General features: G+C 48.7%; 2 protein-coding genes and 1 non-coding gene across 3 annotated transcripts; 2 read left to right on the top strand and 1 right to left on the bottom strand.

Moving 5' to 3' along the window:
* Positions 1-14431: 14431 nt before the first annotated feature.
* On the top strand, positions 14432-14504 carry TRNAK-CUU (transfer RNA lysine (anticodon CUU)). The gene has a single exon. It is a non-coding gene; the product is annotated as a tRNA-Lys (tRNA).
* An 8293-nt stretch (positions 14505-22797) lies between these two features.
* Positions 22798-94765, bottom strand: KIAA1755 (KIAA1755 ortholog). The gene is made up of 15 exons (XM_060123863.1): positions 94633-94765; positions 63581-63759; positions 54465-54662; positions 49463-50801; positions 48778-48975; positions 40984-41107; positions 38369-38462; positions 37381-37464; positions 35691-35807; positions 33876-33974; positions 32898-33046; positions 30056-30194; positions 28907-29029; positions 28042-28260; positions 22798-24556 (listed from the first exon to the last, which is right to left on the bottom strand). Exons 1-15 carry the CDS (start codon positions 94763-94765, stop codon positions 23855-23857), a joined length of 3897 nt encoding a protein of 1298 aa, XP_059979846.1. The 3' UTR covers positions 22798-23854.
* A 6366-nt stretch (positions 94766-101131) lies between these two features.
* On the top strand, positions 101132-130416 carry BPI (bactericidal permeability increasing protein). Its single transcript, XM_060123342.1, has 15 exons — positions 101132-101261; positions 103757-103871; positions 105132-105260; positions 106741-106902; positions 108412-108475; positions 113998-114061; positions 115430-115521; positions 118740-118916; positions 119934-119993; positions 121419-121586; positions 122675-122742; positions 124873-124915; positions 127721-127784; positions 128826-128902; positions 130378-130416. The coding sequence occupies exons 1-15, from the start codon at positions 101132-101134 to the stop codon at positions 130414-130416; spliced, it is 1452 nt and encodes a 483-aa protein (XP_059979325.1).
* Positions 130417-131252: the final 836 nt, after the last annotated feature.

The raw sequence follows: 131252 nt of genomic DNA, 5'->3' as shown, positions 1-131252 counted from the left end.
AAGTTTGATTTGGGACGTGGGAAGTTTGAGTGGCTTCGAGTGGGAATATCAAGTTGATCACCATTATATAAGTAAGCCCTGATGCTTCTCCCAGAGAGGCACTTGACTCTGACAGTGTGCCCTTGATTTTGTGATGGTAGCTTGGTCAACAATTGGTGTCTGTATGTGGAGCGTTCACCCCTCCACCCCTGCTTGTTTGCTCTCTTTGCTTGGCGTCTGGATACACTTGCCTTAATTCCCACCAGTCTCTTCCTGTGCCTCAGGTCCAGCCCCGCTAGATGGTAGCTGCTTTCTCCCTGAGATGCCCCAAGTAGACCTGGAAACCCCAACGTGAGTTCTGAATACTCTAGTGTGGCCTATATTTAACATCAGATTGTCCCAAACATACCCTCCCTGGTGTGTGAAAATCCACTCAGTTGTTTTCGTGTGATATGGCAACAGACAATTTATTTAAGTGGGCTGTAGTGCATGCAGAAGGGCTCTGGAACCCATTCCTGCTGGTGAAAGGTGAGGAATTATTAGTGAGCTGCTGAGTCTCTGAGCCTGTTTCCTCATCTGTAAAATGGTCATAGTGTCCTTTCCTGGGTGGAAGGGAAGAAATAATCACAGTGAGTTTCAGAACCGTGTCTTCCTGTCACTGGCTCAGAGTTAGACAGCCTCCTGAGCTAGGATCTGGGATTCAGCCCCAACCGTCAATTGCACTGGAAGCAACCCTTCAAGACCATGTGGTTCTAGCTCCCAGCCTCTAAGAAATCTAGGACGTACAAATGGGCAGTGGCTTTCTTATGTCACTCAGCAGCACAGGCCTGAACTGGAGCTGGGACCCCGGCTCTCCTGACCCCAGTCCAGGGCATTGCCCTTACCCCAGCCTACCCCGCACCCCCACCACTCCATATGCACACACGCTCAGGGTCTCTTAACCTAAAGTAAAGCAGTCCATCCTCCCAGTCAAAGAAAGATGGGCTCCACCTGCCACACGTTCTACCTTGCCCTGGAGCCTCCCTCTCTTCTCCCTCCCTCCCTTGACACTCTCCCTGTCTGTCCTGCTGCCCATCTGTTTGGCATTGCTCAGGTCTCCAGGAACTAGACTTTCAGGGAAGGGTCTGAACTTCGGGTCTCCCACAGGTCCCTGAATCTAAGTACAAACTTATTATGGTGTGTGCCAAGCGAATATAATATCGCTTATCCAATCTTCTTAGCAACACCAAGAGATGGAAACTATTCTTAGTCCCATTTTACAGATGAGTAAACTGAGGCCTAGCAAAGTCAGAAGGCAGAGCTGGGATTTTATTTTATTTTATTTTTATTTTTTATTTTTCTGCGGTACACGGACCTCTCACTGTTGTGGCCTCTCCCGTTGCGGAGCACAGACTCCAGACGCGCAGGCTCAGTGGCCATGGCTCACGGGTCCAGCCGCTCCACGGCATGTAGGATCTTCCCAGACCGGGACACGAACCCGCGTCCCCTGCATCGGCAGGCGGACTCTCAACCACTGTGCCACCAGGGAAGCCCAGAGCTGGGATTTTAAAAAGCAACCATCAGGCCCTTAACCACTATGCTATGCTTGTCCAGAAATCTCACCATGGTCGAGCCCTATGGTCACTGCTACAGGCAGCCCCCTTGGCCCTCACTGTTGCTGGCCTCTGGTGTGGGAGAGCCAGGCCCCTGAAGGTGGCTTCCAGGGGAGATATGCCCAGGCTGAAAAGCAGGAAATGCTGACGTGGGGCCAGGCCAGCGTTGCCCCCTAGTACCTCCCACCCAGCTGAGGCCTGGCTGTGCCAGGGGCTAGGCTGAGCCCTGAGGCTAAGGACAGGCCGCCCCCAGGGAAGGCCAGGCCCTGAAAAACAAGCCTCCTCCCTCTGCCGGCTCAGCCTGCCGAGCCCCGCTGGGGGCCTGGTGGCAAAGCTGCCATCCCCTGGGCGGAGGCTGCGCTTGGCGGGACTTTCAGCCCCAAGAGTTTGAGGCTCCCTGCCCTGCCCTGAGCTCCGGCTTCCTCTTCTGAAAACAGACTCCTGTTCTCTCCCTGAGCACATGTTTTGGCCCTTCATTTTCCCCAGGGCCAAGAGACAGGGAGAGGAGCCCCACAACGCCCACAAGGACTTCTACAACTGGAGAGATTGAGGCAGTGAGTGTGGAAGTGACTTCCCCAAGGTCAGTTAGCTAGCAAAGGAGCCAGACATCTGTCTGTCTGACCCTCCAGTCCAGCTCTCCACACACCGCAGGGCCTCCCAGAGGAGGTGGGAAGAGGCTGGGCGGGTACAGTGTGTGTGGGCACCCCAAAGGGGAAGGTGTTAGTAGCTGCTTGCCAGATGCTCCCGTGATGCCAGGGCCCACGATTTCCTGGAAATGAGAGAGTTAAGACAGGGCCGCTCGGGACTGAAACCGTTTCCTTAGAAAAGGAAAAACCAAAAGTTAAATGAAATGAAATCCAAAACAAGACAAACCCACAATGAGCTGTTAGACCCACCCCCAGCCCTGACATTTGAGCTACAAACTTAGATGATAAATCTGGGGGTGGCTTGATGTCTTCATTCATTCATTCATTCACCAAACATTTGTTTGACTACCTACTGTATTCCAGGCCCTGTGCTGGGCGTTTGGGATTCAGTAATGAGCAAACCAGTCCCAGTTCTCCTGGAGGCAGACAAGTCAAGAGGCATTTACAAAAAGGCACATATGTGGCCAGCTCTGTATTGGGTCAGGACAGGAGATGTGGGTGCCCAGAGAAGACGTTAAACCCCACCTGGGGAACCGCATGGTCAGGGAAGGCTTCCTGCAGGAGGTGACATCAGAGCTGGGCTTTAAAGGATGTGTAGGAGTTCACTGGACAGGCAAATGATAACAGTAGGTGCAAAGACCTGGAGAAGCAGGAGAGTGCAGCTTTTTAAAGAACAGGTAGGAGGCCAGGCATCCTGAAGTGAGGCTTGGGGAACCCATGCAGATCCCTGATGCTTAGGTCTCTGAGTACTTTAAGACCTGCTCTGACCTAGACAAGGGGCAGGAGGATGTTGTGGGTGTGCTGGAGACTGAGCCAATGACACTCAGCAGAGACAGGAAGCTGCAGGCCAGGCAGTTTTTTTGGAAATTTATAGAACACACCTCTGAGCTCCTGACACATGCACAGCTCAGGGCCAGGGTGGCTGCTTTTCTGAACTTGTATATCCCATTTGAGGCTTCAACAGGTGGTGGGATCCAGGATGTTCAGAGTTAGAACTTGCTGGTGACAGAGATGAACACTTACTGTCACTGAGACCCAGGACGGACTTGGCCTGGATCAGGCACCCCACAAACACCATTTCTAATTCTTGCTGCTGCGTATTACAGAGGAGGCTGGGGAGGCGGATGAAGGTGCCCAGGGCTGCACAGTTGGTCAGAAGCAGAGTCGGGGCTGGACCCAGGAGTGTCTGACTCGAGCTTCTGCCAGGTGTGAACAGGGTCCTGAGGGAGATGAAGCAGAGCCCGGGACAGGATTGCGTGCAGGTGGTTTATTAGGGAGTGTCTCCAGGAAACACCAGAGGCTGAGTGGGGAAGTGGGACAGGGCAAGGCAGGAGGTCAAGTAAATGGGCGTCAGCCAGGTAAGTGCCCTGCCGAGCGGATGGGGCGAAGAGCCGGAGTCTTTATTACCCTGCACACAGGAGGCACACCCCAGGAGTGCGCAGGGGGCCTCAGTTCCCAGGCACTTCCAGCTCCCCCCGCCCCAACCCCGGCATAGGCGATGGGACTTCTGGCAGCCCGAGGCAGCCCAGGACACAGACCCAGGAGCAGGCTGTGGAAATGAGCGCGCACCAGAAGCAACAGGAAAGAGATCCAAGGATGTGGGCAGAGCACAGCCCGAGAGCTTCTGAGGGAGCAGAGCCACGGTCCCAGTCCCTGGGCCAGCCCCTGTGGCCGCCTTGTCATCTATAATATGCTCCTGCACTAAGCGTCTGCACGTGTTGTGTGTGTTCAGTCAACCAATGGGCATCGAGTCCCTGTAACATACCCACCGTGTGCTAGGCTCTGAAAACGGAGGTGACTGGAATAGCGCCTCATGGTCCCTGCCTGGTGGAGGTTAGAGCCTGGCTGGGGACACAGACACCAGACTGTCACTGCAAATAGATGTGGGCTCTGAAGGGAGAGTGTGTGACTCTCTGAGAACAGAGGAACTTGACCTAAACTGAGGGTATCAGTGAGGGCTTTCTGGAGGAAGTGACACTGAGGAGGATCTGGAGGAGAAAGGGGCACAACACAGGCGGTGGGAACCGTGCCTGGCACTTCCCAGATCAGGGCCTTTCCACGCAGGAGCTCCTGCGGGAGATGGGCCCTGCTCAGGACACTTGGACAAGCCAATTCCCTAGGCTGAGCCTCAGTTTCCTCATCTGTACAATGGTGCAGAGGAGGCTTGGATATCCAGCTCTGATCCTTGACTCAAAACATCCACTGCGAAGTGGGAACAGCAGTCTTCTCAGGACTCTCAGTGACCTCTCTCCCTGTGACCCTCAGCCTTCCTCCCTGTGCCCGCTATGGTTAGACCGTGAGCTCTGGACTTATCAGTCTGACTGCTGAGTTCTGCCACATATGATGCCTGGAGTTGTGAAACAACTGCCCAGTTCTCTGGAAGGCTGCCAGTTCAGACTCACTCTGCCCAGACCCCAGACAGTTGTTCTTACTTCCCAGGAAATGTCAGCCCCCAGGGGAGGCTGACCTGGGGTCATTGCTTTAAGGGACCTTCCAGAAACAGCTCCATTTCTGGAGCAAGCCTGGCCTCAGTGTTAGCAAACCTGGGTCCTGGACTCAGAGCCGACAACGGCCTGGAAGCCTGTGACTGTACAGTCATCACATCTTATCCTTTTAGGGCTTTTAAACCTTCAGTGTATGTTTCTTAATTTGACAAATATTTACTGCGTACCTACTATGTGCCAGGCACTGTCCTAGGCACTTGGAGAGACAGCAGTAAACAAAAACCAAGCAGAAAAACAAAAACAAAACCCTTGCCCTGGGACTTCCCTGGCGGTCCAGTGGTTAAGATTCCATGCTTCCACAGCAGGGGGCATGGGTTCGATCTCTGGTCGGGGAACTAGGATCCCACATGCCTTGCTGCAGGGCCAAAACAAACAAATAAAACCCTTGCCCTTGTGAAGCTCACATTCTGTTAAAGGAGTTGACAAAAAATGGACCACAATGTTGAGTGGCGACAAGTGCTTTGCAGAAAAATGCAAAAAGGATAGAAGCTACTAAATAAGACAAGGAGGTCAAGGAAGTATTACCTGAAGCGGCAAGATGTGAATAAAGTGAGAGAGAGAGCTGTGCGGCTATCTGGAGAAAGGATATCTCCTCCAAGCAGAGGAGAAGGCAAGTGCAAAGGTCCTGAGGCTGGAATGTACTTAGTGTATGAGGAAGGGCAAGAGGCAGTGTGGCTGGAGTCCAGTGATGGAGATAGAGAATGTTAAAACATCAGGGTTGCATCTGGGAGTTCACTTTGTCTGTCTGTGTGTGTGTGTGAGAGAGAGAGACAGAGACAGAGACAGAGATGCAGTCAGAGAAAGAGAAACATAGAGACTCACAGTCTCCTGTCTTTCTTTCACCTCCCTCTTCATCTTGGCATCTCAAGATTAAGAGGGGGGAAAAGACAGATGATTACATGATTTAAATGTGCAAGTAAAATAACACCTCAGTGAGCACATTATGCAAATCTATGCAATTAACATCACAAATGAGGTGAAACCACGGGGGCCAAGGAACTAATTTCTCTGGGAGCTCCAACTCCATTCTTGCCCCTCCCTGCAAGCCAGAAACTTCTCAGGGTGGAAGGGAAGAGGATGGGCAGCCGCTCACAGGACTGAGGGCCTGCCGTGCGCCATGTGCTGGGCTTGCAGGCAAAGGGTCTTTACCCTCTTTTTTCCTCCATCCTCCCTGCACCTGTCAGGAGCAGGGACAGTTATTGCTCTATGTTGTAAAAGAAAAAAGTGAGGTCTGCAGAGAAGGAGGAGATTAGAACCCAGGTCTGCTGGGGTTAAACTTAGAGCTTTTGGCTGAAAATTTTCCATTTCATCCCTTGGGGAGGTTTGAGCTTCTGGGAGGGACTGCAGTTTCCTCAGGCCTTTAAGGATGGCAAACGTTCAGTGAAGGACCAGTTAGTAAATATTTCAGATTCTTTGGTATTTTTTTTGAATTTTTGAATCTTATTTTATTTATTTTTTGTACAGCAGGTTCTTATTTGTCATCCATTTTATACACATCAGTATATACATGTCAATCCCAATCTCCCAATTCATCACACCACCACCACGACCCCCCGCCACTTTCCCCCCTTGGTGACTATACATTTGTTCTCTACATCTGTGTCTCAATTTCTGCCCTGCAAACCAGTTCATCTGTACCATTTTTCTAGGTTCCACATATATGTGTTAATATGCGATATTTGTTTTTCACTTTCTGACTTACTTCACTCTGTATGAGAGTCACTAGATTCATCCATGTCTCTACAAATGACCCAATTTCGTTCCTTTTTACGGCTGAGTAATATTCCATTGTAATATATGTACCATATCTTCTTTATCCATTCGCCTGTCAATGGGCATTTAGGTTGCTTCCATGACCTGGCTATTGTAAATAGTGCTGCAATGAACATTGGGGTGCATGTGTCTTTTTGAATTATGGTTTCCTCTGGGTATATGCCCAGTAGTGGGATTGCTGGGTTATATGGTAATTCTCTTTCTAGTTTTTTAAGGAACCTCCATACTGTTCTCCATAGTGGCTGTATCAATTTACATTCCCACCAACAGTGCAAGAAGGTTCCCTTTTCTCCACACCCTCTCCAGCATTTGTTGTTTGTAGACTTTCTGATGATGGCCATTCTAACTGGTGTGAGGTGATACCTCATTGTAGTTTTGATTTGCATTTCTCTAATAATTAGTGATGTTGAGCAGCTTTTCATGTGTTTCTTGGCCATCTGTATGTCTTCTTTGGAGAAATGTCTATTTAGGTCTTCTGCCCATTTTTGGATTGGGGTCTTTGTTTTTTTACTATTGAGCTGCATGAGCTGTTTATATATTTTGGAGATTAATCCTTTGTCCGTTGATTCGTTTGCAAATATTTTTTCCCATTTTGAGGGCTATCTTTTCGTCTTGTTTGTAGTTACCTTTGCTTTGCAAAAGCTTTTAAGTTTCATTAGGTCCTATTTGTTCATTTTTGTTTTTACTTCCATTACTCTAGGAGGTGGATCAAAAAAGATCTTGCTGTGATTTATGTCAAAGGGTGTTCTTCCTATGTTTTCCTCTAAGAGTTTTATAGTTCTGGTCTTACATTTACGTCTCTAATCCATTTTGAATTTATTTTTGTGTATGGTGTTAGGGAGTGCTCTAATTTCATTCTTTTACATGTAGCTGTCCAGTTTCCCCAGCATCACTTATTGAAGAGACTGTCTTTTCTCCATTGTATATCCTTGCCTCCTTTGTCATAGATTAGTTGACCTAAGGTGCGTGGGTTTATCTCTGGGCTTTCTATCCTGCTCCATTGATCTATATTTCTGTTTTTGTGCCAGTACCATACTGTCTTGATTACTGTAGCTTTGTAGTATAGTCTGAAGTCAGGGAGTCTGATTCCTCCAGCTCCGTTTTTTCCCTCAAGACTGCTTTGCTGTTCAGGGTCTTTTGTGTCTCCATACAAATGTTAAGATTTTTTGTTCTAGTTCTGTGAAAAATGCCATTGGTAGTTTGATAGGGATTGCATTGAATGTGTAGATTGCTTTGGGTAGTATAGTTGTTTTCACAATATTGATTCTTCCAATCCAAGAACATGGTATATCTCTCCATCTATTGGTATCATCTTTAATTTCTTTCATCAGTGTCTTATAGTTTTCTGCATACAGGTCTTTTGTCTCCCTAGGCAGGTTTATTCCTAGGTATTTTATTCTTTTTGTTGCAGTGGTAAATGGGAGTGTTTCCTTAATTGCTCTTTCAGATTTTTCATCATTAGTGTATAGGAATGCAAGAGATTTCTATGCATTAATTTTGTATCCTGCAACTTTACCAAATTCATTGATTAGCTCTAGTAGTTTTCTGGTGGCATCTTTAGGATTCTGTATGTATAGTATAATGTCATCTGCAAACAGTGACAGTTTTACTTCTTTTCCAATTTGTATTCCTTTTATTTCTTTTTCTTCTCTGATTGCCATGGCTAGGACTTCCAAAACTATGTTGAATAAGAGTGGCAAGAGTGGACATCTTGTCTTGTTCCTGATCTTAGAGGAAATGCTTTCAGTTTTTCACCACTGAGAATGATGTTTGCTGTGGGTTTGTCATTTGTGGCCTTTATTATGTTGAGGTAGGTTCCCTCTATGCCCACTTTCTGGAGAGTTTTTATCATAAATAGGTGTTGAATTATGTCAAAAGCATTTTCTGCATCTATTGAGGTGATCATATGGTTTTTATTCTTCAGTTTGTTAATATGGTGTATCACATTGATTGATTTGTATATATTGAAGAATGCTGGCATCCTTGCGATAAATCCCACTTGATCATAGTGTATGATCCTTTTAATGTGTTGTTGGATTCTGTTTGTTAGTATTTTGTTGAGGATTTTTGCATCTCTATTCATCAGTGATATTGGTCTGTAATTTTGTTTTTTTGTAGTATCTTTGTCTGGTTTTGGTATCAGGGTGATGGTGGCCTCATGGAATGAGTTTGGCAGTGTTCCTTCCTCTGCAATTTTTTGGAAGAGTTTGAGAAGTATGAGTGTTAGCTCTTCTCTAAATGTTTGATAGAATTTACCTGTCAAGCCATCTGGTCCTAGACTTTTGTTTGTTGGAAGATTTTTAATCAGAGTTTCAATTTCATTACTTGTGATTGGTCTGTTCATATTTTCTATTTCTTCCTGGTTCAGTCTTGGAAGAATGTGTCCATTTCTTCCAGGTTGTCCATTTTATTGGCATGGAGTTGCTTGTAGTAGTCTCTTAGGATGCTTTGTATTTCTGCAGTGTCTGTTGTAACTTCTCCTTTTTTGTTTCTAATTTTCTTGATTTGAGTCCTCTCCCTCTTTTTCTTGATGAGTCTGCCTAATGGTTTATCAATTTTGTTTATCTTCTCAAAGAACCAGATTTTAGTTTTATTGATCTTTGTTATTGTTTTCTTTGTTTCTATTTCATTTATTTCTGCTCTGATATTTATGATCTCTTTCCTTCTGCTAACTTTGGGTTTTGTTTATTCTTCTTTCTCTAGTTCCTTTAGGTGTAAAGTTAGATTGTTTGAGATTTTTCTTGTTTCTTGAGGTAGGCTTGTATTGCTAAATACTTCCCTATTACAGCTGCTTTTGCTGCATCCCATAGGTTTTGGATCATCGTGTTTTCATTGTAATTTATCTCTAGGTATGTTTTGATTTCCTCTTTGATTTCTTTAGTCATCTCTTTGTTATTCAGTAACGTATTGTTTAGCCTCCATGTGTTTGTGGTTTTTACGTTTTTTTCCCTGTAATTGATTTCTAATCTCATACTGTTGTGGTCAGAATAGATGCTTGATATGATTTCAATTTTCTTAAATTTACTGAGGCTTGATTTGTGACCCAAGATGTGATCTATCCTGGAGAATGTTCCGTGCGCACTTGAGAAGAAAGTGTAATCTGCTGTTTTCGGGTGGAATGTCCTATAAATATCAATTAAATCTATCTGGCCTATTGTGTCATTTAAAGCTTGTGTTTCCTTATTACTTTTCTGTTTGGATGATCTGTCCCTTGGTATAAGTGAGGTGTTAAAGTCCCCCACTATTATTGTGCTGCTATTTCCTCTTTTATCGCTGTTAGCTGTTGCCTTATGTATTGAGGTGCTCCTATGTTGGGTGCATATATATTTATAATTGTTATATATTCTTCTTGGATTGATCCCTTGATCATTGTGTAGTGTCCTTCCTTGCGTCTTGTAACATTCTTTATTTTTAAGTCTATGTTATCTGAGAGTATTTTATTGCTACTCCAGCTTTCTTTTGATTTCCATTTGCATGGAATATCTTTTTCCATCTCTTCATTTTCAGTCTGAATGTGTCCCTAGGTCTGAAGTGGGTGTCTTGTAGCCAGCATATATATGGGTCTTGTTTTTGTATCCATTCAGTGAGCCTGTGTCTTTTGGTTGGAGCATTTAATCCATTCACGTTTAAGGTAATTATCGATATATATGTTCCTATTACCATTTTCTTAATTGTTTTGGGTTTGTTTTTGTAGGTCCTTTTCTTCTCTTGTGTTTCCCACTTAGAGAAGTTCCTTTAGCATTTGTTGTAGAGCTGGTTTGGTGGTGCTGAATTCTCTTAGCTTTTGCTTCTCTGTAAAGCTTTTGATTTCTCTGTCGAATCTGAATGAGATCCTTGCTGGGTAGAGTACTCTTGGCTGTAGGTTCTTCCCTTTCATCACTTTAAGTATATCATGCCACTCCCTTCTGGCTTGTAGAGTTTCTTCTGAGAAATCAGCTGTTAATGTTATAGGAGTTCCCTTGAATGTTATTTGTTGTTTTTCCCTTGCTGCTTTCAATAATTTTTCTTTGTCTTTAATTTTTGCTAATTTGATTGCTATGTGTCTCAGTGTGTTTCTCCTTCGGTTTATCCTGTATGGACTCTCTGCACTTCCTGGACTTGGGTGGCTATCTTCTTTCCCCTGTTAGGGAAGTTTTTGACTATAATCTCTTCAATTATTTTCTCGGGTCCTTTCTCTCTCTCTCCTCCTTCTGGGACCCCTATAATGCGAATGTTGTTGCATTTAATGCTGTCCCAGAGGACTCTTAGGCTGTCTTCTTTTTTTTCATTATTTTTTCTTTATTCTGTTCCACGGCAGTGAATTCCACCATTCTGTCTTCCAGGTCACTTATCTGTTTTTCTGCCTCAGTTATTCTGCTATTGATTCCTTCTAGTGTATTTTTCATTTCAGTTATTGTATTGTTCATCTCTGTTTGTTCTTTAATTCTTCTAGGTCTTTGTTAAACATTTCTTGCATCTTCTTGATCTTTGTCTCCATTGCTTTTCCCAGGTCCTGGATAATCTTCACTATCATTATTCTGAATTCTTTTTCTGGAAGATTGCCTATCTCCACTTCATTTAGTTGTTTTTCTGAGGTTTTATCTTGTTCCTTCATCTGGTACATAGCCCTCTGCCTTTTCATCTTGTCTGTCTTTCTATGAATGTGGTTTTTGTTCCACAGGCTGCAGGATGGTAGTTCTTCTTGCTTCTGCTGTCTGCCCTCTGGTGAATGAGGCTATCTATGTGCCTTGTGCAAGTTTCCTGATGGGAGGGACTGGTGGTGGGTTCAGCTGGCTTTTGCTTTGGTGGGCAGAGCTCAGTCAATATTTCAGGTTTTGTGGCCCATACTTGATTGTGCCCTTGCAGTGTTAAAGCAGCCACAGGAGATATGGAAATAAATGGACGTGGCTGTGGTACAATAAAACTTTATTTATAAAAACAGGGAGTGGACCAACCCCATGGCTGTCATTTGCAATTGCTCTAAGAGACCTTGTTTAATCAGAGCTTCCCCGCAGCAGGGCAGCTAGCCACTGAAGTCTGTGGTACCCTGGGCAAGTCCCTGGTCCCCCTGCACCTGTTTCTTCACCTGAATAAGAGGGGATGTTCTGGGTGAGGTTCAGTAAGGAGAGGGAGATGAGACCCACACGGTGGGGGAGGTCTCAGGACTTTGGGTGGGCACCCTCTAGCAAGGCCACTGCTCTCGTACACTCTCAGCATTACAAACCACCCAAAACTTCATGGTCTAATTCAAGCATTTTACGATGCTCCCTCGTTCTGTGGGCCAGGAATTTGGACTTGGCACAATTAGGGACAGTTTGTCCCCATCCATGTTATCAGCTGGGAATACTCGAAGGCTGATTCAGTGGCTGGAGGCTGGAATCACATGGAAGCATCCTCACTTGCACGTCTGGAGGTTGATGCTGGCTGTCAGCTAGAGGCTCAGCGGGGCTGTCGCCAAAGCACCTACATAGGGCCCCTCCCGGTGGTCCCTTCTATGTGGACAGTCGTGGACTGCGTTACAGTATGGTGCCTGAGTTCCAAGACGTTAGCAAGACAGTTATAAGGAAAGGATGGGGTTAAACCAGACTACATGGTATTTTGCAGAAGTAGAATACGATACGAGGCAATAAGAGAAAGTGTAACATGCGCTGAAACAGCTTAAATTAAGAATCAGAGTGTGAATTTCAGAACCCCTCTGTGTTCTCTTTACTGATGATTGGGAGAAAGGTGAACTGTAGCCTCCCATAAGTCTTCACGTGGAAACAAAGAATAGGTCTCAGTAATTAATGATTTTAAAAAGAACAAAGAATGCAGGAACAAATGACAGTGATCGGGCAAAAGAAGTAACTATAGCAAAGGTAATAAGTCAATCGTGAAGACTCCCAGTTCTGTTTCAAAGGTAGAGATCAGCCTGAAGCACATTTTTGAGTTGTTTTGCAGGATCCAACCCCCTGGACCCTCGTGATTTCACTCAACTAAGTGCCTTGATTTTGTCAACCTAGAGTGAACCTTGCATCACTGGTGGTGCAGTGGTTAAGAATCCGCCTGCCAATGCAGGGGATGTGGGTTCAAGCCCTGGTCCGGGAAGATCCCACATGCCGTGGAGCAACTAAGTCCGCAAGCCACAACTACTGAGTCTGCACTCTAGAGCCCGCGAGCCACAACTACTGAAGCCCACGTGCCACAACTACTGAAGCCTGCCTGCCTGGAGCCCGTGCTCCACAACAAGAGAAGCCACCGCAATGAGAAGCCCGTGCACCACAACGAAGAGTAGCTCCCGCTCGCTGCAACTAGAGAAAGCCCGCGCGAAGCAACGAAGACCCAACGCAGCCAAAAGTAAATAATTTTTTTTTTAATTTCCATATTTTTTTTAAAAAAAAAGAAAGAAAAGAAAAGCATATGAGATGGTAGAGGCTCTCGCAGCCGCCTTTGGGAAATGCAACCCGCCCCATACACGTGGTGTGAGGGCCCTCTAGTGGGGTCTGGGCCCAAGATCTCCTGGTTCAAGGCAGCATCGGCACGGTCACTGGGAACCCATATGGCTCAGACCCCTCCCTCAGACATCATGCCTATTCTGGTCAAACCCAGCTCATGCTCAGTCATATCTTCTTCCAGAGCTAATCCTGGGTCTCTTCCTCAGCGGGAACATATTAACAGCCAGAGCTGCTAAGCCTTTTTCTTACAAACAACGAAGGAAACAAGAGCAACCACCTCCACGCACACAACAGCCCTGGTGACCCCAGTTTTGCAGGATGGTTGGCCAAGCAGGTAGGGAAATGTTGAGACAAAACCGGCTGGGAAATGCTTCCTTGAGCCACAGGATGTGGTTATGTGTTGAGGGCTGGAGGGTGGAGCTGGGATCCTGGGCTGGACCCACAGAGCAGAGACCCTTGGAGAGCAGATGGTAGAAATAGGGCCCCTTTAAGAGGCCAAGGGCACCCCTGGGTTACATGGTCATGAAGAGATTTCAGAGGAAGAATCATTGAGATCAGGGTTGCTGAGATTCAGGGGCAAGATGTGAGAACCAGGCCAGCCTCCAGGTAGATTAGCAGCAGCTCCCTGATCCAGATGATTCCAGACTTCCACCTCCTCCACCATCTGATACTCTCCCCAGTAACCAGAGGAGAATCTGGGGCCCAGAGAATGGGAGGGACTTGCCTGGGGTCTCACGGTAAACCAGTGGCCAAGCTGGGACTTGAACCTGGGGCCCCATCTCCTTCCACTGAGGTGGTCCAGCAGAGGTCTCTCAGGGTTCAGAGTCCCTTGCAAATGGATCATCAATAACGATGCCACCTCCCATTTATAGCCCTCCGATGCTGAGCAACACATGCATCTCTGGAATACTACTCAGCCATAAATAAAATGAAATTTTGCCATTTGCAACAACGTGGATGGACTTGGAGGGTATTATGCAAGTGAAATAAGTCAGACAGAGGACAAATACTGTATGATATTATTGAAGTGGAATCTAAAAGATGTACGAACTAGTGATATAACAAAAAAGAAACAGGCTCACAGATGTAGAGAACAAGCAGTTACCAGTGGGAAGAGGGAAGGGATGAGGGGCAAGATAGGCATAGAGGATTAAGAGGTACAAACTACTATGTATAAATAAATAAGCTACAAGGATATATTGTACAGCACAGGGTATATAACCAATATTTTATACTAACTATAAATGGAGTACAATCTTTAAAAATTGTGAACAGCTATGTTATACACCTGAAACATATAATATTGTAAATCAATGATACCTCAATAAAAATTTTTTAAAAAGAAAGAAAAAGTCATAGCTCCTGTTTCTAAAGAAATTAATGATGCCCCCTTTTCTCGGTATAAACACCAAAAAAGAAAGTCATTTAAGTTCTGCTCTCTATCTTCACAACAACTTCTATGCTCTTTTTTTGAGACGTCAAGTATCAAATTCTTTTCCCTCAAAAGTTCCTTTTGGGGGACTTCCCTGGTAGTCCAGTGGGTAAGACTCTGTGCTCTTAATGCAGAGGGCCCAGGTTCGATCCCTGGTCAGGAAACTAGATCCCACATGCGGCAACTAAGAGTCCGCGTGCCACAACTAAGACCTGGCGCAGGCTAAATTAATAAATAAATAAATAAAATTTATTTATTAAATAAACAAATAAATAAATTTATTTTTAAAAAACTTCCTTTTGGGATCCTTGAGCTCACATTTCATCTTCTATTGTTTCATCCCAGTTTCAAGGAACACAAGGCCCTAGGGCTTGCTGAAGCATGAAAAGAGACAGGGAGCAGAGGTGGTGAGTGCTCGAAGCAGTACTGAGCAGGGCAGGCAGGCCTCAGGGTTGGGGCTTAGGGATGGGGGCTAGACCGGGAGCCAGGGCCTTTGCTACCTCTCGGTCTCTTGAGGCTGGCTCTGGGTGCATCAGCTTTGGTCCTCCACCCCCAGGACGACTTTTCTGCTTTCTATGTACACAGCTGGACACAGTGGCCCTCTGAACTCAAGTTTACACATGCTCAGTTCAGAAACTGCCTAGCATCTCTGATTCCCAAATCCAAATCCTGGAAAAGGAAGCTTATTGGTGAGCTTGGGTCACATGTCTATCTTTTCATCCAACCGGTTTACGACTGAGGGGCTGTGACACGGTATAAGCAGAGAACGAAAGGGGCGGATGTTGGACATTCACCCTGTAGGAAAGGGAGAAGGCTTTTCCAGGAGGAGGGCACAGCAAGGTCAAAGGCTTAGAGGTGGGGAATTGGAGGCTTCATGGGGACAGTCCTGAGTGGCTAAGTTTGTGGCAGCCCTCCTGTGACTGCTTAAACGGCAGCTCCCATAGGACCATCCCTGTCCCTGTGCCTAGTGGCACAGACATGGCCCACAGAGGGAACTCACAAGTGAATCAGCAGCAGAACCAAAGCTCAAACCATTTCCTTCTCCAGCCCAGGCTTGAGTGTCTGAGGCTTAGGAGGGAGTCAGGTTAGAGGAGCAGGGAGAATGAAATCAAGAAATAACAGGCTTCACAGGAGTAATAATGACATTTTAACTTGAAAATTGCAAGGAGACAGAGCTGTGGAGGCGTATGCAAATTTCCATGCAGATGAAATGCAAATGAGCTTGCTTGCTCCTGCCTGGTGCACCTGGATGTGGCTCAGTGACAAATCCTAATGGCACCGCATGGCTGTGTGATTGATTATCAAGGCCAGCTGGGATGACAACTGCACTCTCCTCCTGGGAGCTGGCGGAGATGAGACTGTTTCTAGAGTGCCCTCTGATGGGGGACCCTGAGGGATGGCCCTCTGTAATTCAGGGATGGCAAATTTGGGACAAAGCTAGTATCTCTATAGTGACCCTACTCCATGGCAGACATCATTAATCAGTCATAGAATTCCTTCTTACTGAGTCAACCAGATGCTCTAGGCAGACCCTACTAATCAATCAAAGTTGGCCTTCATTCATTCATTCATTCATCAATTCGTCTAACAAATTTTGTTGATTTTCTTCCCTGTGCCAAGGATACATTGAACAGGCAGGTTCAGTTCCTGCTCTTGTGAAACTCACAGTTTAGTGGGGGATATGAGCATTAACAAAATATTGCAAAATGGCAATTGAGATAAGTGCTATGAAAGAGAACTACATGGTCTTTATAAAAGGGAATTTTGACTCCTTCAGAGTGACCAGGAAAGCCTGACCCTGTGGCTGATATCTGAAGGATAAAGAGGGCTTAACTAATTGAAAAAAAAGGGGAAGGACATTCCAGGTATTGAGACAAGAAAGAGCTTGTAAGCAGAAATTGTCAGGGCTACACTAGATTCCCTATGATCATTTTTTGTTTCTGTGCGTCCCTCCTCTGGCTTCTATCTGTTTTGGTTTGTTTGTTTGTTTAAAGAAAAGAAAAAGCTTTATTGAGATATAGTTCACATACCATACAATTCACCCATTTAAAGTATACAAATCAATAGTTTTACTATATTCACAGATACGTGCAACCTCTACCATAGTCAATTTGGGAACATTTCCATGACCTCAAAAAGAAACCCTTTGCTCTTTAGGGATTCACCTCCTCCCACCCCACACTCCCAGCCCTAAGTAACCACTAATCTAATTTCTGTTTCTATAGATTTGCCTGTTCTGGACCCATTAAATACTCATTCTTTATTCCTTCCTCCTCCCAGCCCCTGATATACTCTAACCTACTTTATGTCTCTATGAATTTGCCTATTCTAGATATTTCATCATACAACATTGGTCCTTTTTGTCTGATTTATTTCATTTAGCAGAATGTTTTCAAGGATCATCCATACTGTAGCATGTACCAGAACATCATTCTTTTTACAGCTGGAAAATATTCCATTGTATGTATATACCACGTTTTGATAGGCATTTGGATTATTTCCACCTTTTGGCTATTATGAATACTGCTTCTGTGAACATTGGTGTACAAGTATCTGTTTGAGGCCCTGTTTTCAATTCTTTTGGGTGTATACCTAGGAGTGGAATTGCTGGGTCATTCTATGTTTACCTTTGTGAGGAACCACCAAAATCGTTTCCACAGGGGCTGCACCATTTTACATTCCCACCAGCAAGGTACAAGAGTTCCAAATCTCTACATCCTCACCAATATTTGTTAGTTTCTGCTTTTTTGATTATACATATCCTAGTAGGTGTGAGTAGGTGTGAGGTGGTGTCTCATTGTGGTTTTGACGTGCATTTCCCTAATGACTAATTATGTTGAGCATCTTTTTATGTGCTTGTTAGCCATTTGTATATCTTCTTTGGGGCAATGTCTATTCAAGTTCTTTACCCATTTTAAAATTGGGTTGCTTGTCTTTTTTTGCTGAGTTGTAGCCGTGCTTTATATATTCTGGATATTAAACCCTCATCAAATATAAGATCTGTAAATATTTTCTCCCATTCTGTAGGTTGCCTTTTCATTTTCTTGATAATGTCCTTTGATGTACAGTTTTTAATTTTGATGAAGTCCTATTTGTCAACTTTTACTGTTGTTGCTCATGCTTTTGGTATCATATCTAAGAACCCACTGCCAAATCTAAGCTCATGAAGATCTACCCTTATGTTTTCTTCTAAGAGTTTTATAATTTTATCTCTTAAATCTAGGTTGTTGATCTGTTTTGAGTTAATTTCTGTATATGGCATGAAGCAGAGGTCCAACTTCATTCTTATACCTGAAGAAATCCAGTTGTTCCAGCACCATTTGTTTAAGAACTTACTCTTTCCCCATTGAACGGACTTGGCAGCCTTGTTGAAAATCAATTGACTGTAGACCTATGGGTTTATTTTGATTCCATGTGTCTAGATGTCCATTCTCATGGCAGTACCACACTCTTTTGATTACTGTAGGTTTGTAGTAAGTTTTGAAATTGGAAACTGAGAGTCCTCCAAGTTTGTTTTTCTTTCTCAAGTTGTTTTGGCTACTTGGGGGGCCTCTTGAAATTCTATAAGAATTTGAGGATCGGCTTTTCTATTTCTGCCCCAAAAAAAGGCTGTTGGATTTTGATAGGGATTATGTTGAATCTGAGGATCCCTTTGGATAGTATTGACATTTTAACAATATTAAGTCTTCCTACCTATGAATACAATGTCTTTCACCTCCTTGGTTAAATTTATTACTAAGTATTTTATTCTTTCAGATGCTTTTGGAAATGAAATTGCTTTCTTAATTTCCTTTTCAGATTGTTCATTGCTGGTGTGTAAAAACACAGATTTTTGTGTGTTGATCTTGTAACCCACAACTTTGCTGAATTTGTTTATTAGCTCTAGTATCTTTCTTGGGGATTATATTTCTTATTTTCTATACACAGAATCGTGCCATCTGTGAATAGAAACAACTTTATTCCTTCCTTTCCAGTTTGGATGCCTTTTCTTTCTTTTGCAGGGTAACTGCTCTTTTTCTTGTCTAATTGGATTCCTTTTATTTGTTTTTCTTATCTAATTTTCTTGTCTAGAACTTCCAGTACAATGCTGAATAGCAGTGGTGAAAATAGTCATCCTGTTTTGCTCCTGACCTTAGGGAGAAAGCTTTCAGTATTTCACCATTGAGTTTGATCTTAGTTGTGAGTTTTTCATGAATGCCATTTATCATGTTGAATAAGTTCCCTTTTATTCCTTGTTTTCAGAGTAGTATTTTTTCTTGTTGTTCTTGTTTTTTTTCTGTTTGTTTGTTTGTTTGTTTTGTTTTTAATCATGAAAGCTGTTGGATTTTTGTCAAATGTCTTTTCTGAGACAACTGAGATGATCGTGTTTTTCTCCCTTCAGGCTATTAATGTGGTATATTACATTGATTGATTTTCTTATCTTTACCCTTGCATACCTGGGATAAATCCCACTTGGTCACACTGCATAATTCTTTTAATGTGCTATTGTCTTTGGTTTGCTAGGATCTTGTTGAGGATTTTTACATCTATACTCACAAGGTATATTGTCCTGTAGTTTTCTTTTCTTGTGATATATTTATCTGGCTTTGGTATCAAGATAATGCTTGCTCCAGAGAATAAGTTAGGAAGTGACTTCATTCCTTTTTATGGCTGAAGCACATCCTTTTGTATGGATATACTACATTTTGTTTATTCATTCATTGGTTGACCAATATTTGGGTTGCTTCTTTCTTTTAACTATGATGAATAATTCTGCTATAAGCATTTATGTAGAAATTCTTGTGTGGACATATGGTTTTGTTTCTTTGGGGTGTATATCTAGGAGTGGAATTGCTGGGTCATATCGTAACTGGATGTTTAACCATTTGAAGGCCTGCCCAACTGTTTCCCAAAGCAGCTGCGTTATTTTACATTCCCCCAGCAATGCATGAGGGTTCCAATTTCTCCACATCCTGCCAACGTTTATTATTGGACTTTTAAATTTTAGCCATTCTAGTAAATGTGTAGTGAGATCTCATTGTGGTTGTAATTTGTATTTCCTTGATGGCTAATGAGGTTGAGCATTTTTTCATGTCCTTATTAGAATTTTGTGCATCTTATTTGGAGAAATGCTCATTCAGATCCTTTACCTATTTCTAAGTTGGAGTTTTAAAAATTTATAATTTAGTGGTGAGAGCATTCTATATATTTGTAATATAGAATATTATCTTCTGTGGGCCCACCCCAGCAACCCTCCTCCAAGCAAGCACTGCCCTAGGGTTCCTGGACCCTGCTTTTTGTGGCAGGCTTTTGCAGAGGCCTGCAGTGCCTCAGGAGGTGTAAAAATACCCTCCAGCATTCCCCACGTGATCAGGCAGAGGCTGAGCCTTGATCTGAAATTGTACATCGGTTTCCTTCCCTTCTCTGTCCTGTTTCCCCTTCCTGTGGTTTCTCTCATGATCTCTTCTTCAGCAAATCACCTGTACCTGAATCCTTGTGGCCAGGCGTGCTTCTAGGGGAACTTGAAAGTGCTTGGAATGGCCGAGGAACTAAAAGGAAGTCAGTGTTGTTGGAACTCAGAGAACATGGAGACTGGGGAGTAAGGTGAGGCTAGAGTGGTGGGCAGAGGCCTGACCCCACAGAGCTTTGTAGATTACAGTGATGGGCAGGATGGCGGTTACTTGGAGAGTCATGGGATGCCACTGGGCTCTGTTAAGCAGGGACTGGCATTATTTTACATTTTGCAAAGGTCCCTCTAGCCTCTCTGTGGAGGATGGATAAAAGGGCCCAAGTGGCTGCAGGAGGACCACTGAGGATACTGTTACAACTGTCCAGGGGGAGAGAGGATGGAGACTGGGATGAGGATGGGAAGGTGGAGGGAGAAAGAAGAAGAAGATTAGAGAGAGATGAGGGGGGTGGATCTGGGGGCTCTGGGGAAGTTCAAGAACATCTTGCAGGTTTTCAGCCTGGGTGCCTGGAGGCATGGTCAGTACACAGAGAGGGAGGCAGGCTTCGGAGGGCAGATCAGGAGTTCCACTGGCCAGGCGACACCTGTTTGCCATCCCTGGTCTTGCCCAATCCCCCCACTTCACAGATGGAGAAAATGAGGCCTGAGGAAGTGCGGTGATTCACCCAGGTCCCTGTCATGCCCCAGACTGAAGGAGATGGGATCCAAGGATCCTGCTGCCCAACCAGAGGGCTTGTTTATTCTCCTGGAGGCCCACTGGCTCTGGCCTCAGACAGCTATTTTGCAGCTGGGAGTGGGTGGGGTTTAGGGCCTGATGGGTTTGTCCTGGGCTGGAAGCCAGTTCACAGCTCGCAGAGAACAGAACATTTCTGTTTCAGGAGGGCAGCCTGTGCTGCCTGCTACCCTGTCAGGGTCTGATGTGGGTAACTTGAAGGCATGAGGGTGTGGGGTGCTCACCTCAGAGTGGCTGACATTTGCTCTCCTGGATTAGGCATGGACAAGAACTAGGTCCAGATTCTGAGGTTTCCCCTTCTCTAGTCCTTCCTTTCCTTGCTGTGTGACCTTGGGCCAGTCACCTCCCCTCTCCTCAGTCTTCTCATCTGTAAAATGGAGACATCCTACAGCGTAACTTTTGTGCCCTCAGGGTTGTAGGGAATATTGGATGGAGAAATGGATGGACAAAAAATATACCATAAACTGTAAAGAGCCTAAACTACAATTTGGGTTCAGTCCTACCACTGCCCCAGTGGGTTTCTCAGACTTTACAAGATGGTCATCCCTCTGGAGAGGAAGAGGCCTGGTGTGGAGCTCAGAGATCCCAGGATCTTATTATCCTGGCCCAGCAGGCTTGACAAAATCCATTGGACAGATGGGAAAACTGAGAGGCAGCCATCTGCTCAGAGTCACCAGGCTATTAAGCCTGGATTCAAAGGCTGGGCTCTCTGATTACAAAGACAAGAAAGATCCTTATCCATTCAATGACCTGATTGTACAGATAGGGTAAACCAAGGGCCAGAAAGGGGAAGCAACCTGCCCAAGGTCACACAGGCAGCTGGCAGCAGGACAGAAGTGTCAGGTGAGGTCCCTGACTCCCAGGCCATGCTCCTCCTATCACCTCTTGCCCACCAACCCCTGGAGCTTGAAAAGCAGTTTCCTCCTCAGTAAAATGGGGTGAAACTAGTATTGGCTTCATTGGATTGTTGTGAACATTTCAACAAGCCCCGCAAAGCTTATAAGGGCTTAGCACCAAGTCAGGCACAAAGAAAATGTAGAATAAATGTTGGCTAGTAATATTATTATTCATTATTATATTTCATTTCTGCATCCCTTTCTCCCCTTTGGGCTGCTGTGAGTAGACAAATTGTGGGCTTTCGGCTCTTCCTGGAGACAGAGGGATGTACAAGATGGCTTTGGGGGCCCCTCCCTCCCAAGGATTCTTGGATTATCCATACCCCTCCTCAGCCCCCCTGAGCACTAGCCGTAACTGTAGTCTCTCAGAAGTCAGTTTTCATCCTTGCACCCCGGGTACGCTGGCTCCCTGCCTGTGGTCCCTACTGGCTGGATGCTGTTGCTATGGCAACAGCATTTTAAGAGCCTTCGGACCCCCTCTGAGGCAACAGGCCTGGATGGAGATGGACTGATCAAATGCCTCCTGCATCCTCAGGCCTGTCTGGACAGAAGGCAGGAGACTGGAATGCAAGAATCAGAGTTGGCTTGGGGTGGGGGTTGGGGGCGGCTCAGGCCTTAGCCCCAAGGGTTTCCCAACAGCACCCCACCTCACTGTGTTGCATGAGCGCTTGGTTACACATGCAGACTCCAGCCACCACTGCCCCAAGGGTCTGGTTTTAACTATCTGGGGTGAGATCCCCTAAGACGCTGCCTTTGATCAGCTCTGCTCGTGGTTCTGAGGCAGACAGGCCCCAGACCACTCTTGATGAAATCTTGAGTCCTGGAAGATTTTGGGCATTGAGGTTTGTGTGGCTCTCTCTGCTGAGATTACTCTTTTTTTTTTAATAATTTTTTTAAAATTTACTCATTTTATTTATTTTTGGCTGCGTTGGGTCTTCGTTGCTGCGCGCGGGCTTTCTCTAGTTGCAGCGAACGGGGGCTGCTACTCTTTGTTGCAGTGCGCGGGCTTCTCATTGCGGTGGCCTCTCTTGTGGCGGAGCACGGGCTCTAGGCGCGCGGGCTTCAGTAGTTGTGGCGCGTGGGCTCAGTGGTTGTGGCTCATGGGCTCTAGAGCACAGGCTCAGTAGTTGTGGCGCACAGGCTTAGTTGCTCCACGGCATGTGGGATCTTCCTGGACCAGGGCTTGAACCCGTGTCCCCTGCACTGGCAGGCAGATGCTTAACCACTGCGCCACCAGGGAAGCCTGAGATTACCCTTGAGAAACCCTGTTTGTCCTCCCAGGCCCGCTCCAGTCCTGCCTCCCTCTCCTTCCACAGCCTCAGCTTGTGGGAGGATGTACACTCTACCCTCTTCCTGGAGCCAGGAAAATTCCAGAGCTGGGCTACCAGAGGCCATCTTGGTGATGCATCCTAGGGCAGAGATGGGCGCACATTCTCAGGATAATGACATTCAGGGGAGGCGCTAGCCATAGTCACTCTGGGCTGTCTTCTAGATGCTCTATCTGAAATCAGAGCATCTCAAGCCTCTTCCCACTGTCCTCCCGCACCACCTGCTGGATGGGGACAAGGCTCCCTACCCTCCAGCCCCAACCATAGCAGAATCTGATGACGCCAGGCACCAGAGGCTGTGCCTAAAGAGAGGTCGGGCTTCGGGGTGGGTCTGAGGAGCTGTGGTGGGGAGGGGAAGAAGGCAGAGATCATGGGAGAGGGAGGTGGTCCTCTTTGGGGTTCCTTGAACTTGAGACTGATGCTCATGTCTGTTGGAGAAGCCAAGTGACAGAGTAGAGGTGCAGCAGACAGTCCCCCTCCCTTACCCCTTCCTTGCGCACTAACTGGCCTCCAGCAGGTGATTCTCTTTGCCCGAGGCCAGTGGCGTCAGTGGATAAATACATGTGGTAATTCACTTGACAGCACCCCCTTTATTCCCTTCCCAGACTCGCTCCCCTGCTCCTCCGCCAAGTAAATGCGCACTTGAATCCTTGTGTGGTCTGTTTCGCGGGACCCTAAGACAAGAAGCCACTCCCTAATCTCCCCACCCTGGGCTCTATTATGAGGGCAACTTTGCCCCTTGTGCCCCAAGGGGAAGCTTACATACCCCTGAACCCCAGGTGGGGTTCTGCCTAAGTTGGAGGTCTCTGGAAGGATCTGTACCAACAGCTCTTTCCACGATGAGACTCCAGGGTTTTGGAGCCAATCTCACGCTCTTCTGCGTCCTGCCCTGCCCTCCACTCTTACTATTCTGAATGTGTGAGAGTCGCGTCTTCCCAGAGCTTCCTGGGGCCGGGAGCAGGTGTGAGTTCTTGTCTACAGAGCACGAGCCAAACTCAGTAGCCACGTCCTGATGGATGGTCCAGGGCTCCCCAGCTCTGTCTTTAGCTGGGCCCCACCCGAACCATACCCATCCCTGCCGGAGCCTGGTGTGATTGACGGGAACTCCCAGCTAGAGGGATGCAGGGGGACTTGTGTGGGGTGAGTCCTCCAGAGACGTCTGTGAGTCTGTCCCCTCCGAGGAGAAGCTGCCCCCAGTGGGCCGGGGGATCTGACTCTGCCTGGGGAGCTGCTGCCAGGAGAGGAAGGTGGTGAGATAACGCTCAGGGGCAGGATCCAGGGGCCCATGCGGGCTTCTGCCGTCATCAGCTTCAAAAGCCTGGCCAGCTTCCTGGGGTGGAGGGGCTGCTTGGAAACTTCTGTTCTGTACACGTCTGGGGCCCCAAGGAGGCCAACAGGATTTTGGCGAACGATCCAGACCCAGTGAGTCCTGGAGGGGCAGGTCCCATCTTCCCTTGTAAGTGACTTCTCCATTCAGGTCCTGGCCCTTGGCGGCCGCCCCTCTGAGTTCCCGGCCCGCCGGGTGGGAAGGGGGACCTGCCAGGCATGGACAGTGGCCCAGTGCCTTCTTCAGGAGGGTCTGGATCTCCTCGTGCCTCTCCTGGGCCTCCTCCCACAGGTCCTGGCCCAGGCCCTCCCAGCTCAGAGAGGCCACCTGCAGCCGCATGGCCGTGAGCTTCTCGGCAGGGAACTCGGACGCCAGGCGCTGCAGGTAGCGGTGGAGGCGGCGCTGGTCCCCAGGGCTGGCCCTTTGGGCCTTGCCCAGCCTGAGCTGGGCCATCAGGTCCTGGCAGTCCATGTGGAACCAGGTCATCTGGGAGACAAGAAGAGAGGGAGATGGGGGTTCCGTGAGGACAGGGATAGGCCTCTCTGAGCCAAGAGGAGGCTTAAAGAACAAATACAGCTAGACTGAATTAATACAAAAATGTCCAATCAGTGTTAGGGCCTCTCTTAGCACAGCTGTGATTTTCTCCACTGCTGATGACGACAATATTTCCCTTTCTTCCCCAGGGAACACCACCCTCCGTTACCCACCGGGAAACAGTCCCCAGCACCCTTGGGATCTTCAGGCACAGCCTTACAGACTTAGGGGCCAGCAAGGACGCACCCCCCTCTGGGGCTCAGTTTCCCCCTCAGTAAAGTAGAGGTTGTGATAGATAATCATGGAAATTTGGATTCTCAGGTTGTATGAACCGCTCATAAGTGGTGCTGAGGGAGGAGTCTGGCTAATATTTATTGAACACTGACTGTTTGCCAGGCTCTGTGCATCTCATGTAGGATCACACTGAACCAGCAGCCCATTTTACAGAGGAGGAGACTGAGGCTCACACATGTGAAATCACTTGTCCCAGGTCACGCTGCAAGTCAGGGAGGAGCTGGGATTCAAACTCAGCCCTGTCCAGCCCTCAAGAGGGTATCTTCCAAGTACCTCCTTGCACAGGAGAAACTGGCCCAGGCAGGGCCCTGCCCTTGCAGTCACACAGTGAGACTGTCAGCCAGCCCAGGCCCGGAGGCCCCCTCGCTCTGGCCGGGCCTCTGCCGCATTTTAGGATCCTGCCTGTACCCACTTCACCCACAAAATGTCTGCAGGTTGCAAAGGAGCCAACATGTTCCCAGCAGCTCGTGAAAAACATAATCTTTCTCTCCATTAATTTAGAAGCCAACAGCAAGCTGTTAGGCAGTGGGGATTGGAGAACAATTTTCTCCGAGGAAACCATCTTTCCGCGGATTAAGGGAACTTGTCTTTAGATAAATGGCTTCATATTTGCAGAAGCACATTGAGCTCATGGCTGGGAAAGGGCTCCATAAATCTCCGTTAGCGACACAATCATGTTATTATTATTTAGTGCCAAAGCTGCCGCATGCCTGCTCTCCACCTGGGGCTGAGCCCAGCACTGAGCCATACTGTCTGTCCGTCTGTCTGTCTGGGACCAGATATTCCAGGCCAAGCTGGAGAGAGGTGGAGAACACCTCAGAAATCATCTTGCCCCACCCCTTGCTGTTCGGATTAAAATTCAGGGCCAGAGAGGAGAAGGTGCTGTCGAGGGGAAGGGCTTTCCAGGCTGAGGGAACAGCCAGTGCAAAGGCCTCAGTGCTGGAGCCAGTTTGCTTTCTCCAGGGAAGGCCGATGGGGCTGAAATCAGCTAAAATTAGTAAACAAGGGAGAGAAGCTTCCAGATCCCCTTAATCCATGAGGCATTACTCCTCCTACCACTACTGCTAATGACAACATTAGCATACATCGGTGTTAAAAACAATAATTTAACATCGGTGTTAAAAATAATAATTCCAGATTTGAGCAAAGTTGGGTGTAGGGGCAGGGGGAGGGGTTACTTACATTTAATTTAATTCTCACTTCTCTGCACGAGAGCCAGATGACCTGGGTTCGAATCTCAACTATGCCACTTCCTAGCTGTGTGACCCTGGGTCAGTGACTTGATTTCTCTGGGTTTCCTGCCTCACAGGGTTGGTGTGACCATAATACCATATGTGAAATGACTAGAACAGGGCCTGCAGACAATAAGAACTCTGTACCTAAGCATTGGTTGTTATTATTATCATCATTATTCTTGACAAGGAGCTGAGGCCCAGAGCAGTGAAGGCCACTGTTGAGGTCACAGAGCCCATGCAGGCATATCCCTGACTCTAAGTCTCAGATCCTCCTGCTGTCTCGCTCTCTAACTTCTGAACAGCTGGGCGCGGGGGATCCCTTCGCTGCCTCTGCCCACATCTACCTCCCTTGCCTGAGGGAGACAGAGAGTGGCCTGTCCTCCCAGTGCCCCAGGTGTGAGTTGACCGAGTCCCTCCCGCTGCCCCCGAAGCCTCTGCGTTCTTGGTGCCCTGTGTGCTGGGCTGGCCTGACAGCTGGGAAGCTGGGGTCAGGCTCTTCCCATGCTCCATCGTCAGTGGCCAGTGCGAGGGGCAGCTGAGGGCACTGGGCCCAGGCCAGAGGTGTGGGTTCTTGTCTCATCTGGGTTACAGCTCTCTCAGGCTGCTCCCTTGCTCCCCCTAGGCCTCAGTTTCCCTATCAGAAAAACGAGGGATTTGGCTAAATGGATTTAAGAGGGGCGGGGGCTCTGAAGTCAAATCCTGCTTGACCAACCGGGCTAGGGGATGCTGAGAAAGCCACTTTCCTCTTTGGACCTTAGTTTCCTCATCTGTAAAATGGAAGCAATGTTGGTGCCCCTCCCTCACAAAGATATGATGAGAATTAAATCGGGCTAGGTATGCAAAGTGCTTTTAGGAGGGTCTGGCGTGGTGAACACAGTCAATAATGTGGGCTACCCCATAATAGTCATCTAACCCTCATCACCATCGTCATCACGTCTGCTTGGACACAAGAACTGCTTGTCATTTCCCTCTCCTTTGGAGAAGAACATAGCACATGGACACATCTGGGTTCAAATTCCAGCTCTTCTTTTCTCTAGCTGTGTGGCCTTGGGCAAGGTGCTGCCCCTCTCTGGGCCCTCAGTTTCCTCATCTGTACAATGGAGCTGGTCAACCTGGCCACATTGGGTTCCAAGAGATGACAGATGCAAAGTAATGGAGTTATTCTTGCTTCCTAACTCACCTCTGCCCAGGCCCCCGACCCTTGCCCCAGTAGCCCTACCCCCTCCTCCTCCCTCCTGGCCAAACGCTGGGTTCCTGGTGAGGACTGAGGCCTCTGTTCTGAGGATGCTCAGAGCAGCCTCTGGGCCCACCCTCAGCCAACTGTCCCTTCCTTCCTTCCTTCCCCAGCTGTCCCCTCCAACCCATCTGTGCAGGGCAAGGTGGGGCATGGGAAAGAGCACAATGGTGCCATGGCTTGCTGTGTGACCTTAGCTAAGTGATGGTACTTTTCTGATCCTGTTTCCCTAACACTGTAATAGAGGGGTGGGATGAGATCAAGGTTCTGAGCCTGGTCCTGACCCTGTGAAGTTGCCTGCAGAGGTCTATGTGTGGAGGGAAAGTCTATGGCTTTGATCAGATTCTCAGAAATCCCCAGGATCCTTCCCCTAATCCCAACGTTTAAGAAGCAGGTGATTTCCTTTGAGAGATGATATCTGGGTCACTGGGAGACTGCCTGTGTAGTGGGACAAGCTGGGGTCAGGGATTAGCTGGACCTGGTTTAAGGAGGGTAACTTAACCTTGCAAACCTTGTTTCCCTTCTGGAAAATGCAGGTAATGCGTTTTCCCCCTCACGGGACTATGGAATGAAAAGAGCCTAGTGCTGTGTCTAGGCTGTTCCCTGCCCCCACCCTACGTCCTAGGTGTTGGGGGAGCGGCGGGGAGTTTATGCAGGTGGGCCGCCAGGCTCACCTTCTTGCAGAAGTGGTGGAGGTGGAGCAGCGTCTCCAGGTCTGTGCGTTGCCGCTCGGCTGCCATGTAGAAGTGGGTCAGCTTAGCCTGGAAGGCCTGCTGGGTGAAGGTGAAGCCTGCCAGCTCCAGGAGCTCTGTTCCTCCTGCCTCCCTGGCCCTGGCTGCAGCTCCCAGCTGGGCCGCCTGCTTGCACAGCTCCAGGCCACGGCGGTACTGGGCCTGAGCAGGGAGGGGAGGGGTGTCTACTCAGCTCCAGCCTTACTACCGGGTTATGAGACTTCCTGAGCCTCAGTTTCCTCATCTATAAAATGGGAACCCAGGGTTTACTCTGCCTGCTGGGATTCTGCTTAGCGTCACCCTCTTCTGGCAAAATTCTCCAACCCCAGAGTCTGGGTTACAGGCTCCTCGCCTGTGTCCCCACAGTTCTCCTTTTCTGGCTATTTCCCTGTTGCCCCCAGCCCCCCATCTTGTCTCCGCCCTCCACTGACCTGGAAGTTCCCCGAGGGCTGAAACAGAGGCTGAATCACCCTGTGCCCCAGGACCCAGCACATCAAGGATGCAGATTCTCTCCCCCCACCCCAGCTCTGAGGCTGACTCAGTAGGGCTAGGGTAGGACCCTGGAATGTGTATTTTAAGAAGCCCTCCAGGCATTCTGAGATGGGTCATCTTTGTACTTGGTAGTCAGGGAAGGCTTCCTGGAGGAGACAATATCTAAGCTGAATGCTTTGTGTTCCAAGTTGCTCTCCTCACTGTCTTGGGAAGCTTTCTTCCACTTTCCCGCCTCCGCAACTTTTCCCCAGCAGTGCCACCCCCATCTCCTGCCCTCTCTATCTGCTCCTCACCCCACTCAGTTTTAGAAACACACCGCAGCCTGAAGGAAGAAGTCCTCAAACTCTGCGTGGGCTTTCTCCACTGTCTCCAAGCTTCCGTCCTTGGGGGTCAGCACCTGCAGGCACTGGCTTCCTTCCTGCTCCATCCAGTTGCTGACCTGGGGCAGAGGAGGGAGGTTTGGACATGAGGGGCTGCTGACGAGACATCCTTAGCCCAGTTTGCCACCTTCCTGGGAAGCTGAAGTCTTGTCCTCAGTCATCTGGGGGCTGGGCCTATGCCACCAGCCTGGACTGAAACTCTCCCAATTCTGGGGAGGAGAAGAGACAGCTTGGGGTGGGGGTGGGGCGTGGTTCTCACCATCCAAACAGCGCCAGAGGAAGGTGCACGGCCCTGCCATGAACTCCCTGTGTGAACTGCGCAAGTCACTTCTCCTTTCTGGGCTTCAGTTTATTCAGTGGCAAAATGGGGTAGACGTGAGGATTCAAGGAAGGACAGGGGGTAAAATGGCTCTCGATCCCATAAGCAGAAGTCTTCTTCGTATTCTGGGGTGTCTTAAAAGAGCATCACCCACTTTATCCTCGCAAAGCCCCATGTGGCAGGCACTAATATTATCCCCCCATTTAACACATGAGGAAACCGAGGCACTGAATAGTTAAATACCTTGTCTAGGGTCACACCGCTAGTAAATGCTAGAGCCAGCATTGGAACCAGGCCGTCTGGTTCCAGGCACACTCTGTTCCACGGCCCAGAGCACGAAGGGATGCGTTGGTTCTAGGCATCAACAGTTGGACAGAGTGGTGCCAGGTGTGGGCTCCAGGATCAGAACCCTAGGTGTGCGGCCACGGGCAGATGACATAATGTCTCCCAGTCTCAGTGTCCTTATCGATGAGTAGGAGAAATCCTAGCATCTTGCCCACATCACTGGTAAGGGATGAGGTTGGAAAGCGGTGATGGACACAAAGGCTCTGGCCCAGGGCTTGGCGCAAAGTTGGTGTTTAAAAAATGCAGCTTCTGGAGTTATGTCTTCACCTATCAAGCACTATGGAGTGCATGTCATGTGCTCCAAGAATGCCTGCCTGCTGTCGTTTTACGAGAGCGAAGCGCCTGGCTGGGGTGGGGCCTGGAGAGGCAGGAGCCGCCCACCACCCCGTCACGTCCCAGGGCCAGCTTCCTCCTCTCTCACCTGGTGGATGGCAGCTTCCAGGCGGCCCAGGCGGACGCGGAGCTCCAGCCGCCTCAGGAGGTGGTTGGACACAGTGACGAGGACATGCAGCTGTTCATCCACGAGGCTGTACAGGGCAGCAGCTTCGGCCAGATGGCTCCTGGGAGGCCGAGGAGTGTGAGAGAAAACCCAAGATGCTGACCCCCTGCCCCGGAGCCCCAGCACTCCTGCCTAGCATAGGCATGCCTCCGCGGCTCCCACCAGCTCTGTGGCCCTGGCCTGGGTATTTCAGCTGCTGACTTGCTGTGTGAGCTTGGGCAGGTCCCTACACCTCTCTGGGCCTCAGCCTTGGCCTTCCGTGGGACTGGGAGGACCAGAGGACACAGCGAGAAACCAAATGACCCTCCCTTTCCCCAGGAGGGTATGAACTGAGCCGGAGAGATCTGGGTTCAAATCCCAGCCCTGCTACCTTCTAGTAACAGAACCTTGTGCAAACTTCTCAACCTTTCTGTCTCCATTTCTTCAGCTATAAAAAATGGGGATAACAGAACCCATTTCACAGGGGGGTTGTGAGAATTAAAGGATCTAACCCCTTGGCGCTCAACCCTGGCAACACAATTAGAACCTGCTCTGGGAGCTTTAAAAATCTCAATGCCCAGGCCCCTCCCCAACCCACCGGAGTCCTGCTCAGAGAGTGGCCTGGACCTCAGCGCTTCCCGAAGCACCTCAGGCAAACCCGCCCTCACGCACTCAAAACACTTAACACAGTGCCTGGCCCACGGTGCTGTTAGCGCTTGTTATTTCTTTTATTTTTGTTAATTAATTTTTATTGGAGTATAGTTGATTTAAAATGTTGCATTCGTTTCTGCTGAACAGCAAAGTGAATCAGTTATACATATACGTATATCCACTCTTTTTTAGATTCTTTTCCCATATAGGTCATTACAGAGTATTGAGTAGAGGTCCCTGTGCTATAGAGTAGGTCCTTATTAGTTATCTATTTTATATACAATAGTGTGTATATGTCAAGCCCGATCTCCCAATTTATCCCTCCCTCCCCCTTCCTCCTGGTAACCACAGGTTTATTTTCTACTTCTGTGACTCTATTTCTGTTTTGTAAATAAGTTCATTTGCTTATATGTGGAATCTAAAAAAATGGTACAAATGAACTTATTTACAAAGCGCTTGTTATTTCTATTGCAATGATGACAAGTGGCTGTAACACACTTCTCCACTCTGACCTCTATTTTACAGATAGGAAAACATTTACACATAGGAAAACTGATCCTCCAGAGAGAGGTTCTCACTCACACGCATGGCAGTCTGAATTGGAACTCAGTCCACGGCCTTTTCTGCACATGATTTTAAAAAATGATCAAGGCCAGCAAGACATAAATGAAGGGATGCAGATGGGATTTCAGGAAAAACTTGGGTGAAAGGAGGAATCTCAGGGCTTTCCCAACACCCCTCAAATCCCACCCCACCCTCCTCTGCCCTTGGGGTCCTTTAGAAGGAAAAGGAAAAAGAGGAGATGGAAGGAGAGCCCGTTTTCCTGGAGGGAGCCTTGCCCTAAGCCTCCTTATCTGACTGTAGCTTCCCACAGGTCACTGCCCTTCCATGGAAGGGGTGAGCACCCAGGGTGCGTGAACGGGATGGAAAATGCCAGTCTGTCTGGCAAAGGGAGGGAGAAACGGGCCGGGCAGGCAGGAGGTGCCTAAGAAACACGCAGCGGCTCACGCGGGACCACAGCGCTCCCTGGTGGAGCTGCTGGTGGCCAACGGTCTGGAGGGGCCTATGTTGGACCAAAGGGGCTTGGGGGCCCAGTCAGTGAGGCAGGGGCATGCTGGGAAAGGCAGTGCCAGCCCCACCAGGCTGTGTGAGGGGCAGTGAGGACAACTCCACACCGAGCACCAGGGTCCACTGCCGCCCAGCGCTCACATCAGCATGAATCTCTCTGTGGGCAGAGCTCAGAGTGGTGTGTTCAAGATTCTGGGCTAGGCTGCCTGGGTTCAAGTCTCAGCCCCACCACATCCAGCTGTGTGGCCCTGGGCAAGTCACTTAACCTCTCCCTGAACCTCAGGCTCCTCCACTGTAAAATGAGGATAATACTCGGAGCCCCTTCGTGGGTGGGAATTAACCACATTAATATCCTTAAAGCCCTCAGAACAATGCTGTGTTCATACTAAGTGCTGTTGAGAGGAGGAGGTTAAATAAATAAAATGTTCTTGGATTACGCAAACTTTGTAGTAGTGTTCATTCTAACAGAGATAAAATATATACAACTACCGGCTGATTTAATTCCTGACTTGCACCTCTCCTCCACCCCACTCCTAAATTTAAGAAAATTGGTTCTTTCTAGGAATGCGTATTTCTTGCTCTGTGGTTCTGTGACCCTGGCACAGCACGAGGTTCCCCTGGCCCCTGCCACGAAGGGTAGGGCAGTGCAGGGGTTAGTGCTCAGCTGGTCTGGCTGTTACTTCCCTTCGCTTAGCCTCAGGTATTTATCAGCCAAACAGGAGGATGTGAGCCTCACATGGTCTTTTGAGGAGTAAGAGGTGGGCTCTTAAAGGGGCTCAGCCCAGTGTCTGGGTCAGAGAGCATCCCTGGTCCATGACAGTGACCAGAAATGGGGGTGCTGTCCTCTGATGCCTGGACTGAGGAGGGGCCGCAGAGAAGGGACTTGCCAAGGTATAGGCTGGGGGCCCGTGATCAGGCCTCCGTCCAGGATATGGGCCCGGCAAACACCCCATCCTGGGCATCTTCAGAGCCCACCCTATGTGTCCTCTCAGCGAAGTGACCCCAGCCCCAAGTCCCAGTCTGGGGAATAGGATGGGGCGGGGAAGGAAAAGCCTGGTGTCCGTACCTGATGTCTGGGTTGAAGTTCAGCCTGCTGCCTTCCTGTCGCAGCCTGGCCAGGGTGGCTCCGCCTTCCCGCTGGAGGCCCAACAGGCCTGGGTCCCTCAGCACAGCCTCCATCAGCTCCTTGGACTTGCTCAGACACCTGGAGGCCTCCTGCCAGGGTAGGGAGGTAGCCTGTGGCTCAATCCCCACTTTCCTTCTATAACCTTCCAGGGCTCCCCACACCCCAATCACGCCTGACTCCCCTAGTTTGGCATTCAAGTTTCTACAGAAAGTCTCTAAAACATCTCCTCAAGCCGAGCTTCCTCTCATCACCGTGGCAACCTCACTGGTCCAAGCACCATCATCTCTTGCTGGGACGCCCATCCCAGCCTCTTTACTGATCTCTCTGCGGCACTCTGGCTCCCCCCACAGTCTGTTCTCTGAATGACAACCAGATGGATCTCAAAGTGTCAATCTGATCATCCCAGTGCCGCTGCTTAGAACTCTCCAGCGGCTTCTCTGCCCATTTAGAATCAAATCCCAACCCAACTCCTCCCTGATACAGCCCCGTGGATCCAGAAGATCCTCTCGTTCTATCCTCCCCTCCCCCACTCTGTTCCACACTGGCCTCCTTGCTCTTCCTGAACAGACCAAGCACAGACCAAGTCCCATGGCTCCGTCCCATCCTTCAAGGCTCAACTTCTATACCCTCCTTCCCCATTTTTCTCAATCTTACTTTCACAGCATTCAGCATCACTTGTAATGACATGTCCATTTCTGTTTATTTTTTAAATTATGACCTTTCGCACTGTACCATGAGCCCCACGAGGGCAGGGACAAGTCGATTTGCCACAGGCTGGGTCTCCAGGCCGTGACACATGGTGACTGCCCAGTAAATATCGGTTGAATGAATGAATGAAAACAAAGCCCCTTCACTGAGCCCTTGGTCCATGAAATAAGGGATGTGGTGTGGTTTCCCCACCTCAGGCTCTTGTCTCACCTGCACCCCTCCAGGGGGGTCACCCTTCTCAAACTCCCTGATGGAAGCCTTTAGCAGCGAGGAGGCCTGGCGGAGGTCAGCAAGGAAAGGGTCCAGCTTCTGCAGGAAAGGAGGCCAGAGTGGAGATGTTAGCCTGGGCCAGTGGAGAGGGTGCCTCTCCCCTCCTCCCACCAGGAGGACACGCGGGTGGTGGTTCTCAAACTTTAGCTGCATCAGAATCCCCTGGAAAGTCAGTTATAAAGCAGGCTGCTGAGCCTTCCTCCTGAGTTTCTGGTTTAGTTTCTCTGGGGTGGGGCCTGAGAGTGTGCATTTCTAACAGGTTCCCAGGTGGCCCTGATGCTGCTGGTCCAGGGACCACAGTTTGAGAACCACTCATGCTGGGAATGAGAGAGAAAAAGAGAAGACAGGCCTGACCTACTCCCAGGCCTGTGGGAGAGGGAATGGTAGGAGGGGGTGAGAGGGCAGGGGTAGAGGACATCCTCTCCGGGTCCCACTTCAGCCCAGCTCCACCACTTACTATCTCTGAGGCCTTGGGCAAGTTTCTTAACCTCTCTGTGCCTCTACTTCCTCTTCTGCAAAATGGGATCATTTCCCCATTTCCTGCCTTAGAGGCTTGCGGGAGGACTAAATGGGTTTATTTGTGCCAGGCACTTAGAATAGCACCGATACTCATCCTCATTACCAGTTTTATATGCTGGCTCTATAGGTAAGATTTCATTTAAAGGGAAGGTTTTAAAGCAAAAATATAGTTCAAAGGCCCCTGGATTAATTGGAGGCCCCTGGAGAGGGGAACTGGGGGCCTGTGGGACAAATAGGAAAAGAGATTTTTTTCAGTATATACCCTTTTGTACCATTTGAATTTTGAACACAGGGTCTATTCAAAAATAGACCCAATCTTAAAAAGAAGAGGACCAGGCCGAAAGCAAATAAGCAAACAGCCGCGTTAGACTATAGACCAGTGGTTCTCCATGCGTGATGGTTGCGTACCCCAGGGGACATTTGGCAATGTCTGGAGACACTTTTGGTTGTCATAATTTGGAGGATGCTGTTGTCAGAGTGGGTAGGGGCCAAGGATGGTGCTAATCACATGACAGTGCACAAACAGCTCCCCCAGAAAAGAATTATCTGACCCCAAATGTGAATAGTGCCGCAGTCGGGCTGCCCTGGTCTAGAGAAAGCCCTGGGCGGGCAACTATGGGCACTGGTCCTGGTGCGGTTTAAGCCCATAAGCTCCTGTGTGTGGCTGTGGAAGTTGTGCCCATCCTATGCATCCTCATGTGTTAAACTGGGCATGAGGTGCCCCCTCGCAGGGTTGCGGTGAGGAAGGATTGAGGTCACACAGGAAAGGAGCCCAGCCCTGGAAGTTTCCTTACTTCCTCCCTCTTACAGAAGGGAGCACATCTGCCTCCCTCACCAGACCCCAAGCTTCCCGAGTTTTGTGTGTCCACAAAGCAGATGTCTGTAAATGTATTTGCAGTTAACACTAACATCACTCTTAGCATGTGCCAGACACTCTTCTAAGCTCTTTACACACATGAACTCAAGCCTCACATCAGCCCCATTTCGTCACTGAGGAAGAGGGCTCCGAGAAGGTGTGTAACTTACCCAAGGTCACACAGCAGAGCTGGGATTGAAACCCAGGACTCCTGGCCCCAGAGCTTGAGCTCTTAGTCACACCACTCTGCACCCTCATTGTAAACACTTGTTGAATGACTGTCTTTGAACCTGATAAGTTCAGTGGATCCATGGGGCAGGACGGTGAAGGGAGAAACAGAAGGGGTGAGGGTGGGGGGTGAAGGCTGTGATGGTAGATACCTGGAAGAATTGCACCCATTCACCGTGGCAGTAGGGGAAGGGGCCTTCCAGGGCCATGGGCAGCTGGCTGGGGTCCACGTGGCGGCTGAGGGCCTTCAGTGAGGTCAGCACCTCTACCTGCAGACAAAGAAGCAAGTCAGAAGGACCAGGGGACTCAGTGTAGAGACAGATGCTTGAGAAGGTCCTGCCCAGACCCACGCCCCAGCACCACTCCACTTCCCATGGGTAAGACTGGCCTTGGCTTTAAGAGATGGTTTCTGGGCAAGGAATCTTCTCCGGAAACTCTGACAAATCAAAATTGAGAACCACACCCTGGGTAAGAAATGGCAAATAAACAGGATTCGTACTGCCACTGTCCTAGCCTGTGCCCGAGGCAGACATTAATCAATGACGGAACTCCTTCCTTCTGAGCTGGGCTCCTTCCCAGCACAGGTGTCCAGGCAATCAAACAAACAGACTGAAGCTGGCCCATGTCTTGTAACTTCTTTGTAATCATTGTACTGTTCTCTGGAGACCCATCAAGGTACTATCTTCTTGGGGTTGTTGAGAAAGGTCACCAAATCCTAACAGTATCCCCTAAGACGTGGAGCAGGGACTAGGTGACTGCATCTCCCCAGGCAGTGATGCTTGAGGCTTTATGCTATGAATGGCTCCAGATACCTAAGCTTGGGATGGGGAGAATTCTGTGGCGTTTTGGAGCCCATTTTTCATGCCTGGTATTTAAAGTGTGGTCCACGGACCAGCAGCACCAGCATGACTTAGGAACACGTTAGAATGCAGAATCCCAGCTCCCATCCAGAGCTACTTAATCAGAACCTGCACTTGGACAATCCCCAAGAAATTCATAGGCACCTAAAAGCTTGAAAAGTACATCTCTAGTTTACAATGTGCCTCTTTGTTAACCAGGAGGTAGAAGGAGACCTTTAGAATCATTTCCTGGGGCTTCCCTGATGGTGCAGTGGTTGAGAGTCCGCCTGCCGATGCAGCGGACATGGGTTCGTGCCCCAGTCCGGGAAGATCCCACGTGCCGCGGAGCGGCTGCACCCATGAGCCATGGCCGCTGAGCCTGCGTGTCCGGAGCCTGTGCTCCGCAACGGGAGAGGCCACAACAGTGAGAGGCCCGCGTACCGCAAAAAATATATATATAAATAAATTAAATAAAATAATTTCCTGAAACAGGGCAGAGGGCAGGGTGCCCACGCTCGTGACCGTGATACATGGCAGTGATTAAAGGGAGCTGCAGTGTTCTTTCCCGTGAAGCCCTGAATCAACTTAGCATCTAAGTTGGAGATGCTGAGAGAAACTAGGGAGAGAGATACAGGAAGGGCAAGGTGAGGTGTGGAAACGGCCCCTCTAGCTTGCTGTATGGCCTTGGACCTCAGTTTCCCCATCTGAGAAGAAGGGAGGAGGGGTTGACAAGATGAAGCTTTCAAGTGGGTTTCATGCTGCACGCAGCTCTCAATCACGTGGTCGTGCCCACCGGGAGCTGCTAGGGTTGCCAGGGAGAAATAATTCTGGGGCTGATTTGGCAATGCTTGCCCTGGGGGCTGGGCAGTAGAGTTGTAGCATCCTGGACTCGTATCTAAGGGACCTACGCTTGATTATTTCAGGGCCTCTCCTAGCTTGTGAATTCTGCCATTCTTCACCCCAGCTCAGCTCCAGCCCACCTCCCCTCCGCCGCAGCCCTCACCTGGATGTCAGATGCCTCCAGCTGGAGAGCGGCCTCCTGCTCCCCCAGGAAGAGCACAGCACGGATGGAGGTTGGGACCAGAGTCTGTTGGAGAGAATCATTTCAGAGCTGATCCGCCTAGGCTTTCACTGAGCCTCCCGGCTAAGACGTAGGCAAATGGGCCACAGGGATGGGGTGAGGGTTCCCCATGGCTGGGACCCTTATGCGGTATGGAGGGCTTGGATCCGTATTTGGAGGGTGAGTCAAATGACTTATTGGGAGTCACTGGAAGTCAAGAGAACAGCAGGTCCAAGCTGGACTGCAAACTTCCCAGGTGCCCCACCCACTCTGGGTCTCAGTTTCCCCATCTGTAAAGGGAGAAGGACTTGGGCGTGGAGGTCATGAGGTGAGCATATGCCAAACTTCCATTTACGCTGCTGCCCATGCTGGTGAGTTAGCAATCTCTTCCCTCCCCCATTCTCAGTTCATTGGCTAAGCCTAAGCCAATCAGTATGTCACATTCCCCTGACACAGAGATCGGCTGATGGATGGACAGCTGAGCGAATCTGGGCTAAGGAGACACAAAGAAACTGAGACTTCTGGGAAAAGAATCACTCTTTCCTACCGGACTTAAATGAAAGCCCATATGAAGTTAGAGCTGCAGGGAACCACACTGCCACCAAGAGGGGGACCTGGCTGAGAAGGGCACTCTCCCAGGAGAATGGGGCCAGAAATAGGGAGATAGAAACCCGATCTTGGTGGCAATATTTGAGCCCCTGAATCAAGCCATACTTGAAGTTGGGTTTAACTCCCGGACAGTCGAGTCAGATAAACCAATGAATGACCTTTGTCTTTAAGCGTGGCTGGGCTGGGGTTTCTGTTATGTGCAGCTAAGACTCCCTACCTGGGTTCCTGGTCTCAGCTCTGAGCCTCTCAGGATCTGTGAATATCCTAAGGCCCCCGGTGCTCGCAAGACTTGCGAGGCTGAGGCTGTCCGCCTCCCACTCACCTGGGTGGCCTGCAAGGCACTGACCAGACCAGGATGTGGGGGCTGTTTCCTGGCATCAATCACGACCGCCAGCCCCTTGGTTTTATCTTCAGGCCTGTGGGTGGTAAACAGAATTGACAGTCTTGCTGGATGAACTAGGGCCCTCGAGGGGGAAGGACCTAGTGGAAGGTGAGGGAAACTGGCTGCTAGAAGCCTGGATTTACTGGTGAACTCTTCATCCCATGGGACAAAGTTCCAGTGCCTCCCTGTGCCCCTGACACACACCACTTCCAGGAAGCCCTCCATGATTCTTCTCCAGGCAGAGTCCGTTATTCCCTCTTCGGCACTCCCACAGTACCTCACACAGCTCTCTCTTACACCCTAATAATCATGAACTATAAGTTACTATCCCAGTTGCAGTAGGAGTCACCTAACCTTCATCCACCCCTTTTGTGTGGGCAGAAGGTTCACTTTGTTCAAGAATCCAATTCCCTCCATATAATCACGTCCCCCCTCCGCCAGGGGCTAGTTTCTGATTGGTTGAGGCCCACAGTAGACCCAATTCCCCTGGCCAATGATTGGTTTAGATAGGGAACATGTGACATTTTCTGGCCAATGAGCTGTGAGGGGATGTTTGCTGGGGGCTTTTGGGAAAGATATCCTCTCCGTAAAAAAGTTCTTACAAAGAGACATAAGGCAGAGATACAGACTGATACATTTCCTTAGCAGGTAAGACATTTTGAATTGTAATTAGTTACTTGCAGCCAAAACACCCTCATGGGTTCACAGTGCACTTTTCAGTGATCACCTTAGGGTTTTCCAAAGTGGCCCAATTGCAGGACTTGTTAAAATACCAATTCCTCACCCCCACCCCCGCTCCACCCCCCCAAGAAATCTGTCCAGCAGGCTGGGGGTGGGGCCAGGGAGTCTATGCTTCCAAGTGCCCTGACCATTCAGCCAAGTTGGGAAAATAACCCCCAACGGCCTTCAAGCCTTACAACCACCCAGTTCACAGACAAAACCAGAGGTGGCCAGTGCGGGGGTGGAGCTATGGCAGTCACCCGGGCACGCTGTTTCACCTGTCTGGGAGGATAATAATCGTGCGGGCTTCAGGAGGCTGTGCTGAGGACTGATGGATTCATTACTGTAAAGTACTCAGGGACTGCGCAGAGTAACAGGCATGTCAATGTCTGCTGTCATCCCTATCCTGGGGGGTACACGGCGGTGCTATAGCAGACAGTGAGAGGAGGCTCTCGGAGGTGAGGCCAGGGCTCCGACTTCGTGCTCCACACCTCACCTGCCTCTCGCTATGCCCATGCTGGGAGAGAGGTTTATTTCTCCACCTACCTCCACTACCAGCCTGGATGCCCCTAGAGGTCAAGGCCCAATATAGGAGTATCTGGGTCCCTAGCATGGCCCAGCATGAAGTCTGGCCCAGGGAAGGTGCCCAGCAATGGAGTGGAGAAGCCAGCCCAGCATACGAGAACCCCATGCACAGTTCACGCTGCACCTCACCCCCACCTCTTGTGACCACGCTTGGTCCTCAGAGCCCACTTAGTCATCCCCCTTTTTCAGGGAAGCCTCAGAGAGGGGAGGTTACCTCCTACAGGTAACACAGCAAGTTGGTGGGATTCCAGCATTCTGTCTACCATGACACTTAGCACAGAATGGGGGTTTCCATCTCTTCCTCAGACCAGAAAAGCCACTCCACTTTGGACAAGAAGAAAAATCTCAGTGACCAGCAGGTGGTGGTGATGGCTCCTATGGGGTGGAGAAGGTTCCAAAGGGTTCCATCAGTCCCTCCACCCCCTACCCCAGCAGCAGAACCTCTAGGTTGGGATCTATAGCCACAGTCCCAAGCAAACACCACCTCTGAGACCGCTCTGGCTGGGGGCTGGGACTCAGAGGAAAGATGCTGCCTCTTCCCCAGCCAGTGAAACATGAAGTCCGAATGGGGGGGTGGAGGGAAGGCGAGGTGTTAGAAATCAGCCTGGTCACTCATCACTCATTCATTCTTTTACTCTCTCACTTATTCATTCATTCATCCATTCACCTTTTCCTTCATTTGTTCAAAAATATTTATAATTCATATGCCAGCTCAATTATCACCTCCTCAGAGAAGCCTTCCCTGATTTCTCAATTGAAATTAGTTGCCCCCCCCACCCTCTTCTCACTCTACAACAGTGGCTCTCAAAATGTGTCCTCAGCCCAGCAGCATCAGCATCAGGAAACTTGTTAGAAATACATGTTCTCAGTCCTTATCCAGACTTAGTGAATCAGAAACTCTGGGGGTAGGGCCCAGCCATCTGTTTTTACAGACCTCTGGATGATTCTGATGCCTGTTGACTTTGAGAACCACTGATCTACAACATCCCTGTTTTCTTCACCACATTAACACCCCTGAGAGCTGCTTGTCCATGTCTGTTTCTTGCACACCATCCACCTCCCCCGCCAGCCTGTGAACGCCCTGATGGCAGGGACCAAGTCTGTCCTGCTTTCCCCCCAGCATCTGGCTCAGGACCAGCTCTGGAAACAGATGACTGGCTGGAAGGATCTCTCCATCTGCTACCTGGTGCTGGGCTCTGGACTGAGAGGTCGAGGGGGGATGGGGTGGTCAGGCTAGCCCAGCCCCTTACCTGGGGATGGTGCACAGGTAGGAGAACAGCTTGGTGACCTCTGAGGCCGTGCACCATGGTGCCTCCCAGGGCCTCTTGGTGGTTGACACCAGAAGCAGGGGCCGCCCTGCCCTGTCTCGACCTCCTACAGGAGAAAGCACAAACACTGAGAATTTTGGTGGAGCCCCTCTACGGGAACCTGCTCTGTGGCCTCCAAGCCTTTGCCTGTACTGGTCCCTCTGCCTGGAATACCCTTTCTCCCCTCCCCCTGTGAACTCTGAACTCTTATTCATCCCTCAAGACCCAGCTCAAAAGCCACTTCCTCAGAAAAGTCATCCCTGAAACACTCCTCCATGCAGAGGCAGCCTCACCCTCCTCTGGTCACCCTCTGTACTGGGCAACCTGGGAAACGAAGCTCACGGAATGAGCTTTGGGGTCACACAGACATGGGTTTAAGTCCCAGCTTAAACCCATGTTTAAGGGACACACTGACTTGCTGTGTGCCCTTAGGCAAGTCAGTGTGTCTCTGAGTCTCAGTTTCGTCATCTGTTAAGTGGGGAGGATACAATACTGAACTTATGAAGGTATTTTGAAGACTAAATGAAACAGTTCCTGAGAAGCGCTTGACACAGGGCAAGGGCCTAATAAAAAGCAGTTGTTAGAACGATCATCATTTCTGTCCTCATCTCAGCCCCCCGTGTGCAGCCCGTGGCTGCCAGCTCACTATTTATTCTTGCTGACTTCCAGCCATGAGTTCTCCACCGACTATTTCCTGTTCCAGGAATCAGGACAGGGTGCTCCGTGTTCCCCACAGGGGTCAAGAGTCTGAGTCCCAGGGGGTCAGCACAGCCTGTCTACGCTGCGGGGAAGGGGAAGTACAGGGGGAAAGAGTCCCAGGCCTCTGGAAACTGAGCCTGTCCTGCACCCTGGGCTCGGAGACCTGCCCCCCAGAGTCACCTCTTTCAAGGCCACCCTGCGATGAGCAGGATCTACTGCATGTGGGTACAACCCTCCACAGTGTGTAAGTGTGTGAGACCCTATGTAGCTCATGAAGCCTTGGACAAACTTAACCACCTTCACAAGTGCTGCCTTACACAGGGGTGAAGCCATCTAGAGCATTCTTTCTTTCACATGTTTGAAAATTTTAAAATTTAAAAATTTAAAAATCTACATTTGTATATACATTTTATGCAAAAATATATACATTGATATATACATTTGTATATACACACAAATATATATATTTGTACATATATGTGCATATATATGTATATATATATTTTTATATCCTCTTGATATCATGGGTTTGATTTTTCCTAATATTCATTTATACTAAATTCCAAAAGGAAAACTTTTTGTTGGGGACAATATGGGAAATTTGAATATGAGCTGGGTATTGAGTAGTATTAGGAATTATTTTTAATTTTTTTAGGTGTGCTTAATGACACTGTGGTTATTAGGCAAAATGTCCTTGTAGTTAAGAGATGCACATTAAAATATTTACAGGTAAACTATGAAGATCTGTAATTTACTTTAAAATACTTCAGGGAAAAAAAAAGATGAAACATGCCAAAATGTTAAGATTTATTAAATCTGAGTAATGGGTATGTGGGTTTTCATTATCCTATAGTCTCTACTTTTCTCTATGTTTGAATTTATTCATAAAAGAAAGTTTTTAAAAAGTGAAATAATTAAACCATGAAAAAAATTACATAACTTGCAAAGTTAGAGATGTTTGTACATATCCCTCTGAAATCCTCTCAGGGCCATTGGGTCCCTCAGGTCAGGAAATGCTACATTATGTCCCTGGGCCCATTTTATTGATGAGGAGACTGAGGCCTGGAGAGAGGAAGCAGCTTCCCCGTCTGCCACAGTACCCAACTTGCCAGTTAAGGTGGGGGGTCATGCCTGATTCAGTCCTTGACCCTGGACCACACCGAGAGATGAGTTTTTGTCTGCTGTATTGGAGCTCAATCACAGTTCCAGTGGTGCTACTCCCCTGCTCTAGAACCTTCCATGGCTTCTCATGGCCTCATGCAGAAAGCACAAATTTCTCAACCTGGCACTTAAGTCTCCCCAGGATCTGCACACTCTTCCAGCCTCATTTCATATACTTTGGGTTATGACCTGAATTGTGTCCTCTCCCCCCAAATTCATATATCGAAATCTTAACCCCCTAATACCTCAAAATGTGACTGCATTTGGAGATAAGGTTTTTAAAGAGGTGATTACGTTAAAATGAGGCCATTAGGGTGGGCCCTAATCTAATATGACTGGTGTCCTTATAAGAAGAGGAAATTTGGACACAGACACACATTGGGAAGACCATGTGAGGACACAGGGAGAAGATGGCCATCTACAAGCCAAGGAGAGAGGCTCAGAAGAAACCAGCCCTGCCAACACCTTGATCTTGGACCTCTAGCCTCCAGAACTGTGAAAAAATAAATTCCTGTTGTTTAAGCCCCCCAGTCTATGACACTTTGTTAGGGCGGCTCTAGCAGACTAATACACTATGTCTCTCCTTGTCACCAATGGCTCAGCTGGAATGGGTCATCTGTCACTGCGTAAATTAGCCTGACCCTTTCCCACCTCCCCACCTTTGTTCACACTGTTCCTTCTGCCAGAGGTTCCCTTCCCTGTCCCCTCTCCATCTGGTGAAACTCTCCTCAGCTTTCAAAGTCCAGCTGAGATGCCACCTCCTCCAGGAAGACATCCTCCCTGCCCTCTAGAGAGACCTTTCTCCCACCCCAGGTTCCCCCAGCAAACCTAGGCCTCTTTTAGATCCTGCAAGACTGAGGGCTCCTTAAGGGTGTTCACTGGCTCAAACTCTTTATATCCCAGTGCTCAGCACAGGACAGGAGCCAATAATCAATGTCAGGAATTGACCAATGAATAAATGGTCAGAGTGGGGCCTCTCAAACTTTGTTGTGCTAGGGATCTTGCTACAATGCACACTGTGGTCCAGCAAGCCTGAGATTCTTCATCTCTCTCTAGCTCCACGTGATGCTGATGTATCTGATCCCCAGACCACACTTAGAGTAGCAAAGGGTTCAAGCACTCAGGACATTCCATACTGGGACACAGTGACCAGTTCAAGTGTCTGGTCCCCCCGCCAAGCTCTGCCTGGCACAGGGCTCTGCACACAGCCAGGGCCGGCTGAGCACGCAAGATGCCGTCTGAGTGCACTGCAGTGATGGACAGCTGTCCACCTGATCTGCTTACACCTGGAAGGCCCCCTTGCCCCAGATGCTACCCCGTCTGACAGCTGGTGCCAGGAATACCATCGTTAGCACCTCAGAGCCTGGCTGGAAGCTGCGCTGTTCACATTGGGTTATGATCTCAGGAAGAAATGGAGACAGCAGGTTGGGAGGTGGTGGGTGGTGTTACCCAAAGGCACTGAAAAACTTGTTGTACCTTCTAAAGCACTCCCTCCAAGTCTTGGGGTGGGGGGAATGCTAGTAATTTAACTGGCAAGCAATTTTAAAATATTGAAATATACATTTTTATATGAAAGTGTAAATATAATTCTTAATTATAAGAATTATAATAATGTATAGAAATTTTAAAGACAAAGATTTTAAAGATATGTACAGAGCAACTGAAAGCTCAGGGTGAGGTCTCAACCCCTGGGACCCTGTTCCCTCTCTTCTGCATCAGGGGCTTTTTGTGAAAAGCCCTCTCCAGAGGCTCTGTGCCTGTGGTTGGCAGACTCATGGCTCCAGAGATGTCCATTCTGGAATCCCCAGAGCCATGGATGTGCTAGCTTACCTGGCAAAGGGACTTCGCAGATGTCACTAAGGTAGGACCTTGAGATGGGGGAGATAATCTAGGCCTAGATTATCTAAGTGGGCCCAATCGAATCACATGATCCTTAAAAGTAGAGGCCCTTTCCTGGCTTCAGCCAGTCTGAGAAAGATATCAAGATAGATGAAGGGTCAGAGGGATGTGCTGTTGCTGAATGTGAAGGTGAAGGAAGGGACCACAAGCCAAGGAAGGTAGGCAGCTTCTAAAAGCTGGAAAAGACAAGGTATGGATTCTCCCCTAGAGTATCCAGAAAAGAACACAGTCCACTGACACCTTGATCTCAGCCCAGCGAGATCTGGGCTTTCTAACCTATAGAACTGTAAGATATTACATTTGTGTTTTTTAAAGCCACTGAGTTTCTGGTAATTTGCTATGACCACAATTGGAAAGGAATATGTAACTCCCACCCTCAGAATGGGAGCAGTCATTCACACCTTAGTGCTGATTAGTCTCTTTCCGGAGAACAGATCTTTGTGGAAAGTTTGGAGCTGAAGAGACCTGAGGAGAAGAAAGGAGGCAAGGAGGTGAGGGAAAGATCCTAATAGGGAAGCCTGGGATGCCTGCTTCACACGGACTGGCCTGGAGCAGATCTTGATCTTGGAGCACAGACTTTGGGGACTGTTTCCGCTACAAGGAAACTCCAATGGAAGCAAAGAGACCAGTGAGGATACTACTGTAATAGGCAAGCAACTATGCTGGTTTGGCCCCGGGTGGTGTGAAGTCATCAAATTCTGTATATAATTTGATGGAAGAGTTGACAGGACTTGCTAACAAATTGGATGTAGGGTGTAAGAGAAAATCCTCCAGGATCTAGTGTTCTAGGAAAGATTAGAAGGCTGGGAAGGGTGCAGGGGGGTGTGAAATCAGGAGTCCATCTTTGGTCATGTTAAGTTAGAGATGCCTGTTAGACATCTAAGTAGAAACATCAAGTACACGGATGGATAGATGAGTATGGAATTCATGGGCAGAGTCCAGGCTGGAAAAATAAATGTGGGGGTTATCAGTGTAGAGACAACACTTAAAACAAATATTCACCAGTGAGATGGGATGAGATCGCCAAGGAAGTGAGTCTAGGGGGAGAGGAGAAGGGGTCCAAGGACTGAGCTTTGGGGAGCCTCCAAGGTTTCCAAGTTGAGACATGAGGAGGAGGCAGCAAAGGAGGCTGAGAAGGTGTGGCCGGTGAAATAGGAAGAAACCCAGGTGAGAGTAAAGATTGAAAGACAAGTTGAGAAGGCCTTTCAGTAAGGAGGGAGCAGTCATCTGTGTCCAATGCTGCTGATGGGTCAAGGATGATGAGGACTGAGAATTGACGATTGGATCTAGAAACATGGAAGTCATTGGTGACCTTGAAAAGACCTGCTCCAATGTCAAGATGGAGCAAATACTCTGATTAGAGTGAGTTGAAGAGAGACTAAGAGGAGAGGAGGTACTGAGATACGGAGCACAGACAACTCCTATGTGGGGTTTTGATGTAAAAGAAAGATGAGAATAGGGGCCTAGAATGGGTCATTCCAAGCTGGGCACGCTCTTATGCTTATGGAAATGGTCCAATGGAGAGGAGGAAAGGTGATTACGTAGAGAAGAGAGGAGAATCTTGCCAGAGGGATGTCTTTGAGTAGGTGGGGAGGTGCAGTGCACCAGTGGAGGGATTGTTCCCTGTATCTGGAATAGGATGCTGAGGGGGTGGGTACCGATGCAGGTAGGTAGCTAAATGGGGTGGCAGGAGTTTGTGGACGTTCCTTTTGATTGTTTCTACTTGCTCAGTGAAACAAGAAGGAAGGTCATCAACTGAGAGTAAGGCTGAGGGAGATGGTGGTGAAGGTCAGAGGAGGGAGCAGGTGTGAAATCGTCATTCAGGAAGGACAGTGGGGGCACCTTTCAAGACTCTGGAAGAGTAACAGGATCCATGGGCACCAGTGGTACCCACTGGAGGCCAGTGATCAGGAATCAAATGGGCAACCAGTCGGTGTGGTTATGCGGACTTTCTGGCTTCGTTCAGCTGTAAAGGTGCAAGGGGGGGAAGCAGGCAGAGAGTTGGATTTAACTGAGGTTGGGATTTCTCCAGGAAGGTACGAAGGCAGAAGAGAAAGGCAAGGGAGATCAGAGTGTTTAAAAGGAAGTGATCACATTGATGAACCATGGAAGGCAGGCTGGGAAGGAGGAAGTGGGGACATGATGGAGGGTGGGGAGGGACAGTGAAAAGGTGGTTGGATCAATGGGTTGAGAGTTCTGGGGGACAAAAGGGCTATTAAAATTGAGGTAATGTGCGATCTGGGAAGAGAGACATAGTAATGAGGGAGGGAGCAGTGAGTTATGGGGGACGGCCATGGGAGGAGTAGCTGGGGTAATGAGGACAAGATCGCTGATGAAGAGGAGGTCGAGGAAGGGAATGGAAAGAACGTCCATGTGGAGAATGTTCATTCACTCCGATATTTTTGAGCAGCGACAATGTGCCAGGCACTGTTCGGGCACTTGGGACCCATCAGTATATGTTGCAAGCCAAACAAATTACAAGAGAGTAATTGTGGAAAGAGTGACAGCGAGTCAGGTCCAATCTGCTTCCTCTCCTTCTCCTCTTACACAAGGAGGAGCATGAGGCTCAGAGAGGGCAAGTGACTCTTCCAGGGTCACACAGGGAGCTAGGGGTAGAGCTGGAACTGGAATGAAGGTCTCCAGCCTCTAAGAACAGGGACTTTGACGTATAAAACCTGAGCTCCTGTAACATGACAGCCCTAAAAGGATCGTGAGATTCTGTGTACATTAATATGGGAATAAACAGCATGAGCTTCAACAACGATGACCAAGAAGATGACAGACGATGCTCCCCAAAGCTTCGAAATGACAGAGCAATGTCCCCACAGACGTGTCCTGCAGAGATTTAGAAGTCTATGAAGTAAAAGAGAATTGCAGAACAGTCAGTTCCCAGAAAGCACAGTGGTTTCTCTTGCTGCCAGAACTTTGCACATGCTGTTCCCTCAGCTTGGAACACCATTCCCACCACTTTACATGGATAACACCTACTCATACTACAGGACTGAGCTTCACATTACTTCCTCCACCCCAAGCCTGGGCCAGGGGCCTCATCTGTCCTCCCACAGCCCCCTGTACTGCCCCACAGTCACAATTTCTTTACACTGTATTGTAATAACCTGTTGAATTTTCTCCACCACTAGAATATAGGCTTCCTGAGGGCAGGCTTGGTTCCCTGCTGAATCCTCAGTGCTAAGCCCAGGGCGTGGCACACAGTGGTGCTCAATAAATATTAATTGCAAAGATGAATAAATATTAAACAGGAGTGATAATGCTCTCAGTATTGGATGATGCCCAACCGGACCCCTTCCTCAGGCCAGAGCACCCATCCCCCAGAGACTGTAATTATTGGCTGTAAATTGGCTTAGAGATGCCCCCTTGTCTGAAGAATTGCCCTCAGTTGAACTGGATCATGGGCTCACCTGCATCCCCATCCCAGGATCAGGCTGCAGTTGATGACTGACAGATCCAGGGGTACAAAAGTCAGCCCCTGAACCTTAAGATGGAACCATCTCTGTGATGGAATTCATGCTCCAGGAACCGGCCCCCCGTCCCCCATCCCCCGCCCTGGGGAATCAGGCCACATGCAGGCTTAGCTCCTCCCTTGCCCTGCCCTGCTTCCCTTCTCCCCTTCCCCTGAGAGCAACCCTCAGTAAAATAAATCACTTTTTCACAGATCCCTGTCTTAGGCTCTGCTTCTAGGGAACCTGACCTAAGACATCCACCTTGACGGCCTCGCTGAAAGTAAGATGGAAGGATGGATGGATGGATGGATTGCTAGAAATTGCTTTAACCTCCTTCATTGGAAACTTATGGAATCTGAGTCCCAGGGAGGCTTGATCCAGCACACAGGCCTCTAGGACCTTCCCTGCCTCCCCTATACCCACCCGCATCTGAGGGTACTCAGGGACCCCAGCCCCATTCCCCATCCCCACAGCTCTCTCCCCTCCACCTCCACTTGCCCCTACAATCCCTGAGGACCTGGCAGGCATGCTATCCTGGAATGGAAGATGTCCATGCTCAGAGCCCCAAACCTGGGCTCGGGCCCTGGGGGCTCCTCCTTCAGAGCGGGGCCTTTTTCTGGAGGGCTTTCAGAAGCTTCTGGGAAGCCAGCCTTTTCCTCGGTCAGTGGGTCTGAGTCAGCGTCTGGGCCAGATGTTTTGGTCTGAGTTGTTCCAGCTGGGGAAAAAAAACATCAAAGAGTGTTAAGCAGAAGATGGATTTTCCCAGGGAAAATGTTTTCTTTTTCACTTTCTAATAGTAACAGCTTACAATATTGATCTCCTTCTATGGGGCAGGCATTGTGCTAAGCTCCTTAATTCTGGTGTGTCTTTGACCCTCAAAACAACTTGAGGAGGCAGACAGATCCCCATTGTATAGACAGGGAGACCTGGACTTAGAGAGGTTACGTCCTCGATCAAGGTCACCCAGCCAGTGCGTGGCCAAGCTGGGGTGTAGACTCAGGCCATCTCAACACAATCACAGAACCTTGCTCAATTCCAGGCCCATGAGACCTCAAGCCTTTTGACATGCCACCCCATGCTCTAAATCCCTGAGACTGAGCCAGCCCAGATGGGTCTCTGCCCCTGACAGCCTGTGCCACCTTGTCACCTGATCACATGCAGAGAACAGTTCCCCCGTCCAGCTGAGTGAGTGGGCAACTTACCTTTCCCCAAGCACTTGCCTCGGTTGGGTTTGGGAGAGTAGAGTGAACACAAGACTTTCCAGGGCCCGTCATGCTGGAACGAGGCTTTCTCCTGAGTCACAGGGCCTTGTCTCTGCCGCTTTAAGAAAGAGAATTTGAGCCCAGGAGTGGGGGAAGTGTTTTGACAGGGCCTGGTCACAGGCTTGGGAAGTCTCCCATTTTCCTGTTGGGTCCTCTCTTCCATCTTGGTTGCAGGGGCTGGAGAAGCAGGAGGGGAAGCTGGGCACAGCTGGGCAGAGGACGCTTGTTTTGGTCCCGGACTGAACTGGACTATATTCTCTGAGTCTCCCAGAGGTCCCTGTGTCTTGGAGGGGGCTGGCTCTTCTAAGACACCTGGCCCGAGCCCAGAGGCACAATGCAGTGGGTTTACAAGGACGCTGAGGTAGGGCTCTTGGGGCTGGTGTTCTGAGTCTTGGGTGGGAACTTTATGATTAACCTTTCTCCTCAAGTCGCAAACACAGGGTTTCTCCCCCGAACTTGCTGGCTTCTCACAAGTCCATTTTTCCAAGGAAGGCCCCCCATTGGCCCCTGAGAGAGGCAGTATCCTTTGAGAGAAAGGGATTTCCTTAGTTCCAGATAGCTCCTCCTGTGCGCCAAAAGGAAACCCACTGGATGTCTCCACCTCCTTACTGGGAGACCCTCCTCGGTTCTCTTGGGAAAAGTCCAGGAGAGCCACATAATCTCCCTCCAAGTCCTGGCTGGCCACTTCGTCCACCCCGAAGCCCACCTCCCCAGGCCCAGCTTGCTCCACTTTGATGAGTCCTGGATACTTGTCCCCATGTGTCCTGCCCTTGCCCTTGGCCAAACTCTGGGCAAGCAGCACCTGGCTGCCTGGGGACCTGGCCTGGTGCAGCTCCTGGGGGCTGTTCAAATCCAGTGCCTCTAATTGAAGGGCTCTCCAGGCTGGGGAGAGGACATTTACTGCTTGGGGTCTGTCATCCACAAACTCTGGGCTGGTTATTTTGGTCCAGGGCACAGGGGCAATCCCGTCTTCTGAAGCTACCAGGCAGTTGTGTAGGGGACTGCCCTCAAGGTCACTGTTGATGGCCTCCAGCCAGGCTTGGGTGAAAAGTATAGGGTAGGATGACTCAGGAACAGGCTTCGTGTCCACTGTGTGGAGGTCCACAGAGAGGCACTTGATCATGATGCAGACGGACTGCTCCTCCCGGGGCTCAACTTGGAGGTAGAAGTCACCTTGGCGCAATAAGAGGGGATTGAGGGATGCCAGGTGGACCACAACCTCATCCCGCAGGCACAGAGGCCAGCCTTCATGCAGGAAGAGGTGGTGTGAGTAGGGGGTCTGCAAAGAGAAGGGGCTGGCATCAGAGAATCTGGCCCTGAAAACCCCGCCCACGGGTTTGCTTCCTTCCCTCTCCCAGAAGGAACCCTGAACGGGTCGGGGACTCAGGTGAGGCAAGAAAGGTGCCTAGGACACAGCATCCAAGGAGGCTCCACTCTCAGCATCCTGCAAGTCACACAGCCCCAAGAGGCAGCGCCTCCTTCAATGTTGTGCCTCCCACACCTCTTGCTCACCTTAGTCCTGGCCCTGACCTTGAAAGTACTTGCTAGCCTACTGGGCCAAAGGAGAAAAGCTCTGAGTGCCAGACGCCAGTTAGCAAGCACCTTTCCCATGAGGATCGTCCTGCTGGCTCCCTTCTCCTCTCCATCTATCAAAACTTCTCTCAAGCCAGCTCAAGCTAAACCCTCCCCATTAGGGCCAGGGAGACGTGGCTTCCAAGGTCTGAATCACTAATTTGTGCAAATGACTTAACTTCTTTGAGTCTCAATTTCCCTATTTGCAAATAGGAATAATGATACATAGTGGTATTATTGGGTTGGTATGAGGATCAAGTTAGATTATAAATACATTTATGTTTTTTTAAAAACCAACACAATGCATAACATATAATAAGTAGACGTTCAATAAATATTATTTCCCTCTCCCTTTGACAATATTTACCTTTTGAAAAACTGTAGGATTTTCAATCTTTAAAAAACGTTACTTACTGCCCTTATTCCATTCTCTAATTTGTAAAGTAGAGAGATTACAGAGTGGAGTAGAAACACTACTAAGTGAGAAGTTAGGAAATCTGACCCTGCCACAAACTTGCTGGATGGCCCTGAAAAATCATTCCGCTCTTCTGGGTCTGAAAGTCAGACCCAGAATATTTATCTGTTTGTTTATTATTTATTTATTTCCCATTAGCAGTTAACAACACGGCAGGTGAGGCTAAACAATAAAAAAATGTTAAACAGAAGGTGCCAGAAAATCTCTACAGAGGTAGACACAGCAAGTTATCCTGGGGCCTCTCCAGGGGGCTGTCAGGGCTGTGCAGACCCAGTGTTCAACAGTGACACCACGTGGCAACAACAGAAACGACAGCTCCACCAGACTGACAACAGGTCTTTCTCTACCTGACTTTTGGAAAAGAGTCTGATCTGATTCCTACAGATTGAATAAGCCCTGGATAATCTCATATAATTTGCATGTGTATATAGGAGACCTCCAGGGGGTGACACTAAACTTCCTGTTAATTAAGCAGGTGCTTCCTGGAGTTATTAATTGGGGAAATAATGTGATCTGACCATACTTGTACCTACCATGTTGATAAACCAGTTCATTTCAGTTACACTGCAGATTCGGCTGTCTCCAAGAAGCTTCATATCCATAAACCCCACGAGTCTGTGTTACTCCAGCCTTTCCACATAGCCTTCTGCTGTTTACAACATCCTTTCCATCACCTTCTCAGTGAATGAGACGAAACAGTCCAGAGGTATTTTGCAAATAGCAAAGCACCATAGAAATGACTGTTACGATCATCTTATTTGACTCTCAGTAACTCAGTGGTGCAGGCAGTTCAGGAAAGTTCCTCAACTTTACAGATGAGGAAACCGAGGCTAAAGAATTGCCTCATGGTCACACAGCTGAAAAGTAGCGAAAGGAGGACTTGTGCCTAGACTTTCACATTTGGAGTCGGCTGTATCTGTCCTTAGTCCCTCCAGACCTCATTGATGGTGGCTGTCTGTCTGGGTGCTGGTGGTTATAAAGGCAGACTTTGAGGCTGGCCCATTCTTATTTCAGAGGGAGAAAGGAGACAGTGGGAAAGTAACAGCCAGCAGCTACTGAGCAATTACTTCATGCCAGGCTCTGGGCTAAGCTGTGTGTATCATCTCGGTGAGGTACATACATCCTGTGTTATTAACATTCCCACTTCCTACATAAGAAAACTGAAGCTCAGAGAGGTGACATAGATCCCCCAACTTCATAGTGCTGGAGACTGGATTTGAACTTGGGGCATCTGACTCCTGAGGGCATACATGAATCCCACGCTACTACCCCCTGCTCTGAGACGACACGAATTCACCTATAATTACGATTAAAGTTAAAGATAATTGGAAATAAAGAAATCTAAATGTTGTGACCCTTGTCCCTAGAAGAAATGGGGAAAGAGACAGTGCAAATGCAGTTTTAATGGCCAAATAAAGGAAGCAGGCAGTTGTACAGCTTGTCAGGGAGAAGAAATAAGGATGGGGAGGATATGGCTTAAATGATGTCAACATGGATATGTGGAAATTGGCTGCAATGTTTCAGTGAGACTCTTCCTTCTCCTAAAAGAACAGTAGATGTGTATGGAGCTATTTCTGTGTGTCAGGCACTGTGCTAAGTAGCTTAAATGAATGATCTATTTCCTTCCAGTACCAACCATCTCTAATTCTGGCTCCTAAGCCTGAACTTTTAGCTGCTACATTCAATTTCTTTCTATCACTGAAATGACGCACACGGCCCCTCTGCTTATCTGTCCTCCCGATGTGCCAGGTCCCCGACAGGCATGAGCAACTCAGGAAAGGCTAGTAGGACCTAAGATGCTGTTAGCGATTCTTGACGCTGGGGCAGTAGGGGTGGGCACTGAATAACAGAAGAGTAGGGCAGAGTCAGCAACTCTGTGAAGGGTGTGGGTGAGTTCTAGCAGTGGGCATCTGAGGCTTTGGTCTCCAAAGGCCTCTCCCCACCCTTTCTTAAAACAGTCTCCACCCTCTGAGCTTAGAGGTAGGCGTATGACTCAAGAGTGGCCAATCCTGGTATCCCATTCCTCTGGCTGCAATAATTGGTCCAAGCATGGACACAGGATCCAAGCCTGGCCAATCCTGGTACCCCATTCCTCTTGCCACAGTGATTGGTCCAAGCAGGGACACAGGAGCCGAGCCTGGCCAATCAGGATCCTTCCTTGTGATTTTTCTATCTGCAGCCGATGGGGAGGAGTTCATTTTCCTCTCCAGAGTAGGATTTTGATCCTAGTACTGCCCTGGGCTCCAGCCTTGGGAAACACCTAGCCTGTAAGAATGATTCTGGCAAGCAGTAGAAGCAGAGACAAGAGACAGAAAGAGTCCCGGAGGAGTTTGATCAGCGGAACATCTCGGGCCTTGGTCCGAATCACCCTGTCCTGGTCTGAGTAAGGATCTGTCATTTGCAGCGAGTGAGTCCTGCCTAAAACACTTTTCTTTTCCCTTTGCCTCAGGAGAGGCCTCCCTGAGATCTGGGTTTAAGGAGTCTCCAGGGAAGAAAGTGAGAGTCCTGATGCCACAAGGGCTCCAGGGAAGGTCTAGGACATTCTCTACTATTTCCATTGGAGCTGCAGCACTTCAGCCAATACAGCCAGGTGATGCCCACAGTGCCAGTTCCTGGGGGCCAGAGAACCCACAAGGCTGGCCTCCCTCCCTGTTAGTCAAAGTGCAAACGTGATTGACTCCTAGATGTCAGAGCGTAAAGGGCCAAGTGACCTTCCTGTCCATTTGTGGGGCTGAAGTGTTTTTTGGAGAAAGTAATGACACCTGAAAGCCATCCCACGTCCCCAGTTCATGCCCTTCAACAACACACTCGCCAGCCCACCTCCTTCTCTGCTCACCTCCAGCCCCTGGCCTTCTGGGAGAGCTTGTCCCCTGCTCCCACATCCCTCTGACTTACACAGGCTGCTTCGCGCACTTGTTCACACAGGCGCTTGGCAGGGATCAGGAAATCCAGGAGGAAGTTCAGTCCATCGCCCCGGAAGTCAGAATCCAGGAGACGGAACACCTGACCCAGGATGGTGGGTGCTGTGGCCTCAAAAGGGGGATAGAGGCCCGCCAGGGCATGCTGGATGGCGGCATCCAAGGAGGGGGGGTCCTGTGGGGGACAGGAGGAGAGGATGAAAAGTGACAGTAGCAATAATAATAAGGGTAGCGGCCACTTCCTCTGACCTTCCTGACCTCAGATAACTAAGGCTCCTGCTAACTCTGAACTCCACTGCTACACCCTCCCACTCACACACCCCCTTCAGCCACATTGGCCTTCTTTCCTTTTCTTCAAACATACTAGGCACAATCCCATCTCAGGGCCTTTGCAGCCTTTGGCTGTTCCCTCTGCCTAGAATACTCCCCCTTAAGACATCCTCACTCCCTCACCTCCTGCAGATCTTTGCTCAAATGTCATCCGCTGATCCAAGGTGGAGTAGAGGAACAGGGGAAGGCACCCAGGTCAGGGCCAGAGGGAAAGGAGAGGTCAGCATCCCCAAATGTCGCCACCTGGCTGACCTGCAGACCTGCACACCTGCAGTTTGAAGCTGAGCCACCAGCAAAGCCCAGCCTAGATGAGACAAGCCCCAGTCCACATGCAGACACATGAGTGATAATGAGTGATTGCTGTTTTATACCAGTCAGTTGGGGTGGTTTATTACACAGCAGTAACTAACTGATACACGTTGATATGATGGATGCGAGCTCCATCTTCATCCATCCAGGATGCCTCCTCTAGATGTTTACGGGGCACAGACCATCAATACATAAATCTAACTCAATACCCTCCTAAGCTTACCCTTCCCCCCACATCCCTACCTTAGTGATTGCCTCCCCATCCAGTCAGACTCCTAAAGCAGAAATCTGCCCATCATCCCGCCCCTTCCTCCTGCCTCTCCTGCCCACAGACAACCCTCACCACATCCTAAACAGTCTTCTCCCCTCCATCAGCTCACCAGCCCACTCTCTCTGCTCCGTTCGCCTGCCCCGCCCAGATCCAGGCCCCCATCACCTCTTCCACTGAATCACCTCCTCACTGTTTTCCCTTCTCTAGTCTCCCTCCTCTCCAGCATTTCTCCACCAGGACCCCAGGGTGATCTTTCTCAAATGCAAATCTGGCCTTGTCAGTCTCCTGCTCAAAGGTTTGACACTGCCTTCAGAAAGCACCTGGCCACACCTCCAGCCTCACTGCTCTCCCTAGGCTTCTGCCACTATGACACACACGTTCCCTCCCTTGCCTCCAGGACTTTGTACATGCTGTTCCTTCCTCCAGGGATGCCTTCTACTTCCATTCCCACCAGGCTAACTCCTCATTCTGCTAGATCCAGGTCACCCCTCGTCTCTTCTAGGAGACTTTCTCTGATCTCCCACTCCCACCCTAGCTGGGTCAGGTGTCCTCATTTCTGGGCTCCCATGGCAAATCCCACGCTGATTTTTGTCTCCCTCGGTGGACCCTGGGCTCCCTGAGGACAGGAGTGGTAAGCAGAATAATGCTCCCCCCCGCCCAATGCCCACATCCTAATCTCTGGAACCTTACATGGCAAAGAGGAATTAAGGTTGCAGATGGAATAAAAGTGGCTAGTCAGCTGGCCTTAAAGTAGGGAGATGATTCTGGATTATCCAAGTGAGTCCAATCCAATCACAAGTGTCCTCAAAAGGAGAAGAGAATGAAGAAGGGGTGAGAGTCAGAAGGAAAGGTGACTGTGGAAGAAGCATCAGAGAGAGGCAATGCTGCTGGCTTTGAAAACGAAGGCAAAGCCAAGGAATGTGGGCGACTCCTGGAAGCTGGGAAAGGCAAACAGGTTCTCACTGAGAGCCTCCAGAAAAGAAAGCAGCCCATCAGCACCTTGATTTGAGCCCAGCGAGGCCCACGTTGGACAGCTGGTCTATAGAGCTGCAAGATGACACATTCACGCTGCTGTAAGCTACTACATTTGTGGTCATTAATTTCAGCAGCAATGGAAACTAACACAGCCGGCAGGGACTCCTATTCTTCTAGGGTTTTCAGTGCCTGGCACGATATAGGTGCTCAGTGATGTGGAGGGATAAATAAAGTGTCCCTCTCTGAACCACACCTTTTCCATCTGTAAAATAGGCAAGTGGGACAAGGCCAGAGGGTCCCAACCAGGTGTGGTACCAGGATCCAAGGGTTGTGATTTTCGACTCTTAAAAAAGCCTGATGAAAGCCATTCTGGTTGCCCCAGACTGGCTGCAAGTTCTGAGTCTATCTATCGCTGAAGGATGTAAAGGAAGATGAGAATAAACAAGAATCCAGCAGAAAGGGAGCTTATTTAGAACAGAAAAATCACGTTTTATAAATGAGGCCCCTGGAGACAGGGAAATAAAGTAAAGACTTGGAGGGAGAGGAAGAGAGCCTGTCTCCATCCCAGAAAGATTCTAATGCCAGGCGGCTGTAAAATCGGAGACGCTGGCCCAGGGCATTTAGACAAATGTTGGTGTCACTGCTGTGTCCCCAGCAGCCGCACAGAGCTGAGCACGAGTAGGCCCTGCATCGCTATCTACAGAATGAATACATGAATGAAGGAATGAAGGAATGTCTACAGCCCCCGTTCTGAAGGAAAGAGGGTCCTGGCACCGTCATTGGTAAGCCCAGACACAAGGGTGACCCCCATAATAAAGACAGTTTCGGGGTGTCTGCTATTCACCAGGCCCTCTAATCACATTCTCTTTCTTGGCCACACAACCATCCTAGGGGCAAAGTAGGAACATCCCATTCTACAGATAAAGAAACTAAGACTCTTTATCTGGTCCAAGATCACAGAGAAGGGGAGAAAGACAGAGCCAGGATCCAACGCAGGTCTGGACGGGTCAAGTCTACCCTCTGCCTCTGTCCCTGGGTGTCTGCCTTGGGGCCACCACCAGCCACCAGCCTTGGAGGCAGCCTTCCCAGCTGTCTATCCTGCACTGTTTCAAGTGGGGCCCAATAATGATGTTTACCTCTCACAGACCAAGGCTTGCAGCCTGGAACGCCTTGGCTTTCGCACACTGGCTCAGCTGGCCGCACACTGTAACCATATAAGGGGCAGCCAGTAAAAAGGAAGAACGTTCCAAGTCAACGGGACTCCGAGCTCTTGGCCAGAGCATTACCTGCTACAGGCCTGAGCCCCAGGGGCTCATAAGCGGTCCAAGTATTGGGGGAAGCACACGGTGACGAGGCCCAGGCGGCTGCAGGGAGGAAAGCTGGCTACTCTCCACTCAAAATCAAACGGGCAGCCCAGCCCGGGACCACAGGAACCCAAACACCATCGGCCAGACGTGGGCCCCTCAAAATGATTTCCGTGAAACTTAATCAACATGTTTCCATTCCTCCCCCATGAGCGCAGCCCAGCCGGGCCTTTAACTGTTCCTCGACAGGAGCTGAGGCAGGAGATGGTGTGAAGCTGAGAAAGAAGTGGGTGTCACAGGCCAGAGCCAGTCTGAAGCCCTTCAGCCCCCTCCCCTGCGACTCAGGGCCAGAGATGGAGCCCACCAAGGGGGCTGGCACCTATATGATGCTCACAGACCTTCTGGACTGACCCAAGGAATCTTGTATGGTGCCAAAGGGCACAGAAGAGTGTCTGTTCCCAGCAGTCCTGTCTGGGCAGGGGAGGAGTCGGAGTACAGGTGTTTGTAAATTTCTGATCAATGTCTTTGCAATGAGCCTCTATTATTATTGCCATCTTAAGTCTTATCAAGTAAAATAAACAAGTATGAAGTGCATAGGTTGATGCATTTTTACCTCTGTATGTACCGTTGGAACCACTACCCGGATGGACAGACAAGATTTCCACCACCCCAGAAAGAAGCCCCCTCCCAGGTCAAGCCCCCAGTCCAGCAGTAACTACTCTTCTGACCATTGGAATTGAAAAAAAAATTCCCATGCAGTGTGATCTCCACTGTGTAAAAGTGTGTGTAAGCCGAGAGGCCATGAAATAAAGTGTTAACTGCAGTTACCCCTGAGGGCTGTGAGGGACGGGGGCCTCGTAAGTCACAGTTTTAATTTTCCTCATAGTTGCTGGATTTTCCAAACGTTCTGTTACCAGACTGTAGGGCTCTTATAATTGGGGGTGGGGATATAAAAGTGTGATTGTGTGTGTGTGTTTTTAAGTCTGGTTCCCTTTTTAAATGGTCTCACCAGATGTTGTTAGTTGGGCCTTCTGAGAGGTGGGCTGAACTCTTCTTAAAGGTCCAGATTTATCCATTTACTCCAACAGGCAAAGATTTTAGCATCACTTAGCATCGACACCTCCTAGCTTGGGAAGAGAGAGAACTGAGAAAAGCTGAGGTAGGCAGTGTCCTAGGGCTACTACCTTCAACCCCTGCTCTCCTCCGTGGCAGAAACGCCTAGGAAAGGTGAGATTCCACCTTGACTCACTGAGTTATCTTAGCCTCAGTTTCCCCATCTGTAAAATGGGACCATTGGGCTTATCTATCTCTAAGGGCCCTTCCAAGTGGGGCCTTTCTAGAATTCAAGGTACAATCAGGTTCAGGAAGGTTTGGAACTGGGATGGTTCCCAAATGGGATCAGTTAACCCACAGTTGGTGAGAAAGTTTACAAAGGTCTGTCTCATCCATCTCCCTACTCAGGTCCAGGGAGGGTCTCAACCAGCAGCCACAAATACAAATGCCTACAGGGGCCTGAGAGTTGACATGGAAGACGGAGTTGGTCCAAGTGTGAGAAAATAACCCCTCTAGCCCCTTGGTAAGTGGCCCCTGACAGTCGGCCTCAGTGTCAGGGAAACAATAGGGAGTGGTGGGGCCTGGGGCACACACCGCATCTCATCAGCTCCAGCCGAGAGTTGCCTTTGCCCAGCATTGCCAGGTCTATTGAAATTTTAGTAAAACCTCCCCAAATTTTAAAGGTTGGCCAAACCAAACACATCTGTAAGCCAGATGCAGCCCAGTGGGTGTCAAGCTGTGACCACAAGGCTCAACTACCGGGGGCCTCCTCTTGAACTTCTCCAGGCTGGAGAGTCTAAACCCAGCGTTCTGTTGCTCTGGCTGCCAGGAAGTTATTGCTCACATCCAACTAAGGCTTCTCCTGCTTTAAATCCTTTTTTGTGTGGGTGGAAGTATGAGTGAGAACTGGCTCCTTAATAAAACCTTTCAGAAACTGGAAAAACAACCCAGACGCAGTGAACTGAGAAGCAAGTGGGCGTTAGGAGACCCACATTCAAGTCCAGCTTTGTTATGTATCATCCGTGTGACCTTGAGCAAGTCAGTTCACCTCTTTGGGCCTTAGTTTTGTGTTTGTTCCTTTCCCTCTTATCCCTTTTGCCTCTGCCCTGGGGTTCACCATCCCCCACCTAAACCACATAAGGGTAATAACAATTTTACTAGAACTGCTTCTTACTGAGCAAGGCTTCTGTGGCATGCCTTATCCTAAGAACCTTTTGTACATTCTTTTATTTCATCTTCCCAACAACTCTATGGGATGGGTATATTTATTCCCATTTTACAGGTTAAGAAACTGAGCCCAAGTAAATGGTAGAGCTGGAGTATGAACCTGCCCACATAACTCCCAGTTCCTCTGCCTCTTCCCCAGGCTCCCTGCCACCAGGCCAGGCTCCCCTTTGGCCACAACAATAGCCTTTCTAACACACAGATCCAACCGTGACCCTCTACTGCTCAACGATCTTGAGTGGCTCCCCATTGCCTGAGCAACTCAGCCTGGCATCAGTGGCCCATCAATCTACACCCAGCATACCCTTCCTACGTCTAATACACACAACACTGTAGCTCGGGGCTTCCCAAAGACCCATGCGTTGCATTCATGAGTTTTTCTCGCTGTTCACCTAACCTAATTTATTGTTTCCTTAATATTAATTATTTACTTCATGTTAGTCTTTTTGTCACTTCATTTTCAACTTAAATTTATTTGTATTTATTATCATGTGGCTGTGCTGTTTAAATCACTTCCCAGCACCCATTAAGATGAAAAGCTATATAAAAAATGTTCATCTAAGCGCCAGCAAAAGTCTCCCCTCCTAGGACCCATGGTGGGTTCCTCACTTTGGGAAGCACTGCCTGAACTCCCACTCACCCCTCCCCAGACTGGGTGAGCTCTTTCCCACCCTTCAGAGCCCTGCTCGACCCGCATCTCTTTTTCACGATACATGTGCTTCTAGGCAAAGGGACGGACTCCCACTACCCATCATACAGCACAGAATTCTCAGTGGATGGTCTGCCTTCACCAGCGACTGCAAGCCCCCCAGGCAGGGAGCAGGGCTGACTCATCTCCAGGCCCTGATCCTTACACGGGGCCTGGCACACAGTAGGTACTTTGGGGGACCACCATGAGGTAAGTACTTCGGCAATGTTGAATGAAATGAATTGGACTCAATCAGTTTTTCTCAAAGCATGCGATGGGATCACAGGTGGCCCACAAGACGATGTGGGGAGGACACGAACTTGACGTGAAATCACAGTAAGAAAGTTACTCCAATTCTCTCCCAGTTCTCTTGATGACACCAAAGAGAAAGTTCAGTGCCAGTATATCTTTTTTTTTTTTTCTTTGCGGTACGCGGGCCTCTCACTGTTGCGGCCTCTCCCGGTGCGGAGCACAGGCTCCGGATGCGCAGGCCCAGCGGCCATGGCTCACTGGCCCAGCCGCTCCGCGGCAGGTGGGATCTTCCCGGACCGGGGCACGAACCCGCGTCCCCTGCATCGGCAGGCGGACTCTCGACCACTGCGCCACCGGGGAAGCCCCAGTGCCAGTATATCTTGAACACCTCTCAGACACTTAGTTATTACTCCTTTTAAGAAAAAGAAAATCGTCCTCAGGCTTAGAACCATCCATGGCCAACTTGATCGAGCCAGAATTTTCTAACATATATTTGCCTTCATTGTATGTATTTTTACAGTTACTTTCTATTTATGACAATGAATACTGATTTTTCATGGTCATGATATAAAATTTCCTATTTAAATATATTTTTCAGTTTATAAAGTAAGTTGATTTAAAGAAAAATATTAAGCAAATAATAAGTAGTAAATTTTATAATTTTTTTATAATACCTTATCCAGTAAGTGGCTATGCAAAATTTGTTATGACGATACTGAAACTTCAGAAATGTGGGATGGGATAAACCCTACATCCCTGTCATAAGATGCTCTGACCTTGGACTGCCCCAGAACACTAAATAGCCATTAATCAAATTGCCCCACAAACATTACAACTGATGGGTACCACGAAGGAAAGATATACAGCATGCTAGAGTGAAAGTCAGGGGAATCGGGAAAGGCTTTCCTGAGGAGGTGACATTTGGGTGGAGATTCACAGGATGAATAGGAATTCATTAGGGGAAGGTGCTCCACTTAGCAGGAACAGGATGTGCAAAGGTCCTGTGGCAGGAGGGAGCACGAAACACAAGAGGCTCTGAACCAAAGTCAGAGTGGCTGGAGTATAGAGGTGATGCCAGAGAGATGGGCAGGTGACTACCTTTAATATATTTAAAGACAAAGGTGGGAGGAAAACTTGTCTCACTCCCATTCAGAAAAGAATTGTTCACCCTTTGAGAGGAGCCACCCAGTGCCTGACCCTTGATCTGAGGGGTCTGGGGTTCAGCGAGGAATTTCTGGATTCGAAAACTAATAATTGGGTTAAGTCTGAAGCCAGGCAAAGTTTGGCAAACACCACTTGGTGCAGGTGGCTCTGGGGTGGCCGTGACAGCCGAGTCAGGCTCAGAATTCAGGCTGTCCTAACTGCCACTTCCTGGTAGAGTGACCTTGGGCAGTCAGTTAAGTTCCCAGAGCCTTGGGTCTCCATCTGTTGGGTGGAGACACCAGCAGGTTTACTGTTAGAGCAGGTGTGAGTTACGTGATCTCCCGCATGTAAATTGCCCAGCTCAGCGCCTTGCCTGTGGTGAGAGGTGAATAACCATTAGCTTACGATGATTACTGCCAAAGAGCTCCAAGAGTGACGTGTGTGTACACCTGCCCTGCAGTACACGGATTTAGGAGCCTGGTGTTGTAGTATGTCTGTAGTATGTATGCAGGCGTATGCTCATATTCCAGCGATCTGGGAGAGCAGGTGGACACGGCTCGTGTGTGAGAGGGCACGTGTAGTCAGCCAGGTGAGTGTTTGGATGCTCTCTGTGTGTACGTGTGAACACGTCTGTAGAGAATTCTGTGTGTGCACAAGTTCAACCGACACAAATTCAACCTGGTCGATCATAGTCAAGGGGCTAAAGCCACGACCTGTCCCCACAGCCCTTTTCCAAATCCCTATTGCTCCTGTGAACCGGCCTGGGGCTCCTCCGCCTGGCTGGAGCTGGGCTGAGATTCCCTGCTAACAGGCTTTTCTTTCATTTTCTTTTACCAGATATTGACACAAACACAAACACACAACACCGCGACCTTCTTGAGGTGCCAGCCCAGGAAGACACGGTGTGGGGTATTGCCCTCTGTCCTCCCCCTCCCCTAGGCCTACCTCCCCACCCAATTCCCATGGGAGCACCTCATGCCGGGCCAATGTGCAGATCTGACACTGTTGCCCTGAGTCTAAAGGATCAACACCACCCCAAGTTTTGGTGAGCAATTCCCTCCTCTCCACTCTGTACCCTAACCCTCTTTGCCCTGTGCTGCCTGACTGGGCTGAGAGGGGACTGTAACCCCCAACTCCATCCAAACTCGTGTGGCAACAGTGGGCATATCTGACCCTCAGCCCCAAGTCTGAAATGCATCACCACCCCAAGTTTGTCCAAGGCCCAGAGGTAGGTTTCCAGCTCCGATCTGTGCTATGGGATGGGGCCGTATCAAAGTTTACCAGACATCCAATCTTATTCCATCCACTTCACGCGTGGACAGATGGCGAGGACATCGTTGCCAGAGATGGATTCCTGCACCCTCCACCCTTCCCCTGCTGGTGGAGGCAGTTAAGCACAGACCCCTAGCCAGGAATTGAGGGTTGTCTCAGTGTCAAAGGTAGGGGGTCTGCCCTGGACATCCCCTCGAGGGCTGTGCCCCATCAAAAGGGGACAGAGCAAGGTGGTCCAGGCCTTGGCAGGCGTTACCATGGTGACGGGGTACAAGCGGTGGCGGCGGCGGCGGCGGCGGCTGCTCCTTTCCTGGGCGACGGCTCACTGGGTCCGGTCCGCGCGTCGGTCTGTCCGGTGCAGCCCCCGGCCCCCCGCCTAGCCCTGGAGCGGGCGGAGCGGGCTGGCCCTGGGCGCCGACCCCTGCCTCATCTCCGAAGGGAGCTGGGGAGACTGTGAGAGAGAGAGAGAAGGGGTGCGGGAGAGACGCGCGGAGACCGAGACTGGGGACAGGGAGAGACTGGAAGAGCCGCGGGCGGCGCCGGCCGGGCCATCACCGAGGGCGGCCGCAGGGGCGGGGCGGGCGGGGCGGGCGGGGCGGGGGCAGCTCCCCTCGTGGGACCCGGCGGCGGCCAATGGCCGCCCCTCGGAGCCGGCGCCTTTCCCCCACCCCACCCGCCGCGGCGTGTGATGAGAACCAGACGCCCCCCTCCCTGCCCAGGGACGCGCGGCTGCCAAGGGGAACTCGAGCCGGCGCTGCTCCTCTCTCCTTCCCCGCGCTCCCGCCTCCCTTGTCTCGCAGCCCGCCCATCCCTGGGAAGCGCCCATTTCACAGAGCGAGGCTCCAGCCCAGTCCAGACACTGGGTGAAGCGCGTACTGACTTCGGATTCAGAGCAGGGGTCGAATCTCTTCCTCATGCATTTGCCCGTTGGGCCATTCCAGCAAGTCGCGAACTCTCGTAAGTCTCAGTTTCCTCATCTGTAAGATGGAGATGCTGATGATGATGGTGATGGTGATGATAGTACCTGCCTCTTAGATTTGGTGGCGAGGAGTAAGCATATGTCCCAACGCCCTTCCCCTGTGAAGCCCACCTACACCCCACCATGACCACCCAACTCGTGGCTTAGAGATGATGGAGGCTGTTTGTGGGTTCTGGTCTTGTTTCTTTCAAATAGTGACTGGCTGTGTGATTGTGGCCAAGCCATTGTTCCCTGCTAGGCCTCAGCTTTGGAGGGAGACTGGGAAACTAGACGGTAACTAAAGTTATTTCTGGTTGGATGACACTCGGATTCACCCATTACTTTATCAAACATTGTACCAAGCACTGAGCCAGGGCAAGACAGAGCCCCTGCCCTCAGGTAATGTACAGCCTAGTGGGGAAGATTGTCAAGAAACAGAAAAACAGAAAAAAGTAATACCTGAGTGTGGGAACTGCTGATAAGGAAACAGACAAATGTTAGCACTGGGCACAGTAGGGGCCTCAGTCTAGAGCTGGTGGTCTAGGAAGGAGGAGAGAAGCCTAGATCTAAAGGAAGAAGGAATTAGGTGAAGAGTGAGGGAAGGGGAGGGGAGGAGAATCAGAGTTCCAGGCAAAAAAAAAAAAAAAAAAAAAAAAGCATGTACAAAGGCCCTGAGGTGGTACTAAGCTTTAAAAAATTGGGAGTAAGTGAAGAACTGAAAACAGAGTACAGTAGTAAGGGTTTAAGTTCAGAGTCCAAGCAACATTCACAGCCCATCTCCCAACCCACACAGGTTAACCAGTCTTTTAGCAGATAGAACCCGAGCTAGGAGACATTCCATCTTGCTATGTAACTTTTAACAAGTCCCTTCGCATCCCTGGACCTCCATTTGTTCATTGTTAATTCGGGACTAAGAATCCCCACTAGCTCCACCGTGCCATTCAGCCTGGGGGAATCCGTCGATGGTATGTATTCAGAAATCAAATAAACCGTCTCCAACCTGCAAGAGCCGGTCTGGATGGTTTTGGTATCACTACTCCAGACCCGAGTTTTCGAGAGAACAGACTTGTCGATGTCAGGTGCAGAATTCCGCTGGGAGTTGGGGGGATCGTAACTTGGAGGTTCTAGATTTCCAGCTTTGCAGTGAGACAGAATTGACATGACATCTAGTGTTCTGGGTTTGCAGGCAGCAGGACTGACTGTGAGTTAGTTAGGCAGAGAAATGAAGGACTGGTGGAGTATCATGTGCTCACAGAATCAGTGAGAAGGCTCGGGTCCGTCCTCTGAAAAACGCAAGATAAGTGAGAGGCTCCAGGAGTCTCATTGGCAGGAATGAGTTGCAAACCCTTGATGACCGATGGAATTACATCAAGACAGACAAACACACCAAAGTAGAACTTTCCTTGTGTCAGGTACTTCTCTAAGTGTGTAATACAGAGTTATGATGAAGATTCTATTATTGTCCTCATTTTGCAGATGAAGAAAAAAAACTGAGGCACAGAGAGGTTATGTAGCTTGCCTAAAGTTGGATAGGAGTTAACTGTGGAGTCCAAAATTGAACAAGGCTATCCATTTCTAGAAATGATGGAACAAACTACCTTCCTGTGCTACCACAATGAATCCCAAGCTATGCGTCTCTCCTTGACAGGTTCAAAGACTTAAAAGAGAGATGCTCATTGGGCCATGTGCCCAAGGTTCCACTAACCCTGAACATATCAGGAACAGCTGGTCATCCAAAAGGAAATTAGGTTGCATATGAAGGGTGGGAATGGATCTGAAATTGCATATAAACCACAAGTTCTCATTATAAAGTCCATTCCTTGGGTCTCTTGACATTCTTTGCAACTTTATTACTATCACATGTTCTTCCAAAAATACTTTCTACTTAGATGGCTCAATTCCACATCCAACCAAAACTGTACACACACATACGTATCCCTACACCCTTGGCCTCGTATTGTGTGTGACCTCAAAAAAGTTCACCTTCCTGAGCCCCAGCTTCATCCTTTGTAAGCCAGAGAGAATAATATTTACTTTCTCATAGGATCATGGTGGGGATTAAGTAAATTAATGAGTGTAAGGTGCTTTGCACTGTGTCTGGTACACAGCAGAATTAATATACAACACATAAAATGGTGGTGTTTGTGGTAGGGACGAATGGTTTTGAAATCAGCCTCTAAATACACGGACTTAACTGCTGGATTGGATTTGGTTCATCTCTCAGGAAATTTCCAAAGGATTTTCCAAGGACTATTCAAGTATTCATTTCCTCTCTCTTTGGTAAATGAATAACTGAATCTTGCTCCAATTGCTACACTGAATTTGGAGAAATAACAAAATCCATCGCCGGTCTTACGTATGGTAGAGTGGAGAACACCGGGAAGGGATGTGGAAACGGGCTCTGCTATCGATGTGCTGAGTAGCCTTGCACAGATTGAGGCCACGGTGTCCTCAGCATAAAATGGAGGTTATAATCCTCTCCTCATGAGATTTTAGTGAGAATCCAATGAGATAATGCATTGAAAGGGCTTCACACAGTGCCTGGCGTATAATAGGTCCCTGGCAAGTGGCATCTCTTAACTATGATTTTGAGATTCCCAGGGCCAGATGCCAGGACATCTCATCAGGGGACAATCTTACTTGGGGGAAGAGAGTTGCCTAATTTTTAAAAAATGTCATGAGGGGGTGTGCTTCCCTGGTGGCGCAGTGGTTGAGAGTCCGCCTGCCGATGCAGGGGACACGGGTTTGTGCCCCGGTCCGGGAAGATCCCACATGCCGTAGAGCGGCTGGGTCTGTGAGCCACGGCTGCTGAGCCTGTGCATCCGGAGCCTGTGCTCCGCAACGAGAGAGGCCACAACAGTGAGAGGCCCACATACTGCAAAAAAAAAAAAAAAAAAAAAAGTCATGGGGTTCAGAATTTATTCATTCAATACATACTTATTTGTTCCTGCTATCAGGATAGCAAATACTTGGCACACGTGTGTACATTCACCCCTCTCCTACCCACAGTAGACATCATTAATCAATCATGGAACTTCCTGCTGAACCTAAAAGCAGCCTCAGAATCCTCCTCAACACAGAGCCCAGGCAGCTGCTACCAATCAATATGAGCTGGCATTACAGACAAGGCTTATTTACCTTGTGGTCCCTAATGTACGCGGAAGATTGACACTGGAGAAGACACAGGCTCTGCAGACAGAAGGCTTGGGTTTGAATCTTGCCCCCTACACACCCTTATTAAAATGAGTACGTTCCAGGGTATTGTATCAGCCATGGAGTGCGCCTCTCACATGTCCCTTCAACAGAAAGCTGTGGATGACTCAGGATACAGCTTGTGGCTGAGGCCACGTGCTTCCCGGGCAGCCCCTGGTTGAGCACACTGTGTACAAGCGCTGCCCCTTCTGCCTGATATGGGACTCTTCTATAAGCAGCCTGTGCCAGAGCCCCCGTCGGGCTGGCTGAGACGTCCTCAGTGCTCTAGCACAGGCTGAAGTTCTTCCTACCCAATCCTCCTTTCCTCCCCCTTTCCTTTCACAGATGTCGAACCTGTGGCATGGTTTGAAGGCTCTTCCTTGACTCTCCCTGCTCCCTCTCCCCTTTATCCTCCTCACAAGCGTCACCCCCAATGAATCTCTTGCACTTCTAACTCTGTCTCTGGCTTCTGTTTCTCAGAGGCTGCAACTAACACAACACTGAGCTGCGTAAGTCTGGGCTGGAAAGGAGTGGTTTGCTCCTCTTCTCGGATGGTGACAGTAGGGGGTGGCACAGAGATGATTGTGAGGGCTGGGGGCCAAGAGCGACTCAGAACAGGGAGGCTGAAGGGCACAGTAACATAACCCATGGCCTCCCCTGGATGAAACTGGCCTTACCCACCAAGGACTCTTGATTGTAAATGACAGAACTTCAACTCAACCTAGCTTAAATAAAAAAGGGATTTAGGGTCTTAAAAGTGAGAACTGGTGCCAGAGCTCTGTCATCATTCTTCTGGTGGTTTTTTCCCTGTGGCCAAGGAAGAAGGCCTCCAGGAACTCCAGGCTTACTCAGGTCCTAGTACAACGACAACAAGTTTTTCCCCCTACGTCTATATACCAATTCTAGGGAAGATCCTGATTGGTCTTGCTTGGGTCACATGTCTATTCCTGAACCAATCACTATGGTCAGGGTAACAAGGATAATCTGATTGGCCAGAATAGATTTTGTGCCCACCCCTCAGGTGGGAACACATAGCGGTAGCTCTACCAGGACTGCATGGAGTGGGGAGAACTTCTCGAAGAAACCAGAAGGAGGGAGATGGAAATGCAGGTTAAGCCAACAAAAGCTTTAATGATCATTGTCCACTTCATAAATAGTAGGAAGAAAAAAGACAGAAAAGACATGGTTTTCTTCCTCAGTGACCTTCTCTTCTTGCAGGGGAAACATGATGTTTAAGTGAGCTCCCTGATACCAGGTCTTGGGTTGGGAGTGGAGGACGCCTGTGGACACACAGGTGCTTTAGACACTGTCCCAACTTCTCCTAGGATGCCCACAATCTGGTAGCAGGGACAGAGAAGGAAATCCATGAGAACAAAACCTCTCAGGGCCCATGAAACTTAAAACTTAACTTGTTTAACTGTCCTAATTTACAGCAGGAAGATCCACCCAGAGAGGGGTGACTCACGCAGTGTCACACTGCCCAGCCAGGACTACTATCCTTCTTACTTGGTCAGCTCTTAAAACTGCTTCATGGTAGAGGAGCCCATGATATATATGTAAGGGCCCTGAGTTCAAGTCCCTGGCTGCCCGCTACCTCCCTGGGGGATCATGGGGGTTTGCCTAAATTCTCTGAACCTCGGTTTTCTCGGCTGTACAATGGAACCAGTAGCCTCTGCTTTGGCTCCCTCCCTTGCCTGTTGTGAGGCAATAGCCACAAGCACTTTTCATGTCCTGCGTGGGATAGTGGTTCCTGAGATGCACTGATTGATTGCCCACTCTATTCCAGGGAGAGCGTGTGTACTGGGAGCTGGAGTAGCAGGGTGAATATAACAGCGGGTCCCTGCCCTCGTGTAGCACACAGTGTGGTAAGGGATCAAACCTTAATAATGAACACTTCATACAAATGGGGGTATGGTTGTTAAAGGGAAAAAAAGAGTACATATCCAAGGAACCCAGTAGATTCTAGGGATCTGGGAGAGGTGCCATGAAGGCTTAAGCTGAGATCTGACAAGAGAGGAAGCATTAACTAGTGAAAGAAGGCAGGGAAGAGCATTACAGTCAGAGGGAACAGCACATGCAGAAGTCCTGTGGCAGGAGAGCAGGTTGAAGGCACAAAAGAGGCAGAGTGAGAGGGACAGGGACACGAGAAGTGGGAGAGGTGGGCAGGGTTCTGCAGATCACAGAGAGTTTGAATTGTCTCCTTAGACCCTTGAAAAGCCATGGAGGGAATTAAAGAGGGAGTAATGTGATCAGATTTTTTTTATCAAGATTCCTCTAGCTGCTGGGTAGAGAACACAGTAGAAGGAAGGCAGGGGCTGAAGGGAGACCCACCAGCAAGGGGGCTATGGAGGGCTGGAGAAGTGTCTAGCTCCAAGGGCAGTGGAAACCAGCAGCCAAGGCCCCAGGGGAACTTGGGGCTGGAGACCCCAAGGCAGGGGACACTGAGGGCCATCCTGCTTCCCTCAGTCCATCCATTAGCCCCCCAGCCCCCGTCTCTTTTCCTCCTAGTCCAGCCCTTGCTTGTTATTGTAGGATTGACTCCATGGATGACTCATCCAGGAGTTGGCTTTCTCGTTCCAGCCATGTCCCTTTCCCTGGCCACCTGGAGCTCCTCAGGCCCTGCAGACCTCGCCCCTCACCATCTGGGGAGGCAGCCAAGAGCCCCCCAGCTGAGGGGAGGTCCAAGGCCTCCCAGGACCACCTCCTCTGGGAAGCCCTGCCTGGTAGCCCCAGACGATCTTCCCCGCTCTTCTCAGCAGCACCTGTCTTTTCATTCATCCCTCAGGAGCTCACTTTCTGGTAAAGGAAGCAGGAAAGTGCTGGAATGGAGCTGTGGACACAAATATGCTAGGAGCCTAGAGGAGGGAACCAGCAACACCCCCTAGAAGTGGGGTCCAAGGAGTTTTCCCAGAGGAGGGACACTGGCACCGGGGTTGTGAAGGAAGAATAGGAGTTCACTGTGAGGAGAAAGAAACAGGGTGTGCAGGGACTGATGGCAGGTAGTATCTGTAATGTGTGAAAGGGGCCCCGTGCATTCAAATGTTTGTGATGAATAAATGAATGTTTGGGAAGAACATTGAGAAAATTCAATGTGGCTGCAAACTGGTGGCATATGAGCCAAACCAGGCAAACAGAAGGTTTAAAAAAAAACAAAGCAAATCAGTTGTCAGTGTTTAAAAATAAGGAGGCTTTACATAAACTTCTGAAGCTGGGCAGCAACCTCTCCCTTCGCTAAGGCACTTGGTAGGCAGCTCACCAGAGCCCTCACCTGGTTCACTTTACTTGTTCATGCTACTTCCTGGACCCTGCAGACTTCTGAGTTTGCACCCCTGATCCAGATAATATGCTTTTTTCAAGGTTCTGGACTATGAGTTGCTCACAAGGCCATGCACACAACAGGTGCTCAATTAATGTTTGTTAGCTAGGTGGATGGATAGCATGGTGATTCTAAAACATGCCCACGAACTTCTTTCTTTTTTAAAAATATTTATTTATTTATTTTTGGCTGCATTGGGTCTTCATTGCTGTGGCCGGGCTTTCTCTAGTTGTGGCAAGCAGGGACTACTCTTCGTTGTTGTGCGTGGGCTTCTCATTGCGGTGGCTTCTCTTGTCGCGGAGCATGGGCTCTAGGCGTGCGGGCTTCAGCAGTTGTGGCACGTGGGCTCAGTAGTTGCGGCTGGCAGACTCTAGGGTGCAGGCACAGTAGTTGTGCACGGCCTTAGTTGCTCTGCTGCATGTGGGATCTTCCAGGGCTCGAGCCTGTTTCCCCTGCATTGGCAGGCGGATTCTTAACCACTGAGCCACCAGGGAAGTCTCCACGAATTTCTTAACACTCCTCCTTTCACAAAGTGGAGCCCCCTTCAGTGTGGGCTGGATCTAGAGACTTACCTTGAAAGAATCAAATGTGGAGGAAGTGACGGTGTGTGACTTCTGAGACTAGGTCATAAAAGACATTGTGGCTTCCACCTTGCTGTCTCTTGGATCATTTGCTGTGGGGGAAACCAGCCACCATGTTGTTGGGACACTCAAGAGGCTCTACAGAAACGCCCATGTGTCGAGGGACTGAGGACTTCTGTCAATAACCATGTTGCTCAACTTAGCAGCCATGCAAGCAAGCCATCTTGGAAGTGGACCTTCCAGCCCGACAAGCCTTTGGGTGGCTGCAGCCCCAGCTGACAACTTGATTGCAAGCTCATGAGAGACCCTGAGCTAGAACTACCCAGCTAAGCTGCTTCCAAACTCCTGATCCACAGAAACTATGTAAGAAAATAAATTTTTGTTTCAAATGCTGAGCTGGAGGTAATTTGTTGTGCACCTACCTAATATAGATGGATGGATGGATGAACGAAAGAAGGGATAAATGGATGGATGGATGGATGGATGAGAGGATGGATGGATATAAGGTATGTAGGGAGGGAGGGAGATTCTATTCAGAAAGTGAGTAGAGGTGAGATCCGAACTAGAAAGCCAAAAAAAGTTCGTAACGCAGGAGTGCCATAGTCATCTCCAAGTTTTAGGCGTGTCGCAGAGGCAGCCAGGTAGGGGAGGATGGAGTGGAAGAGCCTTAAGTCTGAGAGGTAAGCAAGAGGCTGTGTCCATCATCCTGGGGAGACTGGGTGCCCTGCGTCTCCAAATCCAACTTCCTCGGAAAGCAATCCCACCCCCGTCTTTTGCACCCTGAGGTCCTGGCTTCGTCATTCCTCGGCCCCAGCTGGCCCTCTGATTTGTGGAGGAGGTCAAGACTTCAGCATTTCTCAGAGGCCTAGTCATATGCTCTTCACTCAGAGTCTTCTTTGTGTGGAGGAAGCAGTTTCTCCCTTGCCTGGTGGGGGGCTGAGGGTAGGGTCATTGGCCTTCAGGAACCAGAGAGGGGGAGTGAGGGGTTGCGATCCTCTGTGGAGACCCCACTGGCCCTGGGCGTGATGGGAGCCATGACCACCAACCAAACATGGGGTTAGGTCAACCCTGAAATCCAGTCTACTGGGGTTGTTTGAAATGGCCCGGCACTTCTGGGGAAATGTATATACGAATGGGACTGACACATATGAGAAGTTTAAATGCAAATCAGACTGCACTGAGATGCCATTTCTCATCCATCCAACTGGCAAAAGTTCAAAAGCTTGACAACACGTGTTGATGAGCCTTTGAGCAAGTAAGCCCTCTCATATATCCTGGTGGGAATTTGGTAACATCAGCAGAATGACACGCTGTACCCTCTGACCCAGGATTCTTACTTCTAGGATTTATTCTAAAGCTATAATTACACAAATATTTTAAAACTTACATACAAGGTTATTCACTGAGGTATTATTTGTAATAGCAAAATGAATTTTGGTACCATACAACGAATGTTATGCAGCCATAAAAGCTGGGAGGAAGATCTCTATGAACCTGTAGGGAGTGATTTAAAACATACATTGTTAAACCAAAAGATAAAATAAAAGCAAGTGTAAAGGATTATGTATAGTATGCTACATTTCATGTAAGAAAAAATTTTTTAATTATATATTTATTTATTTGATCACGCAAAAGAAACCCAGGAAGGATAAATCAGAAACTTATTATTGGGTTGGCCAAAAAGTTCATTTGGGTTTTTTGGAAAAAGCCAAACAAACTTTTTGGCCAACCCCAAATGGTTACTCATAAGGAGTTTGTGGCAATGCAGTAGAGAATAAAGAGATGGGAGTGAGACTTCTCTGAATATATTTTTATACAGTTTTGATTTTTTAACCATGTAAACAATTTACATTTTCAAAAATAAATGAGAGATGAAAACCTAGACCCTAAGCTTAAAAAAAAAGAGAAAAAAATGAGCTTAATTGTATGTCAAATTCATAATATAGGGGCTTCCCTGGTAGCGCAGTGGTTGAGAGTCCGCCTGCCGATGCAGGGGACACGGGTTTGTGCCCCGGTCCGGGAGGATCCCACATGTCGCGGAGCGGCTGGGCCCGTGAGCCATGGCCACTGAGCCTGTGGGTCCGGAGCCTGTGCTCCGCAACGGGAGAGGCCACAACAGTGAGAGGCCCGTGTACCACACACACACAAAAAAATTCATAATATAACCACACAAAGAAAACAATTAATTTAAGTAAGTTTGGCCACAGAACTCTTATTCCTAGATTATTAGTGGGATATATTCTAAGAACAAAGAGAACTACAAAGGAACTTTAATTAACAGTACTTGGCAAAGGTATTGGTGTTATGATTCTGAAACTACTATCTCTGTTGTCTGATAGAAGAAATGAGTAAATATATTGATGATTTGGCAACCTGGGTTCTCACTATGGGAATGATAGTTTAAAATATGGAACAGAGGAAGGGTCTGTGGCTATGAGTTTTATTTGGAGACATCGGTGTGAGCTCCTGCTTTACACACACACACATATTCTCTAGCTCTGCCCACTGAGAGGGCTAGGGAACACTGCCATAGCAATTAGCATACCCAGTGCTCAGATCTTGGCTCCTAAATACCATTCCCCACTAAAGGAGACCCACATTCTTAGAGAAATGGCTGATTCCAGGATTGTGCAGGGAAGGTGCGAGGTGAACCTGAAATGTCTTGTGTCGGGAAGCAAGGAAGTCTTCAAAGAATGGTGAAACCAAGTGAAAGGAGCCGGCTTAAAAGGACTTCCATCAGCCAAAGTTCAGACAATTTGATCATCAGAAGAAGAATGGTGTGGGTTTCTCACTATTGGAGTGAGAAGTTACAGACAAGCAAGGGACTAGACTGATCCATGTGGTAATGGATTAGAGCTGGAGACCGTGTGAACTCATCATGCTTAGCTTAACATAGATACAGATGTAGATAGATTGGTAGATTGATAGATACATATAAAAATATGTACGGATATGTGTGTACACAGAAGTCAGCCTATACACACTTATTTCTTTGCTCCATCAGCTGAGAGGGCTTAGAAACAACAACACCCCAGTAGCAATGAGCCCACCTAGCATCCACAACTTGGTTTCTAATACCATTCTCCAATAAAAGAACCAGGGCTCCTGGGAAAAGTGGCTTATTCTAGGACTGGGATAAGAATACACAAGATGAGCCTGGATCATCTTGCAGTGCCAGAAAGTAAGGAAGTGCTAACGAACAAACAAAACCCACAATGATGGCAGCATGTCAAAGGGACACAGGAGGGCTTCCCTGGTGGCGCAGTGGTTGAGAGTCCGCCTGCCGATGCAGGGGACACGGGTTCGTGCCCCGGTCCGGGAAGATCCCACATGCCGCGGAGCGGCTGGGCCCGTGAGCCATGGCCGCTGAGCCTGCGCGTCCGGAGCCTGTGCTCCGCAACGGGAGAGGCCACAGCAGTGAGAGGCCCGCGTACTGCAAAAAAAAAAAAAAAAAAGGGTCACAGGAACCAACTGAAAGAGCTTCTAATGACCAAAGCTGGGACAATTTGAGCAAGAAAATAAAGCATTATACTGATATAAATAAATGAGTGGATAAATAAGTGGGAGAAAATAGATAAATCTCCTTGCAGAAGAATTCCAAATAATTTCTGTAGATACAGCACCTTCGAGGAGATGGAGCATAACTTGTCCCTCCTAAAGTACGGGCTGCACATAGTGACTTCCTTCCAAAGAGCACAGGATGGAAAGGAAAAAAGAGTAACTTTACATGGAGAAACCTGACAAACACTACCTCAGCCAGGGGATCAAGGTCGACAACAACAGTGATAAATCCTGTCGGCAGTAAATACTCTTCGTATGTGGGCAAGGTAAGGTAATTGAGGTACAAACTGCCTTAGACAGCCTCGATTCTGTTCCCACCTACCTTGCAAAAATACCCAGAGAGGGCAATAGCCTTCTCCAAGGACACACAGAGTGTCCATGGCAGATCAAGATTCAAACCCTCTACCCTGACCTCTAGCCCAGGAATCTATCCAGAGTGCTGGAAATGGGAGGCACACAACAGGCCTATTTACAATATTACCCAAGCTGCCACTATGGGGACACCCATTTCACAGAGAAGGTAAGTGGGGCTCGAGGGGCTGGTAGAATTTCTCCCACATCACCTTGGAGTGGCAGAGCTGCAAAAAAATAGGATGTGGGGCTTCCCAAGTTACGTATGCCCCCAACAGCCACAGCTTAGCCTGATTTACCTTCATCCCTGGAATTCTCAGCCCTAAAATGTCTCCTTCCCCAAATCTCTGGCTCTTTCCCCCTCTTTTCTCATGAGAACGCCCCTTCCCCTTGTGGCCCCCACTTCAAGGCTTTAGGGCCACCCAAGGACACCCCAGGCCACTCGCTGGGGTGAAAAGTCCTGGGCAGTGCGAAAAAACTGGGCAGATGGCGCCATGGCAATGGCCACGGGGAGGGGGCCAGGGTCATCCTGCGGCCTCTTCCCACCAGCCAGCCAAGAACTTAGCTCCTAATGAAAGGGCTAAATTGTCCTGTGCAGCTGTGCTTGTTTATTCCTCCTCTTTCAATCTGCAAGGCTGATAGGAGAGGGGGAAGGTCTCTTTCTTCCTGCCTGTGTTCTACCCCCCACCCCCAGGGAATCCCCCAGGACTATTCTACAAGGGCTATCAAGTGCCGCTTTCCCTTTCTGGTTTCTTGTCAAAGCAGTCTCAGGTCTGCAGAGTGAGAAGGGGGTCTCAGAAGCCATGGTGTCCAACTGTCGCCACATCAGAATGACCCATGGGGTATATTACACGTAGAAGTCCCTTTCTTCTCCGGAATCGGGACCTCCAGGGCTGGGACCGGAAATTGTATATTTTCATAAACACAGCTGGTTGGTGAGACACCTGGTTTCACAGATTGAGAAAAACTGAGGTCCACAGAGAGTTGTGGACTTGCTCACAGTCACAGAGTGATTTTTATGGCTAGACCCAAGCCAACTCACTCATTCAGTCAGTCATAAAAGCATTCATGGCTTCCCTGGTGGCGCAGTGGTTGAGAGTCCGCCTGCTGATGCAGGGGACACGGGTTTGTGCCCCGGTCCGGGAAGATCCCACATGCCGCGGAGCAGCCGGGCCCATGAGCCATGGCCGCTGAGCCTGCGCATCCGGAGCCTGTGCTCCGCAACGGGAGAGGCCACAGCAGTGAGAGGCCCGCATACAGCAAAAAAAAAAAAAAAAAAAAAAAAAGCATTCACTCAGCGCTGACTCTACCAGACTATATGTTAAGGATTTACCAGAAAGAAAGTTTGCTAACAAGATGCTCACAATAAGCAAACAAGCAACAAACGGGTCCTTCAAAAGCACAATGATAAGTCTGACCATTGAGATGTCCAAGATACTGCAGGAGCCCAGGAAAGGGTACTTAACCAGGCAAAGGAGCAGTAATCAGGGAAGGCTGCCTGGAGGAGGTGATAACCCAAGCAGACTCTTCAAGGAATCCTATGAAATATCTATGTAGCGGAGGAAAGGCCCTCCAGGAAGGTGGATCAGCATGAGTAAAGGCTTGGAGGTGATAAACAGCATGTTGTGCTTGGGCAGCCAAAAGCAGTTCAGTGTTGCTGAAGCCCAAAATCTGAGGGAGGAAGAAGTCGAATTTCACTCATTGACTGTATCTATTGAGTGCTTGCTGTATGCTGGACCTTTTTCAGGCACTGGGTTTGGGCACAGTGAACAAAGTGGACAAAATCTTTGCCCTCGTGGGACTTACATTCTAGTGGGAAGGAGAGAAAAACACAAACTGGTAAGCAAACAAGCAAATAACATGCATGAGGTGATAAGTGCTGAGGAGGAATATAAAGTAAGGTAAGAGGCTGGGGTTTCCTGTTTCATGAGGGGCAGACAGGAAGGCCTCCTGGAGAAAATGGCCATTAGTGGAGACTTAAAGGAAACGAGGCAGTGAGTCATAAAGTATCTGAGTGGAATGTGTTCTAAGAAGAGGGAGTAGCAAGTGCAAATGTCCTGAGGCAGGAGTGAGATGGAGAAATGTTGGTGGGCGTCAATTCAAGGAGGAACTTATGCAACATGTTAAGAATTTTGTTTTTCTTCATTATGGAAAGTATAAGTCAGCAAAAGATTTAAGCAGAGGAGGGGACAAAGTCAAATGTGGACTTTAAAGGTCCTTCTGACTGTCATTTAGAGAATGGAGCAGATGGCAGCAGGAAGACCAGTGAGGAGGCTGCTATGGCTGTCGAGGTGGGAGGAGATGGTGGCCTGGACTGAGGGGGTTGATGAGGAAGAGAAAAGAAATGCTGAACTAAGTCTCCAACAAGCAAAATCCACAAGGCTGGATTGGTTGCTATTGTAGGGAGAGAAGGAGGTGTCCAGGATGGCATCAGGTTATAGGTGGGAGGCATGACCATCTCTTAGTTGGAGGCATACTTGGACCTGGACGAGCAGGACTGGGGAAAAAGATACATTTAATTTTTAACTCCTGAGCCTGGGGTTCCTGTGGGATGCCCCTGTCCAGAGGGAGGATGATGTAGGGCTCTAGAGGGATCTGAGACAGAGATGGGGGTCGGGGAGTTGGCAGCATAACGAGGGGCTGGGGAGAGGCTGGACAGATGGGTCATTTGAGATGGTTCATGAACGTTGAATGGGAAGGAAGGGGGGCCTAGAACAGAACCCCAGGAAGCCCCAGCGTTTAAGGAGTGGAACAGACACCCACAAGGGAATAAGAACCAGGGAGCTGGGACCCAAGGAAGTGAGGAGAGAGTCTTTTGGGTGAAGCCAGGGGATGCTTCAACGGGAGAAAGACAGGCTGTGTTAAGGGCTCTCAGAGACACATTCAATCAGGGACTAAAATATGCCCATGGGATCTTTGTCAGGCATTAAACAGAATGACACTCCTCTCAATGGGCTGATGTAGAGCTGTCTTCAAGACTGTATTCATTACCTACTGCTGGGTAACAAATGACTGACAACTCAGCAGCTTAAAGCAACAGTGAACATTTATTGTGTCTCACAGTTGCTGCGGATCAGGAATTTGGGAAGGTTTAGCTGCCCTGTTCTGGCTCAGAGTCTCTCACGAGGTTGCAGTCAAGATGGCGGCCAGGGCTACAGTTATCTGAAGGCTCGACTGGGGCTGACAGACCTGCTTCCAAGATGGCGCACTTACATGGCTGATGAGTTGGTGCTGCCTGCTGTCAGGAGGCTCCGTTCCTCACCCCACGGGCCTCTCCACGGGGCTGCTTGAGCAGCCTCACAACGTGGCGACTGCTTCCTCCCCCAGCAAGTGATCCAAGAGAGCATGTGGAAGCCACAATATCTTATGACCTCACCTCAGAAGTCACACACTGTTATTTCCACAATATCCTATCGTAGTCAGTCCTATTCAGTGTGGGAGGGGACTCTACATAAAGGCAGGGGTCACTGGGGGTCATCTTCGAGGCTGGCTCCACAAGATGAAGACAGTAAGACCATCAAGTGCCCAGCAGCACGTTGGGTACACAATGATTTGTGGAAGTCTTTCAAAGGCCACCCGTCTACATAAGCACGTGATGCTTATTTCATAGAATATTCCTGGGCAGATATGCTTTTCACTGTTTAATCCCTTTGTATATTTTACATGTTTCCCCTATTCTAATAAATACATTTTAAACAATAATTATCAGGTGACTGGAAGAAGTGTCCATTGAGTTTGGAAAGGAGTTCTTTCATTCCTTCAAACAACAGACACTTGTACTGAGTTCCTACTGTGTGCCAGGCATTGCTCTTGGCATTGGAAACAGTGAAGTGAGCAAAACAAAGTTCTTGTTGTCAGCTGATTCGTTTGCTAGGGCCACCATAACAAAACATTACAGACTGCAGAGCTAAAAAAACAGAAATTTATTTTCTCACAGCTCTGAAAAATCAAGGTGTCAGCAAGGTTGGTTCCTCCCAAGGGCTCTGAGAGAAGAATCCATTGCAGGCCTCTCTCCCTGGTTTATGAATGGCCATCTTCATGTTCCAAAGCCTTTTCCCTGTGTTTATGTGTGTCCAGATTTCCCCCTTTTTATAAGGACACCCATCATATTGGATTAGGGTCCCCTCTCATGACTTTATTTTAACGTGATTACCTCTCTAAAGACTGTATCGCCAAATAAGGCCACATTGCGAGGTACTGGGAGACAGAACTCCAACGTATGAATTTGGAGGGAACACTATTCAGCTCATAGCATCACCTTATGATCTAGTGAGAGAGACAGATGATAAGCCAATAAGCATATGATTCCTCAGGAGGTGAGGGGTGTAATGGAGAGAGAGACAGCAGCACTAGGGATGAGTAGGCCAGAGGAAAGGTGTGGCTCTTATCTGTGGGATGGAAGGTTCCAGGGGCTGGGTGGGGAGGGGTGGCCTGAGGGCAGGAAGTGGGAGTCTGGGCCAAGGAGACAAATGGGGCTTTGTGGAGGTTTAGCTGAGGAGAGGGTGGAGGATGATAGCTGGAGGGAGGACTGAGATCAAAGGGAAGTTTCATCTAATTTTACGAGGAAGAATTTCATGAGCTGAGAAGACTCAGAAATATTCAGGAGGGCTTCCCTGGTGGCGCAGTGGTTGAGAGTCCACCTGCCGATGCAGGAGACGCGGGTACGTGCCCCGGTCCGGGAAGATCCCACATGCCGCGGAGTGGCTGGGCCCGTGAGCCATGGCCGCTGAGTCTGCGCGTCCGGAGCCTGTGCTCCGCAACGGGAGAGGCCACAGCAGTGAGTGGCCCGCATACCGCCAAAAAAAAAATTCAGGAAAGTGGGGCAAGACCCCAGGTGGAGAGCTGGGCCTCTTCTGGGAGCTGAGGAAGTGAGGGAGGGAGTGAAGAGGTGGAGATATCAGCATGAGTGTCAGGGAGGGGAGGGAGGGAGCTGAAGCAGGAGACTTGCTGATGGAGCTGCAGGGTGGGTATGAGGAGAAGGCTGAGGGCTTGGCTGAGGGACACAGGAAGCTTGAGGGTGGTGGCTCCCCAGCCCTCTCTGCCCACAGGCCTCCCTCCCAATCCCCCACCAGCCCCAGCAGCCTCTGTCCTTCCCATTTCCTCCCTGTCTCCCCCAGGACCCTCCTATGACACGGCTGTGGGACACTCCCTCCCCACCGCTGTCCACTCCATCAATGGATGCTGTGTTCTCTCTGACGTTCCCCCCACCATGTGTCCACCGTCACAGGGACCACATGGCCTGGGGTCAGTCAAGGCCATCTCCATCTGGCGGCAGGGAAGCTCTGCCTCCACGTTATGACAATTCGGAAATTCTTAAGAAGCTGTGCGGGGCTTTCCTGGTGGCGCAGTGGTTGAGGGTCTGCCTGCCGATGCAGGGGACACGGGTTCTAGCCCTGGTCTGGAAGGATCCCACATGCCGCGGAGCAACTAGGCCCGTGAGCCACAATTACTGAGCCTGCGCGTCTGGAGCCTGTGCTCCGCAACAAGAGAGGCCGCGATAGTGAGAGGCCCGCGCACCGCGATGAAGAGTGGCCCCCACTTGCCACAACTGGAGAAAGCCCTCGCACAGAAACAAAGACCCAACACAGCCAAAAATAAATAAATAATAATTAAAAATGAATATCTGCTTATAAAGAAAAAAAAGCTGTGCGATGGTTTGTTTTGGGGTTTTTTTGTCTTCAATTTTTATGAGAAGCTGTGTTTTGTCTTTTCACACCCATTGGACTCTGCCCCACCTTTTGAAAACCTTCCAGTGATGCCCTGTTGCTCAGAGGACAGAATCCAAACACTTCAGAGTGGCCTCCAAGGAAGGCCCTGCATGGTTTGGCTTCTTCAGTACTTTTTTTTTTTTTTCCACATCGCGCATGCGGGATCTTAATTCCACGACCAGGGATCGAACCCACGTCTCCTGAAATGGAAGCGCAGAGTCTTTTTTTTTTAATTTATTTATTTTATTTATTGATTTTTGGCTGTGTTGGGTTTTCGTTGCTGCGCGCGGGCTTTCTCTAGTTGCGGCGAGTGATGGCTACTCTTTGTTGCAGTGCGTGGGCTTCTCATTGCGGTGGCTTCTCTTGTTGTGGAGCACAGGCTCTAGGCACACGGGTTCAGAGTTGTGGTACACGGGCTCTAGAGCGCAGGCTCAGTAGTTGTGGCGCACGGGCTTAGTTGCTCTGCAGCATGTGGGATCTTCCTGGACCAGGGCTCGAACCTGTGTCCCCGGCATTGGCAGGCAGATTCTTAACCACTGCGCCACCAGGGAAGTCCCTAAAGTGCAGAGTCTTAACCACTGGACCACCAGGAAAGTCCCTCTGTAGTACTTTTAAAAAACTTTTTCGTTTTGAAGTAATTTCAGGTTTGCAGAAGACTTGCGAAGACAATATAAAGAATTCCAAAATACCCTTTGCCTAGGTTCCCCTAATGTTGCCATCCTACCTCACTATAGTACATTTACCAAAACTAAGAAATTAACGTTGGTGCAACGATGCGTTACTTTTATAATAAATAAAAATGCTTATGGATTTTTCATTTTTATTGTGGAATTACCACAAATACAAAGGCATATATGTGCAGTTTGAAGAATAATGATAGTGCCCTTGAACCCACCAGTCCATTTAAGAAATAGAACCTTACTGTTACCTTGAAGATCTCTGTACGCCCCTCCCTGATCAATTCCCCCGGTCTCAATTATTGTACCCACAGATTTTAATTTATGGAGGTGACTGAGTGACGACTCAGAGAGGCTAACGTCACTGAAAAAAGAATTGATTACTTACACTTTCCAAGGGAAGGGGGTTGCCCCAGGCCACTCAGGGTCACATGAGAAAGACACCTGGGTGATTAGCAGGCAGAAGCAAGGATGTAGGGAGCTTAAGTTCCTTTACAGGGGTTTCCATGGCTGTAGGGGTGGTCTCTAGTTGCCTGGTTAGCTGGATGATTTAGGGCAGGGAAGTATTGGTTTGGTGTGTGAGAGTTAGATGAAGTGGGTAGTAGTGGGTATGGACTCTGGATTCGTTGGTTTGCATGTAAAAAGCACACTCCTGGAGAAACCCTTTGCTATCTCTAAGAATTGGCTACCCTGCAGTGCCATCTCTCTTGGGCCAGCAAGATTTTCAAAATGTCAAAACACCATAAGATAACAGAAAATAAAAAATCACAATTAAGGGAGTTCCCTGGTGGTCTAGTGCTTAGGATTCTGGGCTTTCTCTGCTGTGGCCCAGGTTCAATTCCCTGGTCGGGAACTGAGACCCCACAAGCCGCAAGCTGTGCCGCGCCGCGTGGCCAAAACAAAACGAAAACAAAACGATTAATATGCCCCCCTCCCTCCATGCTCCTGCTGCCTCACCTCGGAAAACCCATTCCCTTGTTTTTCGCTATAGTTTTACTCTTTATATATAATTTCCTAAACAAAATATTCTTTTGCTTTGTCTGTTTTCAAACTTTATATAAATGGAGTCATACTGAATACATTCCTCTGCGAGTTGCTTCCTCCCAATCCTCCCAAAACTTCTGCTTTTAAGATTCATCCATGTGAACACAAGCAGCAGTTTCATTTGCCTTCACTGCTGTATAGTACTTCATTGTCTGCATATTACAATGTGTATTGTACAATGCAAATTACAATGTAAGTATGTTCTATTGTGGATGGATACTTGCATCTTCTCCAGGTTTTCGCGGCGCTTGTTTTTCTGTTGTGAACAACATTTCTCTGAGTATCCCTGCAGATATTGCTGACATACAGATGTGCTTCTTTTGGGTAAACCTAGCAGTGGAAGGGCACGTACAAATACATTCACGTCAAAGCACAGCATCTTCAGCGTTACTGAGGATAACGGAAAACTGTTTTCCAAAGTTTACATGCCTGCCAGCTCCCCTCAGACCCTCATCGTCTCTTGGTACCATCTGACTTTCAAAATTTTGCCAATCTAGTGGGTATGTAAGGGTATCGGATTGGGTCTTAATCCTGACTTCTTTGATTGATAATCAGGTGACAGTCCTGACTGTTGGCTTTTCTTTTTGTAATGGAGGTGGCTGACTTAAGCTTTGATTGCCCGGGCATCCGCTTCCAAGAGGGCTATCTCAGAAAAACACATTGCTGGCCACAGAACTAGGCCACCTGCCCCAACTGAGGCTCTTTTGTTTTAGAGATCTTGGTTGATTTCAGTAATTGACCTTTTGGGCTACTTGTTTTTGGTTGTTTCCTCTTCCTGTGCTTTAAATTCCCACTCTTATGCTTCAAATTTTCCAATAAAGAGAGAGCCTGAGAAACCCTAGGTCCCCACCCTTGACCCCAATTAAAGCAGGACCCCAGGCCCTCACCCTCTCTCTCTGCTCGAACCTTGCTGTGTGGCCCTAGGTGTGCTGTGTAACTTCTGGTTCCTGTAAGTAATAAACCTTTATTTTTTCATGCTGAAGGGCATCTTGCAATCATATGAACCACAAGGGCCGGTCCATCCCAAGCACTGTTTACTAATGGGCTGAGACCAGCACACAACAATTAGTAAAGTTGGCTGGATTCTATGATTGCCCTTGCGATTAATCAAGGGGAATGCCCTTTTTACCTGCAACCTTCTTACTAACCACCTGACTCAGGTGGGGACTCCACCTGGGAAAGAGCACCGCTTGCTGGGCTTGTTGCACTGCTATGTGCTTTTTTTTTTTTTGCGGTACGCGGGCCTCTCACTGCCACGGCCTCTCCCGCCGCGGAGCACAGGCTCCGGACGCGCAGGCTCAGCGGCCATGGCTCACGGGCCCAGCCGCTCCGTGGCATGTGGGATCCTCCCGGACCGGGGCACGAATCCGCGCCCCCTGCATCGGCAGGCGGACCCTCAACCGCTGCGCCACCAGGGAAGCCCTGCTATGTGCTTTTGCATATTGCTTCTGTGGTGTGTTGCCTGCAGTATCCAACCCAAAAGGTAACGGCCGCCATAATAATCCAAAGATCTCCCCGGAGCAGCGTGATCAAGGACATATGGTTTAAAGAGACAATTAGACAACTGATTATAAAGGCTTTCATTGACTCTAAATGTGCATAAGGGTCCTCCACGTCTCAAGACTAAGGGGAGCTAAGGAGGGTGGATTGGATCACAAGGCTATTGTCACTGCCCAGGGAGAGGCTCTGGGCTAAAGGCACCAAGAAAAAGTAAGGAGGACAAAGAGGGTGGGAGACCTCAGCCTGCAACCACTGAGTCAGTGGGTTGTGCCTGGACTACGTGTCCTACCCCAGGAGTCAAATAGCCTTGCAACCGGAAACCAATGGGAACACCAGAGGGAAAATACAACAGAGGCCTATGGTCTCTGTGTCACCATTTCACTCACAACTGTTGCTCTTCAGTTTACTATGGATTCAATCCCTGGCGTGATGTTGCTGGCAAAAGCCAATCCCTAAGAGGTCTCTTGGGATACCCTAGGGGGAAAAAAAGAAGTGAAAGGGCTCACAGTGATGTCATCCAAAATTTGCCAGTAACAACACACAAGATTAAGGTAACAGGAGAAATCAAGAGGTAGAAACTGAGATCAGAAGCTTAATCAAACTTCAAACCTTTCTTAAAGATTTGACGCAACAAGAAGGAGGGAGAGGATCTAATTGGCTATTGTAGGTTTTTATTTGTTTGTCCGAAATGGGCTCCAGATTATTTTTCATGGCTGCCAACATGCATCAACTGGCTTGTATCTCTGAGGACCCTAAATTCCATAATCTTCTTAAAGATCCATCCGGGCTACACGCTCATTGTCTTCAAGATACCACAGATCCTAAGTCCCCTCGGCTTTCCCTTGAATGGGGCATAACTAAAACACACACCTCGCTAGGGGTCCCTGCCACCAAGGGAAAAGCTGGCAGGGTTACTGAGGCCTCCAGTGAGGATCACTGCTAAGGCTCACAGTGAATGAAAAACATTAAGATGAGACCTATCTCCTGGTGCACAAAGTTGACCTGGTCCAATGGGTTTATCATTTCCGTGACCACTGTGAGGCAAAAGACCCCCTCTTCACTTCCAACCCTGAAGAGGCCCCATCTGACCTTGAATCGAAGGAATTATTTTTACAGGGGCCTTCCCTAATTGCAGGGCAATGCTACTACATTTTATTGGGACTGTCAAAACCATCCAAAGGACATTAAAACTTCTAGAAGAAAACTTACATTCTTTCTCTGTCTCTTGAAGATATAAATCTCCCCATGTCTTTGAAATTTAAAACCCCAAGAGGTAATTTAAGATCAGAAGTGGATCGACACAGTTCAAACCCGTGTTGTTCAAGGGTCAACTGTACTTTTTTTTCTCACTACCTGATCCCTCCAGCATTTAGAAACTCTCATCGAGTATTCTTACATTCATAGCAGTATAGTTATTTGCATTCGTTCAATAAGAATCTGTTCTCCTTGTGACAGGGTACAATTTGAATCATTGGTTATATTACCAAGGCTTTGGCTGGAACATCGTATTTGAGAATGTGCATAAAAATACACATGACCAGGTTGAAGGAACTAAGGCTGACTCTATTGAGCCAGTAAAGCCCAACACCAAGTCTCCCTAAAATTGAGCGCCCTTACTGAGTGTATGATTAATCTCTCTATCCAAAACTTTATGCCCCTCCTTGTCTCCTTTGACCTCAATCCCTTTTTCGTCCCCCCTGACTTCAATCCGGTGCTAACCAAACACTAATCAAGAAGGGTCAGATGACTAAGATTGCTGTGGTCAATAACATCGTTAATGTACTAAACTTGCCATTATAGTATCATCATTAATATACAAATTCGGTTTGTTTCTCCAGGGCAAGATGAACTAACAGACCCCCAAGCCATGGACCACCTGACCTGAGAATTGTAAACCAAAGACATCCTGACTTCCAAAACTATGATTAAGAAATGTTACAGAAATGTCCCAACATGATGTTTAATCCCAGTTTCTTTGTTCTTCCCCTTTAATACATCCCTAACTCAAAGACCAAGTTGGAGTGGATCTGAGACTTGTCTCCCGCTCCCTTGCTTGGTGCCTGACAAATAAACCCTTATTTTGTTGCAAACACTCACTGTTAAGAGTTTGGCTTTCTGCACCAAGGGCACATGAGCCCTTGCCCAGTAACAGCCCCTTGGAAAATCAGCCTGGCACCTTTCTTATAGGGTTTCTGGCAGCCTTACCAAGTGGGTAAGAAAGGTCACTTCCTGGCAGGCCCAGGAACCTCAGGATATTTGGGAGACCTCGAGAAGAGAGGAATTCATCTAAATCTATAGGTATTGCAGGCAAAGTCTGATGGTAAATGTTTGGCTTGGCCTCCTAGCCTTTAAAAGTGCAATCTGAGATTCCTCAGACATAAAAGAGTCTGTATGGTCTGTATGGTCCATCACTATTCTTGCTGCACTTATGTGAATAATAAGGCCAAGTTTAATGAGACTAGATTTCTTTTGTGAACAAATTAGTCTTACTTTGATTGTCTCTGATAGAAAAAGGGGTGACCGTAGAGAAAAAAATGATGTTTCAGTAGAAACTATAATACACGCTTGTGGATACTAGATTCTAGTTCTGTTAGTGGTCTTTGTGGTTTTGTTTTCTACCTGTAAACTGGAATGGATACTGAACCCTTTTCATTTCCTCTGATATCTGGCTCCAACTCTCCAAACTAATGTTTCCAATTTTTCTCCCCCTTTCTGACTTGGAACCACTGAGAACTAAAACTGCCCTTTCCCAAAGTCGCAAAAGCTAAAGTGGAACAACTTGAAATAAACTTAAGAGAAATCACCACACCAGCTCATATACGGTTGATCTTCATGTCTGTTGCTATGTGGGCCCCTCAGAACGATCACCAGAGGCATTCAAACTGCAAACCAGGAAAATCTGTCAGATCACCACCGCCTGCCCTCATTCCATCTGAAGATGCTTCAAGCTCAGCATCTAGAAATCTTCTCTACTGGTTGCCTTCAAAACTCAGAATCTTTTGTTTCCATAGAAATGCCTCTTATGCAAGTACTTGCACCATGTTGGCCTAACTTGGAGAACTCACCTGCATCACAGCCAACTGAAGACACAACCCTTTAACTGAAGCAACCTATTGTCAGGACTAAGAGACTGATTCAATTAGATAATGGAGCAATCTACCAAATCAGGACAGGTTCAAACCTACTTATAGCAAATGGCCCAAGATGTTAAAATATTTCATAAAACTACTCAAATCTTTGAACAGACTGCTAGGGCTCCCAGATCACTGAGTTAGTTCCATCACGAGGCCCTTCAAGTTTGAGAAAATGGCCACGAACTGGATTTCAGACTATTGGCTGTATAATTATTGTAGAATTTGCTACTATAATCCTATTTAGGTGTGTCATTTCTGGGTTGAAACGTGCCCTACCCCTGACTTTTAGCATCCAGCTATACAGGCAGTTAGTTGACTCACTGTCGACTCTGTTGCCTCCACATCACAGGGTAGATTGTAGTGTAAACCTTGACAGCTGGCTTTTCCTTTTGTAATGGAAGTGCCCGAGCCTCCACTTCAAAGAGGGCTATCTTGAATAAACAACTAGGTAAACAGCAAGGCCCACATCCCCCACTGAGGCTCCTTTGTTTTAGAGATCCTGGTTAATTTCAATAATTGACCATATGGACCACTTGTTTTTTCTCTTCCTGCACTTTGCATTCCCGTTCTTATGTTTTAAATTCACCAATAGAGAGAGAGCCCAGGAAACCTGAAGCCCCCACCCTCTACCCCAATAAAAGCAGGACCCCAGGCCCTCACATGTGTTCTCTCTTGCTACTTGCAGCCTTGCTGTGTGGACCCAGGTGTGCTGTGTACTTTCAGATCCTGTAAGTAATAAATCTTTATTTTCTCAAAGTTTCCTGATGGTTATTTCTGAAGGACATCTTGTAATCATAATAAGAACCACAAAGGCCGGTCCAACCACATTGCTTATTGATGGACTGAGATGAGCACAAAACAGGTGGAGTGTCTTTTCTCATGTTTATGGATCATTTCTGCTTCTTTTTTGAAATTTCTGTTCATATTTTTGCTCATTTTCTATTGTGTTATTTATTAGTCTCTTTCTTATTGATTCATAGGTGTTTTTACATATTATAGTTGCTACTCTTTGGTTAGTTATGTGTGTTGCAAATATAGCAGATTGTGACTTGTCTTTTCATTCTCTTAATGGGGTCTTTTGATGAATGGAAGTTCTCAATTTTTTTTTTTTGTTTTTGTTTTTGTTTTTTTTTTTTTTGGAAGTTCTCGATTTTCATGTAGTCAAACTTATCATATATTTCCTTTACGGTTTCAACCTTTTGTATCTTGTTTTTAAAAGCTTTGGTTAAAGAATCTTTCCATAAAGATGCTCTCCTACATTTTATTCTAAAGTTGTAAGCGTTACCACTACATTTAAATTCCTAATTCATCTGGAATGGGTTTTTCGTATATGGCGTGAGGTAGGGAATCATTTTCATTTTCTTTGTTATGAAGAGCCGATTATTCTGGCACTTTACTGGAAAGACCAATATTTCCTTCTGCATTTGCAAGGCAGGTTGTGTTGTATACCAACTTTTCATATATGCATGAGGAAAAAAAAGTGTTAAGGAAAAAGTAGAATGAAATAAAGTGGCGTGCAAGTCTTCATCCCAGCAAGTCCACGTCTAGGAATTTATCCTAAAAGAATAAATATAAATGCAAAAGAACACTTAGCTCAAGGATGTTGTTCATAAGACCTAAAAAAAAAAAAAAAAGGAAACTATCTACTTGCATATCCAACAAGAGGGGATTGTTTAAATATATTATGGTACATCCATGCATTGGAACACTGTATAGTAATCTAAAAAGATGTGGTAGGTTTCAGTGTGGTGACATATGTTGACTGAAAAAAAAATGCACCACCTGAAAGTTGAGAATTACGTTTTATTTGGCAGACTTGCTGAGGACTTAAGCCCGGGAGGCAGCCTCTCAGCTCTGAGGGACTGCTCTGAAGAGGTAAGGGAGAAGCCAGGATATATAGGAGATTTTGCAACAAAAACCAGGTAGTCAGAACATCAAAAGATTACTGTTAATTAAAGAAAAAACAAACATCTCAACTTAATGAATTTAGTGCTTTTGTATGTATGGGAAGATGCAAGAGTCTGGGTTCATTGAAATCATTCCTTTGATACGCACCTTAACTATCTAGGGCCAGTATCCGCTTTTTCTCCATCCTGAAGCCCCTCAGGGTACACAGCTGGGGGCGCTGCAGTGGCTGATGGCTTGCTGGCCACAACCTCCTTTGTTCACTGATACGGCAGGTGACATTTTTCGTTCACACATGGAAAGAAATACTGAGAAAAGCGGACTGTAGAACCACATATATAGTATAATTCTCTTTATATAATCTGTTCATAGATACATTTCAAAGAAGGGGAAGAATTTCTGTTAAAATACCGGCAGTTTATGTGTATTGTTCGAGTTTTTCACAGTGCACGTAAATAACACACAATTAGCTTTTCCTATGTTAAAACATAATGTTGCCTATGTTAGTAGGACCCAGAAATCCTACTCCTAGGTTCTTATCCAAGAGAAATAAAAAATTAAACACAAAAGCCTGTATGTGAATGTTTATAGCAGATCCACTCATAATCACCAAAAACTACAAACAGATTCCTTCATCTGGTGAATGGACAAACTGTAATACATCCATACAATGGAATATTACTCAGAAATTAAAAAAAAAACAAAACACTACTATTAGATGGATATACCTCCATGCTCCGTTCTGTAAAAGAAGCGAGGCTCAAAAGGCTATACGCTCCATTTATGACATTTGGGAAAAGGCAAATGTATAGAAAAAGAAAATATCAGGGGTTGCCAGGGTAGGGCTGGGGGGAGGGGCTGACTGCAAAAAGGTACAAAGAAACTTTTGGGGGTGAAGGAACTGTTCTGTATGTTGATTATGTGGTGATTAGACAACTATGGGTTTGTCAAAACTCAGACATAAACACTAAAAAGGGTGACTTACTGTATGCAAATTACACCTCAATTTAAAAAATGCTAAGTATAAAAGGTGATGCGTATAATACCTTCATAAATTAAAACAAGCCAACCACATGAAAGCCAGAAAAAATACGCTGTGTAAGAACATCTAATGATATGGAAAAACATTCCCAACATTGTCAAATGAATATCCATGGCACACAACTAAGTAACAGACTTCCATCTGCTTGTGTGTATATACACAAATGTGTATACACACAAATGCACACATACACGCACACACTGGTAGGAAGACACACTGCTGGCTCAACACCAGAAATGGTGTCCACGTCTCTCCTAGTGGAGAGGTCACAGCTGATCTTTATTCTCTTTTGCCCCTCCTCTTTTTTTTTTTTTTTTTTGCGGTATGCGGGCCTCTCGCTGCTGTGGCCTCTCCTGTTGTGGAGCACAGACTCCAGACGCGCAGGCTCAGCGGCCATGGCTCACGGGCCCAGCCGCTCCGCGGCATGTGGGATCTTCCCGGACCGGGGCACGAACCCGTATCCCCTGCATCGGCAGGCGGACTCTCAACCACTGCGCCACCAGGGAAGCCCTGCCCCTCTTTCTGCTGATTTTCCCACGATGACCATGCTTTGTCCTGGCTCCTTGGAACCACTGGAGTCCAGGAGGCTGGGAGGACGCGGCCATTCCACAGCTGGGAAAACAGCAGCCCTCACGTGAACCCTGAGCCCCGTCCTGTCAATGTTTATTTTTCCTCCCTGAACAGACAAGGCAGGAGACTGGGACAGGGGGGCAGAACTTCAGACCCTGAAGCCCCCTTCAGTTGCCACAAGGCAGCCTGGCCGTCTCCCAGGCAGGGGCCCTACACCCTGGGCTCTAGTACATGAGGATAAGGTCAAGAGGGTGGGCTCTGGTGCCCCCTGGATCGACTCGCAATTAATCACTTATCAACTGTGTGTCCCTGGGCCAGGAAGTCAACTTCTCTGTCCTCCTCTGTAGCATGAGGATAAAGATGGTACCTCCTTCATCCGGATATGTGTGTATATGAGCACGCACACATGTGCAAAGGGTTTTGAACGATGCCTGGCACCATGTAAGTGCTCGGCAAATGACTAGGAGGATTGCTGTGAAAATCCCGCTGATAGATGTATGTGTATGAGCCTACTGGTCCCATCTCAGGGCATGTGGTGCTCACAGGGTCACTGTCCTGACATCCCCCAAATAATTTTTAAACAACTCATTGTGATTTAGAGCACCCAGAAAGGAATAGGCACAATCTCCTGAGATCCTTCTTAATATTTCCCTCTCAACAGTTCACATCCCTCACCACCATCACTATCATCTCTCTGGAGGTCTCCCTTAATTCAGCCAACAGGCGCCTACTGTGTGCCGGAAGCCAGTCTAGCTACTTAGGAGCAAAACAGGTAAGAATCCTTTTATCCATATGTAGATTACAGAGCCATCCCCCAGAGCTAGCCCTGGAACCTGGTCTTTTCCCTCTTTCTTCCCCCACCCCTGCTTCATCATTTTGCCACTCAGAACCCCCAGATCCCTGCAGCTCCCTCTTCAGAGGGCGGAGGACAGGAAGAAGCTGAGCCAGCCTCTCTTTAGCAGGCAGGGCTCAAGCAGAGCCTGGGCACCTCCAGTCATCAACAGCCATGTCCATTACAGACGGAGATTTCCAGCTCTGGCCAGGCACACAGGAAAGGCTTAGCCATGGTGGCCTCATTTTACAGTGGTCATCTCAACCCCAGTTGTACTGGCAGCAACTTCCAGGACAGAGCCCACTGTTGTTCACTCCTCGGGGAAGGTACACCATGGGGCAAGGCGTGCAGTAGGCTCTTGGTGGCCAACGGGGCCCTGTAGGGCGCCCCATGGACAGATCTCTTTCAGAGACCATGGATGGCTCACGTCAGAATCCACTGATATGCTGGGGAGGTGTGTGGGGCAGGGGGTGGGACTCACCAGCCCAGCCAGGGTTTTCTGTGCACTTACAGAAATCACAGTGCCCCACGCTGGCAGAGCACTCTGCCCCTTTTGAAGACCCCACCTGGCCAGTCTGCCACACGTTTAGTCCTCAAGATACACCCATGAGCTCCAGGGGACAGACAGTGGGTACGGTGGGAGGAGGCCAGGGTTTGGACTTGTCCTCAGCTGCACGCTTAGTAGTGCTGAAGCCTTGACAACCTTCCTGACCCTCAGTGTCATCTTCTATAAAAAATACAAATGTTAACCCCTTCCTGGGTGGAGAGGATTCAATGAAAGGTGGTACACAGAAGCATTTTGTTAATGTTTGTCTGCCCTTTTCTCTCAGAAAAATCCTCCACCTTCAGACTATCAGACACCCGGGAACAGAACCCAGTACACGGCTTCTCATGGTTCTTATCACCGCGGTCACTGCAGATTCATACATGCGAGCTTGTGTACACCACACACACACACACACGCACACGCACACACACACACACACACACGGCAATTACGGATATTGTTCTAACCAGGGATCTTAAGTGCAAGCAACAGAAGGCAACTGTGGCTGATTTGAGCAGGAAAAGAAATGTATGGAAAGGATAAAAAATTGCTTCACAGAATCACAGGAATCTCCAGGCCTTTAGTCTGAAGGCAGAGTGAACTTCATTAAAATGAATTGAGAGTCACACATAACATTGTGCCTTTCGCAGAGTTAGTGCTCCATAAATGTTATCTAAGCTAAGAATTACCTTATGCTACACCTCTGCTCAAAATCCTTTAATGGCTCCTACTGTCACCAAGGTAGTCCTGGCCTCGGGCTGTGGTGCAGGTGGGGATGGAGGATCTGAATTCTTTCAAAGGATCTGTGAACACAGATAGTCAGGAAGCGTTGTCTGGAAGCCAGCTCACATCCCCAAGGAGGGTAAGAAATGCTCTCAACCCCACCTGCTTCCCTGCTCTCGCCACCTTTCCCCCTCCCCTAGGAATTTGGAATTCCTACTCCAATTGGCTGGATTCCAGAACGCTGATGGGTTCTGGTTTGCTGGTGGGCAAGGAGTCTCTGGGGCTAAAGGGCCACACACCCAGGTGCCCTTTCTCTGTTCTTTTGCTCTGTGCCTTGTGACCAGTAAGCCAAACCCAAGCTCACTCTGGCTTTCTCCCCCCCCCCCGCCCCCCCTCCACTCTCTCTCCACGCAAGCCAGCCATTGTTGGGATTTCTCCACCAGGCAGTCAGTCAAAGTCTGGGAGGGGACGGGATGAGCCATGGGAAGAGACCCGTCCCCCTGGCGTCTGTGCTCCTGGCCAGGCTAAGCCACTGGCCACTGGTCCAGCTGACAATGAATCAGTACTTGGTTTCTGAGCTTGACAGTCTCTGAGTTCAGCTCCCCAGGTGTGGTGGGGGCCAGGCGGCGGGGAACCGGCAGCACAAGTTTTAGGCGTTTAGAGGTCCCTTTGCCAAACTATCAACTATCACCTGAACATGCCCCTGGCTCCTCATCTCAAATGTCTAAACCCTGAGCTCGAAAAATGCAAATTCATTTAAAAGAGTGGCTGGTGGCCCCCACTTGCCACAACTAGAGAAAGCCCTCGCACAGAAATGAAGATCCAACACAGCCCCAAATAAATAAATAAAAATCAGAGAGAACATTTCCCGGCTGTGGTCAGAGGAAGTCCTGACTACTGAATAAAGGCAAGAGATGCAACATTGGTGCCTTTAAACAATAAAAAAATATTAAAAAATAAAAGAGTGGCTAAATCTGCAGTGGCTTTTCCTCAACCTCCTGGTTGCAAACATTAACTATTATCACGGAGGACCTTCATACTTGAAAAACTTGGGAGTCAGTGGGCTTTCAGAACAAGACCACAATGTGCCTTGGCTTACCTGTTCCCTCCACCTGGCCTCCCCCCACGGTCCATGGAAAATGCTCAGGGGGCTAAGGGGATGTGTTTCTCAGGGAGTCCTGACATTGCAGAGTCAACTCCATCATGCAACCCAACAGGAAGTGCACCCTCCCCTCTTTTTGAGGCCCTCAACACCCATGTGCCATTCCTCAGTTGTGTGGCCTCAGGCAAGCTACTTAACTTCTCTGAGCCTCAATTTTCTCACCTGTGAAATGGAGCCAGTGATACCTACTTTCAGGGATGGGTGAGGATTATTAAAAGGGAATGTTAGGGTTTCCCTGGTGGCGCAGTGGTTGGGAGTCCGCCTGCCGATGCAGGGGACACGGGTTCGTGCCCCAGTCCGGGAAGATCCCACATGCCGCGGAGCGGCTGGGCCCGTGAGCCATGGCCGCTGAGCCTGTGCGTCCGGAGCCTGTGCTCCGCAGCGGGAGAGGCCACAACAGTGAGAAGCCCGCGTACCATAAAATAAAATTAAAAAAAAAAAAAAGGGGGGGGAATGTTAGCCAAGGGTTTGACATGGTTGCCAGTGTGGTTTAAACCCTCCAAAGGGGGGGCTGCTCTTACGGATGAGGACCCTGGGCCCAGAGAGGAGCAAAGACTCGTCCAAGTTCACATAGCCGCGTAGAGGCAAGCCAGGGCTCAAAGCCAGGCCGCTCCTCACTGGCCCTCCGTGGTCCCAGCCCGCCTGTGTCTCCATCTCCGCGCTCTTACCACTACTGGGCAGGGCCAGGCCGGCTGCGGTTTGCTCTTTACCAGCCACAGTCCCCCGGGGCTGGCTGTGCACACACCTATTTCCCAATGTGGCTGAGGCGAAATGGTTCTGGGTGCTCCTTGGACATTTGGCAACTGTGTGTCGCTTTACTTCCTGTGATCCGCTGTGGGGCTGGAGGAGGCCCAGCCTGCTAGAGCCAACACTCTCAGCTTCCAGAGCGAGTGGAGAAGCAAGAGTGACACTCTCTCTCCCCTCTGCCCCCTGGGAGAACAACATTGCTTTCTATTTCCCTTTCCCTCGGCCTTCAGCTCTCCCCAGAAACTGTCCTTCCTGCAAAGCTAATGCCTTCAGACTCAGAAGTGGCCCTCCTCCTCTCAATCCCAAGGCTGCCACCCCAGGGCCCAGGTCAATTCTCACCTCCTCCTGGAAGCCTCTGGGGATTGTCAGGCTGAGCTTGTCCTTCTCAGTCTCCATACATTTATTGTCTGGAATTTATGCTCTGGGTTCTGACCCTTCTTTCATTTATTCATTGGTTTTATGAAATGTTTAATTTTTATAAAATTTTAAAGGTTACTTTCCGTTTACAATTATTATAAAATATTGGCTATATTCCCTGTGCTGCACAGTACATCCTTGAGCCTACATGACACCCAATAGTTTGTACGTCCCACTCACCCACCCCTATATTGTCTCCCCACCCCACACTGGTAACCACTAGTTTGTTCTCATGAGTCTGCTTCTTTTATATTATATTCACTAGTTTGTTGTATTCATTGTGATCTACTCCAGGACTGCACTAGTAATAATAAAAATAATAATAACAATAACAGCACCATGAGAAAGACCTGCCCTCACGTCCAAGACCAGGGTACCCAAAGGGGTCTTTTTCTGAGATTTAAGGCTCAGAAAGAGATTTTTTTTTTTAAACATAACAAGGTAGGGGAGACACCCTCTCAAGAGGTTTTCTCCACGGTACAAAACGTCTGATTGCCTTTTAGATACTATATACCTTGAGGCCTGATGTCCATGAGGTCCTATTCTTCTCCTCCCCTCCACCCCTCGGACCCACCACGAGACCCTTCCTGTTCCTGCATCCCCAATCCACGATCAGAAAATAACTGACAACATACACCAGAAGCCAGACACACAGAGAAGTTGGGACCAGGAGGGAAAGAGCTGGAGGACCAGGGGCTGAGGGGGAGGGAGAAGTTTATGGGGCCTCCACTGACTGCAAGGATGACCTCATGGTCACAGATGAGCATCGAGGCCAGATGAAGAGCTGCCCCTGAGGATGGAGTGTGGGGACAAATGAGGAAACAGGTTCAGCAAGGTTAAGTGACAAGGTCAAACTCACAGAGTGAGTAAGTGGCAAGCTGGAATCTGCCCCCAGATCAGTGAGGTTTCAGCTTCCACTCCTAACTGCCTTGCTGTGCTGGGAGTGGGTGTTCCTCCGCAGAGCGCCTGGCCGAGGAGTGGCGGCTCAGAGAGGCCGTGGGAGCCCTGGATTCCTCTCCCTCTGCGCATGTCCAGCCCAAACCCAAAGACCCGAGGACCGAGCGCTCAGTATGTTGTGCCCCTAGTGTGTTTTCCTGGGGGCTCCAGGACTCTCCAGCCAGCTAGCCATGAAGGTTAAGTTATGACTATTTGTTGAGCACCTTCTCTATGCAAATTGATCCACACCTGTTATCTCATTTAATCCTCAGAACAACCCCCATGATGGGCATTGTTTCCCCATATTTAAATGAGGAACCCAAATTTCAGAAGGGTCAAATAACTTGACCAGAGCAGGTAGCCTGGCTGGAACTATGAACCCAGGGCTCCAAGCCCAATGAACTTTCCTCTGGAAAAACTCGACATCCTAAGGAGCACGGATTAGAAAGATGGACAGAGCCAGCCCCCGAATTAACCACTCTTGACCCATCCCACCTCTAAACTCCTGCTGAGGTAATATATTTTCCTATGATTTAAGCCATGTTGAGTTGGGATAACAGGAGAGAATTTGAGTGGATGACAGAATTTTTCTATATCCTTATTGTGATCCTGGTTACGTACACATAGCTATATAGGCATTACAATTCATAGAACTAAAAGAAACTATAAGAAGTAAATATGGCATAATATTAAGATTTTATAAACCTGGGTAGTCTATTCTTATCTATATGTTTGAAGTATTTTACAGTAATGATAAAAAGACCAAAAAAGAGGAGGAAGAAAAAGAAGAGGAGGAAAAGGAGGAGGAGACATTGGAATAGCCTGTTTAGACGCAATGGCTGGAGCTGCTGCAACCATCTTGCAACTGTCAATGAAAGATTCATCAGTAGATCTAAGAAAAATGAAAAATTTCATTCACACCAAGTTGAGGATTATAGCTCAGGAACTGGAGAAGTTAATCTGTGAATTTAGTTCCTGCTTCTCCATTCTCTGGCCACTGAATAAAGCTTGTATTGTTTCAATCTAAAACAAAACAAAACAAAATGAAAAAATGAAAAAAAAAAAAAAACCCAGGAACAGCATCTCAGAAAGCTCTGAGAACTGTTCCACCCATTAGAAGTCAAAACACAGTTACATAAGTTTTTTGAGACAGAGGGCTGTACGTTAGATGACGTATTATTGACATTTTACACAATTCAGATATGCAAGTACAAGGTGATGGGCCATGTGATCCCCTTACAAGATCAAGAAGGAATGTTATCTTTAAGGAGTTCTCTTGGTGATGCTAGGAGAATGTGGCTCTTTAGGGTTGAGCAGGTATTTCTGCCAACAGGGAAGTTTCGGTCAATGCCTAACGCAATGCACGGTAGAGGGGAGAGAGGAGGCCAAAGGGCAGAGAAAATTTTTTTTTTTTTTTTGCGGTACGCGGGCCTCTCACTGCTGTGGCCTCTCCCGTTGCAGAGCACAGGCTCCGACGCGCAGGCTCAGCGGCCATGGCTCACGGGCCCAGCCGCTCCACGGCATGTGGGATCTTCCCAGACCGGGGCACGAACCCGTGTCCCCTGCATCGGCAGGCGGACTCTCAACCACTGCGCCACCAGGGAAGCCCCCAGAGAAATTTTTTTACATTTAAATTTTCTTGTCTTGCCATTAAATGTGAATTTGATTTCACACAACCATGAAAGAAGCCAGTGTGAGGGTAAATCTGAGACACTAGGATGGCGGTCAGGTGTGGAGAGATGGTAAATGTCTGTTAGCTGTTGAATTTTTTTTTTAATTCCCATTTTTATTGCAAATTTGTTTGTTTTTGTTTTTCTTGGCTGCACGGCATGTGGGATCTTAGTTCCCCAACCAGGGATCAAACCCACACCCACTTCAGTGGAAGCACAGAGTCTTAACCACTGGACCTCTGGGAAGTCCTGTTAGCTGTTGAATTAATCAGAACCTCAAACGTGCCCTCTCTCTGGACTTTGTCTCTGAGATATTATATGTGTTTATTGTTGAAGCCAACGTGAGCTGGGGATTTCTATTCCTTGGGTTGAAGACATTGTCACTCATACCGAGTAGAGAGTCAGGCCTGAAGCAGTAGGACACCTCCAGGGCCAGTGGCAGAGCTGAAAAGGAGGCCAGAGGGTCGCTGATGGACTCATCTGGATCTGACTGATCAGAGGGAAGCCAGTGGGGCTGGCTGCTTCAAAAACTTGCCTGTTGGTTTTAAGATTCTGATGTAGTGGCGGTGTAAGTCATCATCATGTGAGTTTCCTCTTAATACTTCTTTCCTGTCTGACATCCTCACAGATGCAACATCTGCCTGGACCCAGGGGACTCAGGAATTTGGGGCAGTTAGAGCTGCAGGTGTTCAAAACTGTGTAAGATAACTCTTCAAAAATCTAATTTTCTGACAAGTCATGGATCTATGTGTTTTGGCATCTATCTTCCTTGTACAGATACAGACATGTGAGTCTGGGGGCCCAGGAAGGTAGAGCTAGGGTGAGGACCCAGGGTGACAAGTCCTCTTGGAAACCTAGAGGGGAGAATTCTTCTCTCCATGAAAGGCCGTGTGACCTTGATAGGGACATAATCGCTCTGTGACTCAGTTTCCTCAACTCCAAAATGAAGAATAATCATCCCACCCTCACAGGTTGTTTTTAGGCTTGGAGACAATATATGTAAAGTGTCTGCCACATACTAGATGCTCTGTGCATGGTCACTGTTTTCATTCTTAAGCAAGCCAGAAGGATTCTTGTTGGGGCAGGTTGGGGCAGGAAGGGAGACCCTTTTAGATACAGAGGAAGAGAAGAAAGAAAAACAAAACAAAACAAAAAAAACTCAGGAGATCTCATGTCCTCCTGGCTCAATGGGCTTCATTAGGCTTTCATCAAATCAGAGTCGGGGAGACAGGGCGTCAGGGGGCTGATGAGGACTCAGCAGAAGAGAAGCCATCCTCCCCCTCTGCAGCCCCGCCCCTCCTCTAATCACCATGGAGATGGTGCGGCTGCCCAGCGGGATTCCCGCCCACACCGGGCCTGAGGCTGCTGCAAAGGGAGGGGCAGGTGCAGAGCAGACAGAGATCCTTCGGGGAAGCTGGTGTGGAGATGGGGAGTATGTGCTGGTCACCGCCCCCCTCAACCCCCAAGACACTGAAGGACTCAGGATGGTGTGGGATGCATCTGCGTTTGAATCCCAGCTCTGCTAGCAGCTAGCTGTCTGACAGTGGGAAGAACACTTCCCCTCTCGAACCCTCAGGTTCCGCATCTGTCAAAGGAAGCGGTAAAAAGAATAAAAACAAAAGCTTGGTGAAGAAAACTGTGGGATGAGGAAGCAATGAAATACCGTGCAGTGTAGGTAGAAGGAGACAGAACCCTACACACTGTTCATTGAAGAAAGGGAACTTTGCAGAACTGATCAGTGTGATCCCGTATTTCTTCGTTGAAAAACACACTCTATCTACACTTACCAAAAGCGGGGAGAGGGGAGAGAAATGCTCTAAAATACACTTCTGCTTGTCCTCTCTGGAATTAGGGATTGCAGGTAATTTTTATTTTTTTGGTTCTTTCTCAAATTTTGGTCAATGAATATGGATTACTTTTAAAGCCAGAGTGACATTAATAGCTACCATTCGTGGGCTTATTATGCAGGGGTGTTGTGCTAGGTGCTTTACGTGGTTTAAAGCCCTTTATGTCTTCACAAAAACCCAGGGAGGGAGGGTATTCTGTTTATCCCCACTTTACAGAGAGGAAATTGAGGTTCAGAGAGGTTAAGGGGCTTGACCAAGGTCAAACAACCACAGAGTGGCAGAGTTGAGATTTAAAACCAGAGTTAAGATACCAGACTCCAAAATTCAAGCATTCAATTATTACCATTTTTGCCTCTCAGGACAAGAAAATAATCAATGTTCTGTTTCCTTAAATGTTTTACTGTGGAAAACATCGAGGGAATCAAAAATAGAAAGACAAATATAATTTTCAGTTATAAAATGAATGAGTTTTGGGGATCTAATGCACAGCAAGGTGACTATAGCTAAGAGTACTCTATTGTACACTTGGGATTTGCTAAGAGAGTAAATCTTCAACCTTCTCACTACATACACAGAATGATAACTATGTGAGGTGAGGGATGAGTTAACTAGCGTGCTTGGGAAAGTCACTTGACAATGTACACAGTTATCGAATTATCACCTTGTACACTTTAAATGTACACTAGACCCTTGAAAAATGCAGAGGTTGGGGCACTGACCCCCCCGACAGCAGCCGAAAATCCACGTATAACTTAAGAGTCGGCCCCCCATATATGCGGTTCCACCATATCCGAGGTTCCACACCTGTGGATTCAACCAACCACAGATGGTGTAGTACTGTAGCATGTATTTATTGAAGAAAATCCCCATATAAGTGCACCTGCACGGTTCAAGCTTGTGTTGTTCAAGGGCCAACTGTATACAATTTTATTTCTCGACTGTACCTCAGTAAAGCATTAAAAAAAAGAAAAGAAAAATATAATGAGCACTGATGTACCTACCACCCAGCTTCCAGGAAGTCCTTAGATAAAGGGATTGGGGTGGGGGTTCAGGGAGGGAGAAGGGGTGCTTAGGGAGGAGAATGATGCCCGGAGCCAGAAGTCTCGACCTACACACACCACACACCACACATACAAACACACACAGCATACCACACCACACACACACCACACACACAGAGACACAGGGCTCCCAGGCTCCACTGCTGGCTGCTCTGGGGCTGTGGCCCCGACCATGGTGGGGGACCGCAGGCGGGCGGCCGTCCATCCCTTCTCCCGCCCCTGCTCAGTGTTCCTTCCTCTTTTCTACATTCCACTGACTTGCGCTTCCCCGGCTGCCTCATTTATAGGTCCCTGGGTCCCCTCCAAGGCCTCGAGGTTTTGGCAGCTCTGCAGGACGAAGACATGGCCAGGTGCCCTGATGACACGTGGAGGTGGGCGACCCTGGTGGTGCTGGCCGCCCTGGGCACAGCTGTGACAGCGACCACCAGCCCCGGCGTCGTGGCCAGGATCACCCAGAAGGGCCTGGACTACGGTAACTGGATGCCTTCCTTTTCTCTCCTCCAACCTCTGAGGAGCATTGATTGAGCACCTGCTGTGTGCAGCCCTTTACATCCAGTGTACGGCCTGCTCACAGCTCCTCCAAGGAGGCCCTTTTACCCCTGTGTTACATAAGAAGAAGCTGAGATAAGGTGAGCTACCCAAGGTCACAGGGCTGGAAGCGGCAGCACTGGGATTGGAGCCCTGGCCTGGAGGACTCTGAGTCCAGTGCTCAGGTCCCTCACGGTCCCCTCCCTCTACGCAATACCCAACTCGGGCTTCTAGGCCTTTCACTTCCTTCCAAGCTGGTTCTCAGCCCTGATTTTTGTCTCAAGGTCCCTGGCTCAGTCTTCAGTGTGGGGAGGCCCTCCCCCAGGGCAGGGGCTGGCAGCCATACTGTGCACACTAGCCATCTGGGTGACCCAGAGAGGGTCCCCCAGGCCATGCATCCAGGCCCAGACAGAGGAGAGACTGGCATGAAGCAGCCCCCTGACCTGCTCAGATCGGTGCCAGGCACTGTGCTAAAAGGACGTACCGTTACTAGCGACCTTTACAGATGAGCAGACAAACTTGGAGGAGGGACTGGGAAGTGGGCGGCCTGGAGCTGAGCTCTGGTCTTGACAGATGTACCAGGGTGGGGCTGCTCAATGCTGCCTCTCGGTGGCAGAGAGATGAACTGCAGAACAGTGGGGGACAGCCAGTGCCAGAGAAATCAGATCCGGAAGGCAGAACCACAGCCGCGGTGGACCCCTGGGGAATCAGGACAGGACCAAAGGGACCTGGTATCCCACCCCTGAATTCCTACCCCAGCCCAGGCAGGACACCTCTGAATCCCAGGGGTGCAGACGGAAGGTTCCCTATGAGCTAGGAGAAAGGATTATGTCCCTGCTCTATACCCAGATCTGGGGTGGTTCTGAAGTCTTCCAGAGAGCAGAGGCTTGGGCTCGGCCTTTAAGCCCAGAAGTCTTCATGTCCTGTCACAGCAGCCTCGGTTCCCCCTTCTACTCACACCCCATGCGGCAACCAGTGAGAGTTGTGAAATACAGCAAAGCTGCCCATTCCCCCTCTTTACTTACACTGTTCAGTGGTTCCCTAGTGCCCTCAGTGGATGTCTTGGGCTTGGCATTAGAGACCCTTCAAGACCTGGCCGCTGCAGACCCACAGATCGTGGCCATCCCACATTTTCTTTTCCCTCCGGGCAGTGACAATCTAAGCATTGTTTACTTTTGAACCCCCAGAAGGCCTATCCCAGGGCACAGGCTCTGGGACCAGAAGGCCTGGATTCCAGTCCTGCCTCCATCACCTGCCAGCTGTGCGGTCACCTTTCTGAGTCTCAGCTTCCTCATCTGTGAACTGCGAGTCGTAACAGGACCTACTACCCAGGATTGTTCAGATTCAGTAACTTAATACGTGTATAGAGCCCAGAACTGTGCCTGGAACAGAGTAAGAGCTTGATAACTGTTATTATTATTATTACTATTATTATTCTTACTACTTCCTAACTGGCTCCTGGGATCCCTCATCCTACTACTTACTCTTCTCATTTAACGTGTTTGCCTTTTAACTGGTTTTTTGATGCTGTTAACCACGTAATAACTGATGGCAGAATTCCTGACCCTGGAACATTCATTCATTCATTCCTCCAACAGGTATTAAGTTCCAGTCACTGTGGTAAAGATAGGGGACGTCCGTGACGTCTACCACTGACCTTGGGGGGCTTACATCTAGTAGGGAAGAGAGATAGTAGTAAAAAAAATCACATGTATAAATGCATAATTACAAACGGTAATGGGAGCTCCAAAAGAGATGCCCACACATCATGAGAATGATAACAAGGGGGGATCGCTCTCATCTGATGAGTCAGAGAAAGTTCCTAGAGGAAGTAATGACTAGAACGACCAGGTGAAGATGAAAGGAAGGGGCTTCCTAGGCAACAGGAATGGTACATGCAAAGGTCCTGTGGCGAGAGAGTCTGAAAGCCAGAGAGATAGAGTATCTGTGAGGGCAGAGCACAGAGCAGATGTTCAATAACACCTGCAGGATGCATGACTGGGTATTTGGAGGGGGTGATATTTTAAACTAGGGGTTGGCAAATGACAGCCCATAGGCCAAATCTGGACCAACACGTGTTTTTGCATGGCCCAGGAACTAAGCATGGCTTTTACCGTTGGAAAAAATCAAAAGAAGAATCCTATCTCACACCATGTGAAAATGATATGAAATTCAAATTCCAGTGTCCATCAATAAAGTTTTATTGGAACACAACCGTACCTACTCATTGACGTATTGTCTACGGCTGCTTTTGTGCAATAAAAGCAAAGCTGAGTGGTTGTGACAGAGACAGTAAGACCCACAGAGCAGAAAATATTTGCTCTGGGGCCCTTGACAAAAACCTTAACTTGAGCCCTGCTTTAGATCTTTCCAATCCCAACGTCCCTGCCATGAACAGGCTGCACACCTCTGACCACTGACCCCGCTCTTTCCCCTCAGCCTGCCAGCAGGGAGTGGCTACTCTGCAGAAGGAGTTGGAGAAGGTCACAATTCCCACTTTCTCAGGAAGCTTTAAGATGAAGTACCTTGGGAAAGGGAAGTATAGCTTCTACAGGTAAGGTCCGTCAAGCTCAGTCCTCCGTGTGCAGGACTGTAGTGTGTTGGGGCCACCAAGACCTAGACTCACAGAGCCACCAACTCCTAAACTCAGAGACATTAGGATCCCCAAGCTAATGTTTACACCATCCCAAGGGGATCCAATCCCCCAAGCTGCATGTGGAGAAAACCACACAAACGGTCTTTCAGGCACTCACCGTGACTCCTGCAGGGATGTCACGGACCCCCAAACTCTGTGCCAAGCCCACATGTTAATTAGGATTAGGGGTGGGGGTGAGGTTTCAAGGACAGAAAACCTAGTCCAAAATGGCCTAAACCAGAAGGTATTGGCTCACGAGTCCCTGGAATTGTCCATCTTCGGGTTCAGCTTGAGGAAGGCTCAAATGTCACTGGACCCTGTTTCTCTCCTGCCACCTCTCAGCACCGCTTCCCTCGGGAGGGCTAATTCTTGGGTAGGGCCTCCCAGCGAAGCACTCGCCAGCACCTTCTCAGCACTCCCAGCCCTGTGGGAGGAGGGCACCTTCTCCTTACAGCTCAAGCAAAACTCCTAAGATTCACTCTGATTGGTCCGTCTCAGGTTATGTACACACTCCTGGACCAATCACTGTGGCCAGGGGGATAGAAGACACGAAGGAGCTTGTGCTGAAGTCTCAAGCTCCACCCCCTGGAGATGGCGGTGAAGTCAACTTTCTTTGGAGCGTCACGGACTAGATGTGGGGAAGGGTTCCTCCAAAGTAAATGGCACTTCTGTCATCACGAGAGAGGGGAATGGGTGCTGGGGAGAGAAATCCATAAATGTCCTCTAAAGAATTTTATGCACTCACTCATTCAACAGATATTTTTGAGCACCTACGGTGTGTCTGACTCACCAGGCTATGCTACAGTAGTGAAAAAATGGCAGACACATTCCACCCTTTACAGAAATTGTAGTCACCGGGATAATCTTCACTGATCGTCACACACCCTGCAAGACAGAGGTTACTGTGCTCATTTTACAACATGAGGAAACTGAGGCTCAGCATGATTAAGTGATGTGCCCGGGGTCACACAGCAGTAAACTGAAGAGCAGGGTTCAAATGCAGATTTGTCTGACTTCAAAGCCTAACCACAGAGCTCCCCAGGCTGCTCTCATGGCTTCTGGGTTCTTTTGGAATAACTGGGGTAAAGGGCCGGGATGGAGGGGAATGCGTCTGCACTGACCACTGACTGAGTCCTTGTGGGGACACTTAGAGACTAACTGATCATTTCTTCTTTGCAGCTTGGTTATTCGTGAATTCAAGCTTCCCAATCCCCAGATAAGACCGTTGCCTGATCAAGACCTTGATCTCTCCATCAAAGATGCCAGCATCAAGATGAGTGGAAAATGGAAGGCACGAAAGAATTTCATGTGCGTGTCCAAGCTCAGTGTTTGTTGAGTGTGTGGGTGAGCTCTTGGTGATATTTGGAGGAGATGAGAGCCAAGGTCTCGAGAATGCCCAATTTTTGCCTGGCCCATTACCATTTGCCCCCTCAGAGTTCCTGGGGGAACTTTTCACAGAAGAATTTTCAACATAACCCTTGGTTAATAGCTGAGAATTTTCCCACATCTCAATGCAGGGCACGGGCAAGGCTGAGTTGGTGCATGTGGCTTAGGATGGAAGGCTAAGTGGGACCTTTAGTTTACCCCTTTATCAGTTAGCTATCGCTCTGTAACAAACCATCAGTGACCGAAACTCAGTGACCTCAAACAAGTCATATATTGTCACTTACCTATCTATGTGTTGGCTGGGGTTCCCTGATGTAGGTTGACCTCAGCTGAGGTAGCCGTGCTACACAGGTATCTCCTCCTCCCTGGACCAGTGGGCTACCCAGAGCATATTTAGTGATGGTGGAGGTGCAAAAAGGGCAACCAGAAACATGCAGGTCCCCTTAAGGCCTGGGGGGGATTGAACTGGCCCATGGTCACTTCTATTCGTATGCCATTGGCCAAAGCAAGTCATGTGATCAAGTCCAAGGTCAGGAGCATGGAAATACACACATATCCCCCCAAGGTAGGCAATGGTGAGGTGTGGGTGCAGGGAGGGGTGAAAATTGGGGCAGATCACCCAAACAACAGCTCTGAATCTAAATATTGGGCCCTCCCTGCAGTGACTCTGTGCAGCAGTGACAGTGGTTCAGACTGACCTGTCAGTTTATCAGCTTCTCCTTTGTGGTGAATCCAGGGAGAAAACAGACACTTTGGTGAGGAGAGGGGCGTGAGTCTGCCTTCTGTTACAAGGACTGCTGGGTGTGTCCATTCCCCACAACAAGAATTGCTTACTTCTTCACTTGGGCTGTTTCACATCTATCATTTCACTACTGATCACACAAACACACACAAAATGATAACAATACTTCCTCACATTATAGAAGAGTTGACAAACTACATTCACACTCACTGTCTTATCCCAAACTCATTTCATCCCTGAGGGGGGAGTTATTAACCCCATTTAATGAATGAGGGCATTAATTAAAGTCATTGGTCCCCCAAACTCAGCTTTCTAGTGGCAAAGCTGGTGTCCCACTGCTGGTCCAGGGTCTGGGTAAGGAAACTGAAGCTCAGAGAGGTTGAGAAACACTCTCAGTGCCACACAGCACACAGGCAGAGGCTGAGGCAGTAAGAGCAGGGTCCTGCCAGGCAGACATGGGTTCAGACTTCGGGTTGGAATCCTGGCTCTTTCACTCAGCTGCTGTGTGATCTTGGGCAAGCTGCCTTCCCTCTCTGAACTCCATCTCCTCACCCAGGGTGGAGATAATAGCAAAACCTGCCTTCCAGCATTGGTGTGAAGTCTGAATGGCAGCGAGAAGAAAATGCTTGCTCCAAGTCTTTTCTTTCTGTTTCCCTTCAGCAAAGTCAGCGGCAACTTTGACCTGAGTGTGGAGGGCATCTCCATTTTGGCTGGTCTCAAGCTGGGTTATGACCCCACCTCGGGCCACCCCACAGTCACCTGCTCCCGCTGCAGCAGCCATGTCAACAGTGTCCGCATACGCATCTCGCGCAGCAGCCTGGGGTATGATCTCCTGGGGCTGTGGATGGGAGGAGGGACAGGATTGTCCTAGTTATTCTTTCTTTTTTTATAAATTTATTTATTTATTTTTGGCTGTGTTGGGTCTTCGTTGCTGCGCATGGGCTTTCTCTAGTTGTGGCGAGCGGGGGCTACTCAGCTGCGGTGCACGGGCTTCTCATTGCGGTGGCTTCTCTTGTTGCAGAGCACGGGTTCTAGGCGCGCGGACTTCAGTAGCTGTGGCGCACGGGCTCACTTGCTCCGCGGCATGTGGGATCTTCCCGGACCAGGGCTCAAACCCGTGTCCCCTGCATTGGCAGGTGGATTCTTAACCACTGCGCCACCAGGGCAGTCCCTGTCCTGATTATTCTTGTATTCAGAAAACACATCCCAAATGCCACTTCTATGCCAGGCCTCAGGTGTAAGGGGACAGGGGTCTACAGATGGAACACACAACATCCCTGCCTTGAAGAGTCACTCACTCATTCAATATTAATTCAGCAAACTTTACTGAGCACTTATGCTCCGGGCTGTGCACTAAACACTTTAAGTGCACCAAGTTATACAATCCTTACCACAAGCCTGCAAGCATTCATCTCTCCATCCATCCAACGAACATCGACTAAGAATCTGCTATGCACCAGGCTTATGCATCGTGCTCAGGAAGTAGCAGTAGTCACTAAAAATTTGGCCTTGCTAACAGCGATTGGAGACTTACTGCATGCCTGGCACTGTTTCAAGCATGTTCCTTATCTCATTCAATCCACACAATGGCTCTGTGCAGTTCGTCAATTATTACCCCATATTCAGAGGAGACAAGACACAGAAAGAATAGGAAATAACCTGAGTTTTCATCCCTATTGAGTATTGAGAAGGGATTGGGATTCAGCCCAGGACTTGCTGGCCCCAGAGTCTTAGCTACACAGTCCCTGCTCTTTTGAAGCTTCCAGCCTGTGGGGAAGACAAACATTAATCAAATCATTGCATTAATGAATGGCTCACAATAAGAACTGAGAAAAAGAGGTACAAAGTGCGATGAACACATAGAACTGGAGGATCTGACCTAGTCTGGGGGCTGGCCATTTCATTTTCTTTGATGAAATGACATTTCAATTGAGATGAAAAGAATAAGTAGGAGTTAATTAACTTGGGGACAAGGGGTGTTTTAAGCAGAGCGAACAGCATGTGCAAAGGCCCTATGGTGAGGGGAAGCACAGGACACAGGAGGATACAGCAAAGCAGTGTGGCTGGAGTACAGAGAGAGCGAGTGGTGAGGACTGAGGCTGAGATGGGATGGGGGTCCAGCCGTGCACCTGTTGAAGAAATAACCTCAGAAACAGGTCGCACACAGGGGAAGAAGTGTCTGATGGGGGTGCACAGAGTTGGAGCCCAGGGATGAGGGAGTTTAGGTTTATTTGGAAAAGGGAGGAAGGCTTCCCAGATGAGGAAGCCTTCGGAATGCATCCCAGGGCCACCTGGGAAGCCTCATGCATGTCCCCACGTGTCAATCTCCAGGTGGCTGATCCAACTCTTCCGTAAAAAAATCGAGTCTTCGCTCCGAAACGGCATGAACCGCAAGGTACGAGGGGCTCAGAATCTCACCTCCTGTCAGAGCGGGTGGGGCCTTATGTGTCCACATACCTCACGCATCGCTGGACACTTCTGCTCTCACCCAGACCTCTTTTATATATATATATATCTTTATTGGTGTATAATTGCTTTACAGTGTTGTGTTAGTTTCTGTTGTACAACAAAGTGAATCAGCTATATGTATACATGTGTCCCCATATCCCCTCCCTCTTAAGCCTCCCTCCCAGCCTCCCTATCCCACCCCTCTAGGTCGTCACAAAGCACCGAGCTGATCTCCCTGTGCTATGAAGCAGCTTCCCACTAGCTATCTATTTTACATTTGGTAGTGTATATATGTCACTGCTACTCTTGCACTTCGTCAGAGCTTCCCCTTCGCCCCCTTCCTCAAGTCCGTTCTCTATGTCTGTGTCTTTATTCCTGCCCTGCAGCTGGGTTCATCAGCACCATTTTTTTAGATTCCACATATGTGTGTTCTTTGTTTTTCTCTTTCTGACTTACTTCACTCTGTATGACAGACTCTAGGTCCATCCACCTCACTACAAATAACTCAATTTCGTTCCTTTTTATGGCTGAGTTCCCTTGTATATACGTGCCACATCTTTATCCATTCATCTGTCGATGGACATTTAGGTTGCTTCCATGTCCTGGCTATTGTAAATAGTGCTGCAGTGAATATTGTGGTACATGACTCTTTTTGAATTATGGTTTTCTCAGGGTATATGCCCAGTAGTGGGATTGCTAGGTCATATGGTAGTTCTATTTTTAGTTTTTTAAGGAACCTCCATACTGTTCTCCATAATGGCTGTATCAATTTACATTTCTACCAGCAGTGCAGGAGGGTTCCTTTTCTCCACACCCTCTCCAGCATTTGTTGTTTCTAGATTTTTTTGTTGATGGCCATTCTGACTGGTGTGAGGTGATACCTCATCGTGGTTTTGATTTGCATTTCTCTAATGATTAATGATGTTGAGAATCTTTTCATGTGTTTGTTGGCAATCTGTATGTATACTTTGGAGAAATGTCTGTTTAGGTCTTCTACCCATTTTTGGATTGGGTTGTTTGGTTTTTTGATATTGAGCTACATGAGCTGCTTGTATATTTTGGAGATTAATCCTTTGTCAGTTGCTTCATTTGCAAATATTTTCTCCCATTCTGAGGGCTGTCTTATTGTCTTGTTTATGGTTTCCTTTGCTGTGCAAAAGCATTTAAGTTTCATTAGGTCCCATTTGTTTTTTTTGTTTTTATTTCCATTCCTCTAGGAGGTGGGTCAAAAAGGATCTTGCTGTGATTTATGTCATAGAGTGTCCTGCCTATTTTTTCCTCTAAAGGTTTTATAGTGTCTGGCCTTACATTTAGTCTTTAAACCATTTTGAGTTTATTTTTGTGTATGGTATTAGGAAGTGTTCTAATTTCATTCTTTTACATGTAGCTGTCCAGTTTTCCCAGCACCACTTATTGAAGAGGCTGTCTTTTCTCTATTGTATATTCTTGCCTCCTTTGTCAAAGATAAGGTGACCATATGTGCGTGGGTTTATCTCTGCTCTCACCCAGACCTCTTCAGCAGTCCCCCACGGCCCTTGGAAAGCACATGTCCAGCTCTAAAAATCAGTCATGTCAATTTTCCTGGGGATCCAGTGAGAAACTAAGAAAGGGTCATGTGACACACACACGGCAAATTCCCCCATGCTTGGACCACCTCTGCTCTTCTCCCATCATTCTTCCCTGCAGAGAAACTACCATTCTCTTGCACTGAGCCCCTCTCCTCATAGCCCTCCAGCCTCCTTCCCCATCCCCCAACCCCGAACCCCCTTGGTAGCGATACCCACCCAGAAAACATGCAGCTGATGAAGCTGCTAGACTAGAGTGTGGTCAAACTATGTCCTGAGGCTGGAACTGGTACGAAAGACAGACACGGACCAGAGCTTCCCAAGCCTACCTTCACCCTAACCCCCGCCCCACGCAAGCCAACCTCTTCAGCTGAGAAAAGGGGCCATTCCTTGGGCTAGTTTTCCATTAATAAATTGTCAATCTCCAGAAATCCCTGAGCCTGTCTCCCAAGACAAGTGAGCTTGAGTTTTCTCAAAGGGCAATGGGGAGCCATTGAAGGTTTTAGGCAAAGGGGTGACCTGGCCAGATCTGTGCTTTAGAACAACTTCTTTGGCTGCCGTGAGAACGGCTGGAGTGACCAGGAGTCTCGGGGACACTGAGGAGGCTTGTGCAGTCTTCCAGGTGGGAGACCTTGGTCTCCCAGTGAAAGGCACTGACAACATGGGTAGGGAGACATCCATCAAATGAGATCATCTATCTGAAGGCACTCTGTCAAAAGTTAAAAAAAAAACAAAAAATCCATGCCTGGTGGTCAAAATGCATAACAGAGGAGATTATAAAACAGGTTTTAGAGTCAGAGTCTCTGGGTTTTGATTCTGGCTCCAGGGCTTAGCTGTGTGATGTTGAGCAAATCACTTGACTTTTCCAAACCTCAGTTTCACCATCTGTAAAATGGGGACATTGATACCTTCTTCACCAAGCCGTTGTAAGGATTACTAAAATAGTGAAGGCTCCCCACCAGCCTGGCTCAACCGTAACTCAACCATCTTTGTAATTAAGTAATAGTATGAGGGGAGTGTTAGCATGTATTTAACGTAAAGAACTATTGAAACAGATTATTTCTTGTTAACGCCTTAAGAGTGACCCCTTGAGAGCAGCCAAGCTGAACAATAATAACACTGAGACACAGATAGAGGAAGTGATAGGGCTGGGCTTCAAACCCATGCCGCCCCACCTCAGAGATGAAGCTCTTAATTAGTCTAAGATATTGTTTAGAAGAGAGTATGGGCCTGAATGAATGAATGGATGGATGGATGAATAAATGAAGTGTCAGGGTGTCCATGATGTTACGAAGGCCTGGAAATGACAAGGAATGAGTTTGGGAGTCCACTCCCCAGGAATTCAGAGAGAAGAGTGGGCGTCTGAGGGAAGGAAGGGTCTATATAGGGTGTGGATGGGGGTGGGGGCGGAGGAGGGTGGCAGCAGACAGGCAGGCGCCAGGCTGCCGTGTGATTTGCTGTGATTTGGAGCCCCCTGGTGGCCCTCATTAGTAACTGGCATTGGAGGGCAGTAGCTGAGGGCAGGCAGCCCAGGTGTCCAGCTGGCCCTTCGCTGCCAGATGTGCCGCCTGCTCTCACCTTTGGGCCACTTGGAGCAGAGGCACGGGTTTCTCCGAGAGTGACATTCTTAGTCTCCTTGGGACATCCAGAGTTTTATGTGATAGAAACACACTCCATGAAAACCAAAATTTCTCCCTCCTTCCTTCCTTTCCTTCCTCCCTCCCACCCCCCCAGATAAAATAACTTGATTGACAGTGGGGAAGGTGGGAGGGAAGTGTGGAGGTGCCCTATCTGCCCTGTGGGCAGATAGGGGGACCAGTACTGTGGAGGAGTGGGAACCTGATGGGTTTGGTTGAGATGTGCTGGCCTTGGGGGCCTGTGGGACATCCAGGGACTTGGTCCAGGAGGCAGCTGGACTCTCAGGCTGGAGCTCAGGGGAGATGTCTGGCTGCAAACCAAGGTCTGGGTGCTGGCCGCAGGTTGGGAACGTGGAGCGGGGGACCCAATCAGGGTCCCCCCAGGCATGGCTGAGACAAAGATTCAGGTGCGAGTGTTTTATTGGGCGGGGATCCCAGGCGAGGGGTGGGGAAGAGAGCTGGGGACGGGAACATTATTGAGTGGGCTACCACTCTGGACAGCTGGGGCTCAGTGCTGCGGGACTTCGGGGCACACACCTCAGAACTGTCCCAAAAGGGTGGGGAAGATGGGTATTTATCCATCAACTCTCACCCCTCTTTCTGGCTGCTGTAACTCCTTGGCACTTGGGAGCAAGGTCCAGGGATTAAAGTCCTCAGGCAGGGGGAGTTGCTGGGTGTGTAGGGAGCTGTCATGCCAAGCGCAGGGGACCCCCGGGGTGGACCAACAATGTCCCACAGGGGCCATGGGCATGTATGGCAAGCTTCAGAGGGGCTCCTGGGTGGAAAGAGCGGGGAGTCCCAGGAGATCAACATCTTCACGAGGGAAAAGGAGCTCACAGGGTGTCCGAGGAAGAGGAAGTAGCGGGCCAGGCGGAGAGCGGGGAGGGTCCTCAGTCAGAGACAGTGGCCCATCATGCCAGGGGCTGCCCAACAGTCAAGAAATGCAAGGACTGGAGAGACTCCGTTGGATGAATGAGGTCATTCAAGACGTGGGGGGAGCAACGTCGTGAAGGCGGGGCTTATCTGACCACCGCCACCTACTGCACCACCTACCCCATCAGCCCCAATGGGTCGAATTAAGGAAGCCTGTGATTTTAATCCTCTATTCCAGCTGTTGCTTCGAAACAAATAGCCCCAAATACAGCGTCATCCAGCAACGACCATTTGATAATGTTCACGGATTCTGTGGATCAGGAAATCAGCAGGCACAGTGGGACCAGCGTAGCTTGTCTCTGCTCCATGATGTCTGTACCTCATCTGGGAAGACTCCAAAGCTTGGGGCTAGAGTCATCCGGTGGGATCTCCTCTCATGTCCGTGGCGCCTGAGCTGGGAAGACTGGATGCTCGGCTCAGCCGGGGCTGTTGAGTGGAGCATCTACCCGTGTCCCCTCCATGGGGCTGGGGCTTTGCACAGCTCATCAATGGGTTCCAGAGGGAGCATCTCAAGAGACCAAAGTGGAAGCCGCACAGCCTTTTATGACCTCATCTGGGAAGTTACACAATGTCACTTGCGCTGTTTTCTATTTGTTAGAAGCAAGTAGCCACCCCGCCCACCCAGATTGTAGGGGAGAGTTCACAGACTCCACCTCTAAATGGGTGTGACAGGGCCACATTCCAGAAGAGCAAATGGAATGGAAAATATAACCCGCAGGGCTCCATTTTACAGATGAGAAAATAAGGGTCTCTTTTCTCATAGAAATGGAGTAACTTCCTCAGCGGCAAAATCAGCATGTGACCCAGGGCTTCGCAGACCAGTGCTTGTTCCCCTATGAGTTATGGGAGGGGGATGGCTGGGAAGTCTTCTCTGGCCACACAAAGCAAAGATGAGGGTGCCCACCCAGGCTTGAGCAGAGGACCTGCCCCCTGCTCCTAGAAGCACACACAGGGGAAGGCTGACATCTGACCACCTCCTGTTCATTTTTTCACCACCTCATTCCACAAAGGGTCTGAGTGCAAACAAAAACAAACAAACAAACAAAATCTCACATTAAAAAACAGAAAACATAAATATCCATCAGGAAAGCTCCATGCCAGAGTAGGAAGTAAAATGCAGATGTGCAGGTCATACAGTCATATAAAGTTACTATTTCCAAGTTACATGTTGAACTCTGAGCTTCCTGGTGGCCAAAGAGAAAAGGGAAACTTGAGTAGTTATATGATTTTCAAGGAAACATTCAAGAAGAGCAAAACATGTCTGGATAATTATTCTCAGAGGACATTTTCTACTATAGGAAAACTTTGCTGATCAGTTCTTTTGTTCTCCCCAGATCTGCGAGGTAGTGACCAGTACCGTATCCTCCAAGCTGCAACCTTATTTCCAGACACTGCCAGGTAAGGAGGCTGGGGTAGAAGGGGGAGGGGGTGAGGGACACAGGGAGAGTGTGATGGAGCCAGCAATTTTCCTAGGCAGGCCTGGGCTTGGGTGGGAATGGGTAGCACAGATTATTTTCAAATGGCAATTGGCATCAGATCCCCTATTGGGCCAGGTCCTTGTGGCAGGTCCAGAAGTTTAATGGAAAAGCAGCTCTGCAGGGGCCAAACAACAAATACCTGCAGCTCTCTGGAGCCAGAGATACATAGCTGGCCTGAGATCTGAGGCTGATCGCTTCCCCTCTCAGGGCCTCAGTTTCCATATCTTTAAAATGGGGACAATCTTCTCTTTCCCCAAATGCTTGGTAAATGGTGAAGGGCTGCAGTAGGTGGGGGAGGACCCGTATGGCCAAGTGCTCACCACGTGTCATGTACCCAGCAGAATGGTTTCCTCTCGGCCTCCTAACACCCCACTGAGATCACTGTTTTGTCCCAATTTTACCACCAGGAAATGGAGGCTCAGAAAGGAGCCGAGACTTACCTGAGGTCAAGAGGCAGTAAGAAGCAGAAACAGGATCCCAAGCCTGTGCCCCAAACTGCTGCCTGGGCTGCCTCCCTGTGGAGCCTGGTTTGGCTGGCACATGGCACATGTCCATTTCAGATACATTCCCTTCCCCCAGGCATCGCCCCAGCCCCTCCAGGCACAGGGCCCCTCCTGGGCGTGTTCAGTGCAGTTGCAGTGTCCAGGGTTTGGCCTCACCAGGCAGGAAAAAGATTTTGGCTTGAGTCCCAGCCTTGTCACTCACCAGCTTTGCCATCTTAGACTAGTTACCTTTTCTGAGACTCGGTTTATTCCCCACTAACATGGGAAGGAAGGGCTAAAGGAGAAACCAATATTTATTTAATCCTCATTGATTACTGCTGGGAAACAGAGAAACCACTCAGACCTAAAGCCAGTCTGAGCTCAGCCTGGGATATTATCACTGCTAATAATGATTCCTTCTGGCTTTTGAGTTCCTACCATGTACAGGGCATTGTCAAGGTCACTAGTAGTACCCCATTTTACAAATGAAAAAATGTGGCTCAAAGAAATGAAAGGACTTGTCCAAGGTCACATAGATTTCAATTCAAGCCCAGGTCTTTCTGCTCCTTGACTCTGTTTTAGCCACGTCTCCGGGCTGTTGGAAGAAGGGAGAGAGATGATATCTGTGAATGTGGGGTGTGGGCTCATTTTCCTTTAAGGAGACCTCAGGGAGGGCTCCCTGGAGGAGGTAGGAATGGAATTAGCACTGCAGGTCTTGATTCAACTTTAGGGGATGCTGCCCCTGCATCCCAGGCCCCAAAGATGCCATGGGGAGCCAGTTCATGGTCCATCTTCTTTCCCCCTAGTGACAACCAAAATAGACAACGTGGCTGGGATCGATTACTCTCTAGTTGCACCTCCCAAAGCCACAGCTGATAACCTGGATGTGCTGTTGAAGGTAAGACTTACACCAAGAATCATACACCCTCACACCTTTGCCTCAGACCACCTCCCCCACCAGACTCCCCATCATCCTTGGAGACAGATCTCATGACTCCACCCCTTTCCTATCCATCCTCACTGCTCTCCCCAGTCCACTCTCCTCATCTTCTCCTGGTTCCAGTCCCACTGGCCCTCCAGCTATTCCTGAAATGCGCTGCGACTGCTCCCTCCCCAGGGCCTTTGCACTTGCTGCCCCTTCTAAACAGGAGGCTCTGGCCCAGATATCCACAGAAACTCTCCCTTTCCTCCTTCAAGTCTTTGCTCAAATATCTTCTCCCTAAAGAGGCCCTCCCAGACCACTGTTGCTAAAATAGCGCCCTCCTCTTCCTGCCTTATTTTTCTCAGCAGCACTTAGTACAGACGGTCTTATTTTTCTCAGCAGCACTTAGTACAGACGGTCGCAAGCTTGTCTCCCTCAATGTGATGAAAGAAAAGGGGCTGTGATTGCTTTGTTCTTTTTTTTTATTTAGTTTTGTCTGTGTTGGGTCTTTGTCGCTGCACACGGGCTTTCTCTAGCTGCGGCGAGCGGGGGCTATTCTTCATTGCGGTGCACACACTTCTCATTGCGGTGGCTTCTCTCGTTGCAGAGCACGGGCTCTAGGCACGTGGGCTTCAGTAGTTGTGGCATGCGGGCTCAGTAGTTGTGGCTTGTGGGTTCTAGAGCACAGGCTCAGTAGTTGTGGCACACGGGCTTAATTGCTCCGCGGCATGTGGGATCTTCCCGGGCCAAGGCTCGAACCTGTGTCTCCTGCATTGGCAGGCGGATTCTTAACCACTGTGCCACGAGGGAAGCCCGCTTTATTCTTTACTGTATGTGTAGCACCTAAAACTATGCTTGGCATATAATAGGTGCTCAGTAAATATGTATTGGACGGATGGATGGATGGATGGATAGATGGAGTTAGTTTCATTTCATGCCACTTTCCCCCTCATTCCCCAGCCTCCAACCAAACTCACTGGCCTTGCACTTCCTCAGCACATCCAGCTAGTTCCCACCTCAGGGCCTTCGTCCTGTCCATTCCCTCTGCCTGGACTCCCCTCTTTCCCATGCCCTCCTCTACCCCACTGGCTTCTTCTTATCCTCCAGTGGATGTGGGCTGGGTTGTCGCTCCCCGAGCAGCCTTCTCGGACCTCCTCAGCTGGAATAAGTCCCACTCCCTGAATCCCCTCCGGATGTACCTCAGTCCCTCCACAATCGGTGATTGGCTTGTTTGTTTACTATTTACTTGTTTGTTCTAAAACACATTTGATGTCAAAACGAAAATGTAGAAAACACAAAAGAGCAGAGAAATAAATAGGAGGGAAGGAAGGGAGGAAGGAAGGGAAGAAGGAAAGAGAGATTACCCTAATATTACAACTCAGAGATATGCACTGTTGACACACAAGTTACAGTCTCCCAACCCTCCAATCCTTGTCTCTGCTGAGACACAAGAAATTACACACACACACACACACACACACACACAGACATGCGTAACAGAGGCAGAAACAAATACACATAAAAACCACATATATAGACGTAGAAGTACATACACGCACATGCATGTATACGTCATATTTTACATTCTGTTTTACAACTTTTAAAACCAGAACAGTATAATGTGAACATCTATCAATGAAATGTCCTCCCGTAGCCCTTTTACTGGCTCTTGGGTCTCTCAGTGGACAGCTTGTGGTAAGGTATGTGGACAGTGCCCCCTCCTGGGGTGTCTGTGCTCTCTCCATTTCTCCCACAAGTTGAACCAGAGCTGCCTCGAATATCCTTATAGCTGGATCTCTGCCCATCTTTGACTATTTCCTAGAAGTGAAATTGCTGGACCAAGTAGTATAGTTTTTTTAAAAATCTAAGTGATACGATGGAATAAAAGATTAAAACAATTCCTATTTATCCCTAGCAAATGAGAATGTCCTGTTTATTGCCCCCTATCCCCACTCGGGGCTCCTGCCCAGAGGTAATGGCTGTCAGCCGTGGAGGGTATTAGCCCTCCGGTCCCCCGGTCCTAAGCATGTATGTGAAAGCCCATCTAGTTTTGCTGAGAATCTGTTTGCATGTAGGAATACACACTGTTCTTCACTTGCTTTTCTCACCTAATGATATACATTAGAGCCGGTTCCTCTTTGGTACATAGGTCCACCTGTTTTTTTAATTTTTGTCTTTTATGTTTTGTTTTTTTGTCTTTTTTTTACACCTGATATTTTTAAGAGTTGCATATGGTATTTATTCTATAATATGAGTGTCACAGTCATTAACTGTAAATAATGAAATGATCCAAAAGTACAGAGAATATTGCACCTTCTCACGTACCCACAACCCAGATTTCAGACATGTTACATATTTTGTCATAGTCACCTCTGATTTTTTTGAAATGAAACATTGTAGAAATAAATAGCTGAGGCCCCCTTGGGGACCCTCTACCCTCCAGGGAATCACACGGATGACGTCCCTGTGTGTCCTTCTTGCCTGTGTGTGTCAATAATGCGTATATAGTATGTTTTATAGGCCTTTAAATTTTACATAAATGGCATTCTAACATATGTATCCATCTACAATTTGCTTTTTTATAACTCAACATTCTTGTTTCTTTAGCTCAATAAGTGATCTGTTTTTGCAACGTGTTGCCAAATTGCTCTTCAGAAACATAAACGTATAATCCCCAGCAGCATGTGAATGCTTTCACCAAAAACTGGGTAGTATGAGCTTGAAATACACACACACTTAAATCAGTTTACCGGTCTCTGGAAAATTTTGCTAATTTGTTAGATGAAAACAAACAAACAGAACCTCCCTGTTCTCTTAGGAGAATTTCTGCGTTTCTTTGCGAGGTTGAGGCAGAGCCAACGGCGTGGTTGGGCGTGTGCTTGCTGGACTCTGGCTGCCCAGGTTCAGTTCCTGACTCTGCCACTTACCCTTCTGAGTGACCTTGGGCAAGTCACTTCACCTTCCTGAGTGTCCTCTCCCGTAAAATGAGTATAATCTCACCTACCTCACCGTGTTGGTGGGAAAAGCACTTAGAACGTAGCCCCAGGAGGAGATGCTATTGTTAGTTTCTGGCCATGGCTTTCTCCTCTGTGAATACGTGATTGGTATCCTTAGCTCAGTCTTTCTTGGACTGGAGACATCAAATTGTAGTTCCTGAAGGATGCCCAGGCTCACTCTGCCACCTCCTCCCCCAGGGGGAGTTTTTCAGGCTGGCCCACCGCAGGCCCCCTCCCTTTGCCCCGCCGGCGCTGACCCTTCCCAACGACCACGACCGCATGGTGTACCTGGGCATCTCCGAATATCTTTTCAACACGGCCGGGCTCGTGTATCAAGAGGCTGGAGTCCTGAATTTCACCCTCAGCGATGACACGGTAAGGCCAGGTGGGCTCAGAGTGCAGTAGACGGTCTGGATCTGAGTCTTGGTTCACAGTTGGGGAGATCAAGGTCTGGACTCTAGAGTCAGCCAGACCTGAGTTCAAATCCCGGCTCCCCTCTTTTCCAGCTGGGTGACCTTAGGTGGTTATTCAGCCTCTCAGAAGCTCGGTTTCCTCTATTTCCTCCAAAGGGTGTAATGAGGGTTAAATGGGATATGAGTGCTTGTGCAGCCCCAGCACGGGTTGGGTTAGCAGCACGGAGGAAGCCCTCTGAATACTAACAGTAACAGCCAACGTTGACTGAGTACTTGCCATGTGTTGGTCTGTAATCCAGCCTTATCATCATATCACCGTTATCGTCACCATCCTCGTTGTATATTTGTGGCTGAGTCCTGCTCTGGGCCTCAGTTTACCCATCTGTAAAATGAGGAAACGACCATCTTCTCCAGAGTCTAGGGGCAACCTGATCCCACCCTGGTCACCACCCGCACAGGGTTCCTCCTACGCTGCTCCCTGAAGAGATGCCACATCCTCCTTCTCTGTAGAGGCACCAAAGGGATGCTGACCCCCACATGTCCCCCTGTGGAAATAAAGAACAGCCACCCGAAGGAGAACTCTTCAGGGCAAGGGAGTCAACCTCTATCATTTGCGTTTGGCAGAGAATCGAAGGCAGACAGGGGGCAGGAAAGCTTTGTAGTGAAAAAAAGGGAGGGCTTCAGGTAGGCTCTTATGGAGGTCGTCGGTGCGGGGAAGCTGGAGGTGGGCTAACGTGCGCATGGGCCGGGCAGCCTATGGAATTGGTTTGAGCAGCATATTTGACTTTTTCAATGCAAAAAATAGGGAAGCTGGCAGTCACTGATCATGCCCTGACCCTTCTGGGTCGGCATTCTGTTGTCATATGTGGTCTGGCCATGGTCTGTTTGTATGTTCAGCCTCTCACCCCTCATATGGAATTTGCCACCCAATCTATAACATAATCTTCCAAGATCCTTTTCTCTTCTTCTCTCACTACAGTTACCAAAGGAATCCAAGTTCCTCCTGACAACAAAATCCTTTGGAACCCTCCTACCCCAGGTGAGAAAGGATCTGCTCCCCTTTAGTCAGCTCGGTGAGGAGGCCTGGGGGAGCTAAGTAGGACAGGGCTCTGCTGAGCGGCCTGCCGAGAGCGCCCCTCTCCAGATCCAGAGGCAGCCCAGCCCGAGAGTATGGAAAGAGCTGCGTGCAGCCCATCCCCGGTACAGAGAAAGGCTCCAGGCACCCACGTGATCAGGTGTGAGGGTAGATGCTGAGGGCTCATCCGTTCAACAAATATCCATTGAGTGCCCACCACCTTTCTGGGGCCCTGTGCTGGGCATCTAGCAAAACAGACCGTATCCCTGCCCTCCTGGAGCTCCAGTCCAGTGGAGAGAGAAAATTATCGTTAGAAACCCAAAACAATAAAAAAGAAAATGCAGCCTGTGATAAGTGAAGCCAACACTAATTGGCTGAAGTTGATGAGGTCACTTCAGACAAGGCAGCGGGGGAAGGCCTCTCAGTCTGCTTGGGCGGCCATAAGGAAATGCCACAGACCAGCTGGCTTAAACAACAGAAATTTATTTCTCACAGTTTTGGAGGCCAAGAAGTCCAAGATCAAGGTGCCAGCAGATTCGGTGTTTGGTGAGGGCTCTCTTCCTGGCTTGTAGACGGCTGCCTTCTTGCTGTGTCCTCAGATGGCCTTTCCTCTGAGCTCATGGAGAAAGAGCAAGAAAGCTCTGGTGTCTCTTCTTATTAGGACAGTAATCCTGTTGGACCAGGCCCCAGTCTGATGACCTCATTTAATCTTAATTACTTCCTTAGGGCCCCACCTCCAAATACAGCCACACTGTGGATTAGGGCTTCAGTATATGAATTTGCGGGGGATGGTGGGGGGCAGGGAGACACAAACTTTCAGTCCATAATGGCCTCTTCAGGGGTGGTACTTCCAGAAATTTTTATACAGGAGGTACTGGTGTAGAGGAGGTGTGACTGGTAGGGGGCCAGGGGAATTGTCTTGAGGCTTCATTTGCATAACAATAGCATTCTCTTTACTCAGACTGTGAATTTACCTGGGGGAGGATTGGAGGCTAGCTGAGATGGGGGTGTTGCCAAAGCTCTCCTCTGTTCCCCCTTGAAGCCACCACTGCTCTCTAGACTTGGAGGAAGGAAAAGAGCGAAGCTAGGGGAGAATACAGGACAAGCATTCAGGGTGAGGGAACAGAGAGTGCAAAGGGTTTTAGATGGGAAGAGAGCAGGTCATATTTGAGGAAGAGAAGTCCCTTGTGGAGTTAAAGGGCGAGGGGTAGAAGCATGGGGCGTGAGGTTGGCAGGGTACCAAGTGCTGAATTATGCAGTCTTTACGATTTATTCCAAAAGCAATGGGAAGACATTGGTGGTGTTTATGCAGGACCAGGACAAGATTGGATTTAGAAACATTTTAATAAAATTGCCCCTTGTGTTGGTTGTCCCTGCTGGGGGCTGCAGGTGGCTAAGATGTTCCCCGACATGAAGATGCAACTCCTCATCTGGGCCTCCTCCCCACCAAACATTGCCGTGTGCCCCACCGGCCTTGACCTCACCTTTGCCCTGGATACCCAGGCTGTTGCTGTCCTCCCAGACTCCTCTTTGGCCCCCCTCTTCCTGCTTGAGATGGTAAGCTGCTCCCGGGTGAGAACAGATGGGGAGCCCTGGACAGGGCCAAGAGCATGGCCCTCAGAGTCAGAGGGACCAGTGTGAATCCTGCCCAGACTCAAACCTGGACTGTGTGTTTCCAGGGCCTGAGACTGGAGCCACTGTCCTACTGCTTCTGACTCCTACCGGCATTCATTCATTCCGTTGTTCGTTCCGTCGTTGGCTTGAAATATGCGTACTATTTCCAATTCATTCACTTGTATCTTTGGTCATTCAATTATGCATTTGTGGATTTGTTCATTCATTTATTCATTCATTTATTCACTTGACTGCTATCTTGAAATAGACTATATCTTTGCTGGTTCATACATACATGCATCTATTCCGTTATTCATTTACTTATACCTTTGTTCAATTGATCATTCATTTGTATATTTGTTCATTCATTCCTTTATCATTTATTCACCCATGCATATCTTTATTCTGTCCTTTGTCAGTTTAATCCTCCACTTATTCAAGTATTTATTCCATGATTGACTTGTGCATTCATTCATTTGTTCGCTCTGTCACACCGCAAACATTTGGTGGTACCCACTCTGGCAGTTGAAGGCGAGGGCCAGATTCTCCCCACCAGGAGGTACTCAGGTCTGCCCAGTCTCAGGCTGAGGCCCATTTTCCCCACTTTGCAGATTCAGTGGGTTCTGGGGGGTTGCCCAAGGCCACACAGACAGTGGGCAGGAAAGCTGAGGTTGGGAATCTTGGTTTCCTGACTCAGTAAACATTCGTTGTGTGAATGAATGAATGAATGTCTGTGGGAATAGGGCTGGCCTGGACTCCAGCCCCACAGCCTGTCTCCCACAGTTCACGGGAGTGGCCTGGGAACGCTGAAATGGTCTCAGAAGCAGGGGGAGAAAATGGTAATTGGTTGACAAGCCGGGACTCATCAACAAGCACAAGGTTTGCAAAAGGAAGAGTCCTCTCCTCCGTGGGTCCCGCAGGCGGGCTCCTCTGCCGAGCCTTTGTGAAGCTTACCTTCCGGTCTTGGAGGCTTCGCAGAGTCCCCAGCCCCTGGGTCAGGGGCCTTCACTTCCTGAATTGTCTCTTTGCAGTACGTGAACGTTTCTGCGGATATTGGTGCCAGGTCAGACAGGCTTGTTGGAGAGCTCAAGTTGGACAAGTAAGTGGGCCTGTGGGCACGCGAGGAGGGGACTGCCCATCTGTTCTTGGTGCCCGTGGGCTAGCAATGACCTTACAACGTGCCAAGCTTTCCTGTTCGCCCGTCACATTTAAGCCTCAAACAGCGCATGGTGGGCACCGTATCCGCATTTTGCAGACAGTGAAACTGATGCTCAGAGATGAAGTGACCTGAGACCACACAGTGTAGGGTGACCAACCATCTCGGTTTGTCTGCAGCGTCCCAGTTTTAGCACCGAAAGCCCCGCAGCCCAGGTCACCCCCCACCCCATCCTAGGCCCACTCATGGCTGGGCAGTACCAGCTGATGGATCTGCTCCAGCCCCCAGCCACTCCACATCCCTGGCCTTCCTTGGCACTTGGAAAACACTTCAACTTCTTCACACCCTTCCTTGGGACTTCGTCAGCCAACTCCTGCTGGGAGACTCTGGAATCCGTGCCTGGGTTGGAATCCCAGCAGAGGAGGTTGTGGTTAGGGATGTGGGCTCTGAGGTTGAGCCTGTTGCCTTGGAAGCGCAGCTCACCTTCGGCAAGCACTGAACTCTCCAAACTTCAGTCAGTTTCCCCGGCTGGTAAAATAAGCCCAGTAATTGTTCTTTGCCAACAGCATCATTTTGAAGGTGAAATGAGGTATTAATATGTGTTGCAGTGCTTAGAACACTTCGAGGGATACAATAAGCAAGAGGAAAAGAGAAAGACAGAGGGGCACACAGAAAAAGAAAAAAAAATCAGAAATGAGGGAGAGTCAGAAAGAGACAGAGAGACAGAGAGAGACAAGGGAAGGGAGGGAGAGACGCAGAGAAAGAGAGAGTGAGAGCAAGACAGACAGACAGATGGAGAGACACATTAACAGGAGAGACAGAGAGACACAAAAGGTGGAAAGAGGAGAGAGAGACAAGCAGATACACAGAGATCAAGAGTGAGGGAGACGCACAGAGTCGATGCGGTGACCCCCGCATTCCAACCTGGCATCTACATCTTCATCACTTTCACGCTGTTTAAATTGAGTCGACCCACATTCCTCCCCAGTTCTGCCTTCTCTCTGGCACAGAGCTGTCCTTCTTAACCTTGAGTTTGGCTCCTGAGGTTTACGTGCTGCTTATTTCTCCTGGCATCATTTTGACAAGTGTTACTGCTTTAGAAACATGTGGATTTAATTTTCCTGGAAACACCCATGGGCCGCTCAAGTAGAGGAGCCGGGGAAAATAGAGCTGGGTGACGGCTGAACACAGACTTTCTAAAATATGCAGGGATGGGGGTGGTGAGAGTCCATAGGCAAGTGTTTTCAAACTTTGTAGGGTACTGGAGACAACAAAAGCTTTGACATCAGGGAGACCTGTTTGAAATTCTACTTGGCTGAATGTTAGCTGTGTGACCTTGGGCAGATTGCTTGACTTCTCTGAGCGTCAAGGACCTCACCTGTAAAATGGGAGTGTGATGGCCCTTGGCTCTTGGGTATTACGGGAATTCAATCGGATAAAGCAACCAACATAGCGAATGATAGGGGTTCAATAAATAGCCATTTATTTACCTATTTCCTAGATCATTGTTAAGATGCCATAAAGTCTGCAAATATGGGATTGTTTATTGGCTCAAATAATTGAAAAGTCCAAGGGTTTCAGGCAAGGGTGTATCCAAGTGCTCAAATGATATCCTTACAACTCTGACTCTCTTGATCTCTTGGCTTTACTATCCCTTATGCTGGCTTCATTTCCCAGCAGGCTGTCACCAAGTGATGGCAAAAATTGTTACCAGCATCTCCGTAATTTGCTGGAGAAAAGAGAATACCTCACTTCCAATATTTCCAGCAGAAGTCCTGGGACCAACTCTCATTGGACCAGCACGGGCTAGAAGTCAATCCTTAAAGCAATCACCTTGGCAGGGGAGATAGACTGCCCTTTGGCCAGCCCACCCCAGAACCCAGCATTAATAATGTAGGGAATGGGTGACCGTCCAAAAGGAAAGCAGGGGGCTGTCACCATAGAAAGGGGGAATGGATACAGGATGGGAAAACCAGACAGCATCTACCAGAGTGGGCCCCTTCTCCCCAGCAACTGAACTCTAATATGAGTCAGGCTAATGGTGGTCTCCACTTCCCCCTCCCCTTCTCACAGGCTGCTCCTGGAACTGAAGCACTCGGACATCGGCCCCTTCCCGGTGAGTCTGAGGCCATTGGTGGCTCCTTCCTTCCTCTGATCTTGAGATAACTGTCCTGAGGGCACCTGGGCTCATAGCATCATTTCAACAGACCACTGGTTCATTTGCATATAATTTGCCTGTGAAGTAATGATGCAGGGAGCTTTGTGGGCACAGAGACCCGAGCTGGAATTGCTGCTCCAAGCTTACTAACTGTGGGCCTTGGGCAAGTCCCTTCCCCTCTGTGAACTTCATATCTTCCCCACAAATCAGGGATAATCCTTTCCACCTGAGTTAGTGTGGTGAGTTTTAAATGGGATTAAATGTGCACAGTCAGGTACAGAAAATCTGCTCAACAGATGTTTGTTGAATAAACGAGTTAATTACTTTATTGAGTACCTACTATGTGGCAGGCACTGTTCCCCAGGTGTGGGAATGTGCTGATGAATTAGATAAGAAGTGACTTCTTCTAGAACCTACATTGTAGTAGAGAAACAGACAATAAGAAATGAAGAAGATCATTTCAGTCAAGATCAATGCTAGGAAAAACTAAGTGGAGGTGGGGTAGAAAGTGATGGGGGAGGTTAAGGGTTAGACCGTGTGATCAGGGAAAGCTTCTCTGGGGAGGTGATATTTGGGCTGAAGGAGCCTGCAAGGTGAAGATCTGTTGCAGGCAGAGGGAACAGCAGGGGAAAAGGCCCTGTGGTCAAACAAGCTTGGCATGTTTGGGGAATGCAGAGAAGCAGTGTGGCTGGAAAAAGCAAGTAGGGGCTGTAGAGAGGCAGGCAGGGGCTGGCTCGCCTGAGCTTTCTGGACTAGAACAGGTTGTGTTCAAAGGGCAGCGAGAAGCTGGTGAACGTTTCATGCATGGAGTGACATGATCTGATGTATACTTTATAAAAGATGCCTCTGGCTGGGATGGGGGGAATCGATTACGGGGGACGAGAATCAGACCATGTGGATCGTTGGGGAGGCAGGTGCATTTGCCCATGTGAGAGATGATGGAGGCTGGGTCTAGGCCAGGAAGAAGGAGAAAGATGGTGGATTGGAGACACACTTTGGAAGTAGAATTAGAACTTGGTGAGAGATTTGATGTGTGTGGTGGGGGGAAAGGCAATGAAGAATGACTCCTAGATGTTTGGCTTGAGCAGCTGGGCGAATGAATGGCAGAGTCACTTAGAGATTGAGTAGGGCAGGTGGGAGGGAGACGACAGGTGTCTTGCCAGCCCAAGTAGATGATTCCACTACCCGGAGTCACAGACTGTCATCAAATAGACTCACCCCTGCTGCTCTCCCATCACCACCCTCTGGCACTGGTGGGGAGTTGCCCGTGTAGATAGCAGGTCAAGTGTAGTTCCACAGCCGACCTGAAGGAGCATCACTCTTGTGGCTTCCATTAGAAGCCACAGTGTGCTAATTCTGTCCACAGCACTTTACTGCACATGGCCCGAATCTTCCAGAGAGCCTCTTGCTAAACCTCTGGAGAACATTTCCTTAGATCTCTGAGATGCCCCCCAAGATTTCTGCTGAGTGGGTACCTTATAAACCACCCAGCCCTGAAGTCAGTCCCAACATCCCCTCCAAATCCAATGGAAATCCAGCCAGCCATTTCCATCTCATAAGATTACAACAAACAGAAGGACCCAAAGCAACCTCATTGTATTTTCATGGATTTACTGGTGCCAAGGCTCTCATGGTGGCAGCTGGACTCAGTCGGTCACTAACTTCTGCTTCCGCAGAAAATAAAAATTTAAAGTTCCCAGATTCATGAGAAGAAGGGAACCACATTTGATGAACCCAGGGAACTACAGTCTGGGGAAGGAAACTCAATTGTTCTAGAAACAAAAATGTACATATTTACAAGGTGTAAATATCACCACTACAGGCGATCATCGTGAGGGTGTTACATTATTTTTGAATTTTTTAAATTATAGCAAAAGCAAAACATATACATTATAGAAGAGTCAGAACCTACAGATTTGCAAAACAAACAAACAAAAACTAAAAACCATTCCTGGTTTCACCACTTAATTAATAATTTGGAGTACATCCTTCCTGACTTTTTTCTATGCATATTTAATAACAGAATGGAATTACATGGTTTCTATAGCCTACTTTTTCTTTATTTTTACATGTTTATTGGAGTATAGTTGATTTACAATGCTGTATTAGTTTCTGCTGTACAGCAAAGTGAATCAGTTATACATTAGCCTGCTTTTTCCTACTCAAAAATATAGCACGAAAAATTTGTGCTGATAATTACATTTCTACAATATCATTTTTAATAGGTACATAGTATCTCTTAGTATCAAAGTACCACCATGTTCCCCAGATGATTCCCCAATTGTTGGACATGTAGGTTGCTGTTAATTTATTGTTTTGGTTCTATCTATCGCACTACTTCATTTCCTTAGGATAAATGCCTTAGAGGCATGTTTGCTGGCCCACCACGCACACACATTTTTAAAGGCTTTGGATGAACATTGCCGAATAGCCCTCCAAAAGTTTGAACTAGTTTGCTCTCTAGCCCAGTGTCAGAGCAGGTGCATTTTCTTATGCAAAGTTTTTCACATTTAAATACTCTGTGACGACCTTCCTTACCTCAGCCTTGCCCCCTACAGTCTAGAAAGTGATTTGCATCTGGAACTTTTAAAGCAAAAGGGGTCACTTTGGTGACCTTGATCGAGCTGCAGAGTTTTCGCGTCACCCCTGTGTCCGTCTCTCAGCGGTTTTCCCAGCTGTGAGGTTGCCCTGGGTGGGAGGCAGGGTGACGGAGGACAGCTGATGCTACAGTGCCCTGTGTCCCATCATCCTCGTGACCCCCAGGTTGAATTGCTGCAGACTATCATGAACTACGTTGTGCCCACTGTCGTGATTCCCAAGATTAACGGTAAGGAGTTTTGGAGAAAGGATTGATTTTCAGTCCTGGGGAAGAGGCGGGGTGGGGGTGGGGTTCGGTCCTGAAACCACCCAATACCCAGCCCCAGCTGTGGTAGCTGGAGGTGGTGCCCTCAGATGAGCCTCAAATGGCATCTGACCCAGAAAAGGGATGGGAAAAACGGTTGAGTTCCTCCCGTGTGCCCATCCAGCCTTTGAGACAGCCCCTAAGACAGGGGATGGCAACGGCGTCAGTTTTCATAGGAGGAAATGGGAGATCAGAGAAGTTAAGTGATTGTTCCAGGTCACAGAGAAGGTGAGAGATGGAACTGGGATTTGATCCCAGCCCTGAAGCCAGAGCCCTAGGTCTTTTTCCACCTCTGAGAGAGAAGGACCAAGGAAGGAGGGCGAACCTGGGCTAACGCTTCCACTCAGCTCACTCACTGGCGAAACCCCTGACCTTTGCAGAGCCAGGGGCAAGGGCACGAATAGAGGCCCCCGTGCTGTGTAACTAGAACACTTGGAAATTGTAAATGAAGACAACCAATTATTACATATAGTCTCTGGCTTCTCCTCCTACCTTGACAAATGCAGCTTCGTAATGACCTGAGGGACCAGGTTGGAGTTTAGAATTCTCCAGAGTTTCACAGCAGAATGTGGCGGGATGGGGGGGCTGGACCACAGCCCGTTTCCAGTTTCATCCTAAACGTGGAGGGGCTTCGTGTGCCTATCCATCACATGTCCCCGGGGGGCCTGCACAGCCCAGCAAGCAGCCGCTCTGGCCGTCACTCGGGCTGGGTGTGCACCAGCAGTGCCGGCACCCTCAGGAGGGTGGTCTTGGGGCTGAGGGGGCGGGAATTCACCAGTCCTGGGTGCTCAGAGCACGGTGGAGGAGAGAGTGGGAGATTCCAGGCAGCCTCTTCACAGGTTTCTTCCCAGAGCCGGGCCAGGGCGGCCGGGCTGTCTGTCTCAGATCCTTGCCGCTCCCTCCACCTCCCTCTTCCCTACAGAGGAAGTCCCTTAACCTTAACCTCTACCTTAACCTCCAATGCAGAGAAGCTGCAGAAAGGCTTCCCTCTCCCGCTGCCCGCCTCCATCCAGCTCTTCAACCTGATGCTTCAGCCACACCAGGTGAGTCCCCAAGCTCTCCTTCGCCAAATCTCCCAGCACAATAGCCACCTTCCTCCACGTCAGCTCTGGATCAAGTGCTTTCTACCCTTTCAATAATCCCAGAGGGTGGGCGCTGTTACTGAACAGAGAACAGAGGCTAAGACTCAGAAAAGCCACATGGCCATTACATGAAGTCCAAAGTCAAAGCCAGGTCCCTGCTTTTAACCATAGGCTGCACCACTCCCACCCTCCCCTTGGTAAAAATGGAACTCACGTGGTGGCCCCAAAGCCTCTTTTATAAGGTGGATGCACTTAAATACTTGACAAGTAGGTGTCGCGTGCCTTCCTTTGCATCCAGCATCCTTCTAGGCCCTGGGGTATAAAGCGCAGGGCCTGGCAGATACCGTAATGGACGGCCTCCTCTTTCCTTTCCCTCACCCTGACCCCCTGACAGCCTCTGACACTATTTTCCCCATCCATGGAATGCTTTCTTCTCCTAGCTTTGAAGATTCCCTCTCCTGGTTTTCCAGCCACCTCTCACTGGGCTGTTTGGTCTCCTTTGCTGGTTCCTCCTTCCCCTACCAGTGGGAGTTCTCCAGGGTTCCTGCCCCGGCCTCCGCCCTTCCCCCGCTATTGCTTTCCCTGGTCACTTTCATCAGCTCAGGCTCAACAGCTACCTTTGTGCCGCCCAGTGACCCGGCCGTGCTTCCAGTCTCTTCTACGTGCCCAAAGTGTACGTATGCTGGTTTCCTCGTGCCTCCATCCTTAAACCCACTGTGTCCCAACACGGCTGATAACTCTGCAAGGAAACCGTCACCCGCTCTTACATTCCTTACCGCTGTCCATGGCTTCCTGATGACCTGGTGGCCCTCCTGGGAAACCTCTGCCCAGCTTCCTCCCTCTCCCTCACCCCCAACATCCATCCCATCAATCCCTGATTCTTTCAACTTAATGGGAGAACTACCAGGGCTAAGAGACAGTAGAGAAATAGCTGAGTGAGCAGAGGAAACACATTCCCCATGTTCCCTACATGTTACCAAGTTCATCCTTAAAATAAAAAAATGACCCCATAGGCACAATTTAATTCCTTCATTTCTGAAAATTCTGAGTGAAGGGCAGGAAGGAGCAAAAGAGAAGTGGTTTTGCAACTGTGATCGCAAGGAGGGCTCCCTGGAGCTGCCAAGAGGCAGGGATGACAAGTGAAGGCCTTCCCAGCAGCCCAGGGGTCTCCACGTCTGAGAAGAAAACAGCTGGCAGAGAAGCTGCTGACAGATTCACGGGCCGTGGCAGCCACGGATGTGCAGACCACAGGGGTGGGATGCCAGGTGCCCCCCGCCCCACTCACTCCTGCCTTTCTGTCAGCAGACAGGCCTGCACCACTCTCTCCTTCCCGACAGACAGGCTCCCAGAGTTTCCTTCTAAAAACCCAGCATCCCCATATTCACAGATGAGGGGTACACTTCCGGCTGATGACAGCCTTCTCGTCTCTCCTCCAGGATTTCCTCCTGTTCGGTGCAGATGTCCAGTACAGCTGAAGTCCCCATGGGTGCTGGGGGCTGTCAATCACATCAGGAGGTGAGGGGCTGTCAGCACCCTAACCCTGACAGGCCCCATGGAGCACGGGCTGCCTCCCTCCAGGCTTCCCTCTCTAGCTCTTGACTCGGAGACTCTTGCAAACGTCTCTGAACTCAGATTCAGAAATGATCTAAACATGGGAACCTTGTTCCTTGGAAAAGTGTGTGGTGTGTATTTTAGGGATTATGAATTTCTTTCAAGGGCTAAGGCTGCATGGGCTGCATTTCAATTGTAATCACAATATTTCTCTTTGTGCTTCACACAACATTAAAAAAGAAAAATAACAAAAACCCTGTTTTTTCTGTGGAATTCTGTGTGATGGTATGGTTTCTTCTTGTTTTATGTCCATTCATTCGTTCATTGGCTGTACGCAGTGTGCCCAAGATACAATCACCTCTTTTTAGTTCTCTAATTCATTTCTTGAGCCCCCCACATGCTTTCCTTAGCAGAAACTCCCACTGTCCCTTTTTGAGGGCATCCCTCATTCAACAATCCCCAAGAATAATTGGGGTTTACTTAGTCCAAAGGGAGTGGGTCTTGCTTCCTAATGTCAGGCAGAGGTCTGTAGAGTGGCTCTGTCCATTGGGATGTTGTTCCTGCTACTGCCACATGGCGTCGCTGTTGAACAGTGATTCCGCACCGCCCATTGTCTTCCTGTGCAGTCATCTACCGCGGCTGTTGCTCCTGTCACTACCACGCGGGGTCGCTGTCGGGCGCTTATCCTGCACAGCCCGTTTTCTCTGCCCCACACTTGGGCTCCACCTTGATGGCTCTCTTAGTCCATGCTTTCCTGCCC

The sequence above is a fragment of the Lagenorhynchus albirostris genome, chromosome 15 (genome assembly GCF_949774975.1).
Source record: "Lagenorhynchus albirostris chromosome 15, mLagAlb1.1, whole genome shotgun sequence".
Classification (NCBI taxonomy): domain Eukaryota; kingdom Metazoa; phylum Chordata; class Mammalia; order Artiodactyla; family Delphinidae; genus Lagenorhynchus; species Lagenorhynchus albirostris.
Note: the sequence above shows the minus strand (reverse complement) of the source record. Positions and strands in the feature narration are given on the sequence as shown.

Excerpts from the sequence above, each read along its gene's own strand:
- KIAA1755 (XM_060123863.1), bottom strand. The coding sequence starts at position 94,765 with ATGGAGACACAGGCGGGCTGGGACCACGGAGGGCCAGTGAGGAGCGGC. Across the intron at positions 54,663-63,580 it reads CGCCGCCGCCGCCACCGCTT|GACCCCCCCTCCTTGGATGC; the intron begins GTACCCCGTCAC and ends TGTCCCCCACAG. Across the intron at positions 50,802-54,464 it reads AAGTGCGCGAAGCAGCCTGT|ACCCCCTACTCACACCACCT; the intron begins GTAAGTCAGAGG and ends TTCTCTTTGCAG.
- BPI (XM_060123342.1), top strand. The coding sequence starts at position 101,132 with ATGGCCAGGTGCCCTGATGACACGTGGAGGTGGGCGACCCTGGTGGTG. Across the intron at positions 106,903-108,411 it reads ATCTCGCGCAGCAGCCTGGG|GTGGCTGATCCAACTCTTCC; the intron begins GTATGATCTCCT and ends GTCAATCTCCAG. Across the intron at positions 128,903-130,377 it reads TGATGCTTCAGCCACACCAG|GATTTCCTCCTGTTCGGTGC; the intron begins GTGAGTCCCCAA and ends TCTCTCCTCCAG.